Source organism: Fistularia commersonii, chromosome 29, assembly GCF_037954325.1.
Source record: "Fistularia commersonii isolate RoL2024-O1a breed Wild chromosome 29, RoL_Fcom_v1.0, whole genome shotgun sequence".
Lineage (NCBI taxonomy): Eukaryota > Metazoa > Chordata > Actinopteri > Syngnathiformes > Fistulariidae > Fistularia > Fistularia commersonii.
Window position 1 is genome coordinate 3114395 of NC_141312.1, and position 136399 is coordinate 3250793.

Here is a 136399-nt window from a genome sequence, read left to right on the forward strand (position 1 = left end):
GTTTATATATGGTTTAATTATGTATTTTTGGAGGGGGAAAGAACACTGCCTTACTTTCAAAGTTCCCATTTCTTTTGCACATCGAAACCTAACAAAGAAATCGGAACAAACTATAATTATGTGACAAAAAAAAGGGAATACTCGTGAAATACTTCTCATTTTCTGATTGAACCTTTCAATGGTCAACAACGTGGGCATATGCCGGTATTCTGAACACCACAGACATCAAAATGCATCCAAAAATAATCACTGGTGCTCGGGTTTTTGTTGTTTTTAATGATTTCAACAGGATTGCTTTCTCCTAGAAAGCCAACAAAGATACTGCGAAGCACGAAATTAGAATGACTAGCACTCTACAGATGCGCAAACAAAAGTCACCGACGCAGAAATGCAATAAAACTAAAACAGTACGGACACTTTAACCGTCCACCTCAATTATTAGTCGTAATCCTCCTGATCTTCATCGTGACGGATTTGATGACGTGAGTGACCCCGTTCTGTCTCCAGGTGTCCCACAGGATCCGGGTCCTCTGACCCTGGTTCGGTTCCGCCTCTCCCGGAGAGCCGTTGAGGTTTGCCAGGCCGCACCGGTTGAACCACCATCCCGTCCGGTTGTGCCGGGCGCTGCAGCTCTCCACCGTGCCGCCGTCCATGCAGCAGGCCGGGTCGCAGCCGTCGTTGTCCACGTCCGAGGCGCTGAACGGAGCCGTGTCCTGGTTCTGGTCCTGGTCGTAGCCCCGAAATGCATCGCCTACATCCGCGCGCACACACAAACGCAAGTTTTCATTCACGCGAGGAAGGTATCATCATATCGGGTCACGGGGAAGTCCTGTCGAAATCTTCTCGTCGTCGCAACTGGACTTGAATGCCTTCGCTCGAAGACGTTTCACCCCCTTCAGATCATCACATTTTGAAAACAAATATGTGTAATCTCACCTGCGCTGCCGGCGTATCTTCCCAGGTGAATACTGAAGAACTGCGTTTCATTGCCCAGGTGAAAATCATCGTAGGACGCGTACGAGGCGACGTCATCGCGGGAAACAAGAGCCACGTGAAGCTGGAACCGAGCATCTTTCTGATTCACGATCTGGAAAACCTTCCTCAGGCCCAGCCAGTGTTCTCCTGCGCACGTAAGTTGAAGAGCACGAGCAATGACGTGCACGTAAGCAAAGTTCTTATCTTAAAAAAAAAAAAAAAAGCTGTGCAATATTTCATTTCATAACAGCTACACTCCAATTTTTCCTTTTATCATACCATTGTGCACTCCTTACCTCACTTGTTACTAAGACACTTATAGTTTTATCACTTGTTTACTAAGACACTTTATAGTTTCACTGAGACACTTATAGTTTATAGTTTATTTTATTTCTAATTCTGCCTTTTCTTTTTAATATTTATTACTGTTATATTTTCTGTAACTCTGGCACAACAATTTCCTTCGGGATTAATAAAGTTCTTCTTATCTTATCTTATCTTATCTTAAATTGACAACAGGTTTTGTGCGTGTTGAAACTATGCATTATCAGTTTAGGCAAAACTATTGTGAATTTTATGCAATGCACTCGGCATCCAACAAATTTAAAAAACCAAAACACTGTAGCAAGTGTGTTTGCACTGATGGGAAAGATTCCTGCAAACCTGATTCCTTCAAAATTCTCCTAAAGCTACGCTGAACTAAACTCTGCGCCCTGTTTTAGATGTTGAAAGCACAAACACAGAACGTGACACCGCCGCCGTCTCACGTGAACGCCGCGTCACCTGCAAGGTGTCCGAAGCCGTCGACGTATTCCGCCCAGGGCCGCTTGAAGTCTCTCAATCCATCTGTCCTGCGTTGCATCACCGTCCATCCCCCTCCCATGTAATCCATCTCGCAGAACACCTGCGGAGCATTTCGAAGGCTGAGAGCCTGCGGTGCGATCGAGAAACCGCGATAGCTGATAAAATCACACCCACCTCAAATGAATAGTCGGTGTCCTCGGGCTGGATGATGTAAATACCGCTGGGGATTTTTGGCACCACAGACACCAGATTATCCTTGATGTCGCTGCAGTCTCGTCCTTAACAAAGAAAACAAGGGATTTTTACCATTTAATCAAACGCACCGATGAGAAGTAACAGTTACTCAAGGAGAATATTTACGCTTCATAATGAAGCGCCTGCATCTTATTAGGATATTCCATAGCATATATCATGATTTGTGTTTTAAAGGGTTCTTATTTTCATTCCTCGAAAAAAGGGTTCTTTGTGTGACAGGTATATAAAATTTTGGGTCAATGATTGAATATTTAGGATGCAGCAGGTTTAGTGGAGACCCTAAACTGCCCAGACGGGTAAATGAGAGGGTGAATGGTTGCATGTCTCTGTATGAATCTCATAATATTGCATTCATACAATATTACTCCACTGTGCTGCTTCACATTACTAAATATCATATAATTTATTATTATTATTATTATTTTTGTTGTTGTTGTTATGTGGTACCCCGCCACATATCTATTAATGTGAACTTGGATAATAATAATAATAATAATGATAATAATAATAATAATAATTATAATAATAAAAATAAATTAATCAATCAATAAATAAAATATCAATCTAATATATATATATATATATGTATATATACATGTGTATATATACACACACACACATATATATATATATACACATATATACACACACATACACACACACACACACACACACACATACGTTTTATGTTCTTACCCTTATTGTTATGGTTGTCTATTCTCACCCTTGCTGTTTTTTTGTTTTGTTTTGTGTTTTTTCCATTCTGTTGTCTATTCTTATCCTTGTTGTTGTTCACTCTGCTTTCTTTTTATTTGTGGTTGTCTTTTGCTATCCTTTAATTGTCTCTCTATTTATATTTATACCCATATTTATCGATACAGTTATTGTTGCGCTGCTGTGACAAAAACAATTTCCCCTATGGGGATCAATAAAGTATATCTTATCTTATCTTATCTTATCTTTTCTATAAATAAATATATAAATGTTTTCTATGTTGCAATAATATCGCTGATTGGTGTTTTCCGTGCATCTGTGCGGGCGCTACCATGGGATTGCACAGGTTTGCTGGAGTATATCTCGAAGTTGCTTCTCTGGACCTCCGAGCTGAGCACCTGCACTTTGGCCGTCAGCTCTGTCACCTGGAAACGTGACAGCGGTGTGTGTTCAGCGGTCAAGCGGAGCCTGGAAAGAGTGCGAGACCTCGGGGGAAAGTGTTACCTGACTGCTGAGGATGTCCAGGGCTCGCTGCTGCTCCTCCATCACATCCTGCATTAACTTCCTGGTGCTGCGTCCGAAGGCCAGCAGAGACTGCTGGACCTGACCTGCACACACACACACACACACACACACATACACATACATTCTGTGGAGTAGGTAGTTGTGACAGCTGTAATAAAAGCATCATGAGGGATGCAAAGCTTTACCACAGACTGAGTGCTTCTCATCTCGGAGCAGCTTGACAGTGATGTCGCAGGGGATTGAGCACGTGTCACGACTTTTATTCCCGCCAGGTAGTTTTTGGCCTTTGACAGGTGCATTATGGACGTCCACGATGGTAATTTGTGATTGGTTGAAACTGCTGCTGTTTCCTGTGCTCTGTGGATAGAGTGAGATTAAGCATAACCCATGATTACGGCTGATACCGCCAGAGAAATGTGTTGTTGTTTTTTTTTTGCTTCGCCTTAAAACCGTTCGCATGGAATCGGGGGACTCGACCCGAGGGAAAACGAGATAAAAACCGACTGAAAAAAAAAAGACAATAGAAAAATATTTCGGCTTTGGAAAAAAAAAAAAAAAAAAGGAATGTGAACAAAGCTGCAGAGACTTTCCTCAAGCGGCGAATAAACAACCAGACATCCTGCAGGGGTGTTACGGAGACGCGTCTGTATTAAACTCTGATCCGACAACTGGGGGGTGAAAAAAAACAATTTCATTTCGAGATCAATAAAGTCAGATATTCTACCGTCTCAGTCGGAGACAAAGACACGTGGCATGACTTCAATATCCTGCCTCCTAATCCGCCCGATGATCCCATTCGACGGACAGGAGACCAAGATTATATGCAGAGAAATGGCCAAATGATAAGAAGAGAGAAAAACAAACTCAACAAAAGCTACAAATATTTGACAAAAATGAAATATCCAAATAATCTGGATAGTGCCCTCGGTTATATGTTGTGCTTCGCAGATGTCGCAACTTTAGAATGAGGTGCTTTTACCTCCGGGCTCACAGATGCTGCATGTGATTGACAGAGATAGAATCAAATGCAAAATCCAGAATCCAAACTGAACGCTCAGTGTTCTGCCATTAGATGTCATGATTGCATCAGAAATTCGCCCTTCGCCGTTCACGTAGAGATGACTTTGTTGGCATGCACGATTCACTGTACATACTGTGGAGGAGAGCAGATGAGGCAACATCACCAGAAGGACAGCGGCCGCCCGCATCATCGAGCCCCGATTTTGCTCCGGGTGCCGCTTCTCTCAGGATGGAGGGGCCTGAACTCTCTCTCCGACCTCGTCACGGCCAGACGCTCCCGCCGACGCCTGCCCTTTTCCGTCCACCCGGTCCCTCACATGTCCGTCCTCCTCCGACGACGTCTCGTCCGCTTCCCCTCTGTTATCAGAGCACGCTTTCTCCTCGCTTCCTCCGTGCTCGCCTCCCTTTCTCCTCCTCCGTTCCGTCACTCCCACCTCTTCTTGTAAATCCCCATGACACCCCTGAAGAAAGAGTTAAAACCGACGGATGCTTGGCTCGGCGGTTTCGGTGCGGCCAAAGCGTGTTCTTAGCAGAGGTAGTGACTGAATGTGCTGATGCCAGACTTGCGGTAACAAGCGGTTACCTTTGACTAATCAAAAGCAGATGGAAAAGTGAGAGGGAACAGCTGGTTTCAATGCAGGACCGCATTCGGCCTGTGTCTTTACTCGGGCGCCGTGTCTGAAGGTGACTCCGCTCGTGCTCGTATTTCCCGGCGTCACACCCCTCCCGCCTCCTTCCCCTCTCCCTCCCCGACCGCCGACTCACGTATCTGAAAACTCCCAGAAGGTCAGACCAATTATTACTCCCGTGAACCGGGCCGCTAAGCACGGAGGGGAGCAGAAAGTGGTAGAAAGCAAAAGCAACATTCCAGTCGGGGTCCAGCTGGAGCCGGCCAGCCTGTCGCTTCCTTGGAAAACTTTGCTGTGAGTGCCAAAGAAAAGATTCGCTGTTGTTCCGAACCTGTGAGAGTTTACAGCCGTGGTCAGCGAGAGGAATGTGAAAACCCCGGTGCCGCAGCCCCCGGGGCCCCCACATCTGTCCTATGTTACGTGCTCTTGTAAAGCGCCCCATGCATGTGAATGAAATGTTACATCTGCCTGCCGATACACAGCGACAGAAGAACCGTGTGGTATCAAAAACCCGGCCTTGTGACCGATGCAGATCGACTGGCTGGAGTTACCGTAATAAATGTAACAGGGGCATAATACACAATGACTTGTGCGAGTGTGTGTGTGTGTATTCGCCTCCTTACATTGAGGTACATTTCCTTCGGTGATTCATACAGGACCCCGAAACGCTCCGCGCCTTTTCCCGGTCATTTAATCCACTTCCATTCCATGACGGCGGGGTTCCCGCGGCCCCCGAACGTGGGCCGCTCTCGTGAATCCAATCGTTCTGCTGCGTGTGCAGGTTTACTGTAGCCTGAGGTCAGTGAGAGAGTAAAGTACAGTTCGCATGACTTACGGTAAAAAGCTGAAGCAGCTCGGTCTGCAGGAAGTGCTGACGCTTTTCTTTTCTGCAAAACGTGCACTTATCGACGCTAAACTCACCGCCAACGCCAGGATTGGGAATGCAAAGTTGTAATGATGTCATTCGGTAGTCATTCATTTATTCGAGTCTCATCAATCTAAAGCAGATTGTCATTCAAGAACCTTTTTATTCAAACCGAAAAGGGATTAAACTTGTAAAATATGGGAATGCAAAAGGACTTGAAAAAGGACAAAGTAGTTGTGTTCGCTGCCGCTTACTGACACTGCATGATTTCTAAAAGAAGATCATTTATTTCATTGAAGTGAATTTCACTTTATTTTCATTTATTTTTTATTTTCACATTTCATAACATTGTACAGGACAAGCTATTCACAAGCTATTCTTCATCTCTCTTTGCTCTTGATGCCTCAAGGCCGCTTTGTGGACAAAACACATTTATCTCCCCATGTAAGCGTAATTATAGAAAGTAAACAAAAAACTATTTCTAATTCAGCGAAAAAAGTAGACCAACAGCAGATCTTGAATGAATCACCTCCATATATAGATAGATATATATATCTATATATATTTCTGTTTTATTTCTGATTTTCTCTCCCGAACTGTGACGTATAATAACTTCCTGCGCCTTAATTCTCATTTAGTAACATTCAGTAACAGACGCACCTGCATCCAAGCGGCAGATGCGTCTTATTATTTGTGAATTAAAGTACAATAAGAGGAGTTAAGTGAAAGAAAAATAAGAGACGACGACGATAAGGGGTGACGTGTGACAGTGCCATCTGCTGTTTGGGGTCTCTATTACAGCAACTTTGTGATCAATGTTGACTGTCAATATTGACGTCTTGAAAGCACTTGATATTTAAAAACAAGACGGATTCAAATGATGCATCTGCACGATTTAATCATCGTTCGACGCCGATTTAAAGCAGGCGTTGTGATCGACGAGACGTGGGATATAGACCTTACTGATCTTAGAAGTGCCATTTTGATCGCTGATGTTCAAATGTGACGGGATTGTTGGCGAACGACACGATTTTGACTCAGTCTGATGTCGTGATCGTCTGTCGGCGCGATCGGAACGGCAGGGTTCGACAAAAACTACATTCAACCGCAGATCAATAAGATAAACTTTATTGATCCCCATAGGGGAAATTCCTTTGTCACCGCAGTGCAACAGTTAAAATGTCTAAAAAAAAAAAAGTAAAATAAATAGGAATATAAATAGAAAGAAATTAGAAGATAGCAAGACATACACAAATAAATAGACAGCAGGGAGAACAACAACAGCAAGCAGCCATCCAAGCAACATACAATCAACTTTATTGATCTCCGTAGCGGAAATTATTTTGTCACAGCCACGTAACGGTTAGAAGTGTCAATGAATATTGCAGCGAGTCACGAATGTTTGGGTTTATATCAATGTTCGTTTTCTGTGTGATTTTGGGGTTACTGGGAATTTTGTGGGTGTGGTTTGAGCTGCGATTAATTCTGTTTTTACCTGGAAATGAGCAGGAAAAGTTAGTTGTCCTGCAGGCTGTTGCTCATGACACGGATGTTTTACCGTCAACCCGGTGCGTTTCTCCGACTAAAACTTAACATAAATAGAATAGAGAGACAATTAGAAAAAGCAAATGACATCCACAAATAAAAAGACAGCAGAGAGAACAATAAAAACAACATCATCAAGGATAAGAATGAACAGAATAGAAAAAAAAAGACTGAAAATTGATGTTCAGGTGGGCGAATATGAATTCGCAAGAAGCGGCGTTGACCCCGGATCGACGCCGGTCGGCCTCCGAGACAAATATAGAGACACGCAACCGTTCATTCTCATTCACGAGGGCACTTTAGGGTTTCCGATGAACCTCCTGCTTGTTTTTGGGCTGTTGGAGGAACCGGGGGGAACCGGAGGAACCCCGCGCAGACACGCCGAGAACACGGCGACTCCACACAGAAAGTCCGGGGATCGAACTTCTCGCGTGTGATTTCTGGATGGGGATCCCACCGATACTCCGAATCCTCAACTGCACACTTTTGTCCGTTTCTCTCCTGGATTCCACCCGGAGGAGGAGAACAGGCCACTTCAACTGTTAATTCAATCTGATGGCCTGCAGAGTTCCAGCGCACGGTGTGCGTGTTTTCCACTAGAGGGCCCAGACAGGGGCTTCGCCTGCACGGACAAACAGGCTGTGGCTGGGCTGGTTTAATCAGGGGCGGATGTTTTCTCAATGTAACTTCCCATTACGACCCCCCTCCTCCTCCTCCTCCTCCTCCTCCTCCTCCTTTTCCTCCCCCCCTTCATCCCTCCTTCCCTCCCTCCCGACCCCCGAACCCAAAACCGGAGGATCCCCTTCCTCTTCTATCTCCACTTTCAAGCTTAGGGCCTCTCAAACAAATCCCACGCAGAAAACGCGATGAATAAATAGATATTGGAAATTAAAAAAAAAAAGCAAAGAAGCGGCGGGTTTGTTGGATATTATCCGTGGAAAGGCGTGCGTTGCGCGGCGGCTTTAAAGGCCGCGCCGCCGCCCCGCCCTCCGCACTATCACATGAATCTGGAGCGGACTGTGGATGTGGAACAAAAAAAAAAAAAAAAAAGAGAAGAAAAAGTTTGGGGGTCTCACGCTTTTCTCACCTTCCTTCGCCACTTTTTTTTTTTCCTCCTCTCCTGGTTGGACTTTTTTTTTTTTCTCCCCTCCCCTCCTCTGCAGGACGTCGTTTGACGTCGGGAAAGCGGCGCGTCGGCGGACTTTTTTTTTTTCCGACTCCCAAGTTATTTTTCCCTGCAGGACTTCACAGAGAGAGAGAGAGAGAGAGAGAGGGGGAGAGAAAGAGGGGGAAGGAAGGAAGGAAGGAGGGAGGAGAGGGAGAGGAAACGGTCTGTCTGCTTGAAGGTATGTGGGAGGCATGTCGCTGCTTACATTGATTTTTCTGTTTTGTTTGCGCGCCGGAGACGCACCGCTTTTTTTGGTTGTTTTTTTTTTCGACGTCTCTCTCTCTCTCTCTGTGGCGACGTCCGTTTTTCTTCATTACTGTTTTGTGTTTTTTAAAACTTAAGTTGATGTTGGTGGCCTCCCGAGCAGACAGGCGACGACACAAAAGTTCAAATGGGGTGGGGGGTGGGTAGAGGAGGAAGAGGAGGGAGGAAGAGGAGGAGGAGAAGGAGGGGGTCAAACAGTGTAAACAAATCCGATCTTGTAACTTCTCATCTCCCCCTCCTGTGAAATCACCCTTTCGGACTTTTTTTTTTTCTTTCTTGTGTTTTATTTTTGGCAGATTTGGAAAATAAAGCCCCGGGTATTCGCTCCGACGCCATGGACGCGCCTCCGGCCGGGCAGCAGGTCGTGCACGTCCGCGGGGACTCGCAGACGGAGCTGGAGGCCCTGTTCAGCGCCGTGATGAACCCCAGCAAGGCGGCCAAGCAGCCGGCCTCCCTGCCCATGAGGATGAGGAAGCTGCCGGACTCCTTCTTCAGGCAGCCGGAGCCCCGGGGCCACTCCAGACAGGTGAGGGGCCTCCACCTCCTAACGCACCCCGAGAAAAAAAACAAAAAAAAACCCAACATTTTAAACTTTCTGCTGCACAATCCTGCAGCGTGCAGGCAGGGGCAGCTTTTTACTTGTGAGTTTTCCCTTGTTTTTCGTGAAGTATTATCTTCAAATTGAATCTGAAAGGGTCCGAAAGCGACTTAGAGGGAAGTAAAAAACCAAAACTGTGTGATACAGGATTATTGTCGATTCCTCCACATGTGTCTGGCATGCAGAGGAGTCGGAAGACCTTCTCACTCCCACGGTGACAGGATAGAAATGCACAGCACAAACACAAGATGTTAACTAACAGCAAGAAAACAATAAATTAAAGTGCATGGCAGATACAAACATGTACTGAAGAAATATAGCAGCAGAGGTTTCTGTGGAAGTTTTGTCGTGCAAAAAACAATAAACTACATTGCTATAGTTTTTTTTTTTCCTTACAATTCTTGTGACAAACATCTGCATAAAGTAGGATTTTAAAGAAAGCGCTTCTGACCAGACCCATCGTAGGGCTTTCTGAAAACTCCGGTGACAAAAGTGCGGCATACAGGAAAATATAGAATAAGCAGGTTCGTGAAAATAGTTTTGTTTCATTGGTATGGCCTCCGGGACTCCAAGTCTCCTTCAGTTGTTTCCAAAAGGTTCAAGGCTCTTTTAAGACTAATAATAAACCTTATCATACACAGCCATATATAATAAACTTGTAGCTTTTTAAAAGAATAATCCAACCAAGAGTTAATATATATAATATCTACAAGCTTTTATCTAAATCTATATTATATATGGCTGTATATTATAAGCTTCATTAGTAGTCTTAAAGGGGTTTTGATATATATATATATATATATTTTTATCCATGAGAAATGATCGTTTAACAAATGAATCAGAGCCTCCTTGATTTTGGATGGCTGGAGATATTACTGGTATCTAAAAGTAAAAGATAAATGGTGTTAATATATTACATTTGAAGTAAAGCTATGTTAGCAACATATGCTAAAAGTATCAGAAATCAGTTTCAAAAATAATGTGATTGGTGTGTAATTTTTCACACATATTTCTTGTGTGCTCATGTTGTTGTGCAGCATATAAATGCCGTCATTGTAAACACATGATACTTGTGAAGGTATTATTTCCTGGCCGGAGCAGATAATCCTGCAAGTTGTCCGGGTAACTCCTTGGCAGAGTGAATGAAAGTTTCCTGAAAAGATTTTCCTCCTCCGTACTCTTTGTTTCCTCAGCTCTGCAGCTCTAGTATCGGCGCGAGCGTCTTTCCTTTCCGCGTCTCGTCGCCTTGGCGTAACAACCCTGTTCGTTTCTCGTCAGGCCAGTTCGGATGGAGGCGTGTGCGGCGCTCTCACTCCCCATCACGTCCGCGCCCATTCCTCCCCTGCCTCCCTCCCGGTCAACTCGCTCTCCACCCAGACGGCCGACGTAGCATCGACGCCGATCATACCTGACGACGTGCCGCTCCCCCACGGCTGGGAGATGGCTAAGACACCGACCGGCCAACGCTACTTCCTCAAGTAAACTCTACCTTCTGTTTTTGTGCGCTCAAACTTGTTACTTCGCAGCACGCTGACCCTCCGGCTCAATAATCAACCGCCCCTTTCGGTGTCATCGATTAGTTTGATAAAAAGAACGACTCGCGGAAAATAACCCACTCCTGCTGTGCGAGGCCATCTTGGAATTTGCAGACACAGATTTCACGACCAAAAGAAGAGGAAAGGGATGTTTATGATGGAGAGAGAGGAGACCCACCAGGGCCTTCGTAGCGCCGCGCTGTTGTCCGACCGCTCGTGCTCGGACGAATGTTATCCAAGATCCGGATGTTAATCTCAGGTTGTCCTTGTATGTAGACAGGGCGGTGTTGCATAACTCTGGTTCTATGCTATATAGCAAAAGCATTATCTGCTCCTCTGATGCCTCCACCCTTCTACCACTGACTGGCCAGATATGAAGCTGCAACCCTTTTAGCACGGCCAGCTGAAAGAATCCCCTTTGGAACCAGCGAATTCACGCTTCGCAGTGTAAAGGCCACTGCCATTCAGGCTCGGTGTCAGCAGCTACATTTTAACACGTATACACACACTCGCGGTGGATCTGAATCACATCATAAGATGAACCGTAAGCAGAAAAGACGTTACGGTAAAGCTACGTATTATGTTCCTCAAATTGTCGGTTAAAAATCAGTTTTGTCACCACATTTGATGTGAGAGTAAAGCATTCTGCAAATTTGTCAAATCACTATATCAATATGTGGCAGCTTGCTGTGTTTTAACACCAATGGAAGCTTTAAGTAGCTGAGAAAATGAGCTTAAAAAGATACATGCTGCAACGCAGATATAATCAAAGCTAATCAGCAGCGTGCAAACAGGATATGCAAGATCTTCCTACACAGTTCAGCCGTCGCTGGGATTTCAACCGATTCCATTCACGAGAGCAAATGGCGAATCATCGGTGTGCACTGCTTAGCGCTCATTACACTCAATTCAAAACAAAGCCTAACACTTCGTGTCCCTGTCCATACCTTGTTCACAACAGCACAAAGTGTGACATTTATACACGTGTGTTGACGTTCATCAGGTAGTACAGGTAAAGCCTGTCGTGACAAAGCGTGCCTGCCTCCTCTTCTCCTCCGGCTCACAGTTGTTTAACAGCCACAGATTTGTTAAGACTTGTCTTTTGTTTTCAGTCACTTGGAAAAGACAACCACTTGGCACGACCCACGACTTTCACAGCTCCAGTCGGCTGCAGCGCAGCATCCCATCTCCGGCACCCCGATCCATGCCCACTCTCTGAGCAATCCGGCAGCCACGACATCCCCACAAAACATCAATCCAGAGACAGGTATTTGCTCCAGTTCTTCTCCAAGGCCCCGGCCCTGCTCCTCAATGTTCAGGTCCACCTCCGCCAGGCCAGTACTTTGGCGCTGGGTGCAATATTTTTCTTCTTTTTTTTTTTTTTTTTCCCCCCTATTTTTAATTTTTTTTTTTTTTTTTTTTGTTCCCAACATGTCCCACCTTTGTCACCTGTTCATGTGTGTCTTCGAACTGAAATAAGCCCCCTCTGTATTGCATCTCCCACTTTTTTGGAGCAATCTGACACCAACAAGTCCAATTTCAGTGCACAAGACTCACAGTCCAGATGAAACAAAAATGAGTCGGGGGACAAAATTTCACTTTGATTGCTATTGTTGTGACTAATAATGTCAATGTATTAAAAATTCTGAAATTGTATTTATTTATAAAATGGCATCAATGCAGGTTTTATCCTTAGTGTCTCTCAGCAGATTTCATAAAATCACTCAAAGGAACCCAAGCTGCCTTTTGAATACAATCTGCTCATTTTTTTTTAAAAGCATCGTGCATGCAAATGTCTTATTTTCAACGGTTCATGCCATAGTGATGCATTGCGTTCAGGCAGGACACATACAGGTTTGCACACTTTAGCACACATAGAAGTTATTTACACTCAAACTAACCGAACCTACACATCCATAAAGGACGTGGGCCAGATTCTACTTTTTAATCTCAACACTCCATGCACTCCATCCACCATTTGCCTTCTCACTGTGTACTTTCGCTGCTGTTCAGGTCCACTGCCTGAAGGCTGGGAGCAGGCTGTGACTGCAGATGGAGAGGTGTACTACATCGATCACATAAATAAGAACACCACATGGGTCGACCCGCGTCTAGGTAGCACACTGTCGAATTTGTGTCTACAGAATTGACAATTCATGTTGGTCAATGAGAAAATTTTTGTTCCAATGTCCACCATCACAAGTTGCTGTTTGGCTACAAAAAAAAATAAGAAAGATCGCAAAGTTCTGAAAAGTTTACAACATTGCCTCACTGTTTAAACCTCATGGAAAAAAAGCTATTTTGAGTGTCAAGATATTCATTGCTTATCAATTTTATGTTCCAGCCCAGAAGATCAATCCTGGCCTCCTCGGCATGTCAATGCAGCAACGACAGGAAAAGGAAAGGCTCAGATGCAAACAGCAGATGCAACTGCCGACACAGGTCAGAGGCCGAGTGGAATCGCAAGCCAGTGTGCAGCACTTCAAATTTCACTTTCATTTCTTTCACAGTGAAAGTGAGAAGATGAAACCCAAGGCCCAGGTTATCTGTAGCTAAGATCCAGACAATCAAAAATAATTTGCATGCAAAACACTTTCTCAAATTGAAATGACTGGGGTCTTTTGTCGTCCGTCCGTCCCTCCGTATTGTGGGATGTCCACAATCGCTGCATCTTAAAGGATGTTACCAAAGTCTGTATTGGTGTCACAGGACGCAGGAGAGAGGAACCCGATGCCGGGCGGGATGGACCACGACAGGAATGCACAAACGCTCGTTCCGTCTCTGGATGTCAGGATCAGAGCCCCGAGCCATGAACCTTCACTGAATGGGTGAGCCGCTTGTTTATTATACAAGATGATGATTTTTGATCAGCTCCAGGCGAATCAGGCCTTTGTACGATCAAGCGGTGATAAAAATAATGATGACGATGACGATCAGGTGTAAAATTGTGTATTGTGTTTATTGTGCAGCGCTCACTCTCGCAATGAGAGTACTGACAGTGGCCTTAGCGTCAGCAGCTTACCACGCACGTCTGACCACATGTTGAGCTCTGTGGATCACATGGATACTGGTAAAAAACACACACACAGAAAACACTCAATTTTTCATATCTATCCTTGTCAGGAAATTGCCTGTGCTTTCACATAGTAAAGGCAGCCTCACTTCAACTCCACATGTCACATTACCCCGATACCTAACCCACAACTTGGGAAATGTTTTTTCGCAACGTGAAAAGGCCATCTGAAATGTCCGAACCAGGTCTGTGTTTATACCAAAAACGGTCTCCAAGCAATAACAACACACACCCTCTCTGACACACCTTTAGCGCTGACATGCAGGCCCTTACACTCTGTGTTTACCTTAGCATTCACCGCTAGCGAAGTCTAACCCAAAAACGTCGTCTTGAACCGGACAAACTTTATTTGTAATAAAGGCCGATAAAAATGTCCGAACATTCTCCAGACACTAACTAGTCCTTTTATTATGCACAAATGTGAACAGCTCGGTCATCCTTTCTTTGATGGCCTGTGTGAATTTGGTTTAAAGGCCTTTTGCTTGGACTTACTAGAATGGCCTTTATTTCTCCAATAGCGCAACTATAATGGTTCAACACTGAAATGCACGACTGTTTATTGCCATCATGTAATTTAGAAAGCAAAAAAAGGAGTGAATCGACTCCACGGTCCCCACAGCAGTCAGCACAGGGTCCGCCATTGATATTAATTCAAATTTATAATGCAGCACTTTTGCTAGTTGACCGACTGGTGTGTTCGGTGACATCTAGTGGTTAATTTTGAGTTGTATCTGTGAAGAACTGACCAGTCCTCTGGTTGAACTCCCTGCGTCCGACAGGGAACAGGAAACCTGACATCTATCGCCAGTGTTTTCGATTCTGGATTATTTCCTCACGTCTTAGACGTCCAGTCCCGACTTGCCAAGGGCCTTCAGTCAGGCCTTCATTTTTCTTCCCACGCCACAAAATGGCTCAGCAGCGTCAACAACCATTCATTTCTTTCCCTCCCATCCTCCATCCATATAAATTGTGAATTATTAAAATATGAAAGTGTTTCTCGGCTTTGAAAAGCTTCTCAGATGGATATTTGTCAGGTAATTGTACACAAAAAATATAGTTATGACTACACGTGAAAGTTATGTTACTGGAACTTAATTCTTCACATTTTATAAGAGCAGCTTTCCAAAAAAAAAAAAAAAAACAGTGACTGAAGTGGGAATGAAATAATTTATATTATTCGAACAAACTGTGAGTGAATGATATAATGCTCAGTAGATAATAGGAACATGTGGCAAGTTCGTATCATTTGCGACGATTCAGAAAGAGAAAAATCTGACTTTTAACCGATCTAAAACTTACTTTCAAATCCAACCAGCTCCTCCAAGCTAACTGTGTTTCCTGGAGCAGCTGTAGCTGTGTTAAATATTTCAGCTTTATATTAATTGAAATATTTGTCCAAACCGTTTATTTGAATTAACTTGATCCTCACATTTCCCAGGTGACTCCAGCGAGACCTCCTCAATGACTATGCAGGAGTCGATGCCCGTGCTCCCGATGTCAGAGGGCGAGGAACTGATGCCGTGCATCCCCGAAGGTCTAAGTTCGGACCTCCTGATGGACATGGAGACGGTCCTCTCCGGGTCACACATGGACAGAGACAGCCTTTTCACCTGGCTATAGACACGCTGGCCACCCTCCTCCATCAAGCCTTCACAACATGACTGAGATTTTTGGTGGAATTTTTGTGGCTTTTTTTTTTTTTTTTTACATGGTACAGACCGACAGAGCAGAAAGAATAATCGACTGTTGTGTGATGGATACCTAACACTACTCGCACCCTGAGGATTGAATTAATCTGACTCTCGCAGGAGGTGGTAAGAATAATGCTGGTATTGTTCCCTTTTGGGCTTGTTTTCACAGGGGTGTGTGACGGAGCATCTTTATATTTATAACCCTCCCTGTTTTTGTTTTCTTTTTTTTGACATCAACATTGGATGATGCTCGTTGCACCTCTGGTAAAAAAAAAAAAGCATCTTAGCTAATTGTGAAGAAAAGGTGTGTTCTATTAGTTCGCTTGGATTATACACTACAGCGTGATGACAGTGTCAGGAATGTTTGGAAAGTGATTTTTAACAGATACATAAATGTGAGAGAGAGCTAAAGTACAATACGTTTAATTTTCTCGTGAGTTTGTCATAAAATCTGTCGGATAAAAGAGCAGTATCTAGGGCTTCCACCCCTGAGCGGCCTGTCGTTTGGTGATTTTAAGTGCAAATGTTCAATTTTGCGAATTCTTAATCATATCCGAGCTGCAGAAAGGGATAACCATGTCAGGATATTCCCTACACGGGCACCGTAAGCTGATAAGTGATTGCTGTCCCATTTTCCGGTTAATTGAATTTAAATGCGCCATCCTCAAATTTATTCTGAACTACCTCCTCTGAAATGGTCAAAGCTCTAACTGCCACCGCTCCCCAGAAAGGGGAGGATGTACTTTTGTGGCAAGTCGGTAGAAGTTTTTTTTTTTTTTTTTTTTTAATATAAAATGGAACGCTCAGAAGCCAGAAAACAGTGTTAATAAACTCGTAACTCTTTGTGGAAGACCGCGGGGCTGCTCGGAACCGAGGTAGCAATCTGAGATTTGTCAAAATGAACTAAAGGTGGATAAGCTTTATTTGTAGTGAATATAACAGTATTTGCAAAAATATGAATTGACATGAAGGCCCAGGCGCTTGCCCCGAGGTAACAGGGGTGTTTTGGCACAGTAAAATTACATAAGCGTCTGTTTGGCCGGGAATACGAGGAGACTGTCAGTAAATGATGGTGTGTAAAGAATAATGTAATCCAAGGCAGTCCAGCTTCCTCTCAGACACCCTGGTCTTGTGATATATTTTGTCCAAGTAGGTTTTCATTAGCACCTGCCTGTAACTTCTTGTTTACCCCGCATTTGCTCTCAGATATTCTTGTTTTAACCAAGTTAAAAAAATATATAAGTTTTCTAGGTGTTTTATTTTGATTGAATTTCATGGGAAATTTAGACAGTTTTGTCCTTTTTTTTTAATTCTTAAGTGCCAGTTTGCTTTTTTTTATCCACTACAGGTATTAATATAAGCTTCACAAAGTAGTATTTGTTTATCTGGTTTACATTATATTGTACTGTTGTAGTATCAGAGTGTCCCATCAGGGCCTGGACATTGATTTTTCTGACGTCCAGGAATAACGTGCAGGGTTCGTGCGAATGAATTTGGCCACGGCTCACGCACAGAGCCTAAAATATCTAAAATATGACAAATCTCTAATTATCAGCAGAAACCCCATTAACTTTGAAAATTGCTCAGTTTTCCCCAGTGTTGACTTGGTTCACTTCTGAACACTACAGCAGTTTGGCGTTGATTATCTATGAAGTACATCTGGATAGCGCTAACCCAAATGCTCTGCAGTAATAATTATAATCTACTTGTTGTTAACCGTTTTAAAAAATAGTTGTTGATTTTCTTTCAGTCAGTTTTGGAAACTTTTCAGCTACACAGGTTACTCTTCAGAGCTTTTCCATTCATTTTTACCATTCTGTTTGTCTGAATTAGGATTAGTAGTGACAGCAAGTGTATTGTACTGCAACCGTGTCATCGACGTGTATCGAACTAATAATCAAGAAAATGTAAATTTCCTAATAACCGTAACAGTGCAACCACTGTGGGTTTCATAAGCTTAACAGTCACCATAGCTATTGTACAATCATCTTAGTGTGAATTTCTTCTCACATTTAAGGCATCCATTTAAAACAAAAAAAAAGATTCTGTGATGGAGGAAAAGTTAACTTTTCTGTATGTCTTCTTACGTCAAAAAATAAATCAAAATTGTTTTGGTAGACGGTTCATGGCCAGCTTTGCAGCGCGGAATGAAACAAACAAATGATATCTCCATTTTATTATCTCAACTGTCTCCTTTTCATGGCTGTCGGTTGTCAGAGCTGTACGACTGCACGGCTCATTTCAGCTTTAATCTTATTTTGCGTTGTGGTGCAATTTTTACTGGGGGGGAGCAAAGTTTATCCCAAAGTCCTAAATGAAATATTGAGAAACGGGACATAGTGACGCAACCTAAGCCAATCCAAATATTTCTTTTTTGTAATTGTTGTTTTCTATAAATGCATATCATGTGGAAATGAATGTTTCGATAAATGCCGGGATCGCTGGTGGGATAGAGGGTTGCACATTTAAATGCAGAGAATAGTGTTTTGAAAATGCAAAATGTGATTTGTTGCAGACAGAAAATGTTAAATCACTGGTACCTTGTGTTTGCTGCAAATCCCTAGAGGAGCAAGTCGCTTCTTCCCTAGTCGGTCTGTGTGTTTTCCTCTCCTATTGTTGTTAAAGAAAGTGTTTGGCTTTAGAAATGGACCTCAGACCCACCCAGAGCCCACTGCCACAGTCGGTGACCCTGCTGTCACACTTTGGTAAAGACATACTAATTGCAGATGCTGTGATGTTGATTTGTTTTGCTCTAATAAGTGCTACCAGGAGCTTTTTCTTTCACACTGCAGGCAAATGTAAGCACGGAGAGTTTTCTCCATGTCTTCAGTTACAAACAATGTATATCATTTACCTGCTTGGTTTTTTTTTCTGCCGTTGTTTTTACATTAGTATATGAATTTGATTCATTTTATGTCAGTTTTGCTAATTAGCCTAATTTTATATCTATATATAAACTTTAATGAAGCGAAGCCCTTATTTGCCAAATCCCAAATAAATACCTGCTTTTTTCCCTAATCTTGGTGAAAAAGAAAGTGCCTCAAAAGATTTCCTGCTCTTACACCCCATGCAACACACTACCTTGCTTATTATTTATCATAGCATGCATGACACCTTTATGTATGTAACACATGATGTTTATTATGCTATTTACAGAAAGTTTGAAAGGCAGTCAGACTTTTTTTTTGTACCTTTTTATGCATGTGCTTTATATAAATTTATCCATACTCACTGTAATCATTATAAATGGAGTTTCTGTTTAATAAACTTTGAAACATACCAAAGAAGCAGTTTTGATGGTGTGCAGACTTTCGTTTAAACTGCAATGGGAGTTTCCTTTTCTCATAGTCATGATTCTGCTCAGCGTCACTTCACGACGGGAGTTTCCGAAGGGGAGGAATTTAAAATATGCGAGATTATAAAAAAAGACAGAAAAATCTCCCAGAAAGGAAACTTTGCAGAGGAAGTGCGGGGAATTCTTACAATCTAGCTTCTTCTCGTGGTGCATTCAGTTCACGTCTGGAAGGTACGATTCGTATCACCACTGTGGAAATGTTATTTTTTTTAACATTTTGATTTCAGTCATGAGTCAGAACGCCTTATTTTTTTTAAATCATTTGCTTAAAATGTCCTTGCTTTTCGTGAAACATTTGACATTGATACAACTCGGCCGTTTTAAAAGAAGCTATCCCCGCATCTGTCCGAGAATCGATATATCCGAATTTTAGCATTAGCACACAAACGTCTCATCACTGCCCGTCATTTTTGTGTAAAATGGCTTCCCTCGGGAGTTCATAGTCATTTTATTTCCCCTAGAGAGAATGCATTTTTATTTTTCCGCATGAGTAGATGTTAAAAAAAACCACGATGAGTAAAGTTTAGAAGAATGACGCAAACTAGCAGGGGTTTTACCTAATTTACTTGCGTATTATTTTCCTTGTCATTTCGCAGCAAACCGGAAGCAGTACGGTGTAGCTGCCTGTTACGGGCTGCCACCCAGCAGGGACTTTCCACAACCCGACCGGACAGTGACCCGGTAAGTACGTTAGCCCGCCTTGGGGGGGAGGTTAAGGTCGATATCTAAGTCACGGTTGTATTCTCCAAGCCAATTATGTCAGTTAAACCCGTCTGATAATTCTCCTAATTCTGCTAACGTCAGTGACGCCGGAGTCAAAAACTTCCTAGCATTAGCAAATATTAGCGCTAGCAAGCAAACAGCCGCTCATCTTACTGGTCCGGGCGAACAGTGCGATCGATCGGGTCTGATTTTTTTTTCTTTGCTGTTTGGGATTTGTGAATGTTAGTGTCGCAGTGCTAGTTATAATTAAAATGGCAATAATAATGTAAATGTCAATTCAGTTTCGTTGGTATTCTCGAATTGTCAACCCTGAGGAGAGGCGAACCTTAACCCCAAAGGAAGTAACGTTATCTGTTGTAGGAAAGTACCTGGAGGAGGGGGAAAATTACCAGAAATGCAGAGAAATGAGCGTTTGGTTCACTCGGGATTATATTTGTCACTATAAGTTTCTGTTTTCCTTTTTAACCAGGGCATCTGTAGTTTAAAGATTAATGGAAATATGCAATGACTCATCGATGTCGGTTTCTCTCTACGGGATCTAGACAGTAACTAAGAACGTCAGTCATTCAATGATAGCAACACGAACAACGCCTTCTGATTGAATTGTGAGTAAAGGCAAAGGTATTTAAATAACTAAATAACTTAGGGGCTTTTACGAGTGCATTTCATGGGAATGGCAAGCTAATAGGCGTTTTAATCGATAATGATTGTAAACTGTGATAACGGCTTATAAGGGACTGTGCCTTGATAAATTTTGGTTTATACCAGTCTGGATCAGAGGATCAGAGATGCACTTTGAATGTGATGGCGAAGAAATAAGGTGATAAATATATGTGAACAACATTTAATTTCTGCTTAATTTTGCTCAATTCCTCAGGTCAGACGCTCATCGCTGTCAAGCGGGATTTCCATTATCTAAATACATTTTCTCTCTGGGTTTTTAATCTTCAATAATGGAGGCTTAGACGCTCACAAACGGGATGTCCAAGAGGGGGGAGGGGTTTGAGATAATACAGGTCCTTCTCAAAAAATCAGCATATTGTGATAAAGTTCATTATTTTCCATAATGTAATGATAAAAATTAAACTTTCATCTATTTTTTGATTCATTGCACACCAACTGAAATATTTCAGGTCCTTTTATTATTTTAATGCTGATAATTTTGGCATACAGCTCATGGAAATCCAAAATTCCCATCTCCAAAAATTAGCATATCATGAAAAGGTACTCTAAACGAGCTATTAACCTATTCATCTGAATCAACGAATTATCTCTAAAACAGCTGCAAAAGATTCCTGAGGCTTTTAAAAACTCCCATCCTGGTTCATGCCTCAAAACCCCAATCATGGGTAAGACCGCCGACCTGACTGCTGCCCAGAAGACCATCATTGACACCCTGAAGCGAGAGGGTAAGACACAGAAAGAAATCTCTGATCGGATAGGCTGTTCCCAGAGTGCTGTATCAAGGCACCTCAGTGGGACGTCTGTGGGAAGGAAAAAGTGTGGCAGAAAACGCTGCACAACCAGAAGAGGTGACCGGACTCTGAGGAAGATTGTGAAGAAGGGCCGATTCCAGACCTTGGGGGAGCTGTGGAAGCAGTGGACTGAGTCGGGAGTGGAAACATCCAGAGCCACCGTGCACAGGCGTGTGCAGGAAATGGGCTACAGGCACAGGTGCCGCATTCCCCAGGTCATGCCACTTTTGAACCAGAAACAGCGGCAGAAGCGCCTGACCTGGGCTACAGAGAAGCAGCACTGGACTGTTGCTCAGTGGTCCAAAGTACTTTTTTCAGATGAAAGCAAATTTTGCATGTCATTGGAAAATCAAGATGCCAGAGTCTGGGGAAAGACTGGTGAGAAGGAAATGCCAAAATGCTTGAAGTCCAGTGTCAAGTACCCACAGTCAGTGATGCTCTGGGGTGCCGTGTCAGCTGCTGGTGTCGGTCCACTTTGTTTTATCAAGGACAGGGTCAATGCAGCGAGTTATCAGGAGATTTTGGAGCACTTCATGCTTCCATCTGCTGAAAAGCTTTATGGAGATGAAGATTTCATTTTTCAGCACGACCTGACACCTGCTCACAGTGCCAAAACCACTGGTAAATGGTTTACTGACCATGGTATTACTGTGCTCAACTGGCCTGCCAACTCTCCTGACCTGAACCCCATGGAGAGTCTGTGGGATCTTGTGAAGAGGAAGTTGGGAGACACCAGACCCAACACTGTGGATGAGCTTAAGGCCGCTATCGAAGCATCCTGGGCCTCCATAACACCTCAGCAGTGCCAACAGCTGATCGCCTCCATGCCACACCGCATTGAAGCAGTCATTTCTGCAAAAGGATTCCAGACCAAGTATTGATGCATAACTGAACATTATTATTTCAAGGTTGATTTTTTTTGTCTTAAAAACACTTTTTTATTGGTCGGATGACATATGCTAATTTTTTGAGATAGGGATTTTTGGTTTTTCTTTACTTTTTTGCCAAAATCATCGATATTAAAACAACGTTAGCCTTGAACTACTTCAGTTGCGTGTACTGAATCTTAAGTATATGAAAGTTAACTTTTTATCATTACATTATGGAAAATAATGAACTTTATCACAATATGCTACTTTTTTGAGAAGGACTTGTATACCTTGGTCTGTGTGTGTGTGTGCTTAATTAATTTATTTTTTTGCGGTCATGTTGGTCATCGTCATGTTTTGCTTGTTTAATTTTGAACACTAAAGTGGCGTGTCAGGGCTGATAAACCATGAGAAAAATCAAGCCTATACAGATCCTGGGTGATGTGACCACAAAGTAACATTCATCTGTAATTGAATTCAGGTACTGTCAAGTGAAGCATGCTTTATTGACAGAACAGGGTATGTTTTTTTTTCTTTTCTTTTGGAACTTAAAATTTCAAGTCTGTCACCTAGGTTCTGTGGTACAAGTTATGTGTACAGGTAATAATCCAGAAGTATAATGTTACAATGGATGTGTGAAGCATGGAGGCAAAAATCTTCAATTCAGAGCTGCCTAACAGAGGGTAGTCAGGCTTTTACTTTCGTTTCTGCCTGAGGCTTTTTTTTATCCTACTTTGAATGCTGGTCTTTCTCAGATGCTCACTCAGTTCAACATTTCAGGTGCAGTGTGTGTGTGTGTGTGTGTGTGTGTGTGTCTGTGAAAGCGTAAGACCTCGGGTTTTCTCAAACCTCTCTCCCCCTAAAGGACATCTCTTGTCTTGGATCACCTAAATTTTGTTCAAACATGGAAGCCCTTGTTCAACTCAAAAATGACCCATTTTTGATGAGCCTGTGCCGCAATGGCCCGCCACCAGAGCTGCAGTATGATAACTCCTCAGGTAGTAGTCTTTATAATTGAACTTTAAATATTGTTTATATTTTTTGTATTTTGTATTTATCTATGTTGATGTGTTGTTCTCATCCGCAGAGCTCTTCAGAATCTCAACCTTTGCTCGTTTCCCGGCTTCGGGAGTCACAGAGCGAAGTCTGGCAAGAGCTGGCTGGTTCTACACTGGCATTGGGGACAGAGTACAGTGTTTCCGATGTAACGTGACAGCAGAGGGCTGGCAGGCCGGAGACTGTCCCACCGAGAAGCACAGACAGCTCTCTCCTTCTTGCTCCTTCATCCAGAGCCTCCCATCTACGACCAACTTACTCTCCTCCTCTCACTCCGCCTTCTCTCCTCTCAGAATCGCCCCGGCCATTCCCGTAAGTCTCAGACATAAGAAGTCTATTACTTTTCTAGGCGAAGATTGTCATAGTCAATTGCTTGTATAAAAGTAAAGGCTTCGCCTCATGTAATGGATACTGACTGCTCTGGGCACCACAGTCAATTGGTCTGGACTGTGCAAAGGGCCCTTACTACCAAAAACTACTACTGTCTTAATGCATTTATACAGGAATGAAGCGACTTTTGCTAATAGCAAAAATAGTTTGACAGCGACGTCTTTGTGAAATTACCATGACATCACCAAGGGGGTGCACACAGAGTGCAATGTGATGCAACAAAGGAGAACAAGCTGTAGTCTTTGTTACACAGGGGAAGCCCAGAGGCTGTGATGTGACCGGAAAAGGGATGTTAGATTGATACTCGTGGCACTTGTGTGTCGCTAAACACAGTGCTCAGATAGTATGCCGTATAAGTGAATGGCCCTATCTCATCATTAGCGCTTGGATTTCAAGTCTTTGAGGCTGCTGTAACCTCTATAAATGTGAGTGAATTTTTTTGTTTTTCATCACTACTTAGCTCGCCGGCCCCGGCCCTGTTGCTCCTAACCCAATCATAAGCCAAAGTGAAGAGCCGGCTGGGTATCTGAATATGGGCTTTTCTGCCCCTCCACCTTCAAGCCCACTTACCTCCCGCGGTGTAGAAGACATGTCCCACCAGAGACCGACTTGTCATAACCCGAGCATGCGCCGAGAGCAGGACCGGCTTGACTCTTTCCACTCTTGGACACTTTCCATCATCACCCCTGCTGAGCTCGCCAAAGCAGGCTTCTACTACCTGGGACAGGGGGATCGGGTGGCGTGCTTCAGCTGTGGCGGACAGGTGAAAATCAATGCAGGCATTCACACACAGACACTTCCTCATGCCGCCTTCGGGTGTTTCCAAAAAGCCAGAAAATTCCCAGTCAATGAGTCTATTTTTACTGGAGAACATGTGTTTGTCGGAACAGTACAGTGATTAAATGTGACTAAAACAATTTTTTCACGTATGCTAAATGATCATTAACAAACTGAATGTAGTAAATGGATCTAGGTTCATTGGATGACAAAAGTTTTTTTTTTTTTGGTCTGTTTTGTTTTTCCCCACTTTTTCAATCTTTGGCTTTTTGTGTTTGCAGTTAAGCAACTGGGAGCCAGGTGACAGAGCCGTATCAGAACACCAGAGACATTATCCGAACTGTCGCTTTGTCCGTGGAGACAGAGCAGACAATGTTTCACTCGCTGGAGCTGGATCTGGAGCAGGAGCTGGAGCTGGAGCTGGAGCGTCCAGTTCCGGTGTGGGAACCTCGCAGCTGTCTGCAACAACTCTGGCCCTCAGTAACGTATCGAACCCCGCCATGCAGCAGAGCGAGGAGAGGCTGCTCACTTTTGTCAACTGGCCGTCCCGCATCCCTGTCCGCCCGGACCAGCTGGCTAAAGCTGGCTTCTACTACGTGGGTAAGTGCAGCATCACCGCCATATGGTTCAGTCCATATGTATTTTGACCGTGGCTTCCGTCTGCTGCCACAATGACCACATGTCTTTATATTTACTCATATTTGAGCCTTTTAAATCCCTAATTGAAAGCAATTTATATTATCGATAAAATGAGCAAATTTTAAGGGGAAAATGTTTAAATGTTTAAATCACTTATGTATTATTCCCCATGCTATTTTATCTACTAAAAGCACAATTAACAAACAAATTTGGATTATGGATGTGAATAAAGACCCAGTTATTTTCCCGATATACATTAATCCAATTTTACCGTGAATATTTACAAAGCAGTAAAGTTGTAGAGGTGAGCAGAGATAATGTAGTATTTATTTAAATTGTCTTTAAAGATATGACCGACGTCTTCAATAAATGTTTAAAATATATACCAAATGAAAAGGGTTTTCTCACTGAGATTGTGATCTTTTGCAAATAAAGACATTTGCAGTTCTGATACACACATCAGAACAGCCTAGAACGAATAGAATAATGCTACCTACGCTCAAGGTTTCAAGCATAACAGGAAATGTAAGATAGGCAATCACACCTTAGAATACTTCTCAAACCAACTTTTAAATGAATGTCGTTTTTTTTTTTTTCTTAAGGTCGCAATGATGATGTCAAGTGCTTCTGCTGTGATGGAGGTCTGCGATGCTGGGAGTCTGGAGATGATCCCTGGGTGGAACACGCTAAATGGTTTCCTCGGTGGGTTTCCTCATCCAACACGGATGCACGTTAAACATGTTAAAGTGGCTCAACATGTGAAAGGTTCTTAAATTTGTATTCTTGTCCCTCTGGGTGATTGCAGGTGTGAATATTTGCTCCAGGAGAAAGGACAAGACTTTGTTCACCAGATTCAGGCTCGGTTTCCTCGATTGTTTGAGCAGGTCAGAGTGATGCAGCTAAACTCAAATCTGGCTTTCAACATTACACATAAAGAGTAGCTTGTTTTAAGTACTGATATTGTATCAAATGCTCTCTTAAGCTTTTAACAAATGGTGACACCAACTCCAGGGAGTTTGTCGATCCGCCAGGTAAGCTTGAAGGTTGATTTAAAAACCTTTTTCCAGATGATTTCAACAATTATTGTTTGACATTTGAATCATCCCACACTGTTTCAGTGGTTCACCTCGGTCCAGGAGATGAGCGCTCTGAAGATGCCATCATGATGAACACGCCTGTAATTAAATCGGCTTTAGAGATGGGTTTCGATCGCAGTCTTGTGAAACAAACCGTCCAGAGCAAGATCCTCACCAGCGGAGAGAACTACAGAACTGTGCAGGAGCTGGTTTCTGACCTGCTGAGTGCGGAAGACCAGAAAAGGGAAGAAGAGCGAGAGATGCTGGCCGAGGCAATGGCCTCAGGTATGGATCGTCAGAGCTTACGCTGCATCAATTCTCCACAAACACTAATAATTGAAGGGGTATTTTTTATGAATCGACATTGAAAAGGATGCGCATAGTTAAGTCTCGATGCCTCCCTTTTTCAGATGGATTCACATTCGTGAAGAGACACCAGGCAGCACTGATCCAACGTCTGAAGAGTGTTGAACCAGTGCTGGAACATTTAAGAGAGCAAAATGTTTTATGTATGTCTGTATTATTATTGATGTTTGAATGACAGCTTTGAAAGTTTTTTTTTTTTTTTTTTTTTTTAAATCAGTTCTGCAGTTGTTAACAGAAAAGGCCTTTTATTTATTTTGCTGTCGATCTGCAGCATCGGAGGAGTACAGCAGTCTTCAGGCTCAGACGTCGGCCCAGCAGCAAACAGCCAGGCTCATCGAGCTCGTCCTCACGAAGGGCAATGCTGCAGCCGAAGTCTTTCGCAACTGGATCCAGAAAAATGATATCCACCTCCTCAGAGATCTCATGGGTAAATCTTTCCTCATTTCCATCATGTTAGCACATACCACTCCTGCTGTCAGATATTGAGATGGCTAACTATACCATAATTCTTCCATCATACGTGAATTGACTTAATGTATCTGGTGTTTTCAGCTCAGTCGAACGAAGCTGCATCACCGAGCCAAGATCTGTCAGGTATGAAGATATGAGCCTTGAGACATAGCTTGTGTACAACTTGTCAGGTTTAGCTGCAAAATTGCTCCAAATTTATACAAGACACAAACTGTTATAGCCTGTGCTTTTTTGAATGCATCAGTCAGAGCATGGCTCAATTTGGTTTTCATGAGAATTTGTGATGAAAGATCTTACTCCACAATGAGACATTGTTGGTTTTAAAATTGTCCTTGCAGACCTTCCCATGGAGGAGCAGCTGCGACGCTTGCAAGAGGAGCGAACCTGTAAAGTGTGTATGGATAAAGAGGTCAACATCGTCTTCATTCCATGTGGACACCTGGTTGTGTGCAAGGAATGTGCACCGTCATTGCGCAAGTGCCCAATCTGCAGAGGACTGGTGAAAGGCACAGTCAGAACTTTCCTCTCCTAATCGAAGGCTGTGAATCACCACCATTACACCTGACTGAATGTAAGCAATATTTGAGCAGCAGGAGCGTAGTTGTTTCTCCACTGTGACAGTTCCTAGAAGCACTTGGTGTAATGCCTGTCAGTTAATATGCTAAAAAACCAGCTTGCTCACAAGCAGATGTAAAGTAACTCTTATTTTCCATCGTATCACAAGTCAACAAATGCTTAATGCATTAGAGCAGAGCCTCTGTATTTCATTAAATCTATTCAGATCTATGACAGGATAATTTAGTTTACAGTTTTGTGAGGGTTTGTCAGTCGCTAAAGCATTTGATGTTATCTAGAATGTGTTCATTGTGTGGGTATATATATATATATATATATATATATACATACACTAAACATGCAGATGTTAACCAAACCAATTTTTGGTCAAAGCACCTTAGTAGTAAAAAGTTTTGTTGATACAAATGCTCTGGACTTTGTGTATATTGTGTAATAAACTTGTTATAAACAAGTGGACACTTCTGTTGGCAACATGACCAGTCGTTGTTTCCTTAGCCATGACACCATCAAGCAACTAGCCTGCTATATGTCAAGGCAGAAGCCCGAGCCACAGCCCAGAGCAGCTGCTGGCCCGCTGCATAGGGCTGGGTTGCCTGGGCAAGGGTGCAAGATCTCAAAAAAAACAAATGAATCAAGGATACACCAGTAATGATGCGCCCCAGCATAACACCAGGATGTATCAATCAACTAAGAACCCAAGCATCAAGCAAGAAATACAAACACTTGAGTTTTAGTTTATACAAATATTTATTTTCACGCGTTTTGCCAGTTTAGATGATGCCGATCTGTAAAAGAAAACAACTGAATTACTAAGCGCTCATCTTGGTTATGACAAGGTTTATAACTTCTTTTTGCATCAGTGGTTCCTTTGAATGCATCACTAAAACTCAGGATGAAATCAATTTGACATCATTTGCAGAATGATCATGTTCAACAGTATTGATGAATATTAAGCTGGATTCAAAGACAACTCACCTTGTTTGCAACATCCAACGCATCATAATCTGGGGCGAGGCGCACGTATGCCTTCTTCTCACCATCGGGCCTGGAGACATTAATAACAAAGATCGATGTCAGGGCAATAAAAACATTGATCGCCCCTTCTAGCAAGATTCTCAGTTAAAATGTGGTACTACATTAGTCTGGGTAAGATTACCTGATGAGCGTGTTGACTTTGGCCACATCAATGTCATACAGCTTCTTGACCGCGTGTTTGATCTGGTGTTTGTTTGCCTTGACGTCCACAATGAACACAAGTGTGTTGTTGTCTTCAATTTTCTTCATAGCAGACTCTGTTGTCAAGGGGAACTTGATGATGGCATAGTGATCCAACCTAAAGAAGTGACATTTGTTAGCTTTAGACTTCTTGCACCACTAACAGACTAAGTAGCTCACTTGGCTGCTTTAGAGAACATCTGATAACTAAGTTTGGTGCATCAGTAGTATAAGTTGGAATCATATATTTCATACTTTGATCGCTTTTACCATCACCTGCACCACAAGTTGTAACAAGACTTTCAACTCACTTGTTCCTGCGAGGAGCACTCTTACGAGGATACTTTGGCTGCCTGCGAAGGTGGAGGGTCTTGGGGCGACGGAAGGTTGGAGAAGTCCTAATTTTCTTCTTCTTCTGGCTGTGGACGCCTTTGAGCACAGCCTTTTTTGCCTTCAGAGCCTTTGACTTGGTCTCAGTCTTGGCAGGGACAGCTATGGGAACAAATTCAGTATTACTCCCATAGATCATTAGAAAAACATGGTGGAGTCCAAATTAGCCGAAGGATCAATGCTACTGAACACAGTTGCAGCGGTGAAACCAAATAAAACTGGTCTGAACATTTCATATATAAACGTGTTTATAAATTCCACCAGGGGGTTAAGTGAGTTACATATGGTGGTATGCTTGTAACTAAGCATGGGTTAACAACGAGTCAACGTAAACGACTTGTTGTCCAAACAACAATCGTTGAAGACGCAACATGTTCATATTCGTTGTTAATTTAAATTTACAATAAAAAACAGCCGACGTTGAACGTTGCATATCGATACATGTCGGTGGTACATACCCACGATATATTGATAACGCAGTAAAACGTACTTGGTGTTTAGTTCCCAATATTTCTATGTCGTACACTTCTTCATTGTGATCGAACTCATGGAGACGTAATTTCTACCTTTACACGTGAATGTTTCAGAAACATTAGCAGCGACGTTTGCTAACCGGCACACCTAATAGCATCGTCTTAACACCGTTAGTTGATTACCTGGATACTATTTATCAAATTTCCAGCAGATCAAAAATCCCCTATTAGTTTCTGAGTACAACGAGGCACATACATTTATATTACTTGGAATAATCGGATCCCGTTTCAGCTATACCATGCTAATATTAGCCTAGCATCACGTTCCGACATACATGCCGGAATAGTCACCACTGGTGTAGATAGCTATAAAGATTGTAAACAAAAATCTTTCAAAGGGCATAATACATTAATATTTACAATGTATACGAATGACGCTGGTTGGAATTAACAACATTTGTCAACTGTATCGTTACGTTGGGAAAATATTGAGATTGACAAACCTTCCTTCTTCACCTTCGGTGCCATGTTGAGAAAGGAAGAACAGTCGGGGTTTCCTGCCGTATATTGCATGGGCGAGATTTTAAATACAAGTATCGCGATACTACAAGGGTCTGCCCACTAGTGAGGCGTAATGCTTCATCATGTCTCCATAATTTATACAAACAACAAACATGGATGTTTTGAAAATGTTGAGCAAATCTTGTTTGAGTCGTTATGACATTAAACTTTAAATGTACATGCTATTGAAACTTTTTTTTTTACAACTAGAGTATTAAAACTTCTTTTGGTAGCACATCATGCCAAGTTATCTCATATTCCTAAAGATTATTGTCCCGATTAAGGAATAGGAAATCACACAAAATGCATATTTCTAAATGCTGAGGTTGTTAAATACAACCCCCATTATTTTAACAAACCTACTGAAAGACAGCTAATAGACTCGCTTATTTAAATCATAACCCTTATGAATAGGGCTATATTCTAGAAGAATAGTATATCGTGGGGCCAAACCTGACATTAATGTCTCTTGTGAATTCTTTTGTGTATCAAATAGAACAGCCGGCCTAGAAATATAATGTACGGCTTTCATACTTATCACAGCCTTTCTGAGCTGTAGTATTTTCAAATAGGCTAACCACCCCACTGTATCCTGTTGAATTTTGTTGAATTGAAATTTTGATTTGGGTGAACTTTTGGCACATTTTAAATAAATAGTTTTTCTTTGAAATCTTCTCCAACATATTGGAATGTAAGATATAAAACCCACATATGAGCAACAAAAATGCAAATTAAATATAAAAGTTTATTTTGTACAATACAAAGAACATATTGGAATTTCACGAGGTCTAAGAGGTCTTTGATTAAGTCGACGTCAATCCTCTCAGCAAACGGCTCCTTTATTCACTCTGAGGCTTTTTCTTGATTTTCCTGCAAGAGAAAAACACATTTATATTAACACTGATTGTTTAAGTGAGTAGATTCCATAGAATTGATTTTTGTTTTTCAGATTGAGCTCATTTTTGAATCAGTGTACCCACAACCCAGTATTGATCAATAGTATTGAATTTGACCTCTAAATCAGGGGTATCAAACCAATTTTGGTCTGGGGGCCACTTACAGCCTAATTTGATGTCCAGGGGGCCGGACCTCTACAATCATTACCTAGAAGTAACACTAAGTCCAAATTTTTCCTTTGTTTTAGTGTAAAGGAAGTAAACAGCTAAATAATAAAAATCTTTATACGTCATGAACTGTTCCTCTAAAAAATACATGATGAATTAATTTTAAAAACGTATATTAAAAAATAATTGATGAAAATACAAAATTACACCCTAAAAATACTGAGTTGAAAGAGAAAATCTTGTCACTGTGGGAAAATTTGCCACTGAATAATGTTTACAAGGCTTTTTTTTTTGATATCATTTTGTTTTTTTTTCATAGAAATAAGAAAAGAAAATTTAACCAATGTCAAAAGACAGTTTTTTTTTAGCAAAAAATCATTGTTTTTCAAATTTTGAAGCAAAAAACATATTGCAAAGTTATTTTTTACTTTTTCCTCGCCTGTTTTTTTTTTTGAAACCTACTGTATAAAACCCCCTGATGCATGTGTGAAAAGCACGGGCCGCACGAACATTAAGATTTGATTCCAGGCAGGGGGCCATAAAATATTGTTTCGTGGGCCGCAAGTCTGAGACCCCTGCTCTAAGTTGATCATTCTTAAACAATTACAGAAAATCGACAAGACAACTATCATCTGCTATCATAACTTTATAACTATTAGAAGTGAAAAATGATTGTGGCGTTGACAACACCGTCTACTCGGCAGACTACGCCACAAATCATTTTCAGATGCGTTCCATGTTTTAGCATGTTGGTATTCTGGTAATTTGATAAGCTGCATGGAGTTGAAGTAAATTATGCAGTATTCAAGGTATGAGCATTGCAAATTATGTCCTGGTCAAGTCATTCAGAAACATGATAAATTGCTGAAAATGTTTAATACTATTAAGATATTAAAATCTTTCTAGACTATCTTGTAAGACAAAAAAAAGTCTTACAAACCTGCAACTTATGTTAGACAAAATCACTTATCCAGTCATCTCACTGTGTGCTATTATACATGATTACATAGCAGTGGTGATTAAAACAAAAGTAAAGGATATTCTATTCATCGCACACCCTTCCCCCCGACCCAGCTCACTTTTTCAGATTGCCTCCCTTGGAATTTGTTTTGCATTTGCCATGTTGTTCTGAGCTCCTTTCTTTCTGCGTTGTACTTTTCGTCTTAGGTTGCGGTTTCGTCTTCTTCTCTTTTTTTGGCTGCTTGTTGGTTTTAGCTCCACCAGCTCCGGTCTTCACCCCACCCTTCTTCAAAGCGTTGGGCTTTTTCTTCATTAAGAAGTGAGGAGTTGTGGAAATGGTGCTTCTCTTGGGGGGTTTCTTCTCAAGCCTCCGCTTCTCTTTACTAAACACAGAAACACAAACAATAATATCCATGTGTCTCTATTATGAAGCTTGTTCATTTAGAGGAAATGAAAGACAAAAATGCATATCAAAAGATATTAGTAACAGTCTGTTTCACCTGTGTATCTTCTTGAAACCGATCATGTAGTCTGGTACAGGGCAGCCTGCCAGTTTAATAACATTGGCAATGCTGTTGAAGTAAAGACAAAGAAGAATTAATTGCAAGAAAAAAAACAGAAATTTAAGGGGCGATTGTAAAGCTATAACAACATCCAAACATGAATATTTCTTACAATCCACTGAAAATTATTTAGTTTTTCTTTGTACAAATGCAGCTATTTTCTGAACATGCTGAAGTGGGGGGAATCCTGGAGCTGTACTTAGGAAAGGTTTAAAAAAAAAGTATATTTATTGCCATATTTATTTAAATTCAGGCAAATTGCAGAGAAAATATTAGCGCCATCTTGTGTACAACATGGGGAAAAGTGTGAAAAAATTGCAAAATTAAATATTAATGAAGATGGTTATTATGAAGATGTTTTATCAGCAAAGAATTGAGCACTTATGAAGCAGTTATTATATGTCCATTCTTCTACAAACTGTATGTTACTATTCTAATGAAGAATTTTTATACAAAATCCCAGGCAAAACATGTTTTCTAGCACTTTAGCTGCAAGGACCTTTCTGATGTACCTGCAACACTCTTTCCCCACTGAATTGACATTGACTGACACCTCAGCTGCTTGAAGGCAGAATTACATGAAGGTTCAGTACCTTCTGACCATCACATTAAAATACGTTGGAAAGACAAGAATGAAGTTGCGCATTTTTAAAGCCTTTTGTATGGAGCCTCATTGAATAGTGTGCATATAGCTGGTAGCTATTCCTATTAGTGTTGGTCAATGAATACAGATTTTCTACACATGCAAGCAATAAATTCTTAGAAGTTCAATTGTAATGCTTTACAGTTAATGTTAACAATGTTCACTGAAATATATTATATGCTATTTGAGTAAATAAGTCAATAAGGCTGCATTTTAAAACCTCTGACCACATACTTGCGCAGCAGTGGCTTATCGTCCTCCGTGAAGAAAGTGATTGCCTTCCCCTGATGTCCAGCTCTGCCAGTGCGACCTGATCAATGGCAGAACAAAAAACAATAAATTTAAGTTGCTGGCTAAGCCCAGACAGGACCTCAGCCTGAGGTGCGCAGGGGTCAATCCGACTCACCGATTCTGTGAATGTACTCCACTGAGCTGGTGGGGAAGTCGTAGTTCAACACCAAGTTGACTCCTTTGAAATCGATGCCTCGAGCAAGCAGAGCTGTGCAGATCAACACCCAGATCTTACCAGAACGGAAACTCTGCACTACGTTGTCCCTCTGCAAACAGACAAACGGGGGGTAAATACCACGCTTTGCTTCAGGAGACAGTGATGAACCTCCACATGAAGTGCGTCTGCGTACCTGCTGCTGTGTGCGATCTGCGTGGATCACGTCAACGTTGATGCCTTCGTACACCAGCTCGTGGAAAAGCTCCCGCGCCCGTTCGATAGACTGAACAAACACTAACATCGGCGGCAGGAAACCCTGGGGAAAGAAATGATCGATTACTAGAGCTTTTTTTTTTTAATAACTTGGGTGTTAAGGCTTTGCAATGGCTCAATACAGTAGTCCCTTGCCATATCGTTCACCTTTCGCAGTCTCACTATATTGCTGTTTTTTAACTCTTAAACATCTCATTTTACCTTGCAGATTTTTCACTATGTGACAGGTTTTTCACGGTATAAATATATTTTTACATATTTATTATTTCAATCAATTTCATGGTAATTTTTTTTCGAGGATGTTGACCAACCACAGCACGGTATTCTGTATCCTGGGCTCTGATTGTCTCAGCGACCATAGCATCATTCTCTGCATCTCCTGCACATATCATGCATTCAGCATCTTGCCTTGTCCTTTTCACACAGGCAAGCGACCGCAACTCATAGTGTTACTCGCAATGCTGTGTTTGTATGAATCATATAGGAGGTGTTTATAGGAGCATGGGAAAAGGGTTATAATGAAAATATGGTTGTTTATCACGGCTGGTTCTGGAACGTAATCCTTGTGATAAAGGAGCAACTACTGTGTGTGTGTGTGTGTGTGTGTGTGTGTGTGTGTGTGTGTGTGTTTGTATGTATGGAATATCCTATGACTGGTATGGTTCTATGCAAATCATCAGAAAGCTTTCCAAGTGTGGCACCTTTTTGATGATGTCCCTCATGGCCAGAAGTTTGCCGTTCTCGGTCCCGACAAAAAGTAGCTCCTGTTCCACGGTGTTAACTGCAGTATTTCTAGAACAATGACAAATTGACTTGTAGAATATGACAGAAAATATTGTAAATACATTGAGGCTATTTCAGTGTGTCTTCTACCTGTGTCCAATGTTGACAGACACCAGGCTGTCGAGGTTCAGTCGGCACCACTGCTCCACATCTGCCGTGCACGTGGCGCTGAAGAACGCGCGTCGAACCTTCGGACTGGAGCAGGCTAGAAAAATTGTGGCCAGCTGCTCCCGAAAGCCCGCCTTACCATCTTCAAACAGTTTGTCCGACTCATCCACAACCAGCCACTCCACGCTTGATACACAAAACACAAGATCATTTTAAGACTTAGATGCTAAACACTTTTTGTTTTTGTTTTTGCTTTCATAAGAGTTGATCGTGGACAAAAAAAAAAAAAAACAACAACATTGGAAATCAGACCCCGCAGGTGTGCACTGGCCTGGGGGACAGCAGGATATTTGCTCCAATTAAATTACATGACTATGAAAATGGCAGCGAGTAAGAGGTAAAAAAAAATTACCAGCTGAGGTCGACGGCTGGAGGATCCTGCTTGAGGAGGAAGACCAGTCGGTTTGGGGTTGTGATGAGAATATCTGTCTCAGAGGAGAGCAGAAGATCAAGGTCATCCATGTGTCATCCTTTACCAGATCAAGGAAAAACATACCATCCCTTACCGTATTTCTTCTTTGACCCCGGTCCGTACTTCTTGGCTGCCAGAGAAGCTTTATCTAATATGTGAACCCGAAATCCAACACCATCAGATATGCGGAGCAGTTCTCTGTAAGTCTAAGAACGAGCACAACAGAACCAGTGCACATAAGTGACTTTGAGTCAAACAAAGGGGTGTAGAAGCTCAGACAGCCGGGTCTCCTTCCATCACATCCATGCGTTAGTGTACCAGCCACAAATTCAACTATCCGGGGATTTTTACAACAAACAAAGAAGGTCATCTTGAATGAAAAAGCAACTGAAAATTTGACTTTGATAAGGAGAAAGGTCCAGAGCCGAAATGTTCCCATGGAAATGTGTAAGACCACATGGGCGGAGTGGGCTTCAGTGGGCATGAATCTGTTCACCCAGCAGAGAATGCAGCTCAGTTTAACTTACATTGATCAAGTTGAGAGACATATATAAAATACCTCCAGGATTATAATATAAAATATAAAAAACACACATGGAAATCAAAAAATTTGAAAAACACACATGTAAGACTCAACTCATACTTGTTCACATTTAAGGACTAGTTTTTAGTGTTAAGTCTCATCTTAGTCTTGGACTAGCTGACACTAAGAATTTAAAAAGACTGTGGATCTTTTATCTAAAGACTGAAAAGATTTAGAAAAGCCTCGTGGAAACGGACACGCTTGATTCTTTCTGCAATTTTTTCCCAACGAGCAAATCTTTCACCGGGTATTTCAGTTTTAAGTCTACGACTGTGAAAACCGTGGGGTGTAAGCCCAGCATTAGTGGCGGATGAAAGGTTGTCAAAGATTCCTGAAATTATAACGCCAGTGTGTCGGTGTGTTGTTCCCAGTGTGTCTGGTGTACCTGGTTTGCCAGCTCTCTGGTCGGGGAGATGATCAGAGCTCTGAAGCCCAGGTTGGCTGGTTGCTGCAGGTGAGCCAGCAGAGGCAGGCAGAAGGCCAGCGTCTTCCCTGAACCAGTTGGAGCGCAAGCCAGAAGCTCCCGTCCCTGAAAGAAAGAAACCAGGTAGCGTCACACAACTGCTACCTGTATTCAGTTAACAACTCTGTGAGTGTGTGTGTGTGTGTGTGTGTGTGTGTGTGTGTGTACTCACATGCATCATGAGAGGAATGGCCTGCATCTGTATGGGTGTTGGAGAGCTCAACCCCGCATCTCTAAGGTTCTGGAGGACACGTGGATTTAGGCGATACTCGGACTGCAGCTCCTCAAATGTGCACACGGGGTCGGGCATGTCGGAGCCGTGCACATTAATCCGGTGCTGCGAGCGAATACGGTTCACCTAAAAATCGGCGGGAGACGTGTCAGCGCAAAGCAAGTGAACCGGCCACAGATGATCCCGATAACTTATCATGGAGTTTCCGTGTCTGTCTGGACCTTTTCCTGATGGAGTTGTTTGAGTCGCTTCAGTGAGGACTTCTCCTTCTTGCCTTCTGGAAGATCTTGGATTTTATGTTCCAGTGCGGAGGTCCAGGTGATGCCTCCACCCTGCATGTCGCTCTGAACTTCAGCATCATCTTCAATGAGGTAGAAAAACGGCAAGCGTCAATGAGTCTCTGCCAGCAAATTTTTATGGTGGACATAAACTCACAAACTGTAGCTTTACAAAACAAGAACAAAGCAACATCATGTAACTTCTTAAGCTTGTGATATTATTAAGTATTACTCCTCAAGAATCAAGTGAAAAGATATCATGCCCTCAAACATGTGGGTACATAGATGGGTCAGGTATAAATGGAGCCATAGGAAAACTAGAGCGGGATGGGAGGATGTCCAAATCGGGACTATTTGCATTAACTTGTAAAATATGGTGTTATTGCAGGGCATTAATGATCATGTATTATTTATTTATATATATATAAGTAAGCTTACTGAATTAAAATGCTCTTTTTTTTTTTTTTGTGGAGTGCACCAACTCCACAGATAAAACCTATCACAGTCTCCATCACATGCATCCTGTTTTTCCGCACGTTTAACGCTCCTTAGTCATCCTTTACCTTGCAACTCCACCTGCTGGCTTTTCCTCTTTTTCTTCTTAGTTTTCTCCTTTGTATCTCCGACCTTTAGTTTCCTTTTCTTGACGGCATCATCTTCTTGTCTCTCACTCCCCGCCTGATCTTCCTCTCCTTCCTCCTCCTCCTCCTCCTCTTGCGGCCGCCGTGTCGTCCTCCTCTGCGCTCCTTTGGTCGAGCCTGTGCCGAAGTAATCGATCGCAGATACGGGCACAGACGACGCCTCCCCTCCCTTAAAGCCGGGCACCTGTAAAACCAGCAAAACACAGGATTAAATCACATTTGAAATACCGTGAAATTAAAATAAAACTCGATTTGGTGTTGAGAAAATGTCAAACCAAATAATGTACAGGCGGAAGTGAGAATCTAGAGATTGGGTGCTAGCATAACATGCTTGTTTTGCTAGCGGCTAATCTCTATTTTCGTCTGGTACTTCCCAACCACACGTTATACTTACTTTAAACCGGACAGCGTCTTGTCTAAACCTCTTGAAGTCGAATTTTGCTCCGGCTCCGAGTTTCCGAAATAACTCGAAGGCGTCCATGCCAGCGGCAGCGTGGTTCGCCTCAACCAGACGAAACTAATCAACATCCGGATCATCGACACGCTCTCTACCGCCCCGCTGTGGCCAGTCGGCGTATTACACCTTTCTAAATTATCATTGCTAGTTCCCAATAATCAATGCAGCCTCAGGGCGGCACTGGCCCGTGCCTCTCCAAGCCTGCCTTGGGGGGGCACGGAGCAGTGTCTCCCTGTGCCGGTCCCAAGCCCGGATAAATGCAGAGGGTTGCGTCAGGAAGGGCATCCGGCGTAAAACTTTTGCCAAAACCAAATATGCGAGACAACCAAAACTATACCATACCGGATCGGTCGCGGACCGGGTTAACAACGACCGCCATTGGTACTGATGACCTACAGGGTACTAATGGAAATTGGGCTACTGTGGGTCGAAGAACAAGAACAAGAAGAAGAGGTGGAGTGCGTGTTCGGAAGCAGAGAGAGAGGAGGAAGGGAAAGAGTCTGGGACTGAGAGTAGGGACTTTGAATGTTGGGACTATGACAGGAAAAGGTAGAGAGCTGGTCGACATGATGCAGAGAAGGAAGGTGGATATACTGTGTGTCCAGGAGACCAGGTGGAAAGGTAGTAAGGCTAGAAGCTTAGGAGCAGGCTTTAAGTTGTACTATTATGGTACTGACAAGAAGAGAAATGGAGTAGGAGTTATCTTGAAGGAGGAGTTTGTTAGGAACGTCCTAGAGGTGAAAAGAATGTCAGATAGACTTATGAGTCTGAAACTGGAAATCGAAGGTGTGATGCTCAATGTTGTTAGTGGCTATGCCCCGCAGGTGGGATGTGAATCTGAAGAGAAGGAGAAGTTCTGGAATGAGTTAGATGAAGTGATGCAGAATATTCCCAGAAATGAGAGAGTGGTCATTGGTGCAGACTTCAATGGACATGTCGGTGAAGGCAATAGAGGGGATGAAGAAGTGATGGGCAGATTTGGTATCCAGGATAGGAATGCAGAGGGACAGATGGTGGTAGATTTTGCAAAAAGGATGGAAATGGCTGTAGTGAACACCTTTTTCCAGAAAAAACAGGAACATAGGGTAACTTATAAGAGCGGAGGTAGGAGCACGCAGGTAGACTACATCTTGTATAGACGAGGTAACCTGAAAGAGATTAGTGACTGCAAAGTAGTTGTAGGTGAGAGTGTAGCCAGACAGCATAGGATGGTGGTTTGTAGGATGACTCTGGTGACAAGGAAGATGAAGAGGACAAAGGCAGAGCAGAGGACAAAATGGTGGAAGCTGAAAAGGGAGGAGTGTTGCATGGTTTTCAGGGAGGAGTTGAGAAAGGGTCTGGGTGGTCAGGGTGAGCTTCCAGATGATTGGACAACTACAGCTAGTGTTATCAGGGAGACAGGTAAAAGAGTACTTGGTGTGTCATCTGGAAGGAAAGTAGATAAGGAGACTTGGTGGTGGAATGAGGAAGTGCAGGAGTGTATACAGAGAAAGCGGTTAGCGAAGAAGAAGTGGGATACTGAGAGGACTGAAGAGAACAGACAGGAGTTCAGGGAGGTGCGGCGAAAGGTAAAGATAGAGGTAGCAAAGGCAAAACAAAGGGCTTATGATGACTTGTATGCTCGGTTGGATAGTAAGGAGGGTGAGAATGATCTATACAGGTTGGCGAAACAGAGAGATAAAGATGCAAAGGATGTACAACAGGTCCGGGTGATAAAGGACAGAGAGGGAAATGTATTGACAGATGCTAGAAGAGTGATGGGAAGATGGAAAGAGTACTTTGAAGAACTGATGAATGTGGAAAATGAAAGAGAGGCAAGGGTAGAAGAGGTGACTATTGTAGACCACAAAGTAGCAAAAATTAGTAAAAGTGAAGTGAGGAAGGCATTGAAGAGGATGAAGAGTGGAAAAGCAGTTGGTCCTGATGATATACCTGTGGAGGTGTGGAAGTGTCTAGGAGAGGCAGCGGTAGATTTTCTGACTAGATTATTCAACAGGATCTTAGAGAGTGAGAAGATGCCTGAAGAATGGAGACAAAGTGTGATGGTGCCTATTTTTAAGAATAAAGGGGATGTGCAGAATTGTGGCAACTACAGAGGGATAAAGTTGATGAGCCATACAATGAAGTTATGGGAAAGAGTAGTGGAAACTAGACTGAGAGCAGAAGTCAGCATTTGTGAACAGCAGTATGGCTTCATGCCTAGGAAGAGTACTACAGATGCAGTATTTGCGTTGAGAATGCTAATAGAAAAGTACAGAGAAGGCCAGAGGGAGTTGCACTGCGTTTTTGTAGACCTAGAAAAAGCATATGACAGGGTGCCAAGAGAGGAGCTCTGGTATTGTATGAGGAAGTCTGGAGTGGCAGAGAAGTATGTTGGACTGGTGCAGGACATGTATGCTAGCTGTGAGACACTGGTACGGTGTGCTGTAGGGGTAACAGAGAAGTTCAAGGTGGAGGTGGGACTCCATCAGGGATCAGCACTGAGCCCCTTCTTGTTTGCAATGGTGATGGATAGGCTGACAGATGAAGTTAGACAGGAATCCCCATGGACCATGATGTTTGCGGATGACATTGTGATCTGTAGTGAGAGCAGACAACAGGTAGAGGAAAATCTAGAGAGGTGGAGGTATGCTCTGGAAAGGAGAGGAATGAAAGTTAGTCGCAGCAAGACAGAATATATGTGTGTGAATGAGAGGAACTCGGGTGGAGCGGTGAGGCTACAGGGAATGGAGATCAAGAAGCTGGAGGATTTCAGGTACTTAGGGTCAACAGTCCAGAGCAACGGAGAGTGCGGAAAAGAGGTGAAGAGACGGGTCCAAGCAGGTTGGAATGGGTGGAGAAAAGTGTCAGGGGTACTATGTGATAGAAGACTATCGGCCAGAATAAAAGGAAAGGTGTACAAGACAGTGGTGAGACCAGCGATGATGTATGGACTAGAAACTGTTACAATGACCAAAAGACAGCAGGCAGAACTAGAGGTTGCAGAGATGAAGATGTTGAGGTTCTCTTTGGGAGTGACCAGGATGGATAGGATCAGGAATGAATCTATCAGAGGGACGGCACATGTTCGATGTTTTGGAGAGAAGGTCAGAGAAGCCAGACTGAGATGGTTCGGTCATGTACAGAGAAGAGATAGTGAATATATTGGTAGACGGATGCTGGAATTGGAGCTGCCAGGCAAGAGGTCTCGAGGAAGACCAAAGAGAAGATTTATGGACGTAGTGAGAGAGGATATGAAAGTAGCTGGTGTGAGAGAGGAAGATACAGAGAATAGGGTTAGATGGAGAAAGTTGACTCGCTGTGGCGACCCCTAACGGGAAAAGCCGAAAGAAGAAGAAGAAGTTCCCAATAATCAATATTAATTGCTCTCTCCATGCAGTTCGAAATGGTTTATTATTATTAACAAATTGCATCTGTGACTCACCTAGGTGTGTAGGGGAAATGTACTTAAAAATATTAATATAATGTGTTTGCTTTTGTTTCTGGAAGCATCTACAATCTTTTACATGAGAAAATGGTGTATTTGGTTATGCTAGTTGACACATTAATAAAGTGTTTGCACATAATAAGAAATTAGACAACCAGCAGTGAAGTGAATCTCTGTATCTGTTTTGGAAATGCACTTTAACTTTTTTAATAGAACTATTGCAAACATTGTGAAAGGAAAAAAATGCAAATATTCCCAGATAGTTTCTCAGATCTTGGGACACTTTGTGAAGTCATTTTTGTCTCAAGAAACTACTGTAATACTCAGTAGTTCAACTGGTCTACTCAGACTGATATGTGACCAAAATCAGCGTTCTAGGAATCTTTTTTTCCCAGATCTGCGACTGCAGATGCAGATTTACCAGACAGACTGAAAGCAGTGGAGGTTTTTCCATCACACAGCTGGGAGCTGGTATTTATTGTTATTGCTTGAAAGAACCACCTTGTACAATATTCAAGAATGATAACATAAAACAATAGTGTTGCTTAAAAAATAAATAAAACATTACATGTAAAACATAAACGCTTAAATGATGGTTTTAACAAGTTATGAGGCTTGTAGACCTTCAAGGTCAGCAGGTTTAGGACAACTTGTGCTTACCAGCACAGAACTAAAACGATGGAACTTCATTTGACTTCTCCAAAACAAAGGTCTTGAACCACCTATCAGAAAGCCAGACAGGATCGCATATATTACAATTAAACTTGAGTCACTTTTAACTCATTCTCTGAAATGATTCTTTGCTTACATTTCATTTTTTAAATCATCTTGTGGTAATTAATTGCTCTGTAAATTGTTATCACAAACTTATTTTCATGAGATTGTCATTATTATTTTATGTGGTTTTCATGTCCTTTGCTATTTTTGTACTGCATCATATCCTGCATCAGTCTTTGTAGAAAGAGGTGAAACAAAAAAAAAAAAAAAAAAAACTTTTCCTTGCTTAATGCCAAGAAATGTAAATCTGGATCCCCGTTTCTTTGTGCAAATCCATGTTACGTGTCTCCAGCTTGACTGTGTTAGTTGTTTTTCTGACGGGACTGTTTTCCTGGAGGTCATGAGGTTTGAGGTCAATCATACCTCTTGGTTTGTCAAGCAGAAGGAAATGAGAAAAGAAAGAAAACTGCTTTACGGGGCGGCACTGATGAAGTGTGACACGTCTACAAGAACAAATAAGACTCACTTCACAGGGAGGCACAAAGGCTCCTCACAGACTTTCAACAAATCATCTAAGAAACCAACCAGGACCTCCCGACTAGCCCGTTCCTCCCCCTCCGCCTCCAGCCCCCTCAGTCTGGTCAGGGTGTCCTGAACATTCCTGATTCTCTGCTGTGGATTAAAACTGTCCCCACCCTCTGTTCCTTCTCCTCCATCTTCTGCCTTTAGATATTTCAGAAGGTGTTCCTTGATGCTCCCCCCTTCCTCCCCGGCCAAGGACTCGGCGAGGGCGGGCATGTCCTGCATCCGGCTCAGGCTGAGAAGGTGCAGGAGGGCGTGCGAAAGTGCGTGTCTCAGGCTGGCGCTGTATCGGAACTCTAAGAAGTCGTTGGTATCCTCGCTGTTTTCCAGCGCTGTGGCAAGGGAGTGCCACACGCAGCTGAATCGCGTCTCGTCACCGTAACATCCACGGCGGGCAGGGACGGCAAGGGCTGCAGCGGAGCTGATCCGCACTTTGAAATTTTTGCAGGACGTGACCACGCTGCACAGCGCGGAGAAGGCATCCCCAGACCAAGAGGCTTTATCTGAGAGTAAGACAGAGAAGTTGTTTTTGTTAGGTGTAGGGTTAGGGTTAGGGTGTCTTCTGCACTCCAGCATAACAAATACTCTCCTGGCTTTCCTCTGTCACAGCAAATTTGATTTACAGTCAATGGGATTTCTTATTTCACTTCGAGTAAAAGTGGAAATTTCCTCGTTCCGATCAGATTGGATGAATTGGCTGGAATCGGATTATTTCATCTTGAGGTCCTCTGCGCCATCATCGAATAAAAGATGAAACTCCGCCACTGACTTTTCTGGAATTATTTTATTCAGCAGCCACTCTCCTCTTTATGTAGAAACATTGAAGTAAATTCCTTTAACATGCCAGTGTTACAGACTTGGCAGACAGTACCTTAAAAAAAAAAAAGAACCATACAAACAGAAGTATCAAACTGTCCCTCTCATTGCAGGCCATTGGCCATTGGGTCCTTATGACACCTTGACAAAGTAAGGGTTCAAAACAGGTTGAACATTGTTCAAAAAAAATAAATAAAATAAAATAAAAAATACTGCGGTGAGAATAAATACTTACCAAGTGGCAAGGCAGGGTTTTTGAACGCCTTTCCCAAAGCGTAACAGGCGTTCCAGCGGACCTTCATGATGGCCACCGACTGGACGGTCTTGACGAGAGCTCGGGCTGCGTCCTCCAGCGGGTGCTGAAACACAGCCCGGTCCATCTGACTCTGTCGCAGGAAGTAGAGCAGATTCCCGAGCGCTCTCACTGCGTTACACTTCACCTGCACCGTTGGAGGGAAAGGCAAGAAGTGGAATACCAACATGAAGATAGCGCACTTAAGTTCTGAATTTCTTATATGTACACATGTGAATTTTCAAACCTTGTCTTTGTCAATTGCTGCACGGGTGGCTGCTTGCAGCATCTTGAGAAGCAGCATGTCTGATATCTCCTCTTGGAAATCCACACCGACGGTCTCCCTGCCAAGTAAATAAACTGATAAGATTCATGTTTCTTCAGCTGATTTCTCATGCACGTTCTAGAAAGGTGCAGTCTCTTACATATTGACAATAAGGGTGTCGGTCAGATTCCCCAGGGACCACGCAGCTTTGACACGGACATTTAAGTAACGGTCCTCCAGGGCGTCGAGGATAGTGTTTGCTGTGTCTGCCACAAACATCACATCCTGATAACAAATTAAGAAAAGAAAGCTGCACAGGGAATCCTGGTGATGTGACATTTCAGAACAGTCATCGTTCCTACCCCTCTCAGACACGGGAAGAGTATGTAGACTCCCAAAGCCCGGATGGCCGCAGTCTTCACCAGATACTTGTCACTGTAGGTCAGGCCGAGCAGCACAGTGATGCACATCAGCTGGGTTTTGTCCTGAAAACAACCATTTCAGTACATGAACAGTACAGATAACAGCAATGTAGTAGAGCTAGGCTGAAAGGGAACTCACAGGCAGCTGTGCAAAGGCCTGTGGCAGGATGCAAGATAGAGCGTTGCAGGCACTCGTCTGCAGAAGGGGATGCTGTTCATTCTGCAGTGCTCCGTTCAGCGGCCCACTCAGGACCTCGGACCAAAACTGCATAACCTATACCAGAGCACATATATGTCTATTGATATGGACGCTTATAAATGTAACTTAGGAAAAGTCTTGCATAAACTATACCAGTGAAAGGATATTTCTAAAAGTTCTTCATATTTCCTTCATTTTGTTTTAAAAAAAAAAAAAAAAAAAAAAGGTTGGTTCGGGAATATTTTGGGGCTTAAAATTACCCTAATTTCCGGACTATTAAGCGCACCTCAATATAAGCCGCACCGACTAGCCCATCGTTATCTCAAAGTCGTCTTCTTCGGTGTCGGAGTTGAACGGACTCAGAATTTCCCGGTCATTTTATAGGTCTGATATGACAAGGATAAACGTTTTAGCGGCGTGAAGCTCGTTAGCGTCCCCCACCCAAAGTCTATATATTAGCCACGTCGTTGTTTACGTGAAAAAAGTCGCGGCATATCGTCCGGAAATTATGGTAGTTTATTGTTGTCAAGATTTGGCACAAAACAAGGGTCGGGAAAAGATCTATGAAAACAGAGACAGTGTCCTCATTTGACATTTCGCAACTCATTTTGAGAATGTGCAGAATTCAAAACAAATACTTTTGATTTCCAGAATATTGAGTGAAAGTAATACTGAAAAATGGAAAAAAAAACATTTTTAGACAATGAGAAAAAGTTTGTATAATAATTAAAATATGATGTGATGTTTCCTTCTACCACAAGGCATAATTGTAACCGTCTGTTCTCGAGATTTTCCCCGCCGGTACTCTCACCTCAAGGCTGACTGAGACCGGATGTAAAGGATCGCGAGGCGATTGTACTTACTTGGCTCATGGGAACTCTGGAACTTTCGGGCATGTTGTTTTCTGCTCTGTACTGCATGATCATTCCAGTGCCCAACTCCTCAAGCAGCTATGCAAGAAACACGAGTACAAATGACCATTGATTGGATATATAATTTCTGACAGGAGATGGTACATCATTCTATTTTCGTCCTGCACAGCATCGCAGAGGGCCAAAGCTACACCACAACAGCCACTCACAGGGCGGCTGCAGTTATTTATGATTTTCCATATTGACTATTTTATCAGCTATCTCATCACTTTGCAAACTTACTTGTTAAAAAATACTTTTGTATTATTATATGAATGATTTTAAATGTGGACAATGAAACTATTGTCATCATTAGCTCAACTAGAGTAGGAAAACAACTACAGTTATTATAAAATAAGTATAATAAGTATAAATATATTTTATCTTATAAAGTAAGATATTTTTAAGACAGTTTTGGATGGAGAATTTCTATGTTGTAGTTTATTCCATCTACCTATTAAGAGCATTTAAGGGCAATTGCAAATAAGGGGCAAAGCGCAATTGCAACCACAGAAAGATAAAATTAGACGGGCCCATCAAATCTGGTTCGCTTTTTTTAGAATAATCAATATTATCATTATTGCGCTTACCTTAGCTCCATGGAGTTGTATAGCAGGGTCAGTCTCGCCGAGACAGCGAGCGCTCACCTGTCCTATCTCACAGAGACAGCCTTGTGCGAGAGAAATGTAACCACGCACCAGGTAGCACAGCACCTGAGTCACATGGAAAACACCGGTTAATAAAACTGGATCTTCAGATCTATTTCTGTGGCTGAACTCGTTCTCAACCCTCTGGCTCTCACCTGCAGGGCTTCTACCCGTACGGTGGAGGGCTCCAAAGCACCCCCACCTCCAGGCCCCTCGCTGTCTGACGGATCGTCCCTGGGCTGGGTCACCAGGGACACACAGAGCTGTAGCAGCCAGGGCGGGTTGTTGTCCCCTTCTCCAGGAGTGTGAGGAAGCAGGGGGGAGTGTGTTTGCGAGGTGCGCTGGGATGTGGTGACCCCGTCTCGTTGCCTCCAGCTGAGAGCCAACTCCTGCGGCGAAAAGGAGCCGGCGCCACTGCCCTCCGGCTGTCGGAGGAGGAGCTGCACTTCCGGTAGCGGAGCCTGAGTCGTCACGAGGGCGCCGAAAAGCGTCAAGACTGACACGCGTACGTTCACATCTGACGATGCAAAACAGTAGTGTTAAAATCCGCATGTTGTAATGAAATTTTAAAAAACTGGGATAAAACCACAGACCTCTGTGGCGCACGAATGGACGAATCTGCTTCCAGATGGCACTGAGCAGCCCGGGTCGGAGACGGTGGTAGGGGGAATTGACTACCAGGTAGGCAAAACACTAACACAGATCACACACACAAAGGTTTATGGATTAGCATGCCTGGCAGGGGAATCTTCAGCTTGGTTTTGTGCCTAGAAAAAATGGCTGTCAAAAGAAAAAAAGCTGATTAATCTGACATTTTTAAATAGAGGCAAGAAAGTTCACCTACCTTTATGACCTGTGTGAGCGTCTGAGGGGAGGTTTCGGCCAGCAGGGCCAGGCTGAGAGCGCGGTGGAGCTCTCTGATGGCAGTGGCCAATGTGAGGGAAAAGGGGGTGTAAGATGTACGGGGGGACGCTGTGTCTTCAGCCACGGCCAGGAACTGTCGGGAACCATCCAACATGGCCGTCAACACCTGAAGAGCACTCGCACGCACCTGGAAGAAGACAAAGCATCTCTGTTGACTACTTTATCGCCATGATGAAGGCTGTAACTACACTCACGATTGAATCGGATTGTACAAGGCTTGTAGTTTGTCAAAGGAGAAAGAAAAAAAAAATTACCGACAACCACATGGTTTCTTGTTTATTTTCCAGATAGCTTTTGCTTGTTTTCAAATACTTCCTAGTCTATTTGAGTATTCTGCAGCCAGTTAATTTTTTCACTGATTTGGAAATACCGCCTTTTTACTATTTTCTCATCACTTCTTGCCCATATTCAGAAATTTCCAGTAAAAAAAAAAAAAACATCTGTGGGTTAATATAGGCAATGACTTAAATTGGATTAATTAATAGTTGTGTTTTGGGGATCATAGCATTTTTAACAGTGGGTGACATTGTTCTATACCTTGGGTGAGGGGTCCTTTAGTATTATTGTGAGGAGAGTGAGGCTTGGTGTTCTCCCACCGGGGGAGTCTGGGATAAAGGAGGACCAGTACCCATACAACGTGCGCTTCTCTACACTCTTCATGGCTGCCAGCAGGCAATGCAAAGCTACCTGACGCACTCGACCGTGGTAAAGTCTGAAAGAGAAACGTTGAAGAGAATGACAAAACAGACGGTTATTCAGATTCTCCAATTGTATTAGGGAGGAAAATGAATTACTAACTATCCTCTTCACACAAAAGACTTGCTGTTTGATCACTGCTTGCTGAAGTGGATAAATGTAATGTGATGTACCTCAATTTGCTCTGCGCGCTTCCTTCTGGGTCGGAAAACTCTGAGTCCGAAGAGCTATGCTTCCAAGACGGGTAGAAAGATGGAACACAGGGCTTTCCTTCATCTTTTCCTCCATTTTTCAATGAGGCAGGAGCTTCTCTGTCATCCTCCTCTCTGTCATCCCCCGTGACCCCAGCAGTGCTGGTCTTCTTCCCCTTCCCCCTGGACTTCCTCTTTTTATTCTTTGAGCAAAACACTTCCGTTCAATGTCAATCCTTTGGATTCACTAGAATTAAAGACAATTAAATGAGAGGGATGTCTCACCTTTCCTGGAACAGCGGTGTCCTTCTGTGGTTCATGCTGTTGTGTTTGCTCAGCAGGTTTGTCTGCAGGGAGACTCTCGTACTGAGGAAGGGGAGCTGGGTAAAGTACAGCTGGCCACTCGACACTCACCCCTGGAGCTCCCTGGAACATGAGCCTCTGCAAAAAAATATCCAAATTATAAAAACAAAATAGCTTTCATATGATGTTTTGCTGGAGAGCTGTTGCTGAAATTATTATAGTAGTTTTTGATAGTGCACCTTAAGAGCGGCAAGTACTGATCCAAACTCCTCCCCTCCACCAAATTTCCATTTCCCCCCTGAAAGACAACACTGAAGTCCTTTAAGTGCTGCCTGGGTCACCTGCACACAGAAACATAAAAAAATTATGAAAAGGTAAGTTTCTACATGAGATGGTGAATACAAGATGAAATTATCCATACCATACAATAAAACAGCTCATCGGTGTCGGACGGTTTGGGGGACTGAAGTGCTTTCAGGAAGACTGAGAAACATAAATTTCTGTATTCATCATCCAGAGGTGGCTGACCAGGGATCCTGGTGGAGGTTAAAAGTCCATAGGAGGAGGAGGAAAATTGGGGTTAAAACTGGTGCTTGGTTGTAGTCTAAAATATTTAGAGAAAAAACTAATATGGACACATAAAGGTCATTCTAAGAAGTGTCAATTTCTTTTGGCAACGACTTTTAACATTCACCGCATTGAAAATCTTCCCATCAAAAATCGGTTATTCGGCAAAAATATATGTAATACAAAAAAAAAACACATAGATCACACTCATGAGACTCATAAAGACACTACCTGAGACAGATGTTCGCCATACAAGTCAGCGAAACACGGCGTAGCTCCATATCAGGCTGAGATTGCGAACTATACAGCAGGAGAAGTCCATCTTTGCCCAGGAAGTGGCCCAAGTGCTATTCAAGAAGAGAAATCTCTGTAAGTAATCACTTCCATCAGCCACTTTAATCACAAAAAAGTGTCACACAGCTTGTACCTGGTGGCACTGAGGCCCATTCCCATATACTATCGTGGAGAGAGCCAGAAGGACACCGGAGTGTGTCCACGTACTGCACACTCGCAAGGCACCGGCAGTGTAGTTCAATAACACCTCCAAAGTCTGCTCGTCCATGATTACCTGAGAACACGTCGTAAGCATGCAGTCGCAAGAACAGTAGATTTATCAGCTTTTGTGTGAGAAAACTGAAAACTTACCTTGAGTTGATTAAGGAGATGATGAACTAGCTGACAGAATTTGACGACCAAGTGTTCTTGACTGAGCGGCACAAGAGAACTGGCATGTTTCAGCAGCGCGCAGACGTCCTTTAAAGAGCAATTAAAGGTTTAAGAAAGTGATTTGACCACATCTGCTGATTACATCCAGGGGTTTTCCAAATGAATGTGACCCGGGGTCTCAAATCGTGACTTGAGAAGAGGTGCGCACACACACACACACATGCTTGTCCTGTTTGATCACTCACCTATCCTTACTCCTGCCATTATCCTACTCTTATCATTTAACACGCGTGCTCCTGTGTTTTTTGGTATACAGTCTATGTGTGTTCATGGATGTGGTGAAAGTGGATATAGAGAGAAGAGTATACAGAGGAGAGGGTTAGATTGCAGAAGATGATTAGGAGCAGTTGAAGGTATTTGTGTTTATCCATTTTCCCTGCTGTGGCCTTTTGGCCAGGTTATGTTTGTAAATATCAATTGGTTCTCCAACCTTTTCCCTGATTGATAGAGAAATCTCTGATGTACACAGTAGTCAATAACATTGAATCCAATTTAAGATCTTTAATTCTCATAAGAATGGAGCATTTGCACGAGCAACACAGCAAAGGGGTAACAAGGCAAATGTACAATGAACAGAGATACACTGAGCATTTTAAACTCCTATATGCTTTGTTCTCGCCAGATGTGTGGAGAACATCCTGGACTGTTGCTGTCAAAACCATTATAACCCTATTCTCTCCATCATCTTCTCTCACACCAACTATCTTCATGTCCTTTGTCACTACATCCATAAATCTTCTCTTGGTCTTCCTCTGGGCCTCCTACCTGGCTGTTGGAACCTTAGCATCCTTCTATCTATATATTCACTATCCCTCCTCTGCACATGACCGAACCATCTCAGCCTGGCTTCACTGACCTTATCTCCAAAACACTTAACGGGTTGTCGCTCCGGTGGACTCATTCCTGAGCCAATCCTTCCTGATCAATATCTTCAATATCTTCATCTCTGCTACCTCCAGCTCTGCTTCCTCATTGCCACTGACTCTAAACCATACAGTACAGCATCGCTGATCTCAACAGTTTTGTACACCTTGCCTTTCATTCTGGCTGATACTTTTGAAAATAGTAATTAAGTATTCGGTGTAATTTCAAACATTTATAAGTGGCGACACGAGTCGTCTGGTACCTCTGGTTGGATGCTGATGCTGGGGTCGAAGGATCGGTTGTAGTATTCAGACAGGAGTTGGTCAAAGAGCAGGTTGAGCTCCTCCCTGAGCTGCTCGGATTCCGGCCGGAGAGCCCGGAGCTTCGCGGCGCAGCGGGAGAACTGCTTCTCGGCGTCCGAAGCCGGACTCCGCTGCCAGCCGTCCGCGCCCATCGGGGTGAACGGGGCGGCCTCGGGTGACAAAGCCACAGACGGGGAAGCGGCAACATCACCGCGACTAACATGGGCCGGCGCTAGTGACAGTGTCTGGGCGGCCATGCTGTACCCGGAAGTTGTATTTTCCCCTTCCGGTAGCAGTTTTTATTCACCACAGCGCAGACGACGACCCATCAATGGAGTCTGTTTACAACCGCTCCACTAGCTTAGCTCTTTCCATAATTACAAGAGGAACAAACAATAAAAGTCATGTAAAATATATGAATAACATTAATGTATATTAATGAAACTGAATGAAATGTGAGTACTAGAGCAGCTCCACGTCACCAGAGGGCAATCCTTGCTAAGGTGATTAATCCCTGAGCTTCTTCTGTGGAGACTGAAATTCGGGTTTAAAACGGCCATGTTGACCCCGGAAGTTCTACTTTCCCTTTCCGGTAGCAGATGTTTTTAAGAGCAATTGTGCTGAGATGGAGCCATGAATAGTGAGTCTGTTTAAAATCTCTCAACTGGTTCACCATTGGACTACTTTCCAAAAGTTACATAAGAAAAAAATTAAAAGCCACGTTGAACAAATATGAACATTTTTTTTGATTTGTGAAATATATAAATAATAAAGCAGCTCAAACTCGCTGGATCCCAAATATTAATAGCAATCCTTGCTAGGGTGAGTAATCCCTGAGCCCCCCTCTGTGGGGATTGAAACATTTACTTGACATTCTAAAATAGAGCACAGTGAAGTAAATGAAAAAACAGGAGACAAACTGGTACTTATTTCAAGATCCATTTTGTTGCCAAGACTTTGGCAATATTTCCACACAACTGTATTTGAAAAGAATATTGAGGCTTTCATATTTGTCTCGCTGGGCTAGTAATTCTCCTTGGCTGTAACAATGGAAACTTAACCAACTTTGACAGGTATACCAGATGGCCTAGCAATGAAGTTCCCATGTAGCACAGCACTTCAATAATTGCAGTAAAGGAGTAATACTAATATTGGAACATTCCTAGTTACAAAATCCAGTCTCATCCTTCAGTTCTCCTCCTAAGCTACATGACCATGGATTCCTACCCCCACGAGCCAATTGGAATTGGGAACGATTACCCTTGACCTGCCAGCAAAACGGCCAGGCTGAATTGAGAGAATTTCTATTGCGTTGTTTACAGAACAGATAGGAGACTCAGATTCAAGTTCCGAACATGTATTTTGAACCAATTTACTGTTGTAAAGTTGTTTGTGAGCACACCATATTGAAAATATCACAAGAGAAAACCACGCAAAGCATTCCAAACAGCAGGTACATTATAAATATTTACAACTCAAGTTGAAACAGGAATGTTCAAGCATGTACTAAACCTTAAGGAGCTTGGATGCCATTTTAAATTGGGTGTAGGCAAAAGTTCTATTCAGCCTGCTGACACTCAAAATTAAGGCATTTCAACAAAAACACTGTTACTTGTTTTAATCCCATGGAAAACAAATTATACAAATACGTTTTTCCATGAGTAATTGCACGGCAAAAATTATCACAAATGTGTCACAATTCTGTTTATGAAGCATGTTGAGTAATTTTACATTTACAGGCCTTTACACAGTACAGTCTTGACACAAATGAGCAGCCATTTCATTTACAAATGGTGGTACTGAAGGTGGCAAAATGTAAAACTGAACAAGCAGGAAAACAGGAGGTAGGCATGTCTGCAGTGGTGTGACAGCAAATGTACAACATGGCACAGAATTAAAGGGCTGAAATCAAACTTGGCTTGGGGAGGAATTCAGCCCGATTTGAAAAGTAGAATAGCCACTTGGCCGAGGTAGAAGTAGATGAAATGCTTCGTCTCGTGCGTCACGTAGCTGCCAAAATTCCTGCCAACAATGCAGTGCCATGTGGGGTTGTACTTCTTGTCAAACTCCTGCAGAGGAGAGGATACATTAGCACATCAGTCAAGGACAAAACTGGTGTCGGATGAAACAAGGACATCAATTTAAAACTCACTTGTACAAACATACACGAAAATAATGCATTACCACGAGTCCTAGTCTTGCAGAAAAGAAAAAATTCCATTACAACTTCTCAGATGACAGCAAAGAGTCATCCTTCCTCAGGTTACTAGAAATGTTTAAACTTTGTTTGATATGTAATATTTCAATTAATGGACCACTTTTAATGTAACTGTCATAAAGAAGAAAGAAATAGTCAGATTTTTAAAGAATACTTTATACACCTTTTGGTTCTAGAGCCACAAAGCTCTTAAGATTTATAACTCCCAAAAGGGCTATGAAAAGTGCCTTTGTACAAAACATTGCCTTGCATTTGAATCTTTAATATTCCACCTACTTCACACTAAAGACACTTTCTGGTACTGGGACGTTGGGGGGGGGTTAGCAGTCATTTTTGGGTATGCTGAATGTTGTCAATTCTTGAAAATAATGCTTTAAGTGATAGGAAAATGCACAAATATAGAATAAAAAAAATATCAAACTCTATAAAGATATTCTAAAACAATGAAGCCTGAGCTGTTGATGACCTATTGATTCAGGTACCTTTTTGACATATGCAGCAATATCCTTCTCAATGTTGTACTTTTCCATAGCTTGCATGGCACAGTCCACAGCATCCTGCTGCATTTCGTCCGACATGTCCGCATTCTTTATCACTGCCTTTTTGTCAGACATTTTGGTGTTGCAACTACAGCAAAAAAAGAAAGACGAAAAATAGTTAAAAGCATGTTATTTACATCAGTGTTTACAATTTTCCCTGATTGTAGAACTACTGAGCATCAGCATTTAAATGACAGAAGTAATGCTACCATCAGAAAGTAGCCTTAGTTGTAAGTTATGTTGTTGAACTAATATTATGTGGAACTGCTAGGCAGGTGAAAGTTTGGCTGGTTCTTGGGAGTGCTGAGATCCCACAGAAGTACATGTAGGAGGTCATACATTGATACATTGATTATTCTGTCATTTGCATTTTATGCTACGATATTGCATTATCACTCACTGCACTGAAAAAAAAATCAGTTTCCTCACACTCTCTTTACATCTAAACTCTTGGTTATAGAGTTTAGACTGAACAAATAAGATTTGAAAGGTTTAATATATTGAAAAAAAATGCAAACATTTCCTAAAATTCAGTACAAAATAATGTACATTCTGCACCAACTCTGCCCACCATTGTATACAAATAGTTACACAAAGGCATAAATCCATTTGAGCTTGTCAGGCCTTTACTGAATAGATGTGTGTCATGCTGGTCAATAATTTCCTGCTACTCTTAATGAGGTCCCCTTTGCTAAATATAAAATATTACACTCAATCCCAGTCACTTTCGACTATAATTGACTTCGAAATAAAGTGTCATCACAACAGAGAACGACCTCATTACATCAAGAAAGAAAACGTTTTAAAGTAGCGACGTAAATATCTCGAGAAGTCAATTCAATTGATTTATTGAAATAAAAATAAAAAAAAATCAAATATATAGATATCCGATCTGGCGTTGGTTTCACGGGAATCAATAATTAATACGGACACTTTCAAATACAATACCAGGCCGCAAATTGCACCGGTGTATTTTGCATTTCTTCTTGCACAAAAGGAATAAGTCGAAATATAAGTGTCAGTGAGTTTAAAAGGCTCGGCTCCCGCACAGGACGCGAGACTAGCATGACACACGCACACACATACGCCGTATTTTGCTGTCACCTGTCGGAGGTTTTATTCATATAATATCAGCACGATTTGGCCCTTCGCTCCTATTAAAATAGAAATTGTGACCAACTTACCAAATGTGTTTAGTTTATACGTCAAGTAGTGTGTCGCACCGCAGTCCCGCACAACTCACCGCTCCCTTATTGAAGGAACAACGTGCGCCCCCCCGCCCCGCCCTTTAGGGCTCTTCCGCTCTCTGATTGGCTGGAGCTGAGCCTCCGCCCGGATGACGGCGTTTTTCACTTGCGGATCCTGGCTGCATTTTATTTCCACCCAGAATGCACTTCGTCTCCTTCCTCCCTCCCTCCCTTCCTCCCTCCCTTACTCCCTTCCTTCCTCCCTCATGCTGCCACGAGAGTCTGATTGATCCAGGTGATTAGGTTGATCAAAAATATCGAAGAGCCCCGGGCTCAGAAGGGACGGGTCACAGATCTAATGTGAATTATGAGTATCGACAAATGCTTAAACATTTAATATAGCAGCTTTCATTGAAGTTTTGTTTATCTGATGTGTTTGACCCACACCGAAGTAGGTGGACCACTTTCATTTTTGTTTTTATCATTATTAATACTGATTGAAATGTTCCTGTTTCATTAATTTTGAGTATATAATTTTTGTTTGTTTTTATTGCTCCAGGGTACGAACCATCCTAGACTCACATCACAGCTAAAGAAACCGTCTTGGTTGTTTATAAAACAGTGACAATTTTGATTATTTTCTATCATATCATGAGCAAAAAATCTGATAGAATAAAAAAAAAAGATTTGTAAATAACGATCATTTAAAAGAGAACAATCATGCCATTATATACTGAGCACTAAAAAAATGAGCCAAGGTGGCCTCATTTCAGTTTATAACTCCGACAGCATATCACTGAAATTGCTGTGTCATGAAGAATTCATTCATCTTCGACTCTGACAAACAGACAAAAATATCTCTATTTTTAACTCTCAAAATGCGTTCTGGAAAAAGGTAGGATCCTTCTGATTACAAGTCTAGAGGCCTTTTACTCAACTAAAAGCCAGATTACTCACTGCACTACATGACTGGTGTCGCAACAAAATAAAGACACAATATCACTATAAATTCTGTTTGAATTTTTATTGAAAAAGAGTTTGTAGATTGTACCCTCAGAAGGTTACGTTTCCTGCCTCCTCCCCTTCCCTCAACTGGTTGCTGAATATTGTCCTCCTTTCCTCTGTGCGTGGATCCATTCTTCACATCCTAGCCCACCTCTTTGTGTTGATCTAACTTTGCTCCACTAAAATGAGAAGACTAACATATGAAATAAAGACAAACCCATCAGGGCAACATCAGTGACTGTCTCTATGGTCCAACACAAAAGTCCTTGACTGTTTTAAGGCCAATTGGTTTTGAATGATCCCCTACAATATTTGCAGTTTGTTGTGTTTGTGTGGACAGGGCTGGATTTGAGATCCTGCTCCCGCGCTCTTGCTCCATGTATCCATCCTGATGCCTATTTCTAATCTGATCCTGAATCCTGATCCAGTTCCGGAACGGGAGACAGTGATCACAGTCCAAACCTTCAGAAGGCCAGCAGAACCAAAGAAAAGGGGGCAAGTTAGAATTATGCCTTCACAAATAAAACTCATTTATGAGGGAGTTACTGTTACATCCCAAAACGACAAGCAATGTAAAAAGGCAAAATTTTGGTTCTCTGAACAGAAGTGTGGACTATATGAAAATTAGTACACCAGCAACTAAAGCTGTTCTTAGAGCACAAGGTACAGTATAGTGCAAAGACATTACAGGATCATGCACAAGTAGAGTACCTATAACAGCAATTAAAAAAATCTATTACAACTTAAATGTTCCATAACAGCACGTTTTGAGGATTTTAAGAGGATAATCCTTGTTTGATGCAGAGTTCAGTGTTGCAAGAGGCCACAGACGTCATACCATTGGGGTCATATTAGACTCCTCCTCTTCCTGTTTATCTTAATATTAAAAGTTTCCTTTTCCTGTCTTCCAATCCTTTCTTGCTCCTCTGAACACTACAGAGAAATGCACACAAAAGGGTCAAAGTACGATAGTAAATGCAAGATTAAATAAGAAAAAATTTAACTTGTATCAATTACTAAATACAAGTGGAACATAAAATGAAAACTAAGGATGTGGCAAAAGGCAAAGGATCAGGTTGGGTGGAAGGGAAACACTGAGGGAAGCTGGAACAACAGAGATATAAACAGATAGCGTGCAACATGCGAATCCTAGTTATTTCTGCCAATCTGGTGATACTGTATCACAAAAAAATAATATGGAAAAATGGAACGCACAAAAGGAGGAATATTCCTTGCAGAATCTTAAGCTTTGTTGTCTGAAGATCATGGGTGTCTAGGTGCGAGAGCGAGAGCGTTGCGGAGAAGACCCTCTGCGCTGACGTTCGGGGTAGCTCTGGCTACGACTGCGACTGCGGCTGCGGGAGCGGGAGCGGCTGCGGGAGCGAGAGCGACCATCCAGCTTCACACGGATGTATGCTGTCTCACCCTAAACACACACAGACAAATAAAATCTGCAGCAATGGAAAAGGGCTGCTTTGTGTAAAGACCTACAATTTTGTTATCATTGCTAAGAAAAACCTCTTTCAAACCACCCATGTCTGTCATATGCCTGTCAAGATTCAAGATTTAGTGTTTATCGTCATATGTACAGTGTGGAAACGTGTTTCCCTGTACAAAAAAATTCTGTGCCATCCACAGTACATTTGGATTTGTTTTGACAATAAATAGGTAGTGTAAACATTAATTACAAATATGAATGGTGTTGGCAGTGCAAGTAAAACATTGAGTGCAGTTTGGTGTGGAACTCACAAAGTGCATTTGCAAGTACATGTGCAGTCAAGATAAAATATCAGCTTAAACAGCAGTAAAGAAACCTTATCTGTAATAAACACTGAAGCCTCGTCAAGAAGAAAATTTAAAGGAAAATGAGTCTTTAACTATCTGTGGCACAAACCAACCTCATGAGATCGAAACTTTGTGTCGTCCAGCTTGCGCACAGCGTAGGTCATGTCTTCTTTGCACAGAAACTCCACTACGCCGGTGCCATCACGGTACACATCAGCATAACATACATCACCTGCCTCTCGCATGTGATCCTTCAGGTCCTGCCAGCTCCCTGTGGGAGGAAGACCTGACAGGGAGAGAATCAATAAATAATTGTAAAGAATTAAAATCAAAGTAATAAGAAATAAGTACGATATGAAATCACCTACCTGAGACGATAACCCTGTATTCTGACCGTCGTGATGGGGGTCCGAACCTTCCCTTCTGGGGCCCAAAAGCTCCTCCGCCACCACCACCAGCACCACCTCCACGTCCCCCCCGAGGGAATTCAACACGCAGGCGGTAGCCATCGTAGTCATAACCATCACGTCCATAAACTGCATCTTCTGCATCCCTTCAGGAAAAAAGGAAAACTTGACATGAATAACGTAATAATATTTTGATTTTTGAATTGGAATGATCTAATATTGTCTATGATGCTGTATTAGGGATTTTATATCTAAAAATTTAGTCTTTACCCAGACTATATTGGCAACTATTCAGCTTGAAAAACTAGGAAGACAGTAAAGGAGGAACCAGCAGAATCTGCATGGAAATTAATTAGATCTGAAGGATACCTTGAAACCCATGATAGTTGTTAAAGAGAGATCATCAATTTATTTTCCTTGAGAATGAAGAAATAGCTTAACTATCTGAATTGTAGATGCTAGATAGCTAGCTAAATAGAAATAGACAAATCCATGCTAATGAGCACTTTGTGGACCAGAAAAAAAGAGTGAGACTTTGATTAAACTTCACGTTATTATTGCTTTTCATGTAATTATGTGTTTGTTTATTGCTGATTTCGACTGTTTAGTCGTAGAACAATACCGAATTAGGGGTAAACCGGAAAACTAAACATGAGCCGTCACGGAACATTTGCAAGAGGTGAATTGTTATTTAAAAATGCTAATATTGGATTGGCGTTAGATAATACGATGTTTGTTGCTCTATATGTTGACAGGAACCGAAAGTCTGGTATGTAACTTCAGGCGGACTTCGGTGCGCTCACACGCTACTGCCGAACAATCACCTCGGGTCCTCGAACTCCACGAAGGCGAATGGAAGTCCTCCTCCTCTCCGCGTTTTCAGAACAATATCCCGGACGTTCCCGTACTTGTAGAACAAATCCTCGACGTCTTTGGTGCGGACGTCGAACGGGAGATTCCCCACGTAAATGCGACAGTCGTTGCTACTCGCCCGTCCTCGAATGACACCCCCGCCGGACATGATGGCCAAACTGACAGCTCGCTAGCGGGAACGGCCCCCGTTAGCTAAAACAAACGAGCAACGGTAATTAAAACAAACCGTTAACGGTAAATACAACAAAACCAACGAAACCAGCGACGTTTTTTTTTAATACCTACGCTACCGTAACACGGAATTGTTTTTGTTTTTCAACGAATTCGCCGAAGCAGTTACACGGATAACATCTAGTTTCTGAATGTTAGCGGGCGGGATGTTAAAATGTTTCCACCAATCAGGAAGAGCCAGCGCAGTAACGTCATTACGTTGCACGTTCAAGAGGGGGTGATGAAAAGGGGAGGGGAGGGGGAGGAGGAGGGAGCTCGGACCTCCGCTATTTTTCCGATATCTATATTTACACTGGTGTATATATAGACATATATACATACAAACACACACAAAGTACATTTACTCTCTATATCAAGCATATATATTTTGAGCCATTAACATAAAAGACACATCTATCTATACATAGCTATACACACACATATAAACAATAATAATGTATACTTTATCAATCCCTCTTGGGGAAATTTGATCTCTGCAAAGAACCCATTATGGATGAACCATGAGCAGTCGGCTGGCGTCCATCAGTGCCAGGAGAGCAGTTAGGGGTTCAGTGTCTTGCTTAACACTTCGACACACTAAAAGTACAATTTCTTATTCTTCTCTTGTCAGCAACTGCCTCCATAGGTCCCCACAGTGAATCAACCTTCTCCATCGAACCCTATTATCTCCATCCTATTCTCTAAAACCAACTAACTTCTTAACTTCATGTCCTCTTACACTCCATCCACAAATGTCCTGTCTTGTTTTCCTCTTCGCCTCCTGCCTAGCAGCTTCAACCTCGCCATCACAAATATATTCACTAGTTCTGCCTTTCAGTTTACTAATAGTCCCTGTGCAGTCTCTCTGATGAACTGATTCTTGATCCTGTCCATCCACATTACTCCAAAAGGGAACCTTAACATATAAATACAAAATACATTACTTTGATGCAGTTGATGGCAGTAGCAGCTGATGGTTGTCGTGTGTGGTAACATACAAAACCTTCAAAGATTAATGAAAATACAATATCCAAGTTTCTTTTGTGTGATTGCATGAATGAGTGCAACATGGTCCCAACCTTTTCTTTGTTTTTCATTCAGTTGCTTCAGACTGAATGTATGAAGGCAGACCTGGCAAAGCAAGCCTTACAAAATTGCTTAAAATTAGGAATTTAATAAACCAAACCCTGATATACCAAAGTGCAGATATTAAATAAATACCAGAGGTTTGCCCCTGACTCACCATCTTTAAAACTGGAAGCTTTAACTTGTCCTTTTTGTCTTCTCATTCACATCACATTCTAGTCATAAATTACATTTAAAAATGTAATTTATGATCAGGCCCAATAAATCAAGAACCTTAAAATGTTCTAGTCTTGGGAGTTATCTTCATCTGACCCATTCAAAAACAACCTCACACTAGCCTGAGTTGACTTCCTGAAACCCAGTGACTTGAGTCAGAAAAGCTGACAAGTCCGGAAACTTTCATTATCAAATGACCTTTTGATTTTGCATTGGTTTTTCCACTTCTCTCCTTGCGATCTAGTGGTTTTGCAGTTCACAATTCACATGCAGTTTATTCATTTAATGTCATAGTGCACCACTTTAAGGATTTTCTCTCTGGAATTTCATTATAATCTAGAACAAACAAGAATTTTATACAAAAGCTGCACAAGAAAGTCCTGTGAAAAAATGAAACAATTAAATTTGTAGTCTGTTACCTAAGGTTTAAGCTCAACCCTTGAATAATAACAAAGCTTTCATTTTTTTTAGGTTTTTATTAAAAGAGAATAAAGCTTTACCATACTGGAGATCATACTTAAGAAAAACAGATGTTCTCAGGAAAAGACTGACCTAAGAGAGAAGATACAAACCGCATTAGAGATCATATTCCCTCCCTCCTCAAGTTGCCCTCTAGTTACCGCTCTCCTCACGCGTGCGGCTCCATCCTGCACCTCCCAGCCCTCCTCCTGGTTTTGATCCAAGCTCTTCTTTTATTTTATTTTACAAAAAAGAAAAAAAAAAAAAAAAAAAATTATCTGGAAAAAAAAAAATCACGGCACTGTCAGCAAATAGGTCTCTGATGTCCCACAGGAAATAGAAAAAAAAATTGGAATTTGTTGAAAGGCCAATTTAGTTTGAATATTTAACTAAAGTGTTTCCGGGTTTATGTGGACAGGGCCGGATTCGGGATCCTCTCCCAGTAAAACGCTCCTGTGCTCCTGCTCCATGAATCCATCCTCACGCCTAATCCTAATCCTGATCTGATGCTGAATCCTGATCCGGCTCCGGAATGGGGAGACAATGATCCCAGTCCAAACCTTCAGAATACCAGCAGAACCAAAGAGAAGGAGGAAAGTTAGAATCATATCTCCACACATATTTATACTTATGTGTGTTTAAAAAAAAAAAAAAAAAAAAAAAAAAAAATCATTTAATGTATCTATGAGGGAGCTAACTTAAAAAAAAAAAACGAACTAAATTAAGTTCCTACAAAAACAAGCACTAACATTTACTTTGGGTGCTGAGAAACAAGCTTAAGCTCAAGTTGAGGGTCTCCAAAGAGAAAAAAAGTATACAGACTGTGTTACTAATGAGAAAAATTGAACAATGGCACGCCATTGTTGTGTGTAGGTATATCACTGATCAGCCTAACAATGCAGATTTCACAGTTGACAAGGCACAACCGTCATACCATTGGGTGCCACATTTGACTCCTCCTCCTTCTGTTTATCTTAATATGAACTGTTTCCTCTGTCCCCATCCTATCATGTTCCTCTGAGGTCTACAGAGAGACACACAAGAAGGTCAAAGTACAGTAGTATATGCTTTAAAGAAAGAATCTCTCGAAACCAAAGCCAAAAAGCACACAAGGAAAGCTGGGGGGAGGGGGGAGGGGTTAAAAGACAGAGAGAGGATTAGAAGAAGTCTTAAGAAGAGGGGAGTAGGGAAGGAATGCTAGATGAGGAATGAAGCTGAGTAATGAACATTGATAAGGCAGAAAACTGCAACAAAAGCAGCAGAGCATAACAGACAAAAAACAGTGTAAACATGAGATGACCAGAGAAGGTTATACAAGATTTGTTGAACGATGTGAAGATTTCCCCTGAAGCCCTCAGGTACACTACAGATGTAGCCAAGAGCAGGTGATTCTAGGTGCGAGAGCGGGAACGGGAACGTCGAGGAGAATAACGTGGAGATCCTCTGCTGCGGCGAGGGGAGGGGCTCCGTGACCCACTCTTGCTTCGGCTGCGGCTGCGACTACGACTACGGCTGCGGCTGCGACTGCGGGAGCGTGAACGGGAGCGTCCATAACTCGGGCTGCGTGGGCCATCTATCCTCACACGAATGTAGGACGTCTCTCCCTAAAACACAGATGCACATCACCACAATTTTGAATGGGACTGACAGAAGTTGACCAAATGGAACTTTAAATAGGACCCTTTAAAACAACGTGATGACATAAGGTAGTACATTAATCTTCATCTGCACTTTTTACAAGACCGTGACAAGGAGAATGCATCATCTTACAGAGGTTGGATGGTAGGGGTTGAATCAACATCCAATACCCCCTAAAGGAAAACCTTTGGGAAGTTATATTTTTGCCATTGCCATCTGTCATCACCTCATTTGTGTGTATTTCTCTTTCACTCATATTGATAATAAATATGCATTGTAATTTGAAAGTCAAGGCTCATACATTTTGAAGTTACATCATTACCAAAAATAGATTTTCTGCTGATTTAGGTATGAGGAAACAAATGCTATACCAGAAAAAAAAATTATGGCTGGGAGAAAATAGACAATACCCAACAATGAAAAGAATGCGGAGTGCCTTTTCACATTGGCATTTTTTTTAATTCACAAACATTTTGGCAAATCTAGTCAAATTTTCACCAAAAAGTTTGACAGATTCCAGAATAGGTCTCCACTGGATACTCACTCTTGATACATTTGGAGTCATGAATGAGCAATAGCCATTACTCAAACCTGTTCCAATCATCTTTATATTTCTTCTAAAATCTTATTTGTCAGTTTCAGTTCATTTTGCTTTACTAAATAAGTAATATGTTTGATTTGCATACCTCGTGAGAGCGAAACTTGGTGTTGTTCAATTTACGCACAGCGTAGGACATGTCTTCTTTGCGCACAAATTCCACCACTCCGGAGCCATCACGGTTCACATCAGCATAACATACATCTCCTGCCTCTCGCATGTGATCTTTCAGGTCCTGCCAGCTTCCACTCTGAGGGAGACCTAACAGGGAAATGGTTGTGTAAGACTTAACACATTCTAATACAGACAACTAAATGGATGAGCCAAACTTGCATGCAAACATAACGCTCACCTGTCACCAAAACCCTGTGTTCTGAACGTCTGGAGGGTGGTCCATATCTCCCCCTTGGAGGTCCTACTGCCCCTCCACCACCGCCGCCGCCGCCTCCTCCTCTTCCACTCCGAGGAAATTCAACACGGAGCCGGTAACCATCGTAGTCGTAACCATCGCGTCCATAAACCGCGTCCTCAGCATCCCTGCAAAGTCCAGTGGTTAAAATTTCAGCATAACAATACAGTTTAATTCTGACAATGTCCATTGTTAGAACATCTTCCATATCAATTCTTTCTGTGTGGAATATATAGTATTTTTTTATGGATTCCAATTTAACAGAGATAACACCTTCGTTTGAGGATTGTCTTGCTTTCTTGTTTCGCCAGAAGGAGATAGACCCACATTGTAAAGTAAGGTCAACCCTGCACCATTATTAGACACATTACTTTAACAATTTGTAAAAATACAGTATTGCTTATTTAACGTGGATAGCATGTGTTGTCTATCTCACAAGGCCTGACATCCTATAGGATGGCAATCCTGGTGTTTGGTCATTGTTCATTAGCCACACTTCTGTTTGGTTGGGAATTCGGGGGTTGTGGGGGTCTTGATATTCCCGGTGCCATCTGAACCAGAAAGTATGCGGGAAAAGAAACCATTTTTTTTGCATAACCAGTTTGTGTCTGGAGATTTTGTATGACTACTAGGACTGTAGTTGAATATAGCCTTTGACCCACGGTTCCAAGTGGAAACCTTTGAGCCATGGAGACATGCCCTAACTTTGGTGGGGGGGACACATAACTTTGCAGGGTCTTCGCTGTATAGTGGATCGACTGCCTGAGGTGGAGTTTATGGCATGTATGCAAGCACAAGGGCAGAAGGTGGTGCACCACCAAGACAGTCTTTCACCTAATTACCCCCCTCCATCTGCTCCCGGGATTTGAACAATAGCAGCAACCTGGAGCGTACAAGAATGACTTTTCCTAAGCTGCACCAACTTCGGGCCCAAAGCAGCGTGTTTAAGACTGATGGTCTCAGGTGAGCGCTTTAACACTGATTGGTGGCAATTCTCAAGTAATCCTATCTATCAATGTTCTCCCCATGTTAGGATGTGGCTAAATGCGCAGCGGTATTTGGCAACGTAAGACAGTTTGCGTGGATCTTATCGTGTTACGTGGTCACCACAAACGAAACTAAGACTTCAATGAAATGCGGCCCACGATCGCATGCACTCTGTTGTCGTACGACATGCAAGAATGACTAAATCCCAAGCTATGCGTAGGTTCATTTACAACACGGGGGCTCTCTGCAAATTTTACTTCTTTATCAACTAACGCCCCGGTTCATAGCAGAATGAATACTTTCAAGCAACTGGTTTCCGTGTCCCCGGACGGAGGCAATGTGTAAGGAGAGCGGCTCACCTTGGATCTTCGAATTGCACGAAAGCAAATGGTGGTCCGCCGCGGCGGTTTTTCAGATCTATATCACGAATAGATCCATATTTATAGAACAGGTCCTCCACGTCTTTTGAGCGAATATCAGGGGGGAGATTTCCCACATATATTCTACAATCGTTGGTTCCCGCTGGCCCGCGAATGACGCCACCTCCAGACATCTTAGCGCAAAACTGCGACGACAGCCGAGCTACCTAGCTAAAGTTAGCGAGCTGAAAGTTAGCAAGTTGGCTAGCAAGTTCTCTGGTGAGCAGAGGAAATGGCGCCGAAAATAACCTCGCTTCGTTTTCTAGAGTTATGCGGCTAACTAGCAGTTATTGTAGCGTCGTGGTAACAGTCTGAAATTCGTCTCAACGAACAAAAGAAGGATCGACGGACAATGGCAACTCCTCGTGGGATTCTCCTTCTCTGGCAGTACCAAGATTTCTTCGTGGGTAGCAGATTGATATTAGCTCCGAAACAGCGCTCCCACCAGTCATGTCATGAAACTGCACCTTGATGTGAGTTAAGCTGCTTAGGCTGCTTAGGACTTGTGTTGATGATCGTTTAGTTTCTTTTGACTGACAAAGTGGAATCAGGGACAGAAATATCGACAAAATCCAAATCCTGAATTATCTACAACACAAACTTCTTCTTCTTCTTCTTCTTCTTTCGGCTTTTCCCATCAGGGGTCGCCACAGCGAGTCAACTTTCTCCATCTAACCCTAATTATCTACAACACAAACAAAACTGCAAATACATGTATGTTTATGATGCAGTTCAATTAGCAGTTTCAATTCGGGTTTGTAATCGCGACAAAATCCAAATGCAACACTTCTCAATTAACATTTTGACTTGGTTTGACCTCTTTTACTGAATAAAATGGAATTTGTATTTCCTGAGACTAATTAAAGAGTTTGTGTTCTAGGTAAATTTGGAGAAAAACAACTTTGGACAAAACTCTTTCTTTTTAAATGTATTTAATATCGTGTGGTATTCTTTTTTTCTTTGCTCCAAACAGAATGACCATACAGGATACGACAACTTTATTTACAATTTTTTTTTTATTTCTTAATTTAGAATACAAAGCATAATTCAAATTAAAAAAAACAGTTAAACTCAATATCAAACCATTATATCTCTGAGCTGTACAGTGTTGGACATTCATACCGACTTTCCTTTAAATAAAATGCAATTCTTCACATGAAAACAAAATAAAACCCCCATGTTATCAGGGAGAGACACCACCATTTGTTCAAGTATCCCTTTGTACCTAAATGTCAAGGCCACTGACAGAATGATTAGGTGGTTTCAGTTAGTGTCATGGTCATCACAATCAGTCTTTCTTTGCTTGCTTCTCTCTTTGCTTCTTTCTTGCCTCAGATACAATTTTAATCAGGGATAGTACAATTGGCACACACATGGGCAGGAATAGTGGTATGTAGATTGCAAACTTCTGGTCATCTGGGAAGTAGAGGAGGTGAAGGAGTGATGGATCGAAGAAAGCTCTCTCTGATGCCAAAATGGCCTCCTTGCTGTACTGCAAGGCAAAGCCAAGGTTCCCAGCCTCCAACTCAGCCACAGCCAGCTGGAGCGATGTCACAGCACTGGACACCTTGAGGACAACAGCAACTTTATGATGGTGAAATTGATAAGACCTCAACACACTAAGGAAATAAAACCTATTTTGGAAGAATAAATCAAATAATTTGTATTTCTGGTTTTTTTTTTGTTAGTAATGCCTTTATGAAACATATTTTTTTGAAAACCATCAAGTGGAAAAATAAATGGGTGCTTTGCAATGCACAAGAGATGTAAATTTGACCGTAATCCATCCGATCGTTGGTAATGTCCAAAACACTGAATCTGAAACATAGTTTTCTGATACTGCTAGGAAAACATTAAATTGCCCTATCCTTAAAGTTTTTACTCCAATATTTTTTTTTAAAATGATGGGACCAATAAAATAATTGGACTTGTCTTCTTGGGAATATCTGAAAACCTTGAATATTTGTATTTCTACCTCATGCGTAGCAGAAAGTCTGTTAGGGTGTTCAATGTATTTTGTGGCAATTGAATTTCTTTTTGAATCAGTCAATCAATGTTATAGGATGTTTTCTATAACCGTGCAATAGATAACATTTGATAAAAGTGAATGGTTGTTTTTGGGCACTTTCCTGTAGATACAAGAAAAACAAAAACATAGGACCTTATTTAGGTATGTACTGGATGTTATTATACCTGTTGGGCAATGTTGTCATTAATGACAATGTTGCCGATCTGGTCCAACAGCTGTGCTAGAGAGGTGATAGTGGTGGTTGCTGTTGCAACATTTTCCACACTTCGACTCCACATGAGGCGGTCAAGCTCCCAGTCTGCCAATCCTGAATTACTGCAAGGCGCGACCAGGAAGCCGGGGGGAGGGGTTGATGACTGGACTCCCAGCAGCAGTCTAACAGCACATAGTAAATTCGTTATCTTCAGCCAAAGCAGAAGATGTTGTGCAACTGCAGGTGCCAATTTACCGGAGTTGAGCGAGGAAGACTCCCATAACTTTGGCCATATTAATGCTGATGTCGATGGGAAACACAGAATCCTGTTTATAGAAGCCATCTACATTATAAACCTGTAAAAATAGCAATATGGAAAGTTTGGTTATGTAAATTGGTACCAAATAAACAAATTTGATCACAAAATATATTTCCTGGCAAACTACCATTATGTTTCCCATCATTGATGGGATTTTCCAGCCGGTGACAGTCATTTCCCTGTTACATTATATTCTAAACTATCTATACTCTTATCCTCTAACAACGGCGCTGGCTCATTGCATGCTGAGAACCTCTCTCCCCCTCTTAGTTGTTTTAGTGCTGAGTTTCTGGGCATGCACATCACTGACTCCTTCTGCTGGTCATTGACCATCAGCATGTTGGTGAAAAAGGCACAACAGAGACCACAGCCAACCTACTTCTACAGATCAACCATTGAAAGCATGCTCATCTGGTTCAGGATCACCAGCTCATCAAAAGGGACAGTTAAAAACTGCTGCAAAAATCATTGGCTCACCACTGCCTCAAGTAGCAGACATTTAAATCACCCGCTGCCCACCGTACTTTGCAATGTATACGACAAAAGTAAAACTAAACTTAAACTTAAACCAACAAAGGTATGTGTCTGTGAAAATGTAGTAAGCAGCACAAAGGCAGCAGTCAGATTTTTTTTAACCACATTCAGAAGACATTAGGACTACTTAACTCTAACATTATTGCTGCATATCCTAAATTGTCAGGCAACACACGCCACTTAAAGTGACAAATGTAAGATATATAGTGATGTATGAATAATACCCTACAAATAATGTAGACTATTCAATGAATCACAGTATTTAACAGTTGATTGTGACCACTACTGGATGCTGCTAATTTAAGAGGGCATTGCCAATACTCTGCCCTAGTAAACATTCAGACAAGCAATTTTATAATCTTGTGATGAAAGTGATGATTCCAAAAGTGCCTATGAAGGTAAATGTATGAAGCCGGAACGTTTTCGCACATTTCTAGAATTATTTGTGTTTCCTTCTTCACATCTTACCATGATCCCCCCCCAGCGGGGTGAGTGGAATGCATTTGAAGAAACTTTCTGTTTCTTGTAGTCATAGATATGGAGAGGTGAATGGTGGGCATCAGGGACATACAACAGAAAATTCAGCACTGGGTTTGAAGATCCAGCATTAGAGCCTGGAAACCAACACAAAGAAGCCTGTTTCAAATAAACCGACCACAACAAAACAAAACCATGTTTATATTTTCAAGTATGGAAAAATTCAAGCACTGCTATTACCGAGTCTTGCCTCCACGGGGTTGATGACATGTGCAAGACTGTCAGCACTGAGGATGTAGGCACTGTGGCTGCTGTCAAAGCGAGGGTTTACACCAAGCATTGCATAGTACAAGGTCTGAAAGGAGAATATGGACACAATATAAAAATTATTTTCATAATGTGCAAGCCTTGCGACAGAGTATCACATATTATCAGGAAACAAAGCTAACAGGCAGTCAAACAGAGAAAAAAAAATCTCAAAAGCTAGCAAAATGACATAGATCCTGACTTAAGTAAATCTGGTAAAATAATATTTCTTGCTTCATTAGAGGTTTATCCGAAATTAATACAAAAACGGGGCTTTCTATTCCTGTCTGCAAAATAGAGGGAAACCTTGTATAAAATCAGTTACCACAAGCATTATAAGTTTTTGAAACAAAAGGTAATTATATTGACTGTGAGATTCAAATAATATATTTGAAGGGAAAGTGATACAATTTCTGTTAGTATCTGAGTTGCTTTTTATCACAATAAGAGTGCTGCGCATTCACAAACAAGACTACTGTACCTGAGAGTCAACGGTGAAATTGGCCACAGGGGACAATTTTGTGAGCAAAGGTTGAATGTAGGTCTGAACAGCCCTCTCTATATCCCAGTGGAGCTGGTGGGACTTTGGGTCCGGGTTTAACAGACTAAACGTTATTTCATAACCTAGGGAAAAGACAGGAAATGAGAAAAATTTTACAAGTGGATGATTGAGAATGGCTGGAACAGAAATGGAGGGGCTGTGCTCAAACACACACCGACCTGGGCTGGATTTAAAGGCTCTCATTTGGTCAGCTTTACTTCCCCTGTTGCCAGGGCTGGGACGAACTCTGTCACTGAGGGCAGCAGTGATGTCCATGTTGCTAAAAGACATCACCTGCAGCACCTGCTTGATTCGAGGCTCCAGGTGAGACAACAACTGCTCTAATGTCTTGCTAGCTCGCACCTGGACACCGATCCGCAGCAAGGCCGTCCGGCGTTGACCAACATACACATCCACATCCTAAGAGGAAAGGTTAGTAAACACCAAATAAGGTAGCAAAATCTTACACCCATTTATTCAGACCTAGGCTACAACTTGGGAATCTCTATTCTTCATTAGAGATGCTCCTTAACTTCAGAGTCACGAGGCCTGTGCATGACAAAAAATGGTAAAATCCACCTCAAGTCTTTCAGTTTCACAAACATGTTGCTATAGTAACTGATGCTGTACATCTTTCTGGTTAATAGATCAAAACATATAAAATATTTCTTTATGGAATAAATGCTATGCTAATTTATTCCTCATTAGCTGCAGCAACACTGTTTTAACATAATACATCTTTGCTACTCATTCATAATAATATAAAGCGGTGTCTGAGCTTCTAGTGTTATACTGGACTGGTGTGCTGTTGTGACACTGCTCATCCACGATTTTTTTTTCTTCTTGTGTTAAGGGAGATATTGTTACTGGTTTCATGAATATGTTGACCTTACTTCATATTACAGACCCCATTAACATAGCTTATAGTGACTGTCTCACTAACCTGAGGCAGAAGTGTAGACGTCTCTGGGATTACATACACAACCAATGAACCACATGAAGTCTCACTGAGTGCGTGCAGAGAAAGATCTGCCTCTAAAGAGAAACGGAAAGAGGAAGACAAATTAATTCCTAAGGGTTCATTTACAAATATTATGTCCTATTCTGGGCCAACAGCTCACCTGCAGCACTACGCTGGTTCAGAGCATCCTCCTCCATGATGGTGGCTGTGCGATGTTTTGTCTCATACCTGTATGTCAAAGTTGTGTCCCCTAGAAAAACAAAAGATCACAGTGCAGTTTAAAGTCTTGTAACTGTAAGGTGAGAGACAGAATCAATATCTCACCATCTACTGTGTGTTCTTCAGTCTGTGTCTGGGTCAGAGGGAACTTCTTCTGCTGCTCTGGTGTCACAGTTCCACGCGCAAAGACAACCTCAACATCAGCACTCAATTGGAGCTTTGAAGGAAAAAAAATAGATTATTTTCAAAAGGTACACATTTTCGAGACATAGAGAAGGCAACAATAGAGAGATCAACATACCTGTAGCTTGGCCAGCTCATTTATCTGACTGACAGGCAACCAGGCACGGTATGTTTCAGTTGTTCGCCACCACAGAGGAATTCCCACAACAATGACCACAGTTGCAATGGACAGAGCAGCAAGCTGGCCACGTTTGCGTTCTGACAGACAGAAAAGGAAAAATTAATTAGTGTCTTCATCTACGTGTTTGACGATAGCATTACCAATGTTCGGCAAACTGAGAGAAACGTTTCCCCACACCCAGTATGTGGTAAGGCTGTAGGTACATAAGACTCTTAACAATAAAAAAATATACACAAAAAACTTTCTTTTTAAATCACCACCACACCTATCCCATCTGATAAGGCTAATTATTGCTACTGCTAGATCAGTAACGACTTTTTTTTTGCATGACATAAAATATGAACAACCCCCCCCCCATATTTATTATGCCTCGTTAGAATTTGTGATTATGATAAAGACAGGTGGGCGTAACAAGATAAAATTACAACATAAAATATTTGTAAATAAATTGTCTAAGACGAAATAGCTAAAATGTTTACTGTCAAAATCACAGATTTAGCATCATGGTCCTGAACCTCCGTTGTGACACAGGAAAATAAAAATAAATAAAACCAGACACTAGCTGCATGAATACTAGGTGTCCAGGAGGTGCTCCTCATTGACAGGGCAATGAGAGCTTTATTGCGGCTAACAGATGTTAGCCTCAGAGATACCGAGACAAAACCACGTCATGGGATTATTACGAAGCGCATGCTGAAACGTTTTAATGTCCTCGACAAAGCAGCGGTCATCTACAAACAGTAGCCAAATAAAACATGGAATTATCTTTGAAGAAATTAAAAGAAACAAGGGCGTACTTACCCACTTCCGTGGTCGCCATTTTTCTACCAATAGCAAGGAGCGCGTTTGTTAGTACATCCGTCGAATCAAATGTCACGTGACCAATAGCCTCTTGTCACGGGTTAAATTAAATTATTTAAATTGTCATTGTAATACATTGCTAGGTCCATATGGTCGGAAACGGCAACATTTAGAAAAAAAATAAACATATATTCATTTGATGATAAAAAAGGAGACGTGACCCGAGTGTACCCGCCCCTCCTTCGAGATTTCCGACAGCAGTAAGGAAGTCCCAGTATAAAGCATATGAAACGCACAAACGCAGTATTTAACGAGGACAGCGCCCCCTAGCGGTGAGTTTAGGAAACACCAAACCTGTGCACTACATTTGGAATCCGTTCAAAATCATGTCAAACACAAGGACTGTTAGATAAATACATATCTCACAGCTGCACATGGCAGTGATTCATACTGCTTGGGGGTGTCTGGGAGACGCTTTTCTTTTTGTTTGTTTGTCTACTTCTTATTTTTGCCGCTCTTCTGTACATGCTTACATGAGTGACAGTTCACTTTGCCTTGTATCTTCAATTATTAAGACTTAATGAATATCACAGGCAGAAGTCACTTGAGTCTTTTGCTAATGTGAGATTCAGTTCTTTGGTCAGTGAATATGGAAATATGGCTGGCATTTGGAAAGAGTCTGCAGAGACAATTTGGATATAAGGTCTCACAAGTTAGCGGATGAGGTTCAACAAGCCTTCCACTGCTGTCTATAGGTCAAGACCAAAGATATATAAATTATCCTACACTAATAATAAAAAGGGCCAGGTCATATAACCTAACGTACATGCACTACTATTCTATGCCGATTACTTCAAGACTTTACCAGATCACAGTAACAATGAATTCAAACCATAATTAAAAAATGTACGAAGCCCCAAAAAGTCAGAACTGAGAATAAATTATTGTGTAGCACTGAAGATCGCAACAGAAGCAATGAGGTAGCGTGGTCCCACACAGTGTTCTCTCTGCTTGTTTTTTATTTAATTTAGTTTATTTTTCTGCACTATTTGACACACCAAGTGCTTCAAGAACAATATTAACATCACAAACATCACAGTATTCCAATACAGCAGTGACTGTTTCCCCGCTGCGAACCCCACGCATTGGTCCACTTGATGCGTGAGTCAATAGACACCATCCCCTCCTCGTGTGGGGTGGGCTTGGGGGGAACCAGGAAGGGAATGACAGAAAAGCATCACACAATACTGACATTTCCACACGATGAACACATTTAAATTTAAAGCTAACGCTATACTGAGAATAGACGCACAAGGTTTATCTGATTAACTATGATTAACGTGATTAGAGTGGAACAGAAAAATGAGGGTGCTGGTTGTCTATGGACCTCTGCTGAATTTATAGCTGTCTGAAAGTACAATGAGCGTTCACACACCTCTGGACAATTGCTCTAAAAGATAACCTCTGACTGGGAAAAGAAAAATTTGTCGACAGTGCCCCTCGCCGACTTGTTTGGTCCTTGTCAGATCGGAATGCTAGAATGGGGATGCAACATTGCATTCTGACGCAAAGCCAAACAAACACACACACAAACACACTTTTGTGGCCATCGCAGGACTGGTGACATTTTTCATGCAGCAGAGAATGAATCAAATACTGGCTGATTTTTCTTGGTCTGTTAAGAACGTTTTTTCTCTACATCCCATCCATGTGCCCAGGTTAATTGTTACAGAAAGAAAACTAGACATGAAATGAAACACCTTTACACTTCAGTCATATATTGTCCCAAATTGTTTCAGTGCTCCACGAGTAAAATAGGTTCTCATTAAAATTTTTGTTTCATGTTTCACATTTTTATATACGTGTATCTATTTAAGCCATTTTACGAACCCTAAAGTACTTTAGACAGCGCAGGCCTGTGATTGATGGAGACGTGAGGGTTAATAGCAGAGCAAATATAAGACTATAACTAGGCCACGACCATGTGGAATGTGGTTGTCTGCCGTTTAGTAGGCATGATTTGCCACGTAGAGGGACTTCCCAGCTGCAGCACCAGATCCTGAAGACTCATACTTGCCGAGAGCGGCCAAACCGTTTGCCTGTTGAACAAAGAAGATGCATTTGTAGACAAATAACAGTCAGTATGAATTAACAGTCAAGTGTCGTGTCTATGCATTTCTTACCTCAGCACGCTTGATGAACTCCTCAGTGGCGGCCTTCTCATTGCTCAGCTCTCCTCTCCAGGCATTGAGGGCAGAGGCCTGCAGGGCCCGGCCGTAGGAGAAGGTCAAGGCCCAGGGCTTGGCGAGTGGGCAGTTGTTAATGGCGTTAAGGTTCACACTGGCCTCTTCTTCAGACTGGCCTCCAGACAAGAATGTAACTCCTGACACATAAAAACAGAGGTTAAATTCTGGTAACTCAAACTATAAAATACAGTGAGAAACGCAGGGCTCATCAGGAAGTCAGGATCCCTATCGTAGTTTTCAGAGGAAAACTTTTTTGCATATTTATTGGTAAACAAAATGACTATAAATAAATCCTTTGGCTTTTGCATCTTTCATTTCCCTGTTTGTGCACAAAGTGCAAAAAGATGTTTAAATCATCAATTCAATTTCAGGATATCATTTTTGACCAAGGTTATCATATTTTTCTACACAGATTAAAATGTCCAAGGTATTATTGACATAACTCAATGTATACATAGTTTATAATATCCACACTACATTAAATAGACTCAAACGTGTTTTATTATCTTTAAAATTATGTGAAACTACAGGCGTGCTAGATCACAACATGTTTATCATAATTCCCTTTAAATTTCTCGCATTACATTTTTAAAATTACTCTCTAAATGAGATACAATGAAGAGAAATAAATGACAAAATGCGGTTTCAAGCATTTGTATTATACCTGTGACAGCTGGAGGAACAGTGCGGCGCAGAGCGGTGACAGTTGCCATGGCGATCTCATCGTTGCTGTACTTGTTGGGGCAGGAGTGTCCAGCTGTAACCATGTTGGGCTTCAGAAGAGTGCCCTCCAGGTACACATGGTGGTCTGACAGAGCCTTGTACACTGCAGCTAGCACCTGGCAGAGGAGGTGTATTCACGTCAAACCATGTCAGTGATTAAACATATGCAGTAGAAAAAAGATCGGCAGGTATTCTTCACTAAATTACCTTCTCAGTGACATACTGGCATCGCTTCAGGTCATGGTCTCCATCAGGAAGAATCTCAGGCTCCACAATGGGGACAATACCATTCTGCAAGACAGTATAATTAATAAATGGGTTAATAGATTCAAACAAATACAACTATTATCTCCAAATAAAATCTAAAGCCAAGTTTGAATTAAGTTTAATAAGAGTAAGGTCTGTGAAGATTTATATCACAGATAAATACAAAGTCCCACACCAACCTGCTGGCAGATGCTAGCATAACGGGCAAGAACATTCGCATTCTCAAAGATGGCCAGCTCAGATGGTGTGGTGCTGCTTATCTTCAGCACACAACGCCATTTGGCAAAGTCTGCACCGTCCTTCTTGTACTGTGCACAACGCTCAGACAGCCCATCCAGACCTGTACACCAAAACATGCACACAGCAAACAGTGGTCAGACACAGACAGAATGGCCGTGAAATACTGATGCGGTTTTGTGAGAAAGTGTTGCATCTTACCCTGAGTGGTGGTCTCTCCATTAGTTCCAGCGAGGGGCACAACACCTTTGTCCACCTGTCAAGAGGATTCCAAATGGTTATAGTTACCCTAAAGTAAAAATGTATTAATTTACATGACTTAAAATGAATGAACACACTTATTATGCCAACAATGTTGAGCCCAGGGGCATCATTTGCTCTTAATACACTCCCAGAAAGAATCAGTTCATTTTGTGCAAGGAATTTTAAGATTTTTTCTTTATTGTCCTTCTTCCAGCAAGAAACATACAACACGCATCTTTGTGGAGGGAATACTTGAGTATTCATGAGAGCAACATTACATTTAATTCAAAATTTCAAGCAGTCTTTTTGAAATTAAACTCAAGGCAGTGTTCAAAATTAAATGACCTGAATGCTCTTCAACCCTCACAACCTGATCTACTGTTTACATCCGCACTGAGGGTGGGTGTTTGTGTCCCAAAACACACACGCAACCACTCTATGTTTCCATGTACGGTAAAGAAACAACTTCAGGTTTACAAGGTGTTTTAAATTGCCCTCTATTGGGAAAAGCAATAGTTTTGACAGTTTTTAAGAGAGTTTAGGTGCGTACCTTGATGCCAACAACAATGCCACGATCCTTGATGAGCTTGGAGAAATTGGTGCCATCGTCTGTGTTCTGGTACAGTGTCTCGTGGAAGAAAATGACCCCACCGATACAGTTGTCGATGCGCTGGTCGGCTGTGAAAAGCAGCTGGCGATAGCGACGCCTGTTCTCCTCTGTGTTCTCAACCCCAATGGGGTTCAAACGTTTGGCCATGCTGCCTAGAAATCAGACACACAAACACATTTATAGCAATTAAAGCAGATTCTGGAGCTTCTCTTCAAATTCCTTAGGTGGCGAACAAATCAGAGGTGAACCCTGTGTTTTCAGGGCTAACATACTGATTTTGAACTAGTGGCCACATACTCCAAAATATCAATTGCTATACATATGTGCAGCCGCTCAAAAGGTTGTAGTCAAAAGAATGGACAAAGGACCTTAACAAAGTGGGGACACTTGCAGGAGTTATGTGTCCGCATCAGAGCAGATATTGCACCTTGAAGAAACTGGATAGCATTCAGAATAAACAACTGCTGAACAGGTCCTGTTATTGTGAAAGTCTACAAATATTTGAATCAGTTCTTCATTGTGAACTTAGTGTGAGCTTTTGTCTTGGACGTAGAAAGAGAACATGATACCGTGTAACAGGAAGGCGTCATTCGGTCTTTTTGAGAGCTGCTCAGTGAAGCCAGTATCTGATACTGTGCAACAACACTGAGCAAGTGCAAAAGTGATGTTCTCTATCGGCGATAACATCCTGTTTGGTTTAAAATTTTTGTTAACCTTTTTTTACACCAGTATGCATCCAGTGACAGTTATACTTATTCGGTTTGACCATAATATCATATTGGCTGAAACATCTTCCTGGGGTACAACAAAGGAACCATATCTGCCACTGTGTGCAACTAAGTTTATGGAGCACCTCATTAATATTGACGCAACATTAAACGGCCAACAAATACATGCACACACATACCGGTGGACTCATCGGCAGCGAGGATCCCTTTTCCTGGGGCCACTATCCTCTGAGCGATGTCCTGCAGCTCCTTCTTCTGTTCAGGAGTCAGTGCGGGATACTGATGAGTCATGATGTCTGAACAAGAAAGGAAGAAAAAGACATGTCAAATTCTTGCATCGCGTTTTTCATTCCATCGTCAAAGGGATGCCCAGAACAAAAAAGAAAAGAACTCTCAATATTATTTTACCATCTATGCGGTCTGAATAAAGTTCTGCTAAACATCTCCACCATCTGGGGTCTGGTGCAACTCTCAAAAGAGCGATCCATCCTCAAGGTTTTCCTGGTAAGTGTTGCACAGAAACCGTTTGGTGGTAGCAGCAGTGCTGTCACGACGTGCTAGCGCGCACGCTTTAAACCTATTACCCTCACTCTGCTGTGAATAAGCAGTTACATAACTGCTCCTACTCCAGCGCAGACAGAGGGGGAGCCATTATGTAATGGAGCTCCTATGTACTCAGTTGCCAGGCTTCATTATAGCTGCAGGACTGGATGCAACACGGCTCACTTCCCTCTCCTCAGCAACACTGGCGCTCCTGTGTTTCCTTGGACTCATTATTTCCCTCCGCGCAAAGCATGCCGGAGTACCTTTTACCGTTTTGCCTTGATTAATCTCCTGGCTCTACTTTGCTAACACCATCTAATCAGTATACCCTTTTCTGAACAAACCCAAAATGCTACTAGATGTACCCAAAATGAAGCTCCCATTTTTCACACGTCACTGAAAGACAACAACCTGCACCAATGCAGCTAGTTTGTACCAGGAAACATGCTAGGACTTATTTTTTCAGGTCTGCAGCAAAAGGTTGCCAAGCCCCACCCAATGCATAGTGTTACCTGAACGGCTGGGAGAGATATTACTAGGAATTGTGCACATGTGACAAAATAAAGATTCAGCTGTAGATCAACATGTTAAGACATAACAAATTGTTTAATGACAGACACGCTACTAGTTAACAATCCAATATTTGTGCATAAGGAGATGACAGATCTTAATTTTTCAAAAAGCAACCAATAATATAGTTAAAAGGTTTAAACTGAACCAAAAAACAAACAAAAATTTTAATTTAAGAATATAAATGGCTTGCTATGGTAGGACATTCCCAAATATACCTTGTGTCCTCCGTGTTAATCCTCAGCTTAAAGGTATGAGATAACACCCTTAAGAGCACAAATACACAGGCCCCTTCCTGAAAACAGTGTACAGTTACCACAACACAAGAAGCAAGATTCACTGCATATTTTACACACAGGGAAAGTTGAGGCCAAGTCTTTGGTTTCCTGTGAAACCCTGAGGGGAGGCTAACCTCTCCAGAGACTAAGAGGGTATTTACACTTGATAAAGGCTAAGGCAAAGTCATACTGTGTGGGACTTCAGTATGTGTGTGTGTGTGTGTGTGTGTGTGTGTGTGTGTATGTGTGCAACCCTGCTCAGTTGGGAGGACAAACCTCATGCTCAGCAAATACCTGCCGTCTTTTGTTTAGCCCATGCATGCTTCAACAGTGACTGCTTTCATTGTGACTCTGCTGTAAAAATATTGCAAAATGCTGTATTTGCAGGCTAGTGGTGAAATCTCTATCTGTTGGCATTCAAATGTTGTCTTTTGTGACACATTTGTAAAAGGTATATAAAAAAATTAATCTGTTGGGAAATGTACCTAGATGATTTAATGGTATTGCTCAATAATGGAGATACTGTTTGGGGGAATTTTATACACTTGTCTTGACCTGGAGGTTATTTGTCTTATGATATTCAAAATGCCCCAAAAGTACATTTAAACTCAAGAAATCACGGCCCAGCTACTCAAATTAAGACTTTGTTTTAAACCTGTTTTTTGGGGGGGTTAGAAGAGGTTAGTGGGATGTAGTAGTTAAAAAAAAAAATGTTCCAACCCGAAACTGTGTATAAAAAAAGCCATCTCTAGTATGTGACTTTTAGTGAAGTCACAGTTGTGCAATATAGGATTATGATGACACAGTTCAACCCAGGTGCCAGATTTTACATAGTGTCTGAGACAATTGTTTTGTGACACTTGTGAGTAGATTTAAGTTTGATTTGTGACAGCCCGATCTTTAAAAGTCCTCCAAAGCCCCAGTCAACAGAAAAAACGGAGACACAATGTCTATCTGTCAACAGTATATTTATCAATGGCTGCATTAAGAAATTATTTGTTTTGCCACCTGCTGTATAATAGATTTCAGTTGTTTTGGACACAAAAGTGATATATGAGAGAAAAAAGATTGAACCTCACAATAATTTCCGAATATTCACTGACCAAATGACACCACAGTTAGGTCTCTTTTTGGTATAGCCTGCTTCCTGCTTCTACATTCCAAGGAAACACTGTCCCTCAAGGGGAATTAATGCAAAACAAGATTCTCCAGTTTGTCCCGCTACCCCAATATATGTGAGGAAAATAATCTGTCAGTTTAAGTGTCTTCATTGAGTCATTGACTGAAATTGGCTCAAAAATCAAATGAAATCCAATCCCATTGGGTTTAATTGTAGTGGATTAAGATTCCTCAAATACTTAACAATGGTGCTTGAGTGGTCAAAACACACAACTAGTAGTTTTGCATGATTTTTTTCCATTTTGGATTCACAACAATTTATTTCAAAATATAATTGAGCAGTACTGCTTACTGGCTTCTCATATTGCCAGACTCCTATAATAAATAGCTTGTAAAAATATTGCACTGTTCAAGTACAACTAGAGCTAAAATCCAGATGAAATAAAAGACGCTTGTTATGAATCAATCGTGTTTTTAGCACAAAGAGCACCGCCCCATCAATTGTCTGCAGTATAATAAAACAAACATTTGACGAATTTGTGTTTCGTCACACCTCCGACTGTTAGAATAGCGATGCTTCCAATGTATCACCATCAATTGTGGGTTTCTGCTTTGTCAGAAATCTTATGTCTCTAGTAGTAAAAGAGAAATTTTATAAATATTCAAAATTGTATTTTCTATTTTTCAATATCAGCGAGCAACTCACAATGACACCGAGAGCCACTAAATGAGAACCTCAAACAGTTGCTCTAGGAAATGTGACACAAAGCTTCCCTGTGTCCAAATTCGGACTCACCCCCCTGCACTGAGTTGAGTTGCATGAACAGTATCAGGACACTGAAATTGACAGGGACTGTAAAAGGGAACAACGAAAAAGGAAGTGGGGCTAATCCCATTGTCCAGCTGTGAACCAGAACATAGGAGGTTTAATAGTCCTAAGACAGCTCTGCAGCAGTTAAAGGTGCAAATTGCTTTTACTTTTGACACCACAGGGCTTTGAAGTCATTCTTCCGTTAGGGAATGATTTAACAATTTTCCTTTTCAAAAGGGCCAACTTCAAATGACTGATTGCAAAGGACATGTTGTTCTCATCAGAAAATAACATCCCTCCTTCTAAGACAGAAATTGCAAAACCAGGTAATTAATTTTTTAATGAATATTAATGTGCTTCAGTGCAAGATGATACACTGATAAAAATGTCTTTGATAAAGTTATGTGCTATCATCTAGTTCTACATTAAGTGTTAAAATTACAGACCCGCTTTCGGCCTAACTGACACAAATCTAATGTCAAAATATAATCCCTTTTGGTCAAAACGATGGTTATAATGTTTGCATTTGCTGCACAGGCTGACAGCCAAATGCTGGAGAGAAGACACATTTTCTCCCGTGTGAAAACACCGCCTGCTGCAAAAATGTCAAGCTGACATGATTTGAACTGATTTTATTATCACCAGGTTTATAATCCAGACACTGCTCTACTAAGGGAAAGGTGCAATATTTCCGTGACCACGCTTGACACAAAGCTGCACAGTGATGGCCATAATTACACATAAAAGCTGTAAGTTTCTTTCTGATAATTATTAGTTATCCCTCCAACTTGTCTCTTACTTAAGCTGTTGCAGCTTTAAATCTGAACATGATGTTCTTGCGGTGCAACATTCATCGGTTATCTCCCCTCTGTGTTCAATCTCAAAATATGTGATTATTGAACGGATAAAAAAGCTACACAAAGAAATACAATGACATTTCCAACTCACAGCAAAGAAGGATAATTAAAAACAAAATGAAAAAATTTGGGACAAATATTTTCTGTGATCACATTTTTACCTGTTAAATATTCACACAATGAAAAAAAGTTGACCCTGCAAATGATCACTTACCAACACCGGAAAGCAGGTGGAAATCACAAGTCTATGAAACATTATGCAACATTTTCATTTCAAAGTTGATACTCAGTATGTATTGTTTGAAGCAAAGCTGCAAGCCTTACACTACGCAATGCTTGAAGCTTGCAGACTATTGCAAACTATGAAACATAAGCGTCATCGCTCCTGGAACATTTAATCCTGATACAATTGTAAAGGAAGCATGGGTTTGAAGAGAACTGCATCTATTTTTTGATCTGGTCTGTGTCATCACCACAGGTGTTCAGCATCACCAACCTCTTTATTACTGCTACATTGCAAGCTGCTTGAGCTTTAAGAATCTGAAATGGCTCCAGCAGGGCAGCACTAGTTTAAAGTAAGAAGCCTGCTTGGTGCGCTGCATTTTGTTACCAGAAGGGGTGCTGGCCTTTTCGCTGATCCCAGTATTTTGGCTGAGTCTATCTTCAGGCCTTGATCCAGCAGCGCTAGCAGGAGCACTGTTACCCATTCGTCTCTCTGATACGAGAGCCTTCAGTAGACGTCAAGGCTGCTTTGCAGTGTAAAGAAAGATTAACACCGGTGAAAAAGTGCAAATTATACAGGTGACATCTCTCACCTAATGACTTCAGTTAATCAGCTTGATTTGACTTGAAATCAAAATGTTATGAAACACAACATATAACTTAATATGTCTATAAAAATTATATATAATTAAGCGGGACGGGATATTGAGTTGAATTACATAAAAATATGAACGAAAATCGTATTGATATATATATAGATAGATATATCTATCTATCTATATATATATATATATTCTTTTTTTTTTGATAATGATTTAGGGTTGGATGGAGGAAGCAGTTGAGCGAGAGGGGAAGAAGACATGATGCAAGTCCTCAATGCGGTTGGAGCTTCACTGCAGAGTTATGAACGCAGAGTGTCGGAAACTATAATTCACATTAATAGCTACATTTGCTTCACTAAAAATGTAATACTCAAGAGTGTACATTCAGATCAATATTTTTTTTAATGTCTTCCAAATTCTGAATGGCAGTATGGGATGAGGGATGAGAAATTGTTGTTTCCCCCTCAAAGAGATGGACAGACAGACAGACACACGTAGAATTATAACATTTATTACAACCTTATTACGTTCGGGTTCTTGGGTGATGATCTCGTGATCCCGCTAAAACGGGAGGGATTTTCATTTCCATTATTCATTGCATGGAAAGGAGTTTTTTTTAGTAGGAAAGCAGAAATATAAGTAATAGATTGAACCATGTCTGGTGGTGGTTTGATATATACACGGAGATGTGCCGTTCTTAGCCCCGCCCCCTTCACATCAGAGATGGTCTACGTGCTTCGGAACACACAGCACCCCACCTCACCGGTACCCTTCTCACAACCCGCCTCCGTTTGGAAACACACATAAACACGATTTAAAATGAAAAAATAAATGAAAGATAAGCGGTCACAAGAAGACCATCGGCCGGAGCGCGACTCTTTCCTCGTCATTTTCATCCTTGAAGGTCATTCTTGCGCCCTTCCTGTTGCGCATTTCGACGGGTGGCCGTCACACAGGTGTTTTTAAAAAGGCCGATGAATCAAACTGCGACACAACGAAGCCGCCGCACCTACTGCGAAAAAGTCCCGTTTTTAATTCCACCCTACCACCACCACCCTCAAAACTAGCACCTTAAGGGAGTTTGGCGACCCATCATTTCGTCAATTATCACCTATGTCGTCGTCATGATCTGACAAGGGTGTTTTCGAAGTGTTCTGACCGTCGGCTAAAGGCCGGGTCTTACCTTGGTTGGATGTGCGGACGCAGACGGAGCAGGAAACGGAGTGCGGAAGATGCGGGGCGTTCGGAGTCTCTGCTGCAGAGCAACGTGATCCCTTACAAAACCCAGGATGGGGCGGGTCTCGCGAGATTACGTCACGGGAAAACGTTCACCGCCGTAATGCGCATGCGTTGCGCAGCATCACTCAGGCGGCCGGGGGGATGCAGCATGATTCTGCATCTTTTCGAGAGAAAAACAAGCGAAAAGTTTTTAATTTATCAACGGGTATTTTTTGTTTGTTTGTGCATTTTCATGCTGAATCTCTGATATTACAATAGTGTGGCAAAGCGTATAATTTTTTGGGAGGTGAAGCACCAAAAATCCCCCAAAAATCTTCTCTCTCTCTCTCTCGGTTTATAATGTTTGGTTACAGTGAATCTGTAAAAAAGAGCTGGGGATTAATAACAGTAATAACAGTTAATAATTGCGGCAATATTAATTTTAAAAGGCTTTATTTGTGATAGAGGTGTTCAGCTGGTAGGATGGGCATCCCTCTTATCCAGGGGTGGGCAATTATTTTGGCTGGTGGGCCACATTTCTTATTTAATTTTTATGCGCGGGCCAATTGGGTGAACAAAAAGAAAATTGCAAATTAAATATTTCAATTTTTTGGCCATTTTATTTCAAATTTAAAATCATTAATAATAATATAAATGTACCGCCCGACATTGTAATGTAACTTGTATGTAATCGTCCATACAAAAATAAACAAAAGGAATAAGTACGTTTCTAAATTCAATATTGATTGAAAATACTTGTTAAAATATTAAAAGAAAATAGTTTGACGGGTCGCATAAAAAAGTTAAACGTGACGGATGTGGCCTGCGGGCCATAAAATGTCCAGGTGTGCTCTAATCAGAGGGGGCGGTTTGATTTCCAGCTCCTCTGGTCTGCATGCAGAAGTGACCTTACAATTTAAATGTGAAATGTCAACTTGAGCAGCACAGGCAATAATCTACTGTTATTTTGAAAATAAATATTGCGGTACAGTTGGTTCAGCGGGCATCTCTCCAGTCAGAAGGTTGGGGCGTCATCACCTATCTGCATGTTGAAGTTTCCTTGGACAAGACACTGAACCCCAAGTTGCTCCAACTGGCCTGGTAAGCATCTTTCAAGTTGACATTTTGCATTTAACTTGTAAAAGGTTTAAAAACCCAAAAGAAAAGGTCCAACTACTGGAAAATGCGCAAGAATGGTTTTTTTTTCATTCAACAAACCAGCGGCACATTTTGTTCCTGATATGATGTGACACAACTGACGAGTGATGCAATGATGAATTTCTATTTATTGACTAATTTCGGGGGTGTTAAAATCCAAGGACATTTCCTGTTCTGTCCTGCTGCTCTCTGAAACAGACAGACAAAGCAAGCTGTGGGCTTTACAGTAAGATCATTTAATATACCATCTGCGGTTCAATTACAAAAATACATGGCGACATGACACACCAAGTTCCATCAAACAGCAACCCAAGATATTAATAAATATTAAATATTAGAAAGAGGAATTTATAAACAAGCATTTTGTGACAAAAGCAAATTCAGGATCACTCAAAAGAGGCGTTCAGGGTACATCCGGGCATTACCTTACAAAATCCTTGTATAATCTAGTGATCAGGCAAGTGACTGAAAGTATGATTACCGGCAAGGGTTACGGTAACCTTGGATAATAGAAAAAAAGCCCTGTATCCATTGAATGTGAACTAGAGGCATATAATGCTGTTGTTCATTCAACCCAGTCCGAGCCCAAAAGGTGCCGTCCAGGAGTCAAAATCAAGGCAGATTTGGGAAAACCAGTGACTGCTCCCCTGAGTGATGAAAATAGAAAATCAGAAGAGAACGTAGTGTTCACCTGATGTTGACTTTTTACTTTATACAGGTGACAAGATATTTTTGCAGCTATAAAAAAATTGATGGATAAGATGAAGTTTGGGAAACACATGCAACCAGAAAGATAATTTTTTTTTTTTTTTTTACAATATTCTCTCATTGTGCTCAGAATCTCCACTCATTTTCTTGTGGGATTTATGTTGTATGTCTGTATTAACAGAAAAAAAACAAAACGTATTGTGCCATCAAGAAATATAGTGCTTTGTCCCAAACATGACTTTCCTCTGCACGGTATATGTGGAAGCAGTTATTCATTACGTGTCAGCCTGACACCCATGACCAGTCTCTTGTAAAATTGGAAGTAGATGAACAATAGCGCAATCTCTCTTGCAAAACCATTGAGCAAATGCAGCAGGGCTGAAAAAGGTGCTCACTGGAGAGAAGGCAAACAAGAAAAAGAAAAGAGTGCTTTGCACATTGAAAAGAAAATAATCAAATTCACAAACAAAATGCAGGTTGGTGCTATTCAATCATGTATAAGAATCTTGACTTTTACGAAATAAGACATGCTTAGAAGGCATACCGCGTACCAGGGTGATTAAGTGTGTTGAGGCCTTTGCAAACGTGTTTGTCACACAAACACTTCTCTGCGGGGACCTTTTTCCTGAGCATGCTGCAGTAAGAGGGCTGGGCCAGGAAGTTGTGCAGCTGTGGGGCTGTGTGTGTCTGCATTCAGCTTTGTGTCTGGTGTGTTCGGAGGACTGAGCAACGAGTCGTAGTCAAAGCCTTTGAGAGGCTGCAGGGACAATGTTAGGCCTCGTCGAGCTTTGGCCGCACGATCGGGTCTCTCCCGCAGCTCTAGAATCACCTGGACAAGCAACAGAGATGGAGAATCATCCGCTTGCTAACTTTTTTGACAGCACGAACACCTGAGTTCAACTGAGTTGTCGGTTACCTCTATCGGCCGGCGTTGCAGCAAGGCCAGGTCGAAAGTCGTACCGTGGAAGAAGGTTTGGCGTTTGAATCGATCGAGAGTTCTAAGTCTGCGGGCGGGAGTTTTGCACAGCAGCTGGAAAGACAAACTTGTGCTCACTCGTGCAGGATTTTTCGATAAATGCCAAGAGAAGTAACCACATCTTAACCACTATAATGATCTGGATGGTATGATTTTATTTTATTTTTTCATAAGCTATGCTTTCAGCTTCGGAGAGTGATCCGGCATGAAGGGGAACATGCAAAATGGAAAGGGGTGAAATGGGGTGAGTGGTTGGGTACACCCTGCACCCGTAAACCATGGACACACAGGGTCACATTTCGAGGCGTACGGCCATTCAACTCAACTTTGCTAATGGAATAAAACCAGGAACCTTCTAGCTGTGAGGCTGGAGTTCTAATCGATGCATCACCATGCTAACTATTATTATCAATAATGTTGGACATCATGAAAGTCTAAGCCAAAACCTGGAAACTGCTGAAACCTGATTCACCAAGTTGATTGCTTTTGCACTGATTTGCACATTAGCCCTCACCAGGGACATAAAAATAAACCTGATTAGTCCAAAGTAGTTTTTTCATCGCATCCCTCGGTTATTAGAATTGAATTTGCATTTAATCACAGCACGAGGGGCACATTACAACAATATCCTATATATGTTAGCTGTAATTTTAATTTCAGGGTACACCTGTGACTGTTTGTACCTCAGTGATCAGCATGGCCAGGGGGGAGCTGAAGCTGAGTGGCATCTCATAGGGAAAAGACCTGACTCTCCTCAGCATACTGCAGTGGTCTGGTTCAGGAGGCACAGGGAACTGAGCAGAGATCGGGGTACGTGAATAGAAATATTAGTTCTCCTGTGTAGTTTACATCATTATAGGTTTGAGTCACAGCTCTTACACTGGAAGACAATTTCTTCTGTGCATCATGTAAACCACGCTGGCAACAAGAGCTCACCTTCCCAGTGACCAATGAGAAAAGCAGGATTCCCAATGACCACCAATCAGCTGCATGGTTGTAGGGTCCACCGCTCAGCACCTCTGGGGCTGCAGAGTAAACACAGCACGCCATTGCACTAGATCTGCTATATGTGGGCTTGTTCTTTTTTCACATGCTAATGCCGTCAAAATGGGAGCTGCGAAAATATCCCAGTGTCATCAGGTAGCTGAAGGGCTTAGTGAGACGTGTTGGATTATTGCTCACCCATGTACTGGATGGTCCCACAAATAGTAAAGGCTCTTCCCCCTCGCTCCAGGCGTCGAGACAAACCAAAGTCAGCTAAGCGGAGGTGTCCTAGAACATACCATTTTCATCTAGATCACCATGACGACAAGACGTGAGCTTATACATTCAGATTCGGCTCACTGAAAATTGAACTATGTATGTGCGCCTGTAGAGAAAGACAAATTGAATCATATCTAATTATTCACATCACAATCGGATCTATATTTACATTCACACGTCAGATGTTTTGCATGCATTAATGTGCATTGACTGGCAGCTGTGCACATTCAGGATGTCTGAATGGCTTCTCTGGCCATAGAGTTGTGCTGCTCTCTGCTGGGGATACATTTGCACTCACCGTTGTCTGTCAACAGAATATTCTCCATCTGTAGAAAAGTGCAAAACGAGATTGTTTGTCACTGATCACAACAGAATCATGTATTTATGCTTGACGGAATTAAATAATGGATGCTTTAATTCAAACATGATCTATCTGTACGAGATCTGAATTAGACAAATATTGATTGTTGGACAATAAATAACTACATCAACCAATTTCCTTTTCATAGAAATGATCCACAAATCTAACGGTAGCTTATTTACCTTCACATCTCTGTGGATGATTCCAAAGTCGTGCAGGAATCCTGTGATGAGTCAAAGTCAATTAGAAACGATGTAAATCCTGACCACAGATCAAACATGTTTTATAACCATTCCTTCGCTTCTGCGCTGCCCTACATTTGGAAACTCTGGCAAATATCCTATGGGAAATTCTTTATGAGCTCTTCCCATTTTAATCACATCTATCTGAGTAATTAATCATTTTTGAAAAGATTAATTGTCGGAAATACGATGTCGACAATACTGATTAAACGTAGGATCTGGCTTACCGAGCGCACAACCCAACTCCGCTGCAAACACTCGCACCGTGTCTTCTGTGAACTGACCGATCATTTGCCAGTAAGTGTAAAGGTCTCCCGTGCTGCAGTAATCACACACTGTGGGAACAGACGAGGTGTTAATAAAGACATGTTTCTGTCATGTGCACCGAAGGAGAGCTTGTGCAGGATGCGTAGCTCACTGGCGGGGGGGATGTTGTCTAAAAGTGTCGATCTCGTAAAACTTCCTCTGCGGACCAAACACATTCACTCTCGCTGAGTGAAAAATGTTAAAAGAGAGGACACCCTCTGATTTTCGATAGCCTGACATCCAAACAGGTTGATAAATACCAAACTGCAAAACAATTCAGTTTTCTATCTGTATCAAAAATCATTGACCAAAATATTCTGATTAATGAATGGAGTTAACTTTTACATCTTTAAGTTTCGTGTCAGCTTTTACAGAAGATAACAACTAATCCTCTTGGGTGCCAAACATTGTAAACAAAACACAAACAAATACATGTGTAGTATACAGATATCATAAAAAAGAAATTGTAAAACACACCAGTTTTGATAAAGTGGTGTAGAAATTTAGATGATAGATATACTTCATATATATATATATATATATATACATGTATATGTATATATATCATCCTGTAGGTGATGAAGCCCATGCATGCTAGAAAGGCAAGCCTTTGGATAACCATGGAAAAGTGATAAATTTGAATATATCCCATATTTATTTATCCCTGTTAAAACACTTTTCCATTGCAGTGTTGAGTATCTTGCTCTCATCTGTGATTTTTTCAACTAGAAATACATTAATTTGATTGCACAATAAAAATACAAAAGTAACTCCACTCAATGATACTCAAAAAGTTAAGCAAGTGAAACAATGCATATACGAATATGGGATTTTAAATCAGCAGAGATCTCTATGGTGATTAAAAAAGGGGGTGTCCTCCCTTTTGGATTAACACTTGGTCCTCCCTAAGCATCCTTAAGCTAACATGCGCTCCTTTCCCAAGGGGTACAAAAGCAAATAAACTAGGTCACACTGTCTGAGTCAGTGGCTGATTCAAAATAAAAAAAAAAGGGGGGAACCACTTTAGGGTAGAGTGTAACGGGGCAAAGAAGCGACAGGGTGGACAAGCAGTGGCGGACTAGAGTGAGCTTGCAGGGTTGTAGGCCGGCGTTTGTGTGTCTCGGAGAGAAATCTCCATGTTCGTGTCTGGTTTGAGGGTTTTTTCGGACAGTGGGTTTGGGGTTGAATAGGGTCACTGGTCTCTGGCTGACTCACTAATGTAGAGGTGGCGCTGTGTCTGCCAGCAGTCCTGGAGGTCATGGACAAATGGGTGGCGAATCTGACGCTGCAGGCAAAGGTCAAAGTTCATCCTGAAACGCTCACTTTATAAGTATATATTTCTATCTCATCGCTGACCAATTTCCTCACTACTCAAGTGGCTCGGTCTTGTGCAACACGGGAACCAATGGGCGAAAACGGATGTGGAAAATCAAATCAACACTTTATCCCCTCTGACCAGGAATAGAGGATTCGACTAAATATCTGATAAAATAAGGAATCCCTTAATCATAATCTTACTTGTATTAAGTCTTCACTTTAATCAGAACACATTGTAGACTACACTAGACTTTTATAGTCAAGTTGTACAGTTGCGCAACCGGATTCCATTCGATGAACATTCATGTAGTGTAAATAGACAAGGATTTATTAACTTACGTAATAAGTAGCTTCTTCCGAATAGAGATTTTTGTGTAATCAACAGGAGCACCTGCATGTTTGCGCCTCACTGAGTGTAAAGCTTAATTTCATATTGCATTTCTTCAGCATAAAGATATAACACTTTTTAATTAACTTTTTAATACACTTTTAATTATTTTACAAAATCATAATCAGGTTTCCCCCAGTGCAGACCACAAGTTGTGCACTCACAGTTGTCACAAATATATTTTTGTCAGATCCACCTAACAGCTGTGACGTTTAGGTACTCACTTGAACTATAACTTCTTCTTTTGACTGTTCCAAGACTCCGAGTCGCAGAATCTCAGATTTAGGTATAACCTGTTGACCAGTACGATACAATAATAGACAATGAAGTATGGATTTGTGAAAAATAATGGATTGAGAGCATTGTAGACAAATCTTTCATTCTGACGTATTTAAAAAAAAAAAACGGACTCACTTTTACGGCGTATGTTTTCTGCTTGGCCTTGTCCTTCACTTTCAGAATCGGTCCAAAAGAACCTTTGGCAATGTAACCCAGCACCTGGCAAAGCCCAGAGAGAGATGGGGCACGGTCAGAATGAGCCGTCTGACGAGAAAAATGAGCGAAGCGTCGGATGGAACGCTTTGTGCATCCGCCTTTACCTGAAAGTGTTCTTGACCAGGCACCGTTCTGTGAGGAAATTCAGGCAGGAACATGCTGATAAATCCCGGCAGGGTCCATTCTGCTCTCAGCTTGTCCGGGCCGACGCCCGCCAACCTCAGGACGTGGTCCGGGATGTCGGGGGTTTTGCCCTGCAGCATTCGGCGGCGGCCCAGGCGCAGGGCAGGCGGCGCCAGCCGACAGATGCCCGCCGGGATGGACAGGCCCACGCTGGAGAGGAAGCTACGCCATCCCGATGAGAAGTGCTCATCTTCCTGGCCTTCAGCAGGCCTCTGAAAGGAGACGGACAGCGAACGGCTCAGTTAGAAGATCGAATAAGAAAACATGTTACGATCTTTATCAGTCCAATCAACACACAGGAACCCGAGCAGAGCTCCCAAACTTTATGGTTCATACAGTGACACTCAATCTTAATGTTTCTTGCACCTTTTTAATTTATTTTTTGACAACAAATAAGGTTGATGTAACCGGGGGAGTCCCTGAGGTTGTGGATATTCCACAAAAGCTCCATCTAAACCCACCAGTCTATAACAATTATTTAACATTTTTGTAATAATTATAACATTTTCTAAATGGTGGTGTTTCTCAACCTAATCGAACCAACAAAAATGATTCTATCTCTATTTCACATCTGGGGTCAGAACGCAGAGATAAGCATTTGTAGAATCTCCCACACTTTCATGACGTTGATTTAAATCTCCACCTCATGTTCATTTGAAACAAGACTCATTATAACTGAGGCAAAGTCTGTATTTGGAGACTTTAATGATCTATTTGAGAGAAAAATCTGAACTTTGGACGCGCCTGATGTAAATTATCTGAAACGTAACAAGGCTTTTCTAAATCAGCAAACACTAAAACCTGTTTGATAGTTTTTCTGTTGTATCATTCTAGCTCTTGTAATAATCTTTATTATCATCTGTGATGACCTATCTTCTAAAAGTCCCTTAAATACATGTAGACGTTAGTAATGTGCACGTGCAGACCAAAAAAAAAGTATTTCTTCCTCGCCTCGTACATGGAAAATTTGTAAGAATGACACAAAGCACCTCGGGCCGTCTCGCCTGAGAATACGGCCGAGGCGGAGGTGAGTCAGCTCCGGACGGAGGAGCAACGGTCAGGCCTCGGAGCATCCTGCTCACAAATAGTGAGTCACAGAGCAAAGTTTCTACGACCAGATGAAGGAGAGGCTCTACCCTTTGCACCCGTGGAGAACTTTCCTAAAAGAGGTTTGTTTTAAGGACTATCAGTGGAACTCTGCACCTCCATCGGGAGACACTAATCCTACACGTCTCAATGCTCACATGGACCTGCTGGATTGGAGTCTGGCATTTACGGGTTTTATTTGAAATACATTGCGGAACACATTATTGGTCTGATCAGAACCAAATCAAGAAAGAGCCCCCAGAGGAGTGTGTTGTGTTCAAGTGAGAACTTTCAGAGTGTGTTCTTTAATTCTTCCCTTCTCGCTTCTATTATTTAGCTAATAAAAAAGAAGGGGGTAAAAGGGAAAAGCACACGCTCTGGTGTAATATGAGCCTCAGGCGCTGGGTCACCCCCCACCCCCTCCTCCCCTCCAGATATGATGCTCTGTGGTGCAAGATGTGTGCAGTGAGCCGTGCAGGATGTAATTATCCTGCGAGGGGACACATCCGTGGGCCCTCAGCGGAAACGCACAAGGTCAATGGAGCATCAGGCCGAGCCACGTTCAAAGATCAATAGGGAATAGTTGATCAGTTAGGGTTGATGAGTAAAGATTATACAATTGGGGAAAAATCTTCCAAAGGGTGTTTATTGATCCACTTTATGTGCAAAATTGTCAACCAACCCTCGTGTTGTTTAGTTTGAATACTGTTGAATGATCTCCGTGCAACAGGGGCGCAGGTTATTATCTTTGGCAGTAAACATTTCCATGGAAACAGAGCACACCCCTCTCCCCAAACACACACACACACACACCTGCGTGCGTCACACCTCCACTAAGGAATCCCACGTACCTTCCTGGTTTTACTGCCGTCGGCCCCCATCCGTGCGCCGGGACAGCGACCCCGCAGCCTCGGCGCGACGAGCGCTCTTCATCCGTGCGCCCTCCGCGCTCTGCAGCCGTTCACCCTCTGCAGCACACACACGCATACACACACACATACACACACACTCAACACACACAGAAGACTACATCAAAGTATGCACCGCGAACCTGGCTGTGAAATGTGATGGTTATGGCGACATGAAAACAAGTTAATCCCGGGTGAGGCGACGTCAGAGCAAATCCGCCCACAACCTCCCCGACCAATGGGGTGCAAGCTGGAGGATTCAGCTCCCCCTGCTGTCCTCCATCCCTGCAGCTCAGGACCCATTTTTAAAGGGTTATTTCGACTACCATGTGGATTATTTGGGTTTAAACGTGGGAATTACAATGAGGGGGGGAGAGATAATGCACAAAAAAAGGAACGTGTCAAGACCTGATAGCACAATGTATTCTGGGCTAAAAATAAACCTCTGCATGCATAATTCCTGCTGCTGCGACACAGAGGGGGAAACACGCACGTTTTCCCGCGTGTTTAAGATTTAATTTGAATATGAGGTTATTCACGACAATAACACCTATCCCTAAGTCGAGTAGCCTTGATTTACACGCGGCTTTCGTGTCTCAAAAGACAGAAGTGTAAAAGCTGATGTAAAGCCAAGATGAGGGAGCAGGGGGAAAAAAAAATAAAAAATTGGAACGGTAACGGTAAACAAAGAGCTCTGGTATCCCTCAGCATGCCACAGAGGAGAATAAAGCGAAAAAGAAGATGAAATCCAGAACACGACAGCGCAAGTGCCTTTTATTTGGGAGGGCGAACATAAAAAGCAGACAGTGCCATCCATACATTTACCGGGACACATTACTTTAACCATTATTTGGTCATTCCTAGAAAAGAAACCAAACATCTGATGCCTTAAATAAACAGTAGAAAAGGTTTGGTGAATCCTCGTGGAAGCGTTCAGGGAGTATCGGCCGTTCAGCATCCGCCTCAGTCATCTTCGTCAAAGTCCTTATGGCCTTGGGGGGCTTTGGGTCCCCCTGCTGGTTTGGCCATGATGATCTGCAAGGAGAAATGACAGCAGTCACGTCTGTGCTCTGTGCTTGGAGATCAATTAGGCAAGAGGCTAAAACATTCTTGTTAAAGTGTTACCGTGAGGGAAAATAAAAAAAATTAAAAAAAAATCTGAAAATGATCTATTCCACCCGGGAATATCTCCATATTGTGAGGCAGGACCACGTTTAACACCTCAGAGCAATTTGATTTACTGTTACTTTGTAAAGTAAAAACTGATGAAAAACAGATGACTTTAAATTTGTAAAATGTAAAAACAGGTGATTTAAATCCCAGTAGATCCAAGGAGATGGCTACAAAGATGAATTATTGATGTTCATGTAGGGGTAATGCAATCGACTAGAAAATGTGCCACAAATGCACTTTAAGTGGAACAGGCAAGAGAGCAAAGGCTCTTCCACGCTGTAAGTACATTTTATAACAGAAATGAAGACTGACAATGAATTCTGGTGCTAAAAATTATTTAAAATTTTTACAGATTGAAAAATTATTTATGTTAATTGTCATCTTATTTCTGCCATCACCAGAGGACGGCGCCGTGGAGGGATGAGTGCATGCAGCATGCCAACACTGCACACACATTCTGTGTAAGGCAACATGCCGTCGGGGGCATGCCTGGTGATTTTTAACACACTTTGATTGTTATGAATCCTGTGGAATCAGCTGCAGCTACATACTGATCTGTGAACGGCGGTGGTGTTAGTAGTTCACGGGCAAAACAACCATTTCAAACCTCGGTGTGTTGTAAGCCAGTAAGTATCACCTGTGCACTCTTGCGTTACACACACAAAAGAACCCCAAACATTCAAAAACCTACTGATAAGAGGGTAGATTTGCCCTCTAATGGTGAGTTTCAAATTTATCAGGCTCCTCATCCCAATCGTCCTTGTCCCAGTGGCCTCTCTGTTTGGGAGCCTTGGGTCCCCCTGCAGCCTTAGCCATGATGATCTGGATCGCACACGTACAGACACACACTGACGTCATCGCAAACTTCCCAAAGGTTGAATAATGGAAGAAAACGCCTTTTTGTGTACACCTCGCAGACGCCGACGTTTCAATCAGTTCTTGTTGTGCGCCGCTGAAACACGCAGCACTCGGTGAAAAACAACCGATGACACAGAGAAGTGCGATGGAAAGGATCCGGTCGCCCGAGAGGAAATTCAGTTGGAAACGTGAGCATTAGAATAGAAATTAAACTCAAGATCTGATCTCTTTCCAGTTACAAGATGTGCATCGACCAGGTTTCTTTGCAGAGCAACTGAAGTACACTCCATCCAAAATGAATCCCGTCACTTAATATCAAAACGGGAAGTACCGACGAGTGCTCGGCTACTAACCTGGTCGACTCTCAACACAGTGATGGCAGCGTTGGTGGCCAGTTTGATGCCCCAGTACTTGACGAGGAAAGGATCCAGGATTCCAGTCTCGAGTACGTCTTTCACAGCAGGGCTGTCCGCCTAGATAACACATCAATGCTATCAGTCAACTGAACATGTACTATTAAGTTTAAATTATCAATATCATATTCTACAGATGACAACTAATTGATATTTCACTTCAGAGGTTAAAAATAACAGCAGCATACACACCTCTATGTCAAAGCCCATGGTTTTGTTTCCATCATGATGAGCGGCATACAGTTTAGAGATGAGCTCGTTCCCTTTCACGCCCGAGTTCTCGGCCAGAGCGCGGGGAAAGGCCTCGAAGGCCTCTGCAAACTTCTTGATGGAATATTGCTCCAGACCAGGACAAGACTAACGACAGGAGAGAGGGAGGTTTTTCTTGGCCGCATCTGTTTATTTGCCAGTGATGACATCAAAAAGTCTGAACAGGCATACCTCTCCATATGAGGCCAGCTGTTTGGCCAGTTCAATCTCAGTGGCTCCTGCTCCAGGTACCAAGCGTTTGTCCTTGGATAAAAAAAAAAAAATCATGAGAGACCCGTGTCACTTACATCAATTGGACATTTTATGGGTAAGCACAGAATAGAGGTGCCAGTCATTGTGACTTTGACTATGTTAAAGACGTGCTGCATCCACAGACACAGAAATGTTAAATTTAACTTTTTGTATTAATCTTAATGGCGTTTTTTTTTCACTCCTTTCAATTCTCAGCCTGTCCTTTTCTAGACAATATAAAATTCACAAATGTATAGAAAACTTGTGCGTCATATTTTCACGCAATGTATACCGTATCTTTCGTGAATATGCAGACACATCGGTGATCAGTAAATGGGCAAATGAAATACTAGCACCACTTGTTGCCATTCACACAAATTTTCTTTAATGTCTATTAATTATGATAAATGTGACATACCCTGACCAGAACCTTGTAGGTGTTGACACCGTCATCTACTGCCCTCTCAATGTCATCCATCAGGTTGTCTGTAGAGCCCCTGATCACCACTGTTGAGATGGCACCATCTTCCTTCTCTGTTAAAATAGATAACATCGAATACTTTAACCTTCACATTCAGAGATCAAATCGCTATAACGAAACATCAGTAAATGGCAAAAGACTCGGATTTACCGTGTTTGAAGACCACCACTTGGGTGTCCCCTACCTCTGTCAGGTAGACGCTGTCACAGTGACCCACCTCCTCAGGAGTTGGAGCAGTCTAACAACACAAAGCTTAGATAGTGATGAACAGTCCAGTAATGTGCGTAATATTTTGCTTATCAATAATGGACGCTCACCATTCTGGGTAAGGCTACGGCTCCCACAGTCTTGCATAACCGCCTCAGGTCCCACTTACTGTTAAGCCTGATTAATGAAAAGATAGGATGTCAGGGGGGAAAAAAGTACAACAGCTACTCCTGCAGATCTCCAAAACCTGTATTTAAATACAAATCTGTACATTCATACATCGAGTATTTTGCTTTTTACGACATTCCAAAAGAATCACAGGCAGAAGCGTTCTAAGCATGTCATAATGCAGCTCTCTCTCACCTCACCACCATCAACTTGTACTTGTTGGCATAGTGCAGTGCCATGTCGGCCACTTTGCCGCCGGTTACCACCACATTAGCGCCAGATTCCTTGATGGCTTTCACCTGGGACTCCATCATGTCCTCCTCTCCTTTGCTGAAATCCATCAGCTCCTTTGCACTGTTTATGAGCACGGTGCCCTACAAATCACAAAAGATTCTTAGCCACATAAAACCAGTAGTTTCACATTTCTAAATAAAACAAAATCCAGATTCCAAGCTAACTGTAACATTCCAATGGTTAAATGACAGTGGTAAAGCTAAATTACTACCAGTACTTCTAAAACAGAAAATACAAAGTGAAAGCGTGAATCACCTTGGTCTCTGTGACCATACAGTCAAAAGGACAGGAAAAGACAGCAATCTTGGCGTCTTTAACAGATGTTACGTCTCCCTCTGCTTCCTTTTTGAAAACCATACCATGAAGCATGGATGAAGCTGTCACTCCACAACCCTAGAAAAGACCAGATATTATATCTTTGGGAAGAAAACACACACACAAACGCACACAGTCAACCAGACACACGCACCCACAATCATCACACACTATCTATTCCATATTCCAAAGTGACGTACCAAAATCTTGCATACTCTGACGTTATCAACATTGAAACTGCCAGATTCTGGGAAGATGGACACTGCCGGCATAAAGCAAAGAAAAGATATTCAAAGTTTAAAAAGGGCAATACATGTTATAATAGTTGAGTCTTTAAAAAAGATAGTTGTGTATTTGTTCTACTGCAAGGAATAGATGCTCACCACAGGCCTGTGCGATGAGGTTGGCGAGGAAGTCTTCATGGCCGTACTGTTTGCTCATGACAGCAGTGCGGATTAAAGATGTGGCCTCGTTGATGTCATGGAGGTTCTTGGCTGAGGCACACACACAGTCAGGCAGGATCTCGAGAGCTTTCTTGCATGCCTTTTCATAGCCTTCAATCACCTGTGAGACAGAAAAGGATGTTTGACTTCTATTTTTTTGGTGAACAAACTCTGGTGATCAATTTGAATTAAAAAGAAAAAAAATCAAATTATGAATAACAGTACAAATCACCCAAGACAGATTTAATTTTGAGGATAAAACATGAGTAACAATAAACCTGAAAAGTGGCAGACAAAAGCAGATTGAATTTTAACAAGTTATTTCACATTCATGCTGCTCTTTCGAGACTGACTTCTGACCTCAGACACAGACAGGCCCATCCTGAGAAGCTCCTCAGCCAGCTCCAACAGAGCTCCGGCGAACACCAGGACAAAGTTCGTACCATCTCCCACCTCCTGCTCTTGCATGTGAGATGCCATTACAATCATTTTGGCTGCTGGATGCTGCACCTGTTGATACACAGCAAGGGAAACCATTAAAAGCCTGGCCGTGGAAAAGCACTGGTTTGTAAGACGCAGTCACTGTGTTGCAAGGGATTCTCTGTAGAAGAGACCTGTACAGACTGTAGATGACCCGGGCGATTATATGCTGCGATTCTCTTAGAACCCTCTAAAAAAGGCACTTTGGTTTAAGTTTGAGTTAATTATTCTAATTACAAGTCATTTAGAGTCTACTTTTCCTTTAGTAAAGTTCTGTTCATCAGTCCCCAACCCCCAGATTTTCCTGGGGAAAGCGTTATTGGCTGTGTATCTCCATTCATGAGTCAGACGTAATGGTGTCCTTCAGACGGCTGCTGGGTCCCTGCCCCCCCTCAAAATATGTGGGTCAACCTAAAGAGACTGCTTGTTAAACTTGACTATTTCATATCTAACCATTATGAGAGAAACATCTCTAACACTTGTTATATTTTAGGAGCTGAACAGTCAAGTTTGTGAAGTGTAACATTCAATATTAATTGTGATGAAATAAATATTGTATTGCACTAAGAAGATTTCCTTACCTCAAGTTCTCTTAGAATTGTTGCAGCATCATTGGTAACAAACAGCTTCTCCAAGTGGTTGATGACCATTTTATTCATACCTGAAAATGGAAATCTGTCTGAGCTAGACAATTTCAGGGACTTTCAATTTTCATGGATTTTGATATTATGGAGTTATAAATCCTACCATTTGGCCCGTAGGCTGTGCGTGTGGTCTGGGAAAGCTCCTTACAAGCCTTGATGTTGCGGAAAACAGCCTCTTCAAGACCTGAAAAGTGCTGCATCAGATGACACAACCACCAACGTTAGAGGATGCAACTTGTTTCTCATTTGTATTAAGACATGGGTAATATACTCTGCATTGTTAGAGAGTAATTTATTAGACTGTGCAATGTTGGGGAAAACACTTGCAAATTGAATGTTAAAAAACAACAACAATAAATTAAATCAACAGTGAACCCTGAGCAGCATCTCTGGGCGGTTGAGGTGACAATCAAACCAAGCTACCGTTAGCTTAGATCACCGAGATTTGACAGCTAGAAATAACGATCTATCACGGTAGATAGCGATTGAATTATCAAGAATGAGATGAAACAATGAAAAGACGTAGCTAAAAGTCGAACAAAGAGTACCAGGAACGGCAGCTGGGAGCGGCCTGACAACCTTCCAGAACTCTCTCGCATGATGCAAAATGAATGCGCTAACTCAGAGGCTAAAGCTAACTAGCACGCCCGTTTACAAAATCTCCCCGGAAGCTAAAAAAAACAACCCAAAGCAAATTGCTTGAACCTCACCTTGGCGCCATCCTTCAACATTTGGGCAAAGCCGGGGGCTTTGGGGACGTGGAGAGCCATTTCGCGGCGTGTTTCAGTCCCGGTTCCTCAAGAAAGCAGCCGCGGCGTGGTTCAGCTTGTGGTACAAAGCTGGAGAGACAGAAGAGGAGCGTCTCCGGCGAAACGTGCAGCGGACGACGGGTCGCAGCGAGGGACAAACCGAACCGTCATCGTTTCGCTTGCAGTGTGTAACACACAACACACGATGGAGCTACTGTCTTTATTTAACAACTAAACAATTCCTGTTCCCTGAATTAACCTGTGCTGCTCAAACAGCAGAGGAATTCATGATGCTTCCAGTGAGACAGCTAAATATTTTAAAAGAAGTACTCAATCAGAACTCTCTGGTCCTGAAAAGCATTTGGACCCATATGAAGGCCCAAGTATGAGTAGTGGTCAGAGGAAAATAAAAAAGTCAAGCTCAAGACAATACGATCCAAGTTATATAGTGACAGACTAAATATGTGAATCAAATCTTTGACTTTCAAACTGGAAAGGTCAAGGCCCACTGGAAACTGTCCACTGGCAGAGGGAAGAGGAAGAGCAAGAGTAGAGGACTGAGAGAAACTTTGAATGTTGGGACTATGGCAGGAAAATCTAGGGAAAAAGGTGAATATACTGTTTGTCCTGGACATCAGGTGGAGAGGTAGCCAGGCTAGCAGAAGTGGTATATTTGCTGTCTACCTGAAGGAGATCAGTAACTACAAAAGGCCAAACAAAGGGTGTACAATGAATGGTATGCTCGACTGCACAGGAGCGAGCGATGATTTATCTTATGGATCACAAAGCAGCGTTTGATAGCAAAGATAGTAAACCCCTTGTGGAGGTACGGAGGGTATTTTAATTCCTGGACCATTAATTTGAGACGGTACATCCTGCAAATTAATATGAAACTGTGTTACACACTGCTCTAATACCACTCCAAAAGCTGCAAACATATAATTAAGAAAGACAAGACTGTTAAGAGTTACTACTGAAAACAAATTTATTGACAAGGACACATTTCACATTTTGACAGTTCTCCCTTTGTCCCAAAAAAAGGAGCGTACCACACATGGCTATGGCAGAGAGGTGTATTTTGACACTGGCAGATCACATTATTGAAAGAGTTGTCAGTTCAGTGGGCGATAAGAATCATCGGACGGTTCAAGAACCTACAGGTGATTCAGAACAAAGATATAAAAAAATAGATATTCCCATTCACATCTATATAAACGGTGCCTTTATATAGATTCTATACTCGACAATTTGACACATATAGGACTTATTTATAGATCAGTGTTGTGTTAGTAACATTATTGCATATATATTGTGTTGAGGGAAATCCTCTGCTGTCAAAAAAATTTAGTGTGTTAGTTGTGCAGGTACATTTTGGTCTTGTGCAGCACTTTTCTGAAAGTCAGCTCCAACTAGTAAAACCATTTTTGAGTTAAAAACAATAACAAGTATTAATATGTTAAAATTAGTAGTGACTTTTTATAATGTAACTAATACATTTGGTTGTAGCAGCTAAAATAGACATACATAACAAAATAGAAATATCCCTTTGGCAGCTAAAGGGAGGGTATTATACCCACAATTAGCTAACAGAGTGTGTAAACAAAGAGCAAGGCATATATGGCTGTTTGCACACATAATATCTAACAAAAAAAGTTGCCAAGTAACAGTCTCCCACTATCATTACTTATTCCTCTGAAAAGTAACACGGACACCTCAACAATGACAAATGATAAACATGGCTTCAAAGGTCCTTTTACACATGAGTGTAGTTCATTGGGGTTTGCGGACAGTATTTGCAGCTGCAATGGCCCAACCTCCAAGTCTGTCTGAAAGCTGTGTGGCTCGGCGGGTCACGTTTGAACAGCTGAGTTTACCGCTGGGGTCCAACTTTCTCATCACCGCACTGTGTTTGGTGCTGCAAAAGGGAAAAAAAAAAACCCCACAATGATCAGAGACTGTTTGAAAACCTTTTTAGAAGAGATTACATTTAAAACGTGCAGTATGGTTTTGGTTACTTTAGTTTTAATGCATTTTGGTTTAAGATTATTTATTGTATTAAAAAATGAAGGAGTTATTGATCCCTTTTAGTGTGTCCTGTCCAGTAATTCTAGATTTTGTAAGACCCTATCTATTCATTAAGATATAAATTGAAGGACGATTCAAATATTCTCACTTGTTACACCTTGTCAATATAAGTTTATAGATGTTAAATCTGTGTTTGCTTTAAGACATATGCACATTAGCTGCACCTAACCAACAAAAGCGATTTTTTAAACTAAAATATGAAAAATGTCTATGTTTCAAATATAAAGGATAACTTTAGAAACCATGGCATATTTGACAAAGTTTTAAGACCGACTGAAGTCAGTGACAAATCAAACCAAAAAAAAAAAAGGAGCAAAGGCATAAGAAGTCATGTCAACAAACAAAGAGTGGAAGAGGTATCTGATTGCCTGACTGTTAGTCATCAAACCAGCTTTTCACTGTTGGAGTTAGGGGATACTCTGAATATCATACAAACAGCAGTACATGCATCACCATGCAGAAATCAGGCAGTTTTTGAGCATTTCAACCACTGACGTTATCCGGGTTTAGTAGTATTTTTAAAATGTGTTTACCTTCTTCCCTAATCCACAATTTGAGAATAGTTGAACTGCCTGTTGTAAGAGCAAAACAAAGATTATGCATTTAATGCGCGCAACAGAGCAGATCCCCCTTTCGTCCGTATATCTAGCACTCTGAATGTGCCGGCACAGGACATTTGAATGTCAATACAGGAAATGATGCAAAACATTCCCAGGCCGCCAGAACACATTTTTGTCATGTTATGTGCACTCAAATACCCTGCCTGCCCCTCCTCAGTCCATCTCCCGCATATCCCCTCCTTATGCACATACCAGAGACGGACCCAGTTTGAAATCAAGGCGGGAACAATGTGTGGGGGAGGGGAAGGAAGTCACGGGACTGAGTGAACTCATAGGAAGGGAGAGTTAGGAGGCAGAGGGGAGTCATGAGACCCCGTGAATGAAATATGTGTTTCAAAAGAGGAAATAGGCTAACGGCTCCCTTGAATAGACAGTAATTTCATTCATTTGACGGATGGATACACGCACACGTGCAAGCACACGCACATGCACACACGACCAATATGAATGAAGTCTTTTACCCAGTAAATAAATAAGATTTAAATTTTTAGAGACATTAAAGCAATAAAACACTAAATTAAAGGAACCGTTCAATTGCGCTATAAAGAAAAGTGGCTTGACACTATGCACAAAAAAATAAGATATGTACAAATAAAACTATAATTTAATAAACAAGCATTTGTTGGCAGTTGTAAGAAAAGAAGGAGATTTGAGGTGAGAAAATAAGCAATATTAATTAATTTCCTTGATTGATCACCAAGCTCTGATCACACAAATGAAAACTACATACGAATTGTTATTTACCATTTAACAGCTGGTCTAAGCAAATGCATTACCTGTCGTCTCTAAAGATAATGTTGTCAAAGGCCTTGGACAGCTGCTTCAGTCTCCTCAGCCCACTGGAGACTGACTCCAAGTCTTGGTCAAATTTTCTGTTATGGCATGAAAACACAACTTGGAGAGGGGGAGCAAAACTGACCAAAATTACAGGCCCATCCAAAATGAAAGGACATCTAGGCCACAGACATTCAGTTACGAAGTTCTAAATAACGCAAAACTCACTGCCTCTGATTCTGTGTGTTGGGAGATGCGAAGGGACTTCGCAAAGCAGCCATGCGAACCAGCTGCCTCCGTCCTCCCTGAGTCTTCACGCCCCTCACGCCAGCCTCAGGTGTCCTCCGTCCTTTGGATCCCGGGGTACGTCCTGGTGTGGTTTTTGATCGCGGCGTACGCCGGGGTGTCACAGCTCGCCTAGGTGTACGTCTTGGTGTGCGAGAAGACGATGCACCGGGTTCTTCCCCGTCACACATGCCCGGGCTCGCGACCAAACACTCTTCACGAGAGAATTCCCTTTTCCTCTGAAATCTCTGAGAGAAAGAAAAAAGAAACAGATAAACACAGGAGCCTCACAATCCTTGGAGATGGTTAAGGGCATTTTCAACAAAAAACGATGATATGACACTACGGTTTTCTCCACCTACTTCTCCAATTTGCACAACTCCTCTTTTATTTTCAAACTTTTTATTGCTAGTTTTTAAAATCTCATTTTGTTAGTAATACCTCTTGATTTTCAGGCACAGTTAATTCTGCTGATGCAGACTCAGATAGTATTGAAAGAAAGCATTTCTGAATGAAGCATCTTGAAGTCGGTCCGATCCCTCTACCTGATATACTCCAGTGATGGAGTTCCGAGCACTGCAGGTAAGTTTGCGGACGGTGCTGGTTTTTGGTTCCTCTTTCAGGGATTCCCAAGTTGGATTCTCTGGCAGTGAGTTGGTCTGGACGGTACGCAATGGGAGGCGCTTACGCAGGGACATTCGCAGAGAGTTGAGTGAGGATGAGGACCGAAGTTTGCGGAACCGGTCGGGGGCTTCTGGAGAACAATCTGGCTCGTCCGATTCATCCAGGACTGTATGTGCTCGCCAGACTCCCACCACAGCTTTACCAACACCATCCATCACAGAAGATGCCATTCTGATGAGGTCTGCCTACAAGGAGAAAGTAAAAGGATAAAATAACAGAAGACTGGGCTTGAAAATTTATCAAACTTTTAGAGGGTGCAATCCTGAATAGTAATAGTTTTGATAATTCATCTGAATTATACTGAATAGCATCATAAATCAAATTCATACTGCGGCTTCTGTCTATCACAAACATTTTAGTGATGAAAAAAAAAACAACCTTATTTGTTGCTTTCATAGACATGAGGAAATGCCAAGCTTATAAATCAACACATGAATGAATAATAAATCATATTAACCGGAGGAAAAAAGTTGGCCTTATTTCCACTTTGGACAAAACGGGGTTTCAAGTGATTTTCCGAGGCCAATTTTAACGTATGATTTAACAAATCACAATTAAAGTCTATGCCGAAAAAATTAGACTAAGCATTGATTTTTGAGGAATTTAATTTCATCAACCAAGCAAATGAATTTGATTTTATTTCATTAAAAGTAAAGGCTCAATAAACTTTGTTACGACACAAAGCTAGCAGCCGTGATTTGTCCGCAGGAAAGACACACTGATTACATTAAGTTTCATGTTACAGTGTCAACTAACTTCCCATGACTTTAAAAACTAATAAAACCTCAATGTTTAGACCTTTTCCAAGAAACCGAACCGCCTGTTCGTGGAGGCAACTTAAGCTAACATAACCAACCGAGTCAAAGGTCCCTTCGATATTTTTCTTTTTCCTCAACATTTTTGAAATAAAAACCCCGATGTCTCAGATGAAACCGACACTCGGTTTAGCGCTGGATATCCGAAAAGACACTTTTGTGGGAATAATTTCTCACCTGTTCGTATTCGTGGATACAACCGCCGCCGTCCGATGCGCCTTCTTTCTTCTTCTGTTTGAATTTGGCGGCGGAGTGTGAGCGCGCACGCGCACGCCCCCGCCCTCAACAAGTAGAGTGACGTCATTCCTTGAGTGACGTAACACGTCGCGGTATAATAATAATAATAATAATAATAATAATAATAATAATAATCATAATAATCATAATAATAATAATAATAATAATAATAAAATAATTACTATTGTTATTATTATTATTACTGCAAACTTGTTATTTTTATAGTCATAAGATTATGCTAACTGACATTAAAAATGATAAACAGGATTGATGACAGGGCTAATAACAGGGCTAATGAGGTCATCAGCTCAACGGTCGCAAGACTCCAGACTCAGCACCCCAGTGCCTTCATTGCCATCTCTGGGGATTTCAACCACGCCCCATTGTCATATCAATTCATATTTCATTGTATTTCTTATTCTTCCTCCTTTCTACTATTATCTATTACTGTTATGTTTCTTACTTGAAACTCTGGCACAACAATTCCCTTCGGGATAAATAAAGTTGTTCTCATCTCATTTCTCTCTCATCTAATGATGACTTCAATGTAGATTTTTTTTTTGATTTTTTTTTTGTGTTTGATTAACACTCATACTTAAGGTTCTTGCAGTTCATTTTAATGAATCAATAAACAAACCTAATATTTCGATGTACAATCCATCCGTCCACCGTTTGCCGCTTATCCTGCATAAAGGGTTGTGGGATGTTATCTCAGCTTTCAGTGGGGGAGATGCGAGATACCCTCTGGACCGGTCGCCAGTCAATGGTAGGGACAAACAATCATTCACTCACTCATTCGGGGCAATTTTTCCCTTTTTTTCCCCAATTAACCTGCTGCATATTTCTGGCCTGTGGAAGGAAACCCATGCAGACACGAACATGCAAGCCACGCAGAAAGGTCCCCAGAGGCGGAGAATCGAACCAGAGGCCAAAAGCGCTAACCACTGCGCCCGTGTACAATACAATTTAAGCATACATAATATATTCATACAAGTTTATATGTATTATCAATATGTTTTAAAGTGTGATATCCATTGCAACAGTTCAGCAGTAATACAAGACTTCACCAAGAAGCTCTATTTATTAATTTGCCTTGCTATCCAAGCTGATCGCACTGAAAAACATTGAAGCAAACAGTTCTCATTTCCTTTTTGTCTGATGACATTCAAATATTAAGTGGCTGATGATTGAACTTAACATTTGGAAATTTGTTCATGGGCAAATTAATTTTCAATCAAGACCCCTTTCTTCCGGTTGAACAATATGAATAGTAAATCTCGGCACCCATTTGAATCACAAGGAATATTGATTGGATAAATGCACAGCGGTGAGGTCCAGGGGACCCTGCCATCAACAATAAAAACATGTGATAAATGTTGGCAGCGGGTAGGATTTCTGAAAATAAACAAAATTGTTTCCTGTTTCATCATTCCGATGTTACATATGGATCTGACATAACATTTTATACTAAATGCTTTCACATGCACAAATAAATTGCAGTCATCCTGTGGTAATTAATTTGATTATCACTGTTGCTAAAAAAAACACAATCTTGCATTTAATAGGACATTTAACGTCCTCACAAAAAAAAGAATGTCAGTGAAAGGGCTATTGATGAAAAAATTCTGGCTTGAATTTGGAGTGGAGACATAAGCTGTCCAACAATGAAAGCCTTATTCTAAATAACAAACAAAAGTGCATATGAACAGCTTAATAGCTTATCGCTCACCCAGTACATTCTTTTAAAATGTATTATCCTCATGCAGTGTTGCACTGATTTGTCTGGACTTGTAAAGGCTACCTTTATTGTTGAGAGCACAAAGAGACCTTGAACTCTTGCACACTTCTTTTGTTTAATTAGAGTAAATGTATAACATGATTTTAACAAGCTTTGATACAGCACTGATGTGTCAGGAGTTAAAGTTCAAATAGCAGAAATTATAAGGTTTTAAGTATAAAGGTCCATCCATGAAATTACACAGGCAGATCCAGTTATTTTTTGTTAAAAATAGCATTTATATAAACATAAAATGAGTCCCTTGATGTCTGCGCAAAGATGCTTCACAAAGAAAATTCTCCTCTCTCATTTATTTGTACTAATCTTTAATTTATTGGATGTCTTTTTTTTAATTGCATCTTTTGTAACAGTCCGGGTTTCCCTTGAAATTGAATTTAGCAGCAGAGTTGAGTGATTTCTAGAAAGGCGGTTACAGAGAAAAGCGAATTTGATAATGATGTGGTGTTGTTGGCTAAGAGGGGAAAAGTTTATTCTGTGTTCCATCAGAACCGCAGTTTATCCAATAAATTCAAAGACAGCAGCCGCCGCTGCATATTTGATGCTTTTTTCAGAAATCAGCAAAGATCTCATGATAGGATTCCCATGATTTCGTTATCTCTCGGAGTTAACGTCGATCATTAGATTTCTTAAAATAATTTGCAAAATAAAGAAAGACAGCTTTCAGGTTATATTTTGTCCTTTATCAGTTTCAGATGAGGGGTTGTGTGGTTCATGTGCTATACATAATGGTTTTAATTGACAATAACGTTAGCCAGCACGGTAACAACATACTGCGTAGAGTTATAACACATCTAAAAATGGTAGTGAAAGATCTTTCAAAAGAATATTGTCCTAATTATATCAAATAAAAAAATTTAAACAGATCTCAGCTTTAAAACTACAACAACAGCAAAAAAATGAAACATATTCTTGATAGTTAAAAAAGCAGGGGCCTCATAAATACAATGATTACCAAAAAAATGTGAGTGTCTGGACGAAGACAGTATGCTTCCAAGAATGATGAGAGGTAAAAAAAGCACTTTAATTTAGATGCATCATAAAAGCTACTTTTGAGTCACAAGTTGCTTTCAATAAAGTACTCATTTACTTGGCTCTTTTCCTAATTTGAACTTTCTTACAACACAAGAGCAATTTACTTTGCTGCCAGCAGAGAAATTGGAGCAACAACAACAACCCAACACTGCATTACACACCACACACATTCAGCAGAAAAATAAGGTGTATGTTATACTGTATCTTACGGGGTGGGGGACCGATTACAATGATCAATTTATGAGGCCAGTAGTTTCCATTTTGAATAAATGTTGATTGTATTTGTCCTGCACTTTGGTACCGTGTATGAACGAGCCAACGGCAGCGTCCCGTACGCCAATGGCAGGATTGCCTTCCCGGTTGCTTTGGCCTTACACAGTTCGGAAAGCTCCAATTTCACACATGCAATCCTATGAATAAAATGAATAAAAATGGAAAATTTGGAGGAGGCTTCTTCCTAAAATCGATAATTATTGCCTTGGATTTCTGGGGATGAGCGCCCAAATCAATTAATGATTTCACCACAAGTCTATCACCACTGGACCAATGGTTGGCATCCTTGTTATTTAGGAACGACACAATCACAGAGTCATCTGCAAACTTGATCATTTATCTGTTTGCAGGCTGCTGACTTTGTATAGAATATGAGTAAAATTGGTGACAGGACATAGCCTAAAAGCACAATAGATACAACACCATTTCCCCCCACCCTCTGTGGTCTAGCCAGGTTGCTGTACCCTGGTCAAGACTGTATATGCTGGTAAGAGCATTGGATAAAATGTGTAGTTTTAGAGAGGTAAAATCAGATGAGAAGTCAATAAAAACAGACAAGCAAAAGCATGAAGACGACCAATACAAGGTTGAGTGGGGTGCTGACTGCATTCTGCCTTAACAATCCACTCAGAGGTCTTCATTACAAGAGAATTGAGCACAATGGGACAAAATTCTTCAAGGGATTTTTTTTTTTTTTTTTTTTTGTCTTGGGCAGAGACAATAATTGATTCTTTCCAGGGGCACCCGGCGGAGTGAGACGGATTTCCCGAAAGTGAGGATGCCAGACGACTGTGCTGCAAAGCTCCTCAGGAGTCTACCCTCCTGAAGTGATGACCAACTGAGGCTATATCAAAAACTGTTTGCCAAAAAACTGCCACTGTAATCTGATGCATGACAGATATTTAGATGTGAAAGGACATTCATCTGACACCACAGATCACCTCACTAAGCATGTTTTGTTGGTTATTAGCTTTAGTTTCTTTAAACTTGAGATCTTAATCCACCATTAACACCATGGCTTATTAGTTTCACTGTTATCAAATATAAACCTTTCATTCATTCTTTTAATTTACCAATATTGGCTACATAGTTTATGTGACTACGACTGTTTAGGCTAAATGTATCAGTCTGATTTGTAAGATGAGCGGAGCCATCAGCATTGTGGAAATACTTGAAACTGAAAAGCTAACAAACAATAAAACAAAGTAATGTCTGTGATGCCGGCAGCGGTTTTGATGCAGCCTCTGTAAAGACAGAAAGACAACTTCAAAATCAGATAATGAAGGTGAAATAGGGAAAAGATGAAACGGGTTTGGGATTAGAAATACATTATTCTCTGGATCAGTGACTGTTGCTGTAGTTTTAACGTAACATCTTTACCTCAGAAACGGAAAGATGTGATTCCATATGGTTTTTGTTTATGACGCCCCCAAAAAAGACTTGAAATCATGCAGGTTCATCACATTATTTAGTTGCTAGAAATAGCATTTATGTAAACATACAAAGAAGATATTCTTCTTTCATTTATTACTGCTAATCTTGATTTTGGTTGAATTTTTTTTCTAACCTGCATCTTTTGTAACAGTCTTGTTTCTACTTGAAATTGAATTTACCAGCAGACTTTGAGGGATTTCCAAAAAGGTGGTTACAGAGAAAAGCTAATTTGATAGTGATGTGGTGTTGGGTAACCAGGATGAGCGGGAGCTGTCGCTCCTCATGGAAGTAAATAGGGGAAAAGTTTGTTTTTGATTTGAAAATTCTCATAAAAAAAAACCAAAACAAACCTCACTACTGTGCAATGTAATTGGGAGTTACTGGAAATTAGTTAAGATCTCTTGACAAGATTCCCATGATTATGTTATCTCTTGGAGTTTATGTCAATCAGGAAGTTTCACAAGATAATTTGCAACATAAAGAAAGACAGTTTGCGGGTTATGTGTTGCCCCTCATCAGTTTCAGATGAGAGGTTGTATAGTTTATTTGTTATAAATTATGATTTTAATTGACTATACACATAGCCAGCACGGTAACAACACCCAAGTGTACTTAAAAAGACTGACTGCATACATTTATAACACATCTAAATAGGGTCGTGAGAGATATGTCAAAAGAATATTGTCATGATTATATTAAATAGAATATAATTTAGAAAATAAAAAAAAAGAACCATTAAAATGACAATGAACAACAAAAAACAAAACAAATTCCTGATCTTTGAAAATGCAGGGTTCTCATAAATACAATAATTACAAAAAAATGTGGGAGTGTCTGGACACAGTCAGCATGCTTCCAGGAAAGGTGAGGGAGAAAGAAAAAAACTTTACTGTAATATAGATAACGGGCAACTTAAAAGCTACTATTGAGTCACAGGTTGCTCTCTAAAAAAGTAACACATTAAGAGGGATTTCGAAGTCATACCTGTAGATGTTCCAGTCACTAATCCGGTAAATAATGCAGCGTTAAACTCCATGTCGTTTAGAATTTAAAGGAATAGTTGAACATTCTGGGAAATGTATTCAAAGACTTGCTTATAAACAGTTAACAATTTCTTTGTTGTGAATCTGAAGCAGCCAGTTAGCTTCAATATGGATGGGACTCTACAAAAAAGCAAGAAGTCGTGTTTCTCAAAATATGTTTTACGTGCCAAAAAAAAAAGTTTTAAAAGCTTTGTAAAGCTTTGACTTTGTCAGCGCCGTCTGTGGAACCCCAGGGAGGAAGAGTCTTTATGATTTCTCTCACGACCAGTTAGTTTGGACGGACGCAGCTCACTTGCAGCACTGTCAGAACAGAAATAACGCTTTAGGGGATCAATTAATACTTACACCTAGTTTAGACAATGTGTTAATTCCTCAAATTAAAGAGCAATATCTCGAAAGTGTCACAGAAAAAAGCTTGAAATTACAATGTTGCTAAAAAAAAACCCTGGATTTGTAGATTTGCCATTCGGATCTTTTGTATTAGTGACACTGTCATGGTTGGGGATCCTTCATTTGATTGGATCTACGCGGATGACCGTTAAACAAATATTTCGGACAGGATAAATCTGGTTATGATATACATTATAAATTGCGGGTGAATATATCAGCAACAATTACATTTTTAAACAATTTGGAAAAAAATCATCATCACCTTTTTGGATAAGTGTCCTAAAAATTCTGAAAACCATTCAAATAAAGGTATATAATGTAACTATAATTGTATATATATTATAATATAATACATTACCTTCACAATTTTTTCCCATCGTGACAAGAAAGCCAGAACCATAGTGAGGGCCACCACCACGATCCCCGCTATCATCGGCATCTTTGGGAACTTCATGATCTTCTCTGCAGGCGTGAAGGAAGAAAACCCAGACAATTTCGTTGATTCACTTCGACCAATTTGTCATCTTTGTTGAGGCCAAACAACTTGAACCGACCTGTTACCGTGACCTGGAAGACCTTGCTCCGAGCGCCGTAGACCGGAGAGACCGCTGTGCACTGGTACCTGCCTTCATGCAAACCCAGCTCCGCGTTGTCGGTGGTCAGTTTGCTTGTTGAGCCGTCACTGGTTGCTAACAAACCAGCCGCTACGAGATCCAGCGTGCTTCCGTTGAGCATCCACGTCACCGAGGACACGGGCGGATTGGCAAAGATGTTGCACCGCAGGACCAGCGCTTCGTCCACTTCTACTGAAACCTCCTCCGATCCGGACAAATCCGGTGGATCTGAGGAGAAACAGGTTGCGGCATTTATCTATCCGTCCTCTGGTTCTATTGGTTGACAATGGCTAAAGTCTTGGTTGTCACCATGACGATGCCAAGATGCTGATGTTAGCAGGTGAAATTTTTTTTTGACTACTTTCTGCGTTACAGCGTGTTCTGCGTTATCAGCTGAAACTTCAGCATTGTGGAAATACTTGAAACTGAAAAGTGAACAAGCAATGGCGACATAATAAAACGGTCAGGTCAGCAACGGTCTGGATGAAGGCCTCTGTAAAGACATGAGAACAACTTCAAAATGAAACGACGCACATCAAATAGGGCAGAGATAGCACTGGTTTGGGATTATAATAGTCATTCTTTGGATTTAGTTCACTATTTAGTCATTGTTAGTTCATATGACCTCAAATGTACCATGTCCATTAATTTTCATGTACATATTATTGTTTATAGCCAATTATAATGTAACGAAGTGTCCTATTTCTGAAAACCGAAGGAGAGATTTTGCATGGTTTCTGATTTAACTTGAAAAAAAAAGTCTTTTTTTTTGTATTCTGTCTTTTCGAAAGGAACCTACAGGTGACGTTGAGTGTGACCGAGGCTTTTATAGAGGCATTTCTTCTATGCTGGCAAATGAAAGTGGCATCGTTGTCTTCATGGGTGACGGGCGTGATGCAAACGCTGCTGTTTCCCTTCCTGTTCTCCTCCTTCAGGCGGACCACGGCGCCGTTCCTTCGCCAGACCAGCTCCTCTTCAGCCTGAATGCCGGAGCTGCTGGTGCTGCTGCTGTCCGACCGGCAGAGCAGAGACACCGTTTGTTCCAACTCCGTCTGAATAAATCCCCCGCTGTCCGCCGCGGGGACAGAACTGATTTCGATGCCTGGTGAGGAAAGGGGGAGTGGAAGGTGAGCGGGGATGATGCCGCTGAAACTTAGGATGTTTTACGGGGATAGTTTGACAGAAAGTAACGTAAAAGTGTTGACACTCACCCAGGGTCGGGGCTGTGAAGCACAGGAGCAAGGACAAAATAGGAGGTCTAAAGATTAACTTCATTTTACCTTTCTTGAGGTGACCTGGTAAAACAGTGTCAATCAATTACAGCTTTTAAGCACTTTGTTTGAATTATTTTGATTTGACCAAAACATCACTCCACAGCTGGGGTGGGCAATTATTTCGGCCACATTTCTTATTTAATTTTCATGCGTGGGCCAACTAGCTATCATTTAAATTGAACAAAATAAAACCTGCAATTTGAATTTTTTGGTATTCTAAACTTTAAAATCATTAATGATCATATAAATGTACAGACATTACTCTTTATGGAATCATCTGTACAAAATTAAACAAAATGAATAAAAAAAAGGGTTTCTAAATTCAATATTGATTGAAAATACTTATTAAAATATTCAAAGAATATGGTTTCGCGGGCCGGATAAAAAAACAAAGCGGGACGTAAAGTGCCCAGGTTTGACCCACAGTGATGCTATTTTTACTCAGTTGTATCCATTGAGATAGTGAACTATTTTTTTTTAACTTATTGGTCCTATTATCAAGAGAAAGAGTGGTAAATTGTCTCGCATTCACAACTTTTAAGTGTGTATTTCAGCAGATGCATGCATGCAAAAAAAAAAAAAAAAAGGTAAAATAATCCATCTGAGCAAAACAATATCAACTTAATGCCATTTATTAAACATCATGTATCTTACCTGCTAATGTTTGGCCGTTCCTTGTGTGGACGTGAGGATTCAGAGAATGGTTTCAGTCTTTCTTATACAATGTTTATAGCTGCTCGCCAACCTCCACATCACTCTGCTGCGTTTTCACGTCAACGCCCCATTTCGTCCTCCCAACCCTGATTTTTACTTTTATTGTTCCGTAGAGTACTTACCGTTCACAAAGACATGATAGAAAGAAGAACTTTTTATTGGTTGGCCATTATATTGGCACTAAAACTTGGGTGTGGATGAAAAATACATAAAATACATGTTTAACAAGACCTTTTTATGGCTGAGTTTGGTTGTTGTTTCCTTATGTTTCTCAAGGAAACTGATTTGACAAATACATTTGAGTGGACAATAATTATCACATATAGGTTCATGAAAGAGCAGGGCCTTGAAAAAACATGATGAAAAGTGAAATAAAATAGAATAAATATTGAGATAATATAATTTGATTTGATTATATTGGGCTTTATATCTAGATGCTGTTATAGCCCTTTAATCCATCCAAACAATAATTGTGGCATATTTAATATTGTATCATATTATTATTTATTATGTATTTATTTATTTGTCTTGCTATCTTCTGTCTTCCGCCTTTCTATTTATATCTATATTCATATTTATTTCCTTTTTTTTTATAACTGTTATGCTGCTGTGACAAAGGAATTCCCCCAATGGGGATCAATAAACTTATCTTATATAATTATTATTAATTTCTTTTCTTATTCTTTTGGGAATTTAAAAAAAAAAAAATCAATCTGATACTGTTTGTCATCCGTTACTGTTGAAAATAAAGAAATGAAAATGGTGTTTCTTCCCTGCACAATGGAGCATCCAATTGAGATAAACTGGTGATTTTTATCATGATGGTAACCTATTTGGTCGTCTTTGCAAATATTCCAATACGTCAATCAGGTACAATGACGAGAATATGTGTAATTTAATTTTATAAGATTTATGGGTTACGATGTTATTGGACCAAATAGGAAACCGAGGCTTTTAATAATCAGTGACCTGCAAGTTTAAGCTGATGTTGCTTTGTTTTGATTTTATCACACTAATAATTACCTCTTTTTGTCTCGTATATAAGAGATACCTGATAAAGCAATCCCTAAACAAAACAAAAACATGATGTTTTCACATTTGGGATTAAATTGATATCGATAACTGGGGTTTCTAAACACATTCCTGTGAATGTGATTCCAAACAATTTTTATCATGAATATGTGAAAGAATATATAGTGTAATTGATACATGCACACACACACAGACACAGACACAGACACAGACACAGACACACACACACACACACACACACACACACATATACATTCTTTTATTAATATCTAAACCACTTATTATCTTAATATTAATTATCTAGACCACTTATCGCACATGTCAGATGTTTTGGAGAGAAGGTCAGAGAAGCCACACTGAGATGATTGGCCTGTACAGAGGAAGGATAGTGAATATATTGGTAGATGAATGCCGGAATTGGAGGTCTGGAGAAGGACCAAGGAGAAGATTGATGGATGTAGTGAGGGAGGATATGAAGATAGTTGGTATGTGAGAGGAGGATACAGAGAATAGGGTTAGATGGAGAAGGTTGAAGGAAAGGAAGAAGATCTAGACCACTTATCCCGTACAGCCACACACACACAAACACACATATAGAGAGAGATAGTAACATTTTCTCGCACATCTTTTTTTTTTCCAAACATTCTGCCATCCCCTTATGCTTCAAAATCAAATCATGCATGTTGACTCAAAGCCACCAGAGGGTGCAATGAGCCACTGTGTGATAACAACAATCAGCCCAAGTGGTTTTTGCAATAATGAAGGGAAGATAGAGTGGATCCACAGTGACGAGGGATCCGGTCCAATGGATCAGACTGATTCTTTCCGGGGGATTGCTGATGGATTTGTCTTTGAGGAGGTATTATCTTTCTGCATCTTGAGAATTCTTTATCTTTCAGTTAGTGGTGAGCATAGACCAGAGCAGGGAAATGGAGTAGAAGGCCCAAATTTGCAAGGTCTCATTCATGATGCCCCTGCATTCTGCGCTAACCGTCCTGCAACACTTGGGCTTTCAGCTGTCAAGGCAAAGGAAATCGGCAAGGCTTCCACCCAGTAATTTGCTCCCTTCACATGGCGGTATTGTAGTTTTATAACACCCACATGATTGAAAGAAAAAAAAAATCTTTCAAATACACTATTTAATTACAGGAATGCATAACAAAGTCCAAGTTTTAATGTGCATTTCAGAGGAAATCTATTTTTTGCTCCTGTTTTGGTCCCATTCATGTGCACAGTTAGTGTCGAAGCATTTTGGGTGACTCACAAGATTCAGATGAATATTCAAATCTTATGTTTTGACCCCAGTGTGACATAAAGGCAGTTTGAATCCTTTAATTAACTTTAAATAAATCAAAACCTTATTCAAGTTCATAACTAGTCTTCCAGAAAGATGTGTCAAAGGCACACATCATTTTTTTTTTCATTCAGAAATCAATCAAACTCCTTTCAAAACACATTTTAAACCTTGTTTTCTTTCAGTCTTGTATACAAGGCAACACGGCCATGTTACTTCAGCATCAATTTCATCCATTTATTGCAATTAAACACCAGATCGAGGACTATTTTTCCTCCACAGAATGACCGATTCTGAGAATTTCCTTTGTGAGGGCGCAGCTCGGAAAAAATGTAGGAGCGATTGAAGTCACGAGAGCCTCTGACCGATATTGGCCTGACAATACAATACTGGATTTGACTATAGCATCGATGCTTATAGGTGAATACAGTGAAAAGTCTAGTGTTGCTTTAAGCGTGCAGGGAGCAAAGGTCAAAGTAGAATGGTAGAAATTGCGTCAGAGCTGCTGAAGGATGTGGATTGCACAACTGACTTGCCATGAACCAGAACACCAGGAGGACTCCTGCAGGGATCTCTTTTTCTTGCAGAACAACTGAAGCCTCTTCAGCTGTAAAATGTAAGGTGTGACCTTTGTCAAACATTATCATCCAGATTACTTCTCCTGATCACCTGGACTTTGTGGCGGAATATCGCTGAAAGTAGATTTGGCCTTGCTTGTTATTACCCATTTTACACATCGCCTGCACCTGCGCCTTTTTATCTTTTTGTTAGCGGGCATGTGTGTTAAGACGACGGCCACATGAAGAGAGTGACCCAGAGAGGAAGTTGGTGATCAAAGTCTAGTCAGAGGCAGAAACGATCAGCGTCTATTACATATGCAAACACAGACACACACACACTCGCAGGCGTGCGCGACCGGCTTGCAGGAAAATGATCAAAGCGGGCAGAGAGCGCGGCACCAGAGCTCTTTGTGTACTGTTTGGAAATAAGCATTCTTCATCAGATTATTACTGAGCCTTGTAAGTCCTCAGAGCTGCAACGCGCACAAGCAGCACCCGAACACACCTCCATCATTTGAAAGCAACGCTCTCCGCTTGTATGTTTAGACTCATGCAGTTTGTATCCCCCCCCCCTATCAAGAACTTTACTCTGTTGTTTGGCTGTTGTTTGCTTTTCCTCTATCCCATCTCTGTTCATCCCCCTGCGACAAAGTAATCTAATCAATAACTTCGAAGAAATGCATTAGTTGTATTACTAAACGGAGACAGGCTGACTGCACCTCTTAACCTTGCACTCATGTTCTACCTCCCTCCCTCTCGCCCTCCCTTCGTCCCTTGGCTTTTCTCCCTTCTCGCTCCATTCTCTTCTTTTCTGTGTTTGAATGGAGAGGCCGGTGTACCCGGAACCCTCGCCGGCTGCGAAGCCCGTCGCCGGGGTTTCCGTTGCCAACGCGCAAGTGTCCGATTCAGACGAAGAAGCGGCAGCAGTGAGCTCCAAACTCTTTCGGTGTGCTTGTGTGAGACGATGTCTACCGCTGGCCTACAGAGAAGAAATATATCAAGTGTTATGGCTAACGGGTCCATTGGTGAGTAGAGATAAGCGGCATTGCTAAGTATTTCGGGAGATTCTTCCAGGACATTCAGTCACCGTTTTCCCTTTTTGGTAATATTGCAATGTTGTACCTGATGGTAACTTTTCTCAAATTCTCTGCTACATAGGAATGCCATTTAGGGCTGTTCTAACCCAGTGTGTGGCTCGATTGCTTTAACTTTGCTGACAGCCTTAACGTATATACCTGTTTGGTTGGTTCAGACGTTTTGCCATGAATAAATTGACAATTTGACACCTTTAAAAAAAATGTCATCTCTGAAATAAATCATGAAACAGTGGGAAAAATGGCAAGGACTTGCCATAATGCATGCATGGTTTCATGGTTTCTCTGGAGGTTTCAGAGAAATGACTGGTAAATTATTATAAGGCTAAAGAAAATGGCAGGGACATTGTCTGAAAAATGGGAACATAAAAAATGAGGAAATGTGTGAAATGAAATGTTAAAAGCCAAATCATTGATGCGTCGTTTGAATTATCAAAATTCTTGTCAGTGCTTAAGAGTGCGGCTGTGGGCTACATTCAGAAAGCTTTCACTGAATTTTAAGCAAGAAGCAAAATGAAAAGACTGTCACGCTGAGGACACATTCAGTTTGTTTGTACGCTACAACTGATTTTTGGTACCTTTGGAAGCATTCAAGATACAGATCTGCATCAAGCCATGCAATTCTGCAATGCTAATGTTAATTCTTCTCCTTGTCGGCCAGATCCATTCATAATAAATTTAGTTTTATCCGAACGGGGTTGGGCTGTTGACTTAATTTTTTTCTGCTTGCACCCACAGCTGCTGTCTCGGATATTGAACTTCCTTCTGCCGTTTGTCATCACCATATTCTGCGGTCACATCGGCAATGCAGAGCTGGCTGGATACGCCCTGGCATCAGTGGTAGCTATACTACCTATACTCCTTTCTGGCACATCGGCTCATTATTTTTACTGCGCTAGAATACTTTTTATGTCAGAGTTGGCATGGATCAGTGTCTGGTATAAGCTATTTGTAAATAAAGATATCGAATAAATGCCCCAAAAATCTTTAAAAAATCAAAACAAATAGTTTTTCATCCCACATCAGTGTGTGTAAAAACACGAAATGCATGATAAATGATGTAAACTGATGACAAGTGTCTGCTTCCAATGTCAATAGCAGGATATGGATAGAGGATCCATAGAGGATCCAGGTCACCCTGAATTGTATTTCCTATTGAAACCATTGCGATGTATCTATATTCGTCGCCTAATTTGGGCGTAAAAATATTGCACTCATCCTTGCACCTGCGCTTTGTTAGTTGCGCATCAAGCTGAACTCAAATGTTCAGTTGCACTGTTCATATTCATATCTAATATCATATTTATAATAATGTTTACACTCTTCCTATCAGCACATATCCAAATGCACTGCGGACAGCAAAGAAGAAATTTCACTGTGCCGGGAAACACGTTTCTACACTGTACATGTGACAATAAAAAATATGAAATATATTTGTGAGATTCTAAGAAACAAGTGTTCACATTTTAGAAATTAACATGAAAAAAGCCAGTCAAGCTGACGACATAAACACTCAACTTGTATTTCTTTGTTGGCGCCTCAGCGATTTCAGCTTGGTGTGGAATTGCGGTATGAGGTAATAATATGTAATATGTAATAATGGAAAATTACAAACAAAGGATGGCGATAGGCTGATTGTTATCAACGGCAGACTGATTTCCATGACAGTAAAATGGCTATAGACTGGCAAAGATAAGTTTTGAACCCTGTATAAGATTGGTTGTAGTTTCTGACTGCTGTCCTGGGACAGGTGCTAACTGATGATTAATGTAATTCTGCACAACAAAAACAATTGTGTTTCACTCAGGTTTTGGAAAACATACATTTGGATGTCAAAGTACTGCAAATCAAATTTTTGGGAGCTTTCCAGAGGGATGATGGTGATGAACGGATAAGGAAGATTCCTCACCCATGAACAGAAATTTTCTTTACTACACCAAAGACCAATGAAAATACTTGCGGTTACGCAATATTTCCATGTAATGATCAAAAATTTAAATTGGGCTGAAATAATACAGTTTTGCAGAGGGTTCTTGGGCTGAGTATCAACAGATCGAGATACAAAGACAGACATCTCAATAGAAAACACCTCCTCGACTGTCGTGCCCTCAGATAGAACTGTCTCTCATCCCATGTTTTCTTGGGCACAAAAAAATAATAAAAATAAATAAAAGATCCCTACCGCCATCCACAACATTTCTTTTTAAGTACTTGCTGCACCCGCTCTCTAATAGATATTCAAAGTGCAGGATGGAAAACCTTTTTTTCAAAACAGCCTGTCCGTCATTTTTTAAAGACCATTTTAAGGAAATAGAAGCACAAAGCTGGATGTGTCCTGAAACCCCACTCACCTAAGTACATAAAAAAAAAAAGAAAAAGCTTTTGCGCTCTGATTTTTCCACCTATTTCTTTACCCTTTTCCTCAGACCATCAACTTGACCACCACAGCCACGGGCTATGGCCTCGCCGTGGCCTGTGACACACTCGTTTCTCAGGTAAACAAAGCATATTTTCTGCATCTTGCTATCATTTCGTTCATTCTACGGATAAACTTTATGCGTGTGTGTTTCGCAGACGTTCGGCGGCAAGCACCTAAAACGCGTGGGAGTGATTCTTCAAAGAAGTTCACTGATCCTGCTGCTTTTTTGTTTGCCCTGCTGGGGTCTTCTCATCAATTCTCACAACGTACTGCTCAGCATGCATCAAGAGGATGAAGTGGCCAGGTAAATTCACCGTCAAAGGATAAAACTTGGGCGAATATCTCTTTGTATGAATTAGTCAATGTTAATTTATATTATCTGTAAAAGACAAAGCTTGGACCTGTACACTTTATCTCAAGGGCTAAGGTTGTAATTCTTATCGGCAGTGAGACCGGCGTTTATTTTATCTGTTAACTATATTGGTTCAAGTAAGTGTGCAGAAATACAACAATAGACGAGATTAGCGGGATTCTTGTCTGTATGGATGCGTCGCACATAAAAACAAGTGAAGCCATAAACTTCCTGGCAAGTTTTGAAAATACAATCACAAAAAGCCAAGAAAGGCAACTCGCGGTAATATTGCTTAAATCCCCAAATCACCGCCTCTGCGGACCTACCAATCTGTGCAAGGTAAGACACCCACTCCCCTTAACTTGAGTGAGGAAACAGCCCTCAAACAAGCTATCAACCAATCAATCGATCAACCAAACAAACAATCAGACCAGATAAAACCACAGGTAAAGCGTAAGGGGTGATATCTGTCCCTCCACCATTTGGAGCACGACGACGACATCTCAAAACGTGAAAATCCATGACGGGAATGGGACCAGTTAAAGATTATTAAATATATGATAAAGATCCTTGATAGCAGGTCACAAGCCACCACATGATAGGTCAGGTCTTAATTTTACATTCAAAACATTGCAACAATCAAGAGTCAGATTTCATTTCTTACTGTCTCAGAACACACAAATTTGACAAAAAGTATTTTTTTAATCAAATGTAATTCTGAAACCTGCACAGAGTCAAACAGCAATGTTTAAATGAGACTCTTTTCACATATAAATGCAAAAAAATTTGACAGAAAGTATTTTTTAATCAAATGTAATTCTGAAACCTGCACAGAGCCAAACAGCAATGTTTAAATGAGACTATTTTTCACATATAAATGCAAAAAGTATAAAATCCATGTCTTTCCGTTCTTGTTGCCTCAAAGATCTTTTTTTTTTTTAACAATCTTTTGAGATTAGTGGTCTAAAAGGAGTAGTCTAGAAGGGTCTTGCTTTAAATATGGTAACTGGTTATATAAAAATAAAAAAAAAGGAAGGAATATATCAGTTCACATTTCTACTGTATAACTATACTTGCAACTTCTCTTGCTGCAGAATCGCTCAGCTGTACGTGACGGTATTTCTACCAGCTGTTCCAGTAAGTTTACTGACCTGAAATTCTCCCCTCAGAGAAAATAAATATACAGTGAGACAGCATAGCGCTGTAAAATGTTACAACCTAACTCTGTTCATTTTGTTTAATGCAATATTTTTAATTAATAAAGGTTTTGGCATGTCAGATCTTGGAGTCCTAATAAGGCATTAAGAGAATCTACTTTATAATGATATTCCCTTTATTTGTCACGAAATAAATATAGGTGGTTGACTTTGACAGAATCAAGAATTGTTCTTTTCCTCATGTGTTATTAGCATGTAAGCTGTCCTGGTTCGCCGTGTTAATTTAGGGATGATTACAGTTTAATGAACCAATCTTAATTTCCACATTATTTTCCATGAATACTTAGCATGTGAGTTTATTGTGATTATTCCGTTTCTGCCGCAGGCCATGTTCCTTCACCAGCTGCAGGTCGCGTACCTACAAAACCAAGTGAGTTCAATCCTCCCCTTCATCAAAACACTCGCTGGATACTGTGTTTTAAAAGAAATCTACAAAAAGGATGAAGTCATTGAGACTCCAGATGTTGAACCGGAGGTTCTGTTTTCTTACATGCAGTAAAAGCACTATTCATTTGAGTATGATTTATTGCGTATTTTTTTGGGTTTTCCTAGGGGATCATCCTGCCTCAGATGTACACAGCAGCAGCGGCAAACATTATCAACTTGGGTGTCAACTACGTCTTAATTATCAGCCTCAAATGGGGTGTCATGTAAGTGCATTACGGCGCTTTTCCTCCGCTTGTCATCTTTGATGGCGTTGACTTTCGTCCTACATTTTACTCTGGGTTTACCGGTCATTTAGTTTAACCTTTGTGAGATTTAAAGAGATGCTCAATTTCCCTCTGTTGATCCTGTCATTGTTCGGGGAGTGAGGGCAGAGGAGGGCAGGAGGTCGGAGAGCTCATTTTGCATTTTAATCTGTATTTTCTTCAAATACAGCCTGCGGCACAATGATGTTTATTTTCTTTTTGGTGTGTTTGTGAAGGGGGGCGGGGTAGGAAGGAGATAGATGAGAAAGCACTGACAGTAGTTTATCCTGACAGCTGGACAAACATTTGAATCAACAGGCGTTTGATTTAACATTGAGGCTTCTCTGTGATTTAAAGGGCAGAGTCCTGCAAGTTTTTAAAGCACATTTTCTGAATATTCCTATCAGTGACATTGACTCCAGCGTGTGTCTGCATTAATGTTGTATATTGCGTTGTTGTTTTTGCAGGGGATCGGCAATAGCTAATAGCTTCTCTCAGATTACCATCTGCCTTTTGCTGTATGGCTACATAAGATGGAAAAACCTCCATCGGGAGACATGGGGAGGTGAGGCCGACTCGTACGAAAGGAGTACCTGACATATGTAATCTGGCGTTTGAATCGATTTTCGGTGATCTCTTGCATCGTAGCGGCGACGTAGAGTGTGATTATTTGTATTTGTAAAACTGTGAGCAGGCTGGTCCACCGAATGTCTGCAGGAGTGGGGCTCATTTTTGAAGCTGGCTATTCCCAGTGCATTCATGGTCTGCTTTGAATGGTGGATCTGGGAAATCGGAGGTCTTCTTGCAGGTAAGCGCTTCTTGCAAAAATGATCACTTTTGTTTATTTTTGTATTAGGTATAAGACTGACAATTCTGACACTTTATAGCAGATCTCTATTTTTTCTGTTTTTTTTTTTTTTCTCTTTGGATTTACTTTTCTACGTCTTACTTAAACAGTCAGCCACAACAAGGGTTGGAATTAATCTCTTAAAAGTGAAATCATGTATATTTATCATCCAAAAAGGCATGTCCAAGTGTGCTTCCTATGTCAGATTACATCACACTTACAAAAAATATGGTAACTGTTAAAAATATTAACTCATGGTTCTAATGCATTTATAATAGTCATTTTAATTTGATTTATTCTCCGACAGTAAAAAAAAAAAAAATCAAAATATTGACACAAAATCAAACTACCCAATTTTGGAATCATCTTAAGATACAAATCCACAGCATAAATAAGGCTGATATGCATCAGTCTCGGCATTACATTTTTTTTTATCCCTGACTTTGTGAGAGTATATACAGGAGAATTAGGATGTTTCCTGGTAATCATTTGACCTTTATCATATCAGGTATACTGGGTGAGATGGACCTGGCTGCCCAGCATGTGATGATAGAACTCGGAGCCATCACATATATGGTATGAAATGCACCTTTCAAATATTGCTTTGTGGGATACGCTCTACTAAAACCAAAATTTGCTAACTCAGAAGAGTCAAAGATTCACTGCTTTGTGAAGAAACAACCCAGCACTGTTCCTCACTTGAAATACTGAATATATTGAAGTAACGTTTTGGAACACAATAACACACATCTCACGAGCAATCATTAATCAGAATGTTAATCATGTAACAGTGTATAACCGTTCAATGTCAACAGACAATAAACAGCCAGCTGACCTCCTGGTTTGGTACCTGACATAGAGAGATAAATAACTCCATGGGATCCGCAAATTAAAAATTATTCTGAAATTTTTCTTTTCCCCCCCCCCACATCCTAGCATCTGATTAAGTCACGTGTTACTTCTTGTAGTTTCCTCTGGGTGTCCATGCAGCTGCTTGCGTTCGCGTGGGGAATGCTCTGGGGGCCGGGGACACGGCCAGGGCCATCATCACATGCAAAGTGGCCCTCACTTTATCAGGTATGAAAACAATAATATCTACCGCAGGAGCCCAAATTCAACCGACATATTTTAGAAGTCATCAAAAAGTGACGATATTTCCTCCTGTATCAATGCACGGTGGAAGCGACCGGCCAACTGGCTACCAAGTGCTAGAACGCGACCCAATGGCGTTCACATTTACATTTGAATGGATGTATACACTATATGGCCAAAAATATTCGCTCACCAGCTTTGACTCGCATATGAACTTCATTGACATCTCATTCCAAATCCATAGGGTTCAATAAGACGTCGGTCCTGCTAGAACAGCTCTAACTCCTCTGGGAAGGCTGTCCACAAGGTTCAGGAGTGTATCTATGGGATTTTTGGACCATTTTTCCAGAAGTGTATTTGTGAGGTCACGAGCTGATGTTGGACAAGAAGGCCTGGCTCTCAGTCTCCGCTCTTATTCATCCCAAAGATGTTCTATCGGGTTGAAGTCAGGACTCTGTGCAGGCCAGTCGAGTTCACAATCTGTCATCCATGTGTTTATGGACCTTGCTTTGTGCACTGGTGCACAGTCATGTTGTAAAAGGAAGGGGCAGCTCCAAATTATTCCCACAGTTGGGAGCATGGAATTGTCCAAAATGTGTTGGTAGGCTGAAGTTCTCAGAGTTCCTTTCAATGGAACTAAGGGGTCGAGCCAAACTCCTGAAAAACAAATCCACCTTCACCAAACTTGACACTTGGCACAATGCAGTCAGACAAGTAGCGTTGTCCAGGCGACCACCAAACCCAGACTCGTCCATCAGATCGCCAGTTGGAGAAGCGCGATTCGTCACCCCAGAGATCATGTCTCCTCTGCTCTAGAGTCCAGCGGCGGCGTGTTTTACACCACTGCATCCTACGCTTTGCATTGCGCTTTGGATGCAGCCGCTCTGCCATGGAAACCCATACTATGAAGCTCTCTGCACACTGTTCTTCAGCTCATCTGAAGGCCACATCAAATTTGGAGGCCCGTAGCGATTGTCTGCAGAAAACTGTCGACTTCTTTGCACTATGCGCCTCAGCACCCGCTGACCTCGCTTTGTCAGTTAACGTGGCCGAACAATTCGTGGCTGGGTTGCTGTCAATGACTTCCGTGTCCTTATAATACAGTGAAAGTTGACGGTGGAATATTTAGGAGCAACTGGATTTGTTGCACAGGTGGCTTCCTATCACAATTCCACGCCGGAATTCACTGAGCGACCCATTCTTTCTCAAATGTTTGTAAAAATGTTTGCTGGGGTACTTAATTTTACACATCTGTTGCCAGGGAAGTGACTGGCACACTTGATTCCGATTATTTGGATGGGTGAGCGAATACTTTTGGCCATATAGTGGAGTCAGTGGAAGTAGAGTGGTCAGAATAGTCAGTGGAAATCTGAAGGATGATCAATGATCGTGAAAATTAAAGTACCGGCGTATGCAATTTGTGAAATTTCTCTGCTGTAGGAGTACTCGCTGTGCTCCAGGGAATCATCATCGCTGCTTGTAAGTCCATCGTTGGCTACATAGTCACCTCTGATAAGTAAGTTTCCCACCGGTACACACACATATTAACACACTAAGTAAAATCAACGCTGTTCTTGACAATCTCATCCATCCTGCAGGACCATTGTGGAAATGGTTTCAAAGAATCTCACGGTCTACATTTTTCTACAGTTCTTCGATGCCATTCTGGTACGGAATCGTACAACGGGGATTTGCCTCACGAAACACAGAGGCGTCTAATGTCGCGGTGATCTTTTTACAGCATTTTTATTTCATTTGTGTTATCAGTGTGTCTGCTCGGGGATTCTCGTAGGAAGTGGAAGGCAGAAAATTGCCGCCATGTCCAACCTGGTGTGTTACTACTGCATTGGTCTTCCAATAGGAGTAGCTCTGATGTTTCCTGCAAAGCTCAGACTATTAGGTACAGCTTCTATTTTATTTCCCTGTGGATGTGTGCGTCTTAGCAGAAATGAGTTTTTACCTCAAGTTAAAATTTTGTACTACCAATGTTGTGTTTCAAGATCAGCGTAGGAATACTAATTTGGGGAAAATTTGGGCCTCAAGTTCAATCAAGTGACATTCCTCAGGAAGAGGTGAAAAGTGAAAAGAAAATCTGTCTTCAAACTTGAGTTCATTTCGTTCGTTTACAAGGACATAGTTCTGTGAGACTCTTAAATCATACACTGCTCCAAAAAAATTAAGGGAACACTTAAACAACACAATGTAACTCCACGTGTGTGAAATCAAACTGTCCACTTGGGAAGCAACACTGATTCATTTTGTCTTGTTTTAAAAACTGCGTCAACATCTCACATCTTTCCTTTTGAGCGTAACTCCAAATCCAGACCTCCATGGGTTCATACATTTGATTTCCATTGATCATTCTTGTGTGATTTTGTTGTCAGCACATTCAACTCTGTAAAGAAAAAAAGTATTTAATAAGATTATTTAATTAATTCAGTCTCTAGGATGTTGCTTTTATTTTTTGGAGCAGTGTATAAATCTGACTCCAGCAGCACAGATTCAAACACAACACAAAAATGTATTATTTATGGCAGAGATTGTTTTGTTTTTGCAACATAGCTGTCAGACATGTGAGAAACGAGAAGCAATGGCAGTGTCACAACTTTAGATCACCAGAGTGAGAATTGACGACCCCTGCATCTGCAAGGCAACCAAAAGCAGTTGAATAAATGGATAAATATATGATCCCATTGCTCTCAGCTGTAGCCACACTGGTAAACATGCACATAAAAATGAGAATAACTCAATATTCCCCAATCAAAATTGTGATTATTACAACTGATGTTCATAAAAATGATTAGACATTGTTAGCATTTCATAAAAGATGGAAATGTTTACTTTTTTTCACAACTTCTGTTTTTTTCTCTCTCCTTTGATATATATATATATATATGTATATGTATATATAGCTCACTGAAATGCATATTTTGTGAGTTGGGCCAATGGGGTTCATTTTACTGAAACACACGGTTGAGAAACTAAACGCGAGAGTTTTGGACTGATATATGTGCAGGTGAGGTGATGTTATATTTTGCCAAGGAAATGTACCATTTTCCGAACACATTTCAAAAATAATTCATTATTAAGCCATATTAACCTTTGTGTATCCGTCTCTCCTGGTAGGATTGTGGCTGAGTCTCCTTATTTGTGTTTCCATTGAGACGGTTTTTTTCCTGGTGCTAATCTACAGATGCAATTGGAAGAAAGTCACACAGCAGGTAAGATGTACGGAAGACCGAAGGAGCCATGGAAGTGGTCATAAAGAATGAAATAAACTGAAAAAAAAATTGAACTTTTCATTATCCAAAGGCACAACGGCGAGCTGGAAAGAAAATTGTGGTGACACCGAAGCGCCCTGTTAGCTCAGCGTTGTACGAAGCAACGGTGCCCGATCTTTCGAACGGCCCCGAAACAGTGAGTGGAGATTTGAAAATGTAGCATCATTCGTTTACGTCCGGCTTTATTATTTTTTAATGTGTCACACTGGATCTAATCACATATGAATGAAAGGCTGTACCTCTGCATCCAAAAGTTGCAGGTGGCCGATGAAGACGTGTCCAAGGCGGACGGCTACAGCCTGGTCAACACCCAAGATAAGGAGCTGAAAATGGAAAAAGCACAAGGTAGCAACAGGGATGCTGAGCAGAACACAAATCCATCCAAACCCAAACCCGAGATGCTCACTATCACCCAGATTATCCTGCGGCGAGGACTGGCCGTCCTGGTGTCCGTTTCGTTTTTGGTTCTAGGCATTGCTTTTCACTTTGCTTTTCCGGCTCCAGAGCATTCGGCTCAGAGAAGCATGAACTTCAGCATGAGCTGGGCTAATGACTCCACTCCCACTCCCACACCACTAACTGTGCTCGAACTGACTTCGCACTTCTGAATTCTCTCACTTGCAGCTGAAAACGCATTTTTCTAACCAACTGGCAAGCAGTGTATTCTCAAAGACTTCTTTACAGTTGCACATCATGAACCTCGTAAACCTCCGTTACACCTAAACACGCCAAATGATTGTCGTATCACTGACTTTTGTAAGGAAAGCCATTTCTACAAACTCCATATATAAAAGAACAATTTCAAATATTTTAAACAACAAACACCTCAATTCTCCCATGAGGAGACTATCTTGCCAGACCCTTTCCCATTGATAGGAATTTTCTTTCATGATCGATTAATTCCTTTTACATTTACTCTTTTTTCTCATCAGCCTATTTTTCCACCTTTTTCCATATTATAAGTAACGTAAGACAGAATGTAAATATCTGATGTAAAACTCACACGTATACACGCACACTGTAGTTTTCCCACATCATTTTGTAGTCCCTAAAGACAGAGACGATAATATCACTAATATTTTTTTGTGTGTATGAATGATGAATAATGTCATATGTCAGTGGAGGTACTCTTCGTCAAAATCTTCTTGTCGTGGCAACTGGACTTGAATTTCTTCATCCCCTAATCCGACACGCCTCTTCAATTTAAATGAACTGTGGGGAGTTTCCCATTATTACGAATTTCCAAATGTAATATGCCACAGCAACCAATGAAAATAAAATTAAAGTTAAAAACGGTCATTGCGGGGACAGAGATAATCAAATACATTAGTGATAACAACAGAAGCGTATTCTTTGGATGTTGAGACATTCCTCTGCACACCAGCAGAGCGAGCCCAAGCACCACCAGTGACAGAGACACCATTGAGTGCAACTAAAACAGCATTTGTGTATGGATTTGGGAACATTTCGGGAAAATGATGCACAGTCCGTGGCTGGATCTGAAAACGCTAGTCACAATGCCATCTTGCAAAACACAAGCGACACATCAACAAAGGCCAGAAACATAAGACAACGCCTCTGGGCCGAAACTAGGAAACCGAAAAACAGGAAAGCTGCGCTTTGCTCTGGTGAGTCCACAAGTTAGATTTCGAGAAGTTAAGGACACGGTGTCCTCCAGGTAGAGGAGGAAAAGGGCCAACCACATCGTTGCCATCCAAATCTTCAACCCCGTGGGCTGTATAAAGGGCCGCCAAGTTTTTAAAATGAGATGTTTTTATGAAGTGCATGTATACAGACGGCGTTTCTATCTAAGTATATTAACTTTGTTTATTGTACCGTTGCAATTAAGTTTTGTCCCGGAAGTGACGGACAGGTCGCACATTAACTTCGTCAAGCTTTGGTTTTGTTTGTGAATCAACAGACCGGGTACTCACCTACCACAGTTTGTTGTTTCCTCCAATGTGTTGTGTTTAAAGTTTAGAAAAGTTTACTTTTTTTTTCACGTGGGTTGGAAATGCAGGTAGTCATCAACATAATGTAACGTTAGCATTCATTAGCGCATTACATCAGCACCATCCTATTTGTTGCCATCATAACTAAATATGTAATTATTATCAAAAATGTTTATTTCTTGATACGGTAGTTGGTAATAAACCTTACTATTGCTATTAAAACACAAAGTTATTTGAAATATCGTTTTCTGTTAACCTCATGACTGGATGTAGCGCACATTAGACTTCCAAAATAAAAGCATGATAATAAATAAAAAAATGCATGTACTCAACTATAAATACAAGTGACTTTAAGTGACTTAAATACGGTGTCAGAAACGCGGAAAACTGTGGAATCACTGAAGCGTGAGATCGCGGAAAATCACATTTAAATTGTAGTCATTAAAGTCAATTAAAATGAATTGTAGTCATTTTATCCGTTGACATTTTTGATAACATAGTGCGTAGTACTGCAGGGATTACATCTATATGTGCTCCCTGTTGCAAGTTACTTTCTTTTTTTTTTTTTTTTTTTTTAGTACAACTACATCAAAGAGAGACATAAAAAGCATCTAAACTATCCAACAGCTCATTTCATCCTCTTGAAACATTAGGCATCATTGGGGTTCTGTCCGCCACCTAGGAGATAAACACGGCATCATCTCTGAGGTTCTTCCTTGAAAGCGCAATTAGTGCTGAAAGGTACATTCAGATCTTGGAAAAAATTCCCAGTAGCACTCATGTTGTTTCTTTCAAGGACCCCCTCCTCATTCTGCGCCCTTCACCGAAGCACTGTGACATTGCAAATGAGTGTTTGCGGTGCAGATCCGTTCCCCCACTGAAAATGTGTGACGTGTGTGATTTTAAGTGAATGATATCACGTAGCTGTCCCTAAACATCATTCGAGTGTGTTCATGTGAATACAGTGGTAAAAAGGCCTCATGCCAAATGAAAAAAAAAAAAAAAAAAATTAATAATATTTTTCATGTTTATCACAGACTAGGACGTATCAGGTTGAAACGATAGATTAAAAAGGATTTATAAGTCCACATTTAATTTAATACAGAGATAAAACTTGTCGGAACTAGGATTGTACTGGTGAGATGCATACCCTCGCTCGACGGCAATCGATCCCCGATAGATATAGATCGCCATGCCGATAAAGGTTGGAATATCGATAGATACGGATCGCCGTATGTTTCAGACCGTCAAAAGGTCTTTGTCGGTCGGTTCGTCTGTTCACTCGTTCGAACTTTTCGTATCCGTTTTCCGCCGATTTGCCATTTACTGCACAGATGGTGATGTTATCGTACGCCGGCCGACACAATATATTATTTGCCGTTCGGTTTGTTTTTTTATGGCCGCCTTTGAAAAGGGGTTGAGAACGTACCTGGTTTCCATGCCGTCTCGGGGGTTGCTCTCATGCAGGTCTGATTGCTGGTTTGGCAGATGGCGTGATTGCCGCTGCTCTGATTGCTGGTCTGGAGAAAACGCTGTGCTTTTTTTTTTCCACCTGTTCACATCCTTTCCTCTAACGTACACTCTTTGTCAAACCACTGTCACTGTTGTTCAAAGCAATATTAAAAGTATACATCTACCCATAAGGACCCCGCATATTTATGGTAAACTCGATAATTGTCGTCGATGGATAAAAGTTGATATTTATGCTTGTGTCTAAATGCAGCCAAGTTCCAAGTGGGGTGCACTGGACCGCATGCGGTCTCAACCAATACCTTAATATGACAATCCTTAAACTACAGTGACAGGAAATCTTTACACAGTCACTTGTTAATGACAACACAGCGTGTTACTGATTGCAGTCCCGAGAGGTGAGCGGGCCAAGATTGCACTCACTGTAAGGAGCCGGGGGCAACGTCTCCGCTGATGAACCAGACACAGGACGGTGTAACTGTGAATGAATCAAGCCTGATTTACATGCAGAATAAGGGTTAGTTAATATGCAAGTATTTTTTTGCACAACCGCAGAAAACGCCAACGTGTCTGGAAGCGGTGTGCTGGGCCCCGCTGGACCGCAGGTGCACCGTACCAGGGACCGACAGCTCTTTTTTACCAAACTCAACCATGAGAAATATTCTGTTTCTATTTTTGTCCGTCTGTTTTTTTTGTCAGTAATGTGGAAGCATCGCTGGTCTGACCTTTGCGCAAACCCTTGCCTCGGATTTGTGCCCAGGGGGCTCTTGCGTTCCCCATTCCTGCCAGGTCTACTATAAATTCAATATCTTTTACCTTCTCATCCATTGCACTCTAGGAAATAAGGAGGCGTAGGTTTATTCCTTGTCTTACTCACTCAATGGTCCCCATGATCTGCTTCCCCCTGGTTGCTCACCCAAAGCCATATACACTCTGGCCCAATCTCCACTAAAAAAATACAATTAAAAAACAAAACTGTAGATTTTTAGAACAGCATAAATCAAAATAAGACTGGACTAGCAAAGTAATCTCTTAATGTATTTTATTGTGTTCTTTGTTGACCCCAAAATCTAAACAGACCTTGAAAAGAGAGGTTGTGGGTTTTTAGCACCAACATTGAAACCCTAATGGCTCAGCTTCGATAGAGTTCACATACTGCACGCTTTCACAAGGTAGCGTTCATCCACTCATAGACACACACACACACACACACACACCATGTGCGGTGTTAACCAGACCAACGGGAAAGACCAACATGCAGGCAGAAGGACCTGGGAATCAAACCGCCAACCTTCTGCTTGGAAGAACGCAAGATCAACCAGCTGAGCAACAGCCGCTTCCTTCCTTAATCCATCCCTGCGTCTGATCCGTACGTTGTTTTCCCGCGGAAACCGGCGCCCTGTTCTTGTGCGGGTCTCCCCCTCGATTTTGACGGAACCCCGATTTTTTTTCTCTTTTCAATGAAAGCAAAAAAAAAAAATGCAAACCTAAATAATTTGGAGTAGGCAACAACGTGGAAAATCCTACACAAGTGTTTGCCGTGTTTTTGACCAGATGGCGAGAATCCGTTTGCTGCTCTCGGGTTGATTTACTCAGCGTGGCATGTCCTCTTCCAGCCAGCATGTTTGAAAGTGAGCAAACCTTTCATTATTATTACATTTTGCAACACAGATCAAAGGGATGAGAAATAATCCAAAGAAAAGGGCAGCTTTTCAGTCTTTGATGATGAAAGCGAGCATCCAGGATGTGCTGCGGCCTAAATATAACATTTAATCATGCTATTTCTATTTGCGGCATCCAATCAGACTACATCTTGTATGATGGGAACACATTGTGAGTGTTTTCTTACACAGCACGTTTCTACCAAAAGTAGACACTATTTTCTCAAAAGATGCTACATATAAGTAGTTTTTTTTTTTACTTATATCACATTTTCCAAAATGTCACTAATGTGAAACTAATGCGGTTCCAGTCATTCTAATGGAGCTATTTTTCTGTCATCAGTTCGAAAATAAATGACCTAAAATTGAATGCAGATGGATGTTGCTTCAAATAGACCAATATTAGAGGACGGAAGGCAACCTTTTCCATCTTTTATTACAGGGTATCAGCTCGATTTGACTTGACTCGGCTCGCTTCTGATTTCTGAAACGTCTGTTTCAGCTGTGATTTTTTGCGCCCTCGTGACGTGGCTGTTCGTCACAGTATCGCCATCCTCTCACTTTTCATTTTTTTTTTAAAATCATTTAAATTCTGCATCCTTGAAATTGCTTTGTTTTATCGCATGTATCCATGTTGAATGTCTGCAGAAGGTTTGATTCTGGTATAATGAATGAATGAAAATATATATTTGCATTACACAAACAAATAAGTCATTTGTAAATGTTCAGGGGGCATTTTTTTCTTTCCTCAACTATATTTGGTGTCATCATTGTTGCCTTTCCACTGCAACATGAAAATGCATTTTTGACACTCGGGCAAAACCTTGATTTGTGTCGTGACTTTTGGAGACGTCCTACTGGAGCAGCTCACTGATGACGACTCCAGAGACAAAGATGAGTAACATGAGGAGAACGGCGGCGCCGCGTCGGACCACCAGCTGCCAGACGGTCAGAACCTGCTGACCGGAGCTGGACGCGTCCGGATTATCTTCCACTGCTGAGCTGTTCTTTCTCTGAACCTGATTCAGGTCCAGAGCTAAGAGGCGGGCGGTTAAAATACATGGTTGAATTAGGATGTACAATTTCCTGGTGGCATAATTCAACAAGTGAGGCGGTTAAAAAACAGAAAAGCTTATATTTACCTTTATTTTCGATCCCATTTTTGTTCTTAATGTGAACTCCTGCTCTTACTAGTGCCTGTTCAGAGAAATTGAAACCAACAAATTTGTCACAAAATATCATACACATCAATGATACATTTTTATAAATCCATAAAATCCACTGTAAAAGAAGTTTGCAGGAAAGGTTCTGCAGCTTCTCCCAAAATAACTTTGAGGGACAGTAATTGTTTGTTTAGCTATGACTTAAAACCAAATAAGCCAAAAAGCAGTTTCTCCAATGTCCCAAAGTTTGAAAGTAAAAGATTTAAAGATGTTGCTACCTCCCACAAGTTTAAATTTACAACAAGCATTGTGAAAGAAGATTGATGGGAAATTGCAGTGACTATAATATCTAATATCCCACTGCTTTAGTAAAGCTGGATTATGCAGGGGAGCGTTATGGAGGCATTTCACGTTCTTTTTTTCCCCCCTGTTGTTTTATTACATTGGAAAAACTGGTCATCAGTCACTTGTGTGGGAGGTTTTTGCAAACCACTTCCCTTGGAGACTCGGGGAGAGTTTTATGCGTAAAAAAAAAAAAAGGGGCCACAACATCATCTAAAAACGGTAAGTGAATAGATAATGAATGCATTTGATGTTTATGAAAATTATTTTTTTTAAGTGCAGAAAATACATATCACCTCTTCGGTGGCTTTTTCCCAGTTCAGCTTGCACAGGAAGATGATAAAGAATAAGGATTGCACCAAAACGCAGACTAAAAGGCCTGACCACAGTCCTGCAACAGAGATGAAAAGCGAGGTTTTATTCGTCTGAGAGGAAATGTGCTTGAATTGAATAATACCGGGTTACCCGTCCTCACCCAAAATGCCCATTTTTAGAGGAAACATCAAAGATACTCCGATGGGGAACCCGATGAGGTAGTAGCCCACCAGGTTACACACAGCGCCGACCATTTGCTTCCCCGCTCCCCTGACGATCCCTCCCGTCACACCCTGCAGAGGCACAACACGGGGACGGCGAAAACCTCAGACTTTTAGCGTCGCTCGGCGTGGAATGAGCGAACACGGTTGAGGTTCCTCACGGCGAAAGCCTCGGCCACATGAACGAAACAGTACAGCTTCATGATATCGGTCACCCTCTGCACGATGTCCCTGAGGAGAAAACCCAAACACAGGAAAAATGTGAAAGGTTTGACCAACGCAGGTGAGCTCCAGTGTTTGTCTATTTATTCATTTTTGAGGCTACTGTCTATTTTTAGCCAATCATAAAATGCTGCTGCACTAAACGGTAACCAAAGCAGACATTGAGACTCTCAAAGGTTAATCCATGGACCTCAGGGTGGACGTCTGAGCCCTTGGCGGGTCTAACACGTGTTAATTCTGCACACTTACACGTCAGCGGTGAATATGTAAGCGATAAAGTTCCTGGACACGCCCAGAAAAGCGCAGATGAAACAAGAGACAATAACTGGATTGGACAAGAGCGACAAGGGAGGTTATAAGAAAAATGCATCAACTATAAAAAAGCAATGGCTGCAAAATAGCTTTCAAATAAAGCATGATTTGCTCGCCGTTCATACGTTATTCCTACATGAGCAGATGAGGGAGACCTTGCTGGAGAGCTTGGCTTGCTCTGTGTTCCCGGAACCGAGAGCATTTCCGACCCGGACGCTGGCCGCTACCGAGAAACCCATCGGCAACTGCGGGACAACGAAGGCAGGGTTTCTCCCTGTGGTATCAACATTCTCACAAACAGCTCTCAAAAACGGTCCTCATCATTTTGGCGACATTGCAAAAAAAATGAAAGTTGGCTTCCGGTAGTTTAGAACGCGCGTGCACAGGACGCTTTCAAATCGAAAAATTCACGTTAATATTTCAGACAAGGGCGAAGCTCGGCGCTCTGGTCTGAATGATTAAAAACAGAAAAACGGCAAAAATATGTGTTTGTATATTTCAATGGGAATTTACCATGTAAGACATTGTGGCCAGCTCGTACAATATGGACTGAGCCCCCAGCTCCACCTCACTGATCACGCCTGCGAGGAACCCCGCGATCTCATAGAGCCACCACTCAAGACAGGACATCAACATGCTGGGGATTGCCAGGTGCAAGAAGGGACCCCACTCTTGCAGACAGTCTCGCGACCAACCTGGGTGAAATAAGGGGGGCATGACGCATTTATCGGGACATCTTCAACACTATGAGGAAAGCGCACGGGCTTGTAAAAAGCACACAGCTGTGTTAATCTATCCTTTCATGGATAATTGTGAAACTGTAATTTCTATGAAGCAGAACTAAGCTGAAGCTCTCGGTTGCTCAGTGTCACGCCGAGCATCAACCGTACCGGCTTATTTTAGGAAGGTGCAGCAGTGATTTGAACCTCTTGGTAGCTATCCGGGGGGGTCACATTCACGCTTTCATTCATTGGAGAACGAATACCTGCACAATTTATATAAAGTATTCAAATATAGCTGTAGTTGTATCATTCACTTTAATGGAGGAAAAAGCTAGCGTAGCTGAGTGTCATGGGGGAAACCAGCAACAGCGAAACAAAGAAAAAAACAGAAATGTTGAGTGACAAAACATATCTAGAGTCAGAACATATTTTTAGAAATGTGCAAACTAAATCTATAATTAATTTATGTTCTATTGGATTTAAATGCCCTGTCAATCAGCTTATACACATCACTAAAGGCCAAATAATATACCTAAAATTGATCATTTGGCATTTACAAACATGTCTTCTGCCACATACGTTGACAAAATAATAATAAAGTGTCTTACCTCCCCAGGTGGCTTTGTGAAGACCCCTGAAGTTCATATAAACAAACAAAAACACTGCCAGGGAATACTGGGAGATGGCATTGGCAGCCGCAGAGCCGCTGGTGGAGGAAAGATCGACCAGAAAACAATTGAAAAGTACATGACCTAAAATCCAATTTCAGCAAAGCAGATTATTGAGAATGTTAGCGTAGTTAATGAGGATTGAGAGTCGGTTAAGTGATTGGTGCACTCACTTGACACCGAGATCTAGGAAACTAACAAAGATGTAGTTTGCAATTGCATTTATAGCATTCCCAAAGGCTCCCGATATCACTTGAGGCCACATGATTCCCTGCGGGTCAAAGCAAGCCTTGTCACGGGGAGGCCTGCAGCCGGGTTCTTGCACATCCATCATCGTGG

At 41.4% G+C, this 136399-nt stretch overlaps 17 protein-coding genes and 2 non-coding genes across 29 annotated transcripts in view; 3 read left to right on the forward strand and 16 right to left on the reverse strand.

Moving 5' to 3' along the window:
* Positions 1–262: 262 nt before the first annotated feature.
* angptl5 (angiopoietin-like 5) lies at positions 263–8561 on the reverse strand. Of its 2 annotated transcripts, XM_086177273.1 has the most exons (11): positions 8420–8559; positions 7283–7375; positions 5546–5715; positions 4428–4754; positions 3459–3630; positions 3253–3356; positions 3080–3173; positions 1954–2057; positions 1759–1879; positions 937–1122; positions 263–751 (listed from the first exon to the last, which is right to left on the reverse strand). In XM_086177273.1, exons 4-11 carry the CDS (start codon positions 4482–4484, stop codon positions 432–434), a joined length of 1158 nt encoding a protein of 385 aa, XP_086033399.1. In that variant the 5' UTR covers positions 4485–4754; positions 5546–5715; positions 7283–7375; positions 8420–8559; the 3' UTR covers positions 263–431. The 2 variants fall into 2 exon arrangements, with proteins under 2 accessions (XP_086033399.1, XP_086033400.1); XM_086177274.1 differs by lacking the exon at positions 4428–4754 and having other exon boundaries at positions 8420–8561.
* LOC147216663 (transcriptional coactivator YAP1-like) lies at positions 8465–18948 on the forward strand. 3 transcript variants are annotated; one of them, XM_086177276.1, is made up of 9 exons: positions 8468–8678; positions 9061–9290; positions 10641–10840; positions 12010–12164; positions 12911–13012; positions 13242–13339; positions 13607–13725; positions 13867–13967; positions 15409–18948. In XM_086177276.1, the coding sequence occupies exons 2-9, from the start codon at positions 9099–9101 to the stop codon at positions 15588–15590; spliced, it is 1149 nt and encodes a 382-aa protein (XP_086033402.1). In that variant the 5' UTR covers positions 8468–8678; positions 9061–9098; the 3' UTR covers positions 15591–18948. The 3 variants fall into 3 exon arrangements, with proteins under 3 accessions (XP_086033404.1, XP_086033402.1, XP_086033403.1); XM_086177277.1 differs by lacking the exon at positions 8468–8678 and adding an exon at positions 8925–8963; XM_086177278.1 differs by lacking the exon at positions 12911–13012 and having other exon boundaries at positions 8465–8678.
* Positions 18949–19009: 61 nt separating this feature from the next.
* birc2 (baculoviral IAP repeat containing 2) lies at positions 19010–27885 on the forward strand. The gene is made up of 14 exons (XM_086177279.1): positions 19010–19187; positions 19613–19697; positions 20617–23081; positions 23171–23451; positions 23990–24292; positions 24588–24906; positions 25548–25647; positions 25751–25829; positions 25928–25976; positions 26064–26306; positions 26432–26530; positions 26659–26814; positions 26940–26981; positions 27197–27885. Exons 3-14 carry the CDS (start codon positions 22988–22990, stop codon positions 27388–27390), a joined length of 1959 nt encoding a protein of 652 aa, XP_086033405.1. The 5' UTR covers positions 19010–19187; positions 19613–19697; positions 20617–22987; the 3' UTR covers positions 27391–27885.
* Positions 27886–28162: 277 nt separating this feature from the next.
* rpl23a (ribosomal protein L23a) lies at positions 28163–30069 on the reverse strand. Of its 2 annotated transcripts, XM_086177280.1 has the most exons (5): positions 30016–30069; positions 28961–29141; positions 28591–28767; positions 28410–28479; positions 28163–28219 (listed from the first exon to the last, which is right to left on the reverse strand). In XM_086177280.1, exons 1-5 carry the CDS (start codon positions 30038–30040, stop codon positions 28205–28207), a joined length of 468 nt encoding a protein of 155 aa, XP_086033406.1. In that variant the 5' UTR covers positions 30041–30069; the 3' UTR covers positions 28163–28204. The 2 variants fall into 2 exon arrangements, with proteins under 2 accessions (XP_086033406.1, XP_086033407.1); XM_086177281.1 differs by having other exon boundaries at positions 28163–28479.
* LOC147216666 (small nucleolar RNA SNORD42) lies at positions 28286–28353 on the reverse strand. The gene has a single exon (XR_015109101.1). It is a non-coding gene; the product is annotated as a small nucleolar RNA SNORD42 (small nucleolar RNA).
* LOC147216667 (small nucleolar RNA Z17) lies at positions 28865–28932 on the reverse strand. The gene has a single exon (XR_015109102.1). It is a non-coding gene; the product is annotated as a small nucleolar RNA Z17 (small nucleolar RNA).
* Positions 30070–30798: 729 nt separating the features above from the next.
* On the reverse strand, positions 30799–38088 carry ddx52 (DEAD (Asp-Glu-Ala-Asp) box polypeptide 52). The gene is made up of 15 exons (XM_086177282.1): positions 37979–38088; positions 37507–37768; positions 36887–37026; positions 36606–36791; positions 36356–36499; positions 35482–35593; positions 35328–35400; positions 34898–35101; positions 34726–34816; positions 33945–34067; positions 33710–33860; positions 33538–33613; positions 32598–32669; positions 32217–32480; positions 30799–30943 (listed from the first exon to the last, which is right to left on the reverse strand). The coding sequence occupies exons 1-15, from the start codon at positions 38063–38065 to the stop codon at positions 30913–30915; spliced, it is 2016 nt and encodes a 671-aa protein (XP_086033408.1). The 5' UTR covers positions 38066–38088; the 3' UTR covers positions 30799–30912.
* A 3825-nt stretch (positions 38089–41913) lies between these two features.
* heatr6 (HEAT repeat containing 6) lies at positions 41914–51160 on the reverse strand. The gene is made up of 20 exons (XM_086176872.1): positions 50853–51160; positions 49646–49753; positions 49428–49568; positions 49232–49347; positions 48855–48969; positions 48673–48774; positions 48416–48571; positions 48113–48333; positions 47781–47955; positions 47164–47370; positions 46913–47012; positions 46475–46836; positions 46263–46385; positions 45625–45711; positions 44702–44836; positions 44503–44625; positions 44301–44425; positions 44123–44219; positions 43819–44023; positions 41914–43270 (listed from the first exon to the last, which is right to left on the reverse strand). Exons 1-20 carry the CDS (start codon positions 51147–51149, stop codon positions 42708–42710), a joined length of 3558 nt encoding a protein of 1185 aa, XP_086032998.1. The 5' UTR covers positions 51150–51160; the 3' UTR covers positions 41914–42707.
* Positions 51161–52235: 1075 nt separating this feature from the next.
* Positions 52236–54931, reverse strand: dynll2b (dynein, light chain, LC8-type 2b). The gene is made up of 3 exons (XM_086177071.1): positions 54834–54931; positions 53593–53737; positions 52236–52961 (listed from the first exon to the last, which is right to left on the reverse strand). Exons 2-3 carry the CDS (start codon positions 53722–53724, stop codon positions 52824–52826), a joined length of 270 nt encoding a protein of 89 aa, XP_086033197.1. The 5' UTR covers positions 53725–53737; positions 54834–54931; the 3' UTR covers positions 52236–52823.
* Positions 54932–55849: 918 nt separating this feature from the next.
* LOC147216671 (serine/arginine-rich splicing factor 1-like) lies at positions 55850–59325 on the reverse strand. Of its 4 annotated transcripts, XR_015109073.1 has the most exons (6): positions 58858–59325; positions 57995–58179; positions 57740–57912; positions 57057–57267; positions 56680–56774; positions 55850–56303 (listed from the first exon to the last, which is right to left on the reverse strand). XR_015109073.1 is itself a non-coding variant. In XM_086177256.1 (4 exons), exons 1-4 carry the CDS (start codon positions 59052–59054, stop codon positions 57115–57117), a joined length of 708 nt encoding a protein of 235 aa, XP_086033382.1. In that variant the 5' UTR covers positions 59055–59324; the 3' UTR covers positions 55850–57114. The 4 variants fall into 4 exon arrangements, 1 of the variants encoding a protein (XP_086033382.1); XR_015109071.1 differs by having other exon boundaries at positions 55850–56774; XR_015109072.1 differs by having other exon boundaries at positions 56680–57267; positions 58858–59324.
* Positions 59326–60874: 1549 nt separating this feature from the next.
* Positions 60875–65321, reverse strand: LOC147216672 (serine/arginine-rich splicing factor 1B). 3 transcript variants are annotated; one of them, XR_015109052.1, is made up of 6 exons: positions 64869–65321; positions 63466–63650; positions 63202–63374; positions 62193–62481; positions 61812–61901; positions 60875–61437 (listed from the first exon to the last, which is right to left on the reverse strand). XR_015109052.1 is itself a non-coding variant. In XM_086177054.1 (4 exons), the coding sequence occupies exons 1-4, from the start codon at positions 65060–65062 to the stop codon at positions 62269–62271; spliced, it is 765 nt and encodes a 254-aa protein (XP_086033180.1). In that variant the 5' UTR covers positions 65063–65320; the 3' UTR covers positions 61515–62268. The 3 variants fall into 3 exon arrangements, 1 of the variants encoding a protein (XP_086033180.1); XR_015109051.1 differs by having other exon boundaries at positions 61812–62481; XM_086177054.1 differs by lacking the exon at positions 60875–61437 and having other exon boundaries at positions 61515–62481; positions 64869–65320.
* Positions 65322–65925: 604 nt separating this feature from the next.
* pigs (phosphatidylinositol glycan anchor biosynthesis, class S) lies at positions 65926–71857 on the reverse strand. The gene is made up of 12 exons (XM_086176790.1): positions 71673–71857; positions 70809–70948; positions 70613–70724; positions 70449–70538; positions 70271–70362; positions 69507–69747; positions 69268–69410; positions 68721–68835; positions 68472–68617; positions 67406–67506; positions 67122–67332; positions 65926–66495 (listed from the first exon to the last, which is right to left on the reverse strand). The coding sequence occupies exons 1-12, from the start codon at positions 71689–71691 to the stop codon at positions 66217–66219; spliced, it is 1689 nt and encodes a 562-aa protein (XP_086032916.1). The 5' UTR covers positions 71692–71857; the 3' UTR covers positions 65926–66216.
* An 816-nt stretch (positions 71858–72673) lies between these two features.
* On the reverse strand, positions 72674–82958 carry aldocb (aldolase C, fructose-bisphosphate, b). The gene is made up of 9 exons (XM_086177350.1): positions 82912–82958; positions 76906–77022; positions 75939–76150; positions 75347–75401; positions 75088–75248; positions 74849–74932; positions 74583–74757; positions 73856–74055; positions 72674–73771 (listed from the first exon to the last, which is right to left on the reverse strand). The coding sequence occupies exons 2-9, from the start codon at positions 77015–77017 to the stop codon at positions 73679–73681; spliced, it is 1092 nt and encodes a 363-aa protein (XP_086033476.1). The 5' UTR covers positions 77018–77022; positions 82912–82958; the 3' UTR covers positions 72674–73678.
* Positions 82959–85277: 2319 nt separating this feature from the next.
* rskrb (ribosomal protein S6 kinase related b) lies at positions 85278–93003 on the reverse strand. Its single transcript, XM_086177219.1, has 13 exons — positions 92281–93003; positions 90265–90555; positions 90080–90163; positions 89890–89958; positions 89176–89245; positions 87882–87989; positions 87595–87635; positions 87350–87377; positions 86971–87060; positions 86725–86813; positions 86472–86582; positions 85729–85842; positions 85278–85641 (listed from the first exon to the last, which is right to left on the reverse strand). The coding sequence occupies exons 1-13, from the start codon at positions 92308–92310 to the stop codon at positions 85405–85407; spliced, it is 1362 nt and encodes a 453-aa protein (XP_086033345.1). The 5' UTR covers positions 92311–93003; the 3' UTR covers positions 85278–85404.
* Positions 93004–93084: 81 nt separating this feature from the next.
* Positions 93085–99202, reverse strand: cct8 (chaperonin containing TCP1, subunit 8 (theta)). Of its 2 annotated transcripts, XM_086177217.1 has the most exons (16): positions 99025–99202; positions 98418–98508; positions 98252–98331; positions 97551–97700; positions 97131–97311; positions 96948–97009; positions 96688–96825; positions 96334–96512; positions 96081–96147; positions 95914–96001; positions 95701–95816; positions 95223–95294; positions 94974–95138; positions 94722–94841; positions 94202–94332; positions 93085–93372 (listed from the first exon to the last, which is right to left on the reverse strand). In XM_086177217.1, exons 1-15 carry the CDS (start codon positions 99082–99084, stop codon positions 94225–94227), a joined length of 1677 nt encoding a protein of 558 aa, XP_086033343.1. In that variant the 5' UTR covers positions 99085–99202; the 3' UTR covers positions 93085–93372; positions 94202–94224. The 2 variants fall into 2 exon arrangements, with proteins under 2 accessions (XP_086033343.1, XP_086033344.1); XM_086177218.1 differs by lacking the exon at positions 94202–94332.
* An 880-nt stretch (positions 99203–100082) lies between these two features.
* Positions 100083–104560, reverse strand: pimreg (PICALM interacting mitotic regulator). Its single transcript, XM_086177139.1, has 5 exons — positions 104504–104560; positions 103373–103696; positions 102771–103075; positions 102545–102640; positions 100083–100978 (listed from the first exon to the last, which is right to left on the reverse strand). The coding sequence occupies exons 2-5, from the start codon at positions 103679–103681 to the stop codon at positions 100834–100836; spliced, it is 855 nt and encodes a 284-aa protein (XP_086033265.1). The 5' UTR covers positions 103682–103696; positions 104504–104560; the 3' UTR covers positions 100083–100833.
* Positions 104561–110431: 5871 nt separating this feature from the next.
* On the reverse strand, positions 110432–112422 carry tmigd1 (transmembrane and immunoglobulin domain containing 1). Its single transcript, XM_086176610.1, has 5 exons — positions 112359–112422; positions 111947–112249; positions 111088–111375; positions 110892–110995; positions 110432–110443 (listed from the first exon to the last, which is right to left on the reverse strand). Exons 1-5 carry the CDS (start codon positions 112420–112422, stop codon positions 110432–110434), a joined length of 771 nt encoding a protein of 256 aa, XP_086032736.1.
* A 3582-nt stretch (positions 112423–116004) lies between these two features.
* Positions 116005–131362, forward strand: slc47a1 (solute carrier family 47 member 1). Its single transcript, XM_086176751.1, has 18 exons — positions 116005–116077; positions 116851–117046; positions 117854–117955; positions 119542–119610; positions 119690–119838; positions 120981–121023; positions 121429–121473; positions 121656–121753; positions 122260–122357; positions 122487–122600; positions 123148–123215; positions 123608–123716; positions 125172–125247; positions 125330–125399; positions 125499–125631; positions 126858–126952; positions 127044–127148; positions 127267–131362. Coding segments are annotated over exons 1-18 (1926 nt in total). The 5' UTR covers positions 116005–116075; the 3' UTR covers positions 127621–131362.
* Positions 131363–132647: 1285 nt separating this feature from the next.
* LOC147216680 (multidrug and toxin extrusion protein 1-like) overlaps positions 132648–136399 on the reverse strand; it is a 7578-nt gene continuing 3826 nt past the window's right edge. The window contains exons 7-16 of the mRNA XM_086176611.1: positions 136234–136331; positions 136001–136098; positions 135184–135365; positions 134807–134915; positions 134608–134683; positions 134298–134367; positions 134076–134208; positions 133897–133991; positions 133238–133292; positions 132648–133131 (exon numbers count right to left, since the gene is read on the reverse strand). Of these exons, the coding sequence (XP_086032737.1) occupies positions 132950–133131; positions 133238–133292; positions 133897–133991; positions 134076–134208; positions 134298–134367; positions 134608–134683; positions 134807–134915; positions 135184–135365; positions 136001–136098; positions 136234–136331 (1098 nt within the window). The 3' untranslated portion in view covers positions 132648–132949. The remainder of the gene's footprint in view (positions 133132–133237; positions 133293–133896; positions 133992–134075; positions 134209–134297; positions 134368–134607; positions 134684–134806; positions 134916–135183; positions 135366–136000; positions 136099–136233; positions 136332–136399) is intronic.

Excerpts from the sequence above, each read along its gene's own strand:
- angptl5 (XM_086177273.1), bottom strand. The coding sequence starts at position 4,484 with ATGATGCGGGCGGCCGCTGTCCTTCTGGTGATGTTGCCTCATCTGCTC. Across the intron at positions 3,357-3,458 it reads TGAGAAGCACTCAGTCTGTG|GTCAGGTCCAGCAGTCTCTG; the intron begins GTAAAGCTTTGC and ends GTGTGTGTGCAG. Across the intron at positions 752-936 it reads AAGATACGCCGGCAGCGCAG|GCGATGCATTTCGGGGCTAC; the intron begins GTGAGATTACAC and ends GCGCGGATGTAG.
- LOC147216663 (XM_086177276.1), top strand. The coding sequence starts at position 9,099 with ATGGACGCGCCTCCGGCCGGGCAGCAGGTCGTGCACGTCCGCGGGGAC. Across the intron at positions 12,165-12,910 it reads AAACATCAATCCAGAGACAG|GTCCACTGCCTGAAGGCTGG; the intron begins GTATTTGCTCCA and ends GCTGCTGTTCAG. Across the intron at positions 13,968-15,408 it reads TGTGGATCACATGGATACTG|GTGACTCCAGCGAGACCTCC; the intron begins GTAAAAAACACA and ends CACATTTCCCAG.
- birc2 (XM_086177279.1), top strand. The coding sequence starts at position 22,988 with ATGGAAGCCCTTGTTCAACTCAAAAATGACCCATTTTTGATGAGCCTG. Across the intron at positions 26,307-26,431 it reads GGCCGAGGCAATGGCCTCAG|ATGGATTCACATTCGTGAAG; the intron begins GTATGGATCGTC and ends TCCCTTTTTCAG. Across the intron at positions 26,982-27,196 it reads ACCGAGCCAAGATCTGTCAG|ACCTTCCCATGGAGGAGCAG; the intron begins GTATGAAGATAT and ends TTGTCCTTGCAG.
- rpl23a (XM_086177280.1), bottom strand. The coding sequence starts at position 30,040 with ATGGCACCGAAGGTGAAGAAGGAAG. Across the intron at positions 29,142-30,015 it reads ACCGAAGGTGAAGAAGGAAG|CTGTCCCTGCCAAGACTGAG; the intron begins GTTTGTCAATCT and ends TTGTTCCCATAG. Across the intron at positions 28,480-28,590 it reads AAAGTCAACACGCTCATCAG|GCCCGATGGTGAGAAGAAGG; the intron begins GTAATCTTACCC and ends TAATGTCTCCAG.
- ddx52 (XM_086177282.1), bottom strand. The coding sequence starts at position 38,065 with ATGGACGCCTTCGAGTTATTTCGGAAACTCGGAGCCGGAGCAAAATTC. Across the intron at positions 35,102-35,327 it reads CCAGCCGTCGACCTCAGCTG|CGTGGAGTGGCTGGTTGTGG; the intron begins GTAATTTTTTTT and ends TTGTGTATCAAG. Across the intron at positions 34,068-34,725 it reads TGAGGGACATCATCAAAAAG|GGTTTCCTGCCGCCGATGTT; the intron begins GTGCCACACTTG and ends TTCTTTCCCCAG.
- heatr6 (XM_086176872.1), bottom strand. The coding sequence starts at position 51,149 with ATGGCCGCCCAGACACTGTCACTAGCGCCGGCCCATGTTAGTCGCGGT. Across the intron at positions 44,837-45,624 it reads CCAGAGTTCCCATGAGCCAA|GTTATGCAGTTTTGGTCCGA; the intron begins GTAAGTACAATC and ends GCTCTGGTATAG. Across the intron at positions 44,024-44,122 it reads CAGCAATTGACAAAGACAAG|GTGAAGTGTAACGCAGTGAG; the intron begins GTTTGAAAATTC and ends CCAACGGTGCAG.
- dynll2b (XM_086177071.1), bottom strand. The coding sequence starts at position 53,724 with ATGTCTGACAAAAAGGCAGTGATAAAGAATGCGGACATGTCGGACGAA. Across the intron at positions 52,962-53,592 it reads TTGCTGCATATGTCAAAAAG|GAGTTTGACAAGAAGTACAA; the intron begins GTACCTGAATCA and ends TCTCCTCTGCAG.
- LOC147216671 (XM_086177256.1), bottom strand. The coding sequence starts at position 59,054 with ATGTCCGGCGGGGGTGTCATTCGAGGACGGGCGAGTAGCAACGACTGT. Across the intron at positions 57,913-57,994 it reads ATACAGGGTTATCGTCTCAG|GTCTTCCTCCCACAGGGAGC; the intron begins GTAGGTGATTTC and ends TCTCCCTGTCAG. Across the intron at positions 57,268-57,739 it reads CAAAGTTTCGATCTCATGAG|GGTGAGACAGCATACATCCG; the intron begins GTTGGTTTGTGC and ends GTGTGTGTTTAG.
- LOC147216672 (XM_086177054.1), bottom strand. The coding sequence starts at position 65,062 with ATGTCTGGAGGTGGCGTCATTCGCGGGCCAGCGGGAACCAACGATTGT. Across the intron at positions 63,375-63,465 it reads ACACAGGGTTTTGGTGACAG|GTCTCCCTCAGAGTGGAAGC; the intron begins GTGAGCGTTATG and ends TTTCCCTGTTAG. Across the intron at positions 62,482-63,201 it reads CCAAGTTTCGCTCTCACGAG|GGAGAGACGTCCTACATTCG; the intron begins GTATGCAAATCA and ends TCTGTGTTTTAG.
- pigs (XM_086176790.1), bottom strand. Across the intron at positions 70,725-70,808 it reads ATGAGCTGGCCAAGCTACAG|CTCCAATTGAGTGCTGATGT; the intron begins GTATGTTGATCT and ends TTTCCTTCAAAG. Across the intron at positions 70,363-70,448 it reads GAACCAGCGTAGTGCTGCAG|AGGCAGATCTTTCTCTGCAC; the intron begins GTGAGCTGTTGG and ends GTTTCTCTTTAG.
- aldocb (XM_086177350.1), bottom strand. The coding sequence starts at position 77,017 with ATGACTCATCAGTATCCCGCACTGACTCCTGAACAGAAGAAGGAGCTG. Across the intron at positions 75,402-75,938 it reads GCATTGTTGTTGGCATCAAG|GTGGACAAAGGTGTTGTGCC; the intron begins GTACGCACCTAA and ends TCCTCTTGACAG. Across the intron at positions 74,056-74,582 it reads TGTTCCTCCAGCTGTCACAG|GAGTTACATTCTTGTCTGGA; the intron begins GTATAATACAAA and ends TTTATGTGTCAG.
- rskrb (XM_086177219.1), bottom strand. The coding sequence starts at position 92,310 with ATGGGGGCCGACGGCAGTAAAACCAGGAAG. Across the intron at positions 87,378-87,594 it reads TCATCCACAGAGATGTGAAG|ATGGAGAATATTCTGTTGAC; the intron begins GTAAATAAGCTA and ends ACTTTTCTACAG. Across the intron at positions 85,843-86,471 it reads TGGCCATGCTGATCACTGAG|CTGCTGTGCAAAACTCCCGC; the intron begins GTACAAACAGTC and ends TTGTCTTTCCAG.
- cct8 (XM_086177217.1), bottom strand. The coding sequence starts at position 99,084 with ATGGCTCTCCACGTCCCCAAAGCCCCCGGCTTTGCCCAAATGTTGAAG. Across the intron at positions 97,701-98,251 it reads CAATTCTAAGAGAACTTGAG|GTGCAGCATCCAGCAGCCAA; the intron begins GTAAGGAAATCT and ends GTGTATCAACAG. Across the intron at positions 96,513-96,687 it reads GTATGGTCACAGAGACCAAG|GGCACCGTGCTCATAAACAG; the intron begins GTGATTCACGCT and ends TGTGATTTGTAG.
- pimreg (XM_086177139.1), bottom strand. The coding sequence starts at position 103,681 with ATGGCATCTTCTGTGATGGATGGTGTTGGTAAAGCTGTGGTGGGAGTC. Across the intron at positions 103,076-103,372 it reads CCATCACTGGAGTATATCAG|AGATTTCAGAGGAAAAGGGA; the intron begins GTAGAGGGATCG and ends TCTTTCTCTCAG. Across the intron at positions 102,641-102,770 it reads AACACACAGAATCAGAGGCA|AAAATTTGACCAAGACTTGG; the intron begins GTGAGTTTTGCG and ends ATGCCATAACAG.
- tmigd1 (XM_086176610.1), bottom strand. The coding sequence starts at position 112,422 with ATGAAGTTAATCTTTAGACCTCCTATTTTGTCCTTGCTCCTGTGCTTC. Across the intron at positions 112,250-112,358 it reads CTTCACAGCCCCGACCCTGG|GCATCGAAATCAGTTCTGTC; the intron begins GTGAGTGTCAAC and ends TTTCCTCACCAG. Across the intron at positions 111,376-111,946 it reads GGTCACACTCAACGTCACCT|ATCCACCGGATTTGTCCGGA; the intron begins GTAGGTTCCTTT and ends GTTTCTCCTCAG.
- slc47a1 (XM_086176751.1), top strand. Across the intron at positions 123,717-125,171 it reads AGTGGCCCTCACTTTATCAG|GAGTACTCGCTGTGCTCCAG; the intron begins GTATGAAAACAA and ends TCTCTGCTGTAG. Across the intron at positions 126,953-127,043 it reads GGAAGAAAGTCACACAGCAG|GCACAACGGCGAGCTGGAAA; the intron begins GTAAGATGTACG and ends CATTATCCAAAG.